This window comes from Bufo bufo, chromosome 6 (genome assembly GCF_905171765.1).
Source record: "Bufo bufo chromosome 6, aBufBuf1.1, whole genome shotgun sequence".
NCBI classification, from domain to species: domain Eukaryota; kingdom Metazoa; phylum Chordata; class Amphibia; order Anura; family Bufonidae; genus Bufo; species Bufo bufo.
In genome coordinates, this window is record NC_053394.1 from 345,757,839 (window position 1) to 345,902,017 (window position 144,179).

General features: G+C 43.8%; 1 protein-coding gene across 1 annotated transcript; it reads left to right on the forward strand.

Moving 5' to 3' along the window:
- The first annotated feature begins 7,441 nt into the window (after nucleotides 1-7,441).
- On the forward strand, nucleotides 7,442-107,038 carry LOC121005725 (lipopolysaccharide-binding protein-like). Its single transcript, XM_040438493.1, has 16 exons — nucleotides 7,442-7,540; nucleotides 7,632-7,740; nucleotides 7,823-7,951; nucleotides 10,205-10,360; nucleotides 10,630-10,693; nucleotides 20,895-20,955; nucleotides 49,884-49,975; nucleotides 56,576-56,752; nucleotides 58,880-58,933; nucleotides 74,356-74,523; nucleotides 83,413-83,483; nucleotides 91,169-91,211; nucleotides 92,023-92,086; nucleotides 92,178-92,333; nucleotides 106,611-106,688; nucleotides 107,034-107,038. Exons 1-16 carry the CDS (start codon nucleotides 7,510-7,512, stop codon nucleotides 107,036-107,038), a joined length of 1,458 nt encoding a protein of 485 aa, XP_040294427.1. The 5' UTR covers nucleotides 7,442-7,509.
- The last annotated feature ends 37,141 nt before the right edge of the window (nucleotides 107,039-144,179 follow it).

Sequence of the window (144,179 nt, forward strand, 5' to 3'; positions counted from 1 at the left end):
TGTCAATGCTCTGTGACTGGTTCAAATGAATAGGCATGCGCTGAAACTGAGTTGGAACTCCGGAGAAAGTGCATTGACAAAGGTGGTGCTTTATTTGATAATTGATTCCTTCATTTTTGTGTGATCTGTTATGGTAGTGCCAGAAGTCAGACACATGCTGCAAACACACTTCTGCTCTTCACCAAGTCAATTATCTATGATTCTTATGTAGTATGAGACTGGCACTCCCTCACATGGAAATAGAGCAATAGTAATAGTGTTGTTACACAATATTTAATTGGCAAAATATATTAAAATACAACATCAGAATACAATATTAAAATAACAATCGCTGCAGCGGAGACAAAACCAGTCCCTAAAAATACCAAAAATCTAAAACTTCAATAAAAACTCAAAAAAAGTCCAAAAAAAGAAGGGGACCATACGTCCTGAATGTGCAAAAAATATTGCAAGCCAAAAGTGTCAGTCTATTCCTTATAATAGTATTGGCATTCCTTTCTTGTATGCAATATAACATGCAAAATCCACGCAAGGCACCTTTTCAAATATTCGGAATTGTCCGATATAAATATTCAATAAAGTATCCAATCGGACACCAAGTTGTTACTCACAGGTGAATGTCGATTATCCTGCAGTCCCAATATTCAATCCTTTTGATTTTACTCACGGTATTTATTCACGTGGTTCTCAGTGTTTAGCGTCCCACCTGGTTCGTTCGTCTCTGGTCTCTGTCGATCGTTATCCACAAATCTCAGATCCGGTTATACGATCAGGGTGTAATATCGCGAGAGGTGAACTTATACTTGTACTGACCAGTTTGAATGGCTGAAAATCCGGGTCTTTATCTTTGGAGCGCTCCGAACTTCCAGTGGGGGTCACTTGTTGGGGATGTCTTTGAAGAGCACCAAACGCGTTTCGGGGATCTCCTTTCCCCTTCCCCAGAATTGTAAGGGGAGTGAGCGGTTTGTCTATACTACTTTATCTATGATTCTTATTGTTGTTATTTCTATTAGTAAGTCTTGAAAATTCATTTTTTGAAGGAAGCTGGTATCAGACACTTTATCTTAGTTGCCCACCTCCTATACATAAGCTCACAGAGCCATGGTCAACTCTGTTTTCTACTGTGCTTAACTTGTAAGACTTTTAAAGGTTCTAGCAAATAAGAAAACCTGTTCTAGAAACCTTTCAGAAAAATATGGGGCTGTTTATTAAAAGGCGAGGTAGGAGAAGTTAATGCCTCCAGGGACACACATAAAAGACTTTTAACACTATTAAGATTACTATATGTGGGGAAACAACAAGAATATATAATGATACATGTTTTATATATTTATGTTTTATATGTTTAGTGGCCCTTTAAGGCTACATTTACCAAGTGGGCAATAATCCATGTGTATCAGGTTTAGGCAAAGCATAGCAGGTTTTTCCCTTTGTACACATTCACATATCTCATTGTTCCTTCCTTGATGATGAAAACACCTTTTAAAATCTCCTTTCAGTTTAATCTCCATGAGAATGTATTTCCGTAAAAAACGAACGAAGTTTCAGTATAAAAGAGAGGGGTGAATCATACACCTGTCATTGTACAGCATTAAGAGGGCTGAGCAGAGGTGAGTTGTAAAGTAGTACTCAATCCACTAGCTTGCAGGGGCGGCAATGCAAGCAAACCATTGTCTATTTTAGGTATATTGTGCTAGGTTAGAATCATGTGTGGCTGACAATTACTATTGTTACAATAGACTGGGTATTTACTTTACGTTATACGTATAATTGTCAAGTTGAATAGCCATACATGAACCTGCTGGGTCCTCTAAAGCGGGAGCTGCACTTTTTTAGCCTGCTACCCTGTTTCTAATAGATTTTATTAATGCAGAATTCCCTAATAAAGCATATCATCTGGGGGAGCATGGGAGCTGAATCACTTACCATGCTGCCGTTGCCTGGCGGCTGGGTCCTGCCTGGTCTTTCTTTGTCCAGAAGCAGGCCTGGCCACTTTATTCCTGTGTTCCCCACTGGAGGCTGCAGCCTGCGCCTGGTTGCTAGGCCTCTTCCCTTGTTCAGTTGGGCGTGCGAAGACCAATCCTCACTAGCCAGTGGCTGGACACCAGAGGGGAAATTAAGCATTACATGATGCCCATTGTATCAATGGGCTGCTAGTGTACCATGTGAACATGATAGGTCCTCCAGAGACTTGCAGTACTTCATGGAATAGTATGTAGAAAGAGAAAGAGAATTCCTGACTAGTGCCATAGTGGTTGCAAAACTAAATTAGATTAATTGAAGGGGGTAGTCCTATATTCGGCAGAATTAATTAATGTATAATATTTAATAAGTCAGTAACTTAATAAGGGGGTAATGTGGTGGGACTGACTGAGGATGTTATAGGAAGTGAAGTGGACCGCAGACTGTTGGCTGTCTGTTAACTCTAATTAGCTTTTTACACAAAAAAAATGGCTATACTATCACATTCTCAATCTTTTTGCAGCATACGTATCAAAATTTCATATAAAAACCCTTAGCAGATATAACAAAAACCTACATTGCTCATATAGTTGCTAACCTGATGTACATCTTCCCCATGTTTTTTTTTTTTTTTCAATTTGGACTCTCTTGACCCTTTTTCGCCATATAAACAAATCACTCTGGTTGGCTTCCATCCTGTATGTAGCACTTCCTGTTCCTAAATCCAATCAAGCCCATGATGCACTTCTCCTTTCTTTGCTTCAGCATCGTCTTTAGCAATGGCAAGCTATTTTATAGCTCCTGTCATCCAGCTAGTTAGACACTTCCCTTTCACTGCCCCTGTATGGACATGACATCATAGGAAATGAGAAAGAGCTGCACAGCCCAGAACAGAAGATAGGAGAGTAGAAAGGTACAACAAATACATTACAAAATTACACCTACCTTTGGATGTTAATGCAAACTGGAAAAACACTTTAAACAGTCAAATAGGGATAATACTGTTGATGATGATGTTGGTGACTACTGACACAAAAGAAACATAATTAAATTAACCATCTTGTTTCTGTGGAAAACTACAGTACGATGTTCAAACACATCCAAGTGCCAACACCCTTTTGGACATAGGAAACAATATATGCCACTGACAATTAAAAAGTATTGTGCCAGCTAGAGAATATTATAGTGTATATTTCCTTATGATTCCAAGTAGGAAACATAAAAAGGGGGGGCTATGTTGTGCTACTAGAAGGGAAAGAATCTAATAAAAGTAAATAAAAAGCATAAAAAGGCACCGTGTTTCTTCATAATAGGTAAGACTACTTTCACATCTGCACTTTGTATTTACGTTCTTCTGCCCCGTTATAGGAGCAGAACGAAAATAATGGAAGTGACAAATTCGGCACATAGCTGAAGCAAACCGAGCCTACACATCCCATTGACTATAATGGAATCCGTTAGGTTTCCGCTTGCATGCAGGACTTTTCTCTCCACTACAAAAACCTTCTCCTGAACGGAACCCTAACGGAGAAGAACGGAAATACAAAGCGCATATGTGAAAGCAGCCTAAGATGAAGAGGGATCCCCTTCGAAACATGATCTCTTTTTATGATTTTAATTAAATTATTTTCCTGCTAGTGGCGCAGCGTAATCTCCTTTTTATTTTTCTTACTTGGTAGATTCAGCGGAAGGGAGTGGCCAGTGAAACAGGAGCTCTTATTGACTTGGTGAAATACCTTTCCAGTGATATACCCTCTATCAAGTGCGGAGCTGATAAGCCTAAGGGTCCATTCACATGACAGTATTTTCAGATCCGCATTTGCTGATAGACTAGGTAGTCAAGATTGAAAGGTCTCAATTATGGTTCTGGGCTCACAAGCATAAGGATTATTTAGTCAGTACTGAACCCTGTTTTGCTTCAATACTGTGGAATGATTCCTCCCTATCCTTTCCCTACACTTCTAATGCTCTTTCCCTAAACTTCTATTGAGCAAAATAAAAGTTTTAAAGTATTTTCTACCACTGTCCCTAGTGCCTGCTGACGTCTCTTCCTGCACTAATTGCACTGCAAAATAGCTGAATCCAAGATGGCTGAGGCTATTTATAGGGCTGTGACATCACAGGGCTGGCTGGCTGCTGATTGGCTGCATGCATGGCATTGTGGGTGCTCCCTCGTTCCCAGAGTTCATTGCTCTATGTCCTTACATGTGCAGCAGCCATTTTAGGAAAAAATGCAATTCGTTACCATGAAGCGTGAGGAAATTTGTATTCGGTGCGAAACCAATTTTTCCTGAAATTTGGATCGAAATCCACTTCGTCAACTTCTATTCGCTCATCTCTAGTTACAAGGTTACAGCTGATCAGCTGGATGTCAGTCATTGATTTGATAGTGATGACCTATCCAAACAGGAGGAAGGCAGCACATGAAGTTATTGATGCCAAAAATAAAAATAAAAAATTCGTTTCTCTGCTACAGTCACATCAAGCTGGCATCTCAGGATCGTGTGTCCTTTCTGCTGCAGCTCTCTTCCTATAACAGCTCAGGAGGCAGTTGAAGGATGGAACGTAGCCTGTGTATCCACCTCAGCGAGGTGGACAGAGAAATAAGGAAAAGATTGAACAACAGGTGGCGCTATACATATATATATATTATTGAATAACTCTGTGGCTATACAAAATTTTTAATTACATGCAGCTGCAAAAGTATTCAGATCAAGGTGCTGGTTTGAACACTGCAGAATATTTTTTTGCAGAACAACCCTTTTAACTCCTTCTAAATGTCAATTCCGCACACATATCAAGGGCTCCACTACCTTTATCCTCCCCTAATTAAGTACACAGTTCCTCCATTCCTGTTCTCTGGTTGCTCTCTAGTGCACCCAGAGCTATAACATATTACTGCTCTGACTGGACCCATTAACAGCCGCCCCTAAGGATAAAATCTACAGCAGAAAAATCAGTGGCAGAATCATCAGCTGAAAATAGGTACGGTATTTTTTGGTGGTGAAAACACTACCAGATACACCTCCTTCCCATCAATGTGTTCTACCCCTTTCTCACTAACAGCTATGTGAAGTCATCATTAAATGTCACTTCTCAGACATTTTTCAAATCAGCTACTGAGAAAACTACCAGTCAATAGAAAGCTCTTGGTCAATTACTCAGCAGAAAATGCCCTTTTTCAGCTGCTGAATCAGCTCCATATTTTGCCGATGTGAACATAGACTGAGCTCATCCTTGCAGCCCTCCAGGCTGACATAATCCCCACAGTCACAGCAAATTCTCATGTGAGAGCTAACTCAACCCTGCCTGGTGACCTACACCGCTTCAGCGGCAGTCTGCACAGTACACTTAAAAACCTCCCTCATCCACAGTTAGCATTCCTACTGTAGCCTCAGTTTTGAGTTAGTTCACCTGTGATGACTTGTTCTTGCTTCATAGTCCGGCATTGCTGCTCCCCTTCAGAGGTTCACCATGTAACCCTCAGTGCAGCTTTCAGCTGACCACAGTCACATCTTCCTGCCTCTTTCCACCTCCACAGAAGTTTAGGTCTTTTCCGCTGCAATTTGGTGGAATAGGCTCCAGGCTTGTCACACAGGCCAACAGCAGCTCCAAAAAATACCGTATGATGACCATACGTGTTCTCCCATATTGGCACCAAACCTCACCTTTTATCTACACCTCACTAATTCTCCCAGCATGATGGCGTAGTGCATCATTGGAAAATGATCTACATTAGAACCAGGTTCTTCTTGGGCCTACACTCCATTCGTACCTTTCTTTAAAGTGGCTGACAGCCAAGACCATCATTCCCACAGCCTGCCATTGCAGCCTGTTGTGACAGGGACAGGCTGTCTGAACAATCTGAAAGGATAGGTTAGCTAAGATAAGATTAGATAGACAGATAGATGTCCTCCTTTTCCACTGCGGCTGCGCGGTAAAATTCGTAGCGCAGTGGAAAAGGAGAGAGGAGGAGAGTAAACGGGCGGGCAGAGGCACACGGAGGGCGGGGTTATGAGCCGTTGAGGAGGTGCTGCCTGGGGCTCGGACGATTGAGATGCCGCTCTGGGCACTTGAGAGGGCGCATTTACAGAATCTTAAAAGTTCATTTTTGGCTGAAAAAAAACTCCATTAGATACAACAAAGGTACCATTTTTAAGTTCTGGGTGGCACATATAACGCTATTTGATCAGTCTAATATGCTCAAATGTGGTGACAGACACCCTTTAAGCCTTCTAACGTCCTAAAAAAATTAAATGACATTTACAAAATGACAGACATATGGGGAGTGTTAATTGATAACCATTTTATGAGGTATTACTATCTGTCTTAAAAGTAGCGAAATTAAAATTTTGAAAATTGTGAATTTTTCCAAATTTTTGGTAAATTTGGAATTATTTTATAAAAAAAGGTGAAATTAATTTACCACTGTTATGAAGTACAATGTGTCACGATAAAACAGTCTCAGAATGGCTTGGATAAGTAAAAGCGTTCCAAAGTTATTACCATTTAAAATTGCACGTCAGATTTGCAAAAATCAGCCTGGGATTTAATGTGAAAAGTGGACCGGTACTCAAAGGGTTAAAATGCAAATGATTACAATAACAAATACTATTGGTAATAGTAACAATAATAAATATTGTTAACAATAATAAATACAAGGTGCAGTCTTTGTCACCAGATGATGAGGTGTGGTGGCTGGTTAGATGGCACTCACAGATAGTCTCTTTCTCCTTCTTTAATATGGCTATTGAGCTGGCACATGTGACTGTAGTTGTCCACTATGTAATGCAAGCTTTCAGATTTGTCTATCCTGACCACCTCGCAAAGACTTGAAATATGGTGGCAGGGGTCTTAATTCGTTATCCCCTACCTTGCAGCAGTGTCTGTAAAGCTTATTGTAGCTGGTCACGCTTTTGTCTGGAACACCGTAGCTTGATGGGTTTTAGCAGCCCTTGGGCATTTCTGTTCCTCTGGAGCAGTGTTCCTCACAGTGGAGATGGATTTCTGGTCTCAAGGCCCTAAAGAGAGGGAGCTGATGGACATGAGCTCTCTCTCCTCATGAATCTAGCTAGATCTCACCACTTCGGTCAAAGGCAGTGGTGGTGGGAGAAAGGGGGTCGAGTGGTTAGCTCCATCCCCAGTGTCAGTCATATGATATCTGCTGGTGTAACAGTACATGACATGAGTAAAATATTACCATAGCATTATAAACCAATTTGCTAATACTCGATAGATAGATAGATAGATAATTACATTTTTAAATATACAAAAGGGACATACAAGTAAATTATTAAGCAGCCTGTCAGCTACCTAGAATGTCCACGTAAAGAATCAGTTAACCAACAGCAAGGGGTAGAACTGCAGTTCATATGCTGCTAAAGTGCCATAAGCTCCATCATATGGATGCATGAAACAAAAAGCGGTTAGGAAGAATTCCTCAACATATTTACATATAACTTTATTTTCAGAATGAGAATGAAACTAGTGTGGCTGGTCTGGTGGAGTGGTCTCTTTTTGTGTGGAAACTGTAGTCCTGGTGTTGTTATGCGGGTCACTCAGAAATGGTTGGACTACAGTAAGTAACCTCACACATACAGTAAAACAGTTGTCCTGTTTGTAGAAGTGATCCGTGACCATAGCTTAATATTGAAATACTGTGTACCTAGTTTTATCAGAAGGAAAAGAAGTTTTTCGACACATGCTTCAACATGACCATCTTCCAGATATTATTGGGTCTACACATGTGTTTGGCTACGTTGACTATGCAATTACAGGGTAAGGAATAACAAGATAAAGGACAGCTACTCACAATCTGAATTTTATTACAGTATCAAAATGTTATCCTTTTATCCCATAGAATAACTGTTGAAGAATTTGACACTTCCCATATTGAGGTTCTCCCAACACCGCCAACAGACGTTCATTTAAATGTTGAAGGTGCAATGGCCAAGGTGTTTGGCCAGTGGAGGGTGAAACACTGGTTAATGTAAGCATGGAAAACTATTTTTAAGGACTGTAGGTGCAGGGCTAATATTAATTAATCTTAAATCAAATGAAATCATTTTAAAATGAGTACTGTATATCTATCTTAGTGAGAACTTGCATTTCTCATGAAATCACCATAATGGAGCATCTTAGGCTGCTTTCACTTCTGCACAAGCTATTTCCATTCGTCTGCTCCGTTATAGGAGCAGAAGAATGAAAATAACGAAAGTGCCAGATAGAGCACATAACTGACATTGACTACAATGGGATCCTTTTGGTTTCCATTCGGGTAAACGTTTTTATAGCAGAGCAAATTTTTATTTACACTAACAAATCTGTGACGGAAGCCTCAAACAGAGCACCCTTATCTGTAGTATTTACTGTATGCTGTTCCTCCTGGAAATGTATGAATGGACAACTGGTTTTTACTATTGACCGTGTTATGAATATGATGAGTCCCAACACTACATTATATCTTCTATTGAACTGATCAGAGTGTCTACTAATCATACACCCAAAGTATGTGGCATACTATGCAAAATGTGCACCTCCTCTCTCTTAGTCAATAAGCAGAGATGATATGTCACCTCACATACATAAAACACCAAATATATGAAACCACACAAGTTCAAATTCATCTTTTATTTGATCATAATTAAAATCTCACAATAAAAAATATAAAAAAAACTTACAAAATGGGCAGTATGGGCTCACAATTCAGCCACAAACACCTTTTGGGAAAAGAGGTCAGTATAAAATCCACAAAGGCAAATGTAAATGCTACTGTGGATATGAGAGTATCACCACCATCACCCCAGTTTATTCTAGCCCCAAGTAGTCAATACAGCACTGATTGTTAAAAAAACATAACATATCAGAATTTAAGTATCTGCTGTTTCAGACTATCACCAGGCTAGCAGAACACATGTGCATTGTTAAAGGCCCCTTTCACACGGGCGAGTATTCCGCGCGGGTGCGATGTGAGAGGTGAACGCATTGCACCCGCACTGAATACCAACCCATTCATTTCTATGGGGCTGTTCACATGAGCGGTGATTTTCACGCATCACTTATGCGTTGCGTGAAAATCGCAGCATGCTCTATATTCTGCGTTTTTCACGCAACGCAGGCACCATAGAAGTGAATGGGGTTGCGTGAAAATCGCAAGCATCCACAAGCAAGTGCGGATGCGGTGCGATTTTCACGCATGGTTGCTAGGTGACAGTCTATTCACTGTATTATTTTCCCTTATAACATGGTTATAAGGGAAAATAATAGCATTCTGAATACAGAATGCAAAGTAAAACAGCGCTGGAGGGGTTAAAAAAAATAAAATAAAAAATTAACTCACCTTAATCCACTTGATCGCGATGTCGGCATCTCCTTCTGTCCCCTTTACTGACTAGGACCTGTGGTGAGCATTAATTATAGTTCAAGGACCTTTGATGACGTCACTCCGGTCATCACATGGTACGTCACATGATCTTTTACCACCCTTTTTGAGGAATCACCATGGTAAAAGATCATGTGATGTACCATGTGATGACCGGAATGACGTCACCACAGGTCCTGTTGCTGCACAGAGATCAGATGAAGACAGAAGGAGATGCCGGGCCGCGAACAAGTGGACTAAGGTGAGTTACATTTATTTTTATTTTTTTTAACCCCTCCAGCGATGTTTTACTATGCATTCTGTATTCAGAATGCTATTATTTTCCCTTATAACCATGTTATAAGGGAAAATAATACTATTTACAGAACACCGATCCCAAGCCCGAACTTCTGTGAAGAAGTTCGGGTTTGGGTACCAAACACGCACAATTTTTCTCACGCGAGTGCAAAACGCATTACATTGTTTTGCACTCGCGCTGAAAAATCGCGGGTGTTCCCGCAACGCACCCGCACATTTTACCGCAACGCCCGTGTGAAAGGGGCCAAAGGGTAAATGCTTGGGGGTAGGAAAGAATACAAATAAACATTATTGCAGTAAAGGTATGGAGGATACAGACCAGGTAACCCAGGAGATAACCAATATTGCGGACCCTTGGAGTTGGTGCTGGAATTAAATTCTGGGCCTTTGACTAGCAATTTGTACAATGTATGTGTGCCCACAAATTTAGCTTTAATATTACATCATACAGATTGATGGCAGGTTCTCTTTAAAATTTTGTGCATACACATTGTACAATAAGTCATTTTTCTTACGATCCTCACGTCTGAAAGTTTGTATTCTGTTTGTGTACTCTTATAACAGAAATGACAATGGCAATTTTTCTCTCCGGGTCTCTGGAGTAACATTAAAAGCTCAGTTTACTACTTTGAAAGACTCAGCAGCCCGTCCATCTGTGTCTCTTTCTTCCTGCAATTCTGAAGTGAAAAACGCAAAAGTGCACCTGTCTGGAGGAGCCAGGTAGAAAACCGATTATGTAGTATTTGAATTTGTCTTCTTAATCTCTCCTGTTCCAAGAAAATGTAAAACTCATATTTCCCATAAGCGGATTTACAAAGATGTATCTAGAAGTGCTCCTAAAAACACAATATGTCACCGGATTAAAATGCGTTAATAGAAAACCTGTTGAACAAGGATGAGCTGTCTGCATCCAAAATCTTTCTTAGTCAGTTTTATATAAATATCTGATTTAATGTTGATGTTATTTAACCTGCTCTTACGTCTTACAGTTGGTTGTACAATCTCTTTACTGGTTTTCTGGAAAGGCCCATCAGAGATAACCTGAATAACAAGGTAATATGCACACAATACCTTACAATTAATGGCTTATAGAGACTTTGCAAGATAAGAATAATGAATAAGAACTATTCTGTAAGCTTAGTATAAAAAAATAGAAGCATCTAGGGATATCATTAGACAACTTTGTGTCTTAACTTGGCATCAGGGAGCTATGCCCTGCTGGAACTTTACAGATACTTTTTGTTGTAAACAGAAAAACTTATTGTATTTATTTTCATTGTATTCTCATGCAGAGGTACAACACTCATGCTAGTTACTGCCACACTAGCATCATGGTTACAGTCACTTGTTGAGGTACTGTGCCTTGCAAAAGTATTCACCCCCCCTTGACTTTTTTCGTATTTTGTTACATTACAGTTACAGCCTTAAATTCAATGTTTTGTTAATCTGAATTTTATGTGATGGATCAGAACACAATAATCTAAGGCTACTTTCACACTTGCGCTTGATCGGATCCGTTCTGAACGGATCCGATCATATTAATGCAGACGGAGGCTCCGTTCAGTACGGATCCGTCTGCATTAATAACTTAGAAAAATTTCTAAGTGCGAAAGTAGCCTGAGCGGATCCGTTCAGACTTTCAATGTAAAGTCAATGGGGGACGGATCCGCTTGAAGATTGAGCCATATGGTGTCATCTTCAAGCAGATCCGTTCCCATTGACTTACATTGTAAGTCTGGACGGATCCGCACGCCTCCGCACGGCCAGGCGGACACCCGAACGCTGCAAGCAGCGTTCAGCTGTCCGCCTGGCCGTGCGGAGGCGAGCGGAGCGGAGGCTGAACGCCGCCAGACTGATGCAGTCTGAGCGGATCCGCATCCATTCAGACTGCATCAGGGCTGGACGGAAGCGTTCTGCTCCGCTCGTGAGCCCGTTCAAACGGAGCTCACGAGCGGACAGCAGAACGCTAGTGTGAAAGTAGCCTCAGTTGGTGAAGTGAAATGAGAAAAATATATAAATAAAACTATTGTTTAGAAATAGAAAACAGAAAATTGCCATGTGCGTATATATTCACCCCCTTTGTTAGGAAGCCCATAAAAAGCTCTGGTGCAACCAATTACCTTCAGAAGTCACAAAATTTGTGAAATGATGTCCGCCTGTGTGCAATCTAAGTGTCACATGATCTGTCATTACATATACACACCTTTTTTGAAAGGCCCTAAAGGCTGCAACACCTAAGCAAGAGGCATCACTAACTAAACACTGCCATTAAGACCAAGAAACCCTCCAAACAAGTAAGGGACAATGTTGTTGAGAAGTACAGGGTTAGGTTATAAAAAAATATCCAAATCTTTGATGATCCCCAGGAGCACCATCAAATCTATCATAACCAAATGGAAAGAACATGGCACAACAGCAAACCTGCCAAGAGACGGCCGCCCACCAAAACTCACGGACCGGGCAAGGAGGGCATTAATTAGAGAGGCAGCACAGAGACCTAAGGTAACCCTGGAGGAGCTGCAGAGTTCCACAGCAGACTGGAGTATCTGTACATAGGACGACAATAAGCCGTACACTCCATAGAGTTAGGCCTTAGGGCAGAGTGGCCAGAAGAAAGCCATTACTTTCAGCTAAAAACAAAAAGGCACGTTGTGAGTTTGCGAAAAGGCATGTGGGAGACTCCCAAAATGTATGGAGGAAGGTGCTCTGGTCTGATGAGACTAAAATTGAACTTTTCGGCCATCAAAGATAAAAAAGCTATGTCTGGCGCAAACCCAACACATCACATCACCCAAAGAACACCATCCCCACAGTAAAACATGGTGGTGGCAGCATCATGCTGTGGGGATGTTTTTCAGCAGCCGAGACTGGGAAACTGGTCAGAGTTGAGGCAAAGGATGGTGCTAAATACAGGGATATTCTTGAGCAAAACCTGTACCACTCTGTGAGTGATTTGAGGCTAGGACGGAAGTTCACCTTCCAGCAGGACAATGACCACAAACACACTGCTAAAGCAACACTTGAGTGGTTTAAGGGGAAACATGTAAATGTGTTGGAATGGCCTAGTCAGTGGTAAGATGTGGCAAGCTCATAGAGACTTATCCAAAGCGACTTGGTGCTGTGATTGCCGCAAAAGGTGGCTCTACAAAGTATTGACTTTAGTGGGGTGGATAGTTATGCACATTTAGTTTTTCTGTTATTTTGTCCTATTTGTTGTTTGCTTCACAATAAAAAAACAAAACAAACATCATTAAAGTTGTGGGCATGTTCTGTAAATTAAATGATGCAAATCCTCAAACAATCCATGTTAATTCCAGGTTGTGAGGCACTAAAATACAAAACATGACAAGGGGGTGAATACTTTTGCAAGGCACTATACAATAAGCTTGGTGGTTTCTGTCATATTTGGGGGCAATACTCTTAAATAGGAGATTAGTAGAATGTTTGCAGTAATTTAAACAGTTTCTTGCTTGGCCTTGGAGGACTATCTACCACATCACAAATCTCTCAAGGCTGAGGTTCTGCAGGGTCCAATTGAATACTGCCATTCATTTAAGGGAGCCCATACCCTTCAGCAGCATTCCTCACTCAGGTGTTATTTGCAAGGCGCCAGCCTCTTGTTTGTCAGTGCCCCAACTCTTACAAGGGTCTCTGTAGCCACTAGACTGCTACCTATCACACCAGACCAACTGACAGTTGCATTCACATGGTGTACCACTTGATTTAATTTGGAATAGCTAAACACAAATCAGCTTGAGAGTAACTTCCCTATTTATAGCCCTTTTGCTCTGGGTTTTAGGTGCTGCCATTCTCCAGTTGCAGGAAGAGGGTCATTACAGACACTGGTTGTATTACAGTGAGTCACTCATGTGGCTTCCTTACAACAGTCTGTCAAAATGACCAGTCTTCAAAGCTCTCTCAATCTCAAGTGACCATTCTGAGGGCTTCCAGCTCCACATGGTGTTATCTCTTACTCCAACCTTTCTAATGCTTTACTAACACTGTTGTCTCTCAGTCATCTCAGGGACCTTATCATACTATACATAAAAGCCCCCGGCGTCAATAACTGCTTGTCCTCAGCCCACTAGCCGGGCATTGTCAATTGGAATTCAGGTCTGCTCGCCACACAATATTAGAGTAGGTCTCTCTGATGCCATGTGCAGCGACCGGGCCACACGTGAGTGTAAGTGGCCCGATGGGTGCATTAGTCATACTCACGGTTTTCGGGAACTCCCTGGGCCAGCATAAAGTGACGGGAAGGGTGCACCGGTTCTTCCCTTAGGGGCTCATTACGGTTCTAGGGTTCTCCTGCATGATGGTTTTTGAGGTACCCTTGATGACGTTTTACAGTGCAGGGCAGGGTCCCTGTTGTCGTGATGCCAGTTTCACGGCTGGTGTCATGGTCTGCTGTAGTGGGCCATGACACTTTTGCCATGCATGCTTGTTGCCGGTGACAACATGTTTTGACACTTCATCTTTAAGTTTGGTTCTCTTCCCATTTCTGGTGTGTATGGGGTTAAGGTGTGAGCAAAGTGGAGCTGGGTGTGGCCTCATGGCTTTTATGTTCTGAGCTGTGAGCCTGTCTGTTTTCAGTTTGCGTTCAGTGTCTTGAGGAGCTGGTGCTATTCCATCTGCCCAGTCCTTGAGGGCCACCTTATGGGACATCTATGTCTCCAGAGATGTCTTCCTTATGTCTCCTCCATTTTCTCTACCTTACCTGTTGTTATGTTTGGTGTGGGTATATGTTTTGGGGTTGTTGTACGTCTAGTTGTTGTTCCGTGTCTGGTCAGTGTTTGGTGTATTCTGTCCGGCATGGATGCTAGATGTTCCCCTGCTTGTCTGTACCTCCGGAAGGGGGTCCCTGGGGTTCCCCGGAGGGGGAACCAAATGTCAGTGCGCAGCTCTGCCGGGGGCCACCATGCATCCTGGGGGTCCAGGCAGTTACTGGTGTGCTTGATTCTTGTATGAGTTGTTTGTGCTGTGTCTTGTTAGGTGTTAGGGTTCCAGTACTGTTTCATGGGGTCCAGCCATCGTTGTTGCTGCGGCAGGTAAGTGCTTTTTGTACTTGGCTCTTACCTGCCGATCCAGTAGCTGTGCACTGTCTACCATTCCCAGTTGCTAGGTCTGTGTGAGACTCCGATTCATCCGTGTCATGGATGAACCGGTCGTCTCCTTGCCCAGACCTTACTACCAGAGATCATCAAGGCTAGTGAGACCTCCTACCATCTGGGTTCGCTCATGCGGTTAGGAGGTCAGGGATAGGATGAGGGTGGCGATAGGAGGTAACCTGCTCCCTTATCCTGGCTTCCATGCCTAGTGGCTTTCTTAATATCTGACATTGTATGGTGGGGGGGGGGGGGTTCCCCCACTGCCCACCGTGGCAGCCAGCACCTTGAGGTGCAAATGTAGGATAGAAAAAATGAGTCCAAGCTAACAGCAAATGATTCTTTACCAGAGCTTCAGGTGCAGACAAATTAGGACAGGTCTTAGGCTACTTTCACACTAGCGTTTTAGTTTTCCAGTATTGAGATTCGTCATAGGGTCTCAATACCAGAAAAAAAGCTTCAGTTTTGTCCCCATTCATTGTCAATGGGGAGAAAACTGAACTGAACAGAACGGAATGCTGCAAGATGCATTCTGTTCCGTTTAGTTGCGTTCCCATACCGGAGAGCAAACCGCAACATGTAGTTTGCTTTCCGTCCTGGGATGCGGAGTAAGATGGATCCGGCATGACCCCCAATGCAAGTCAATGGGGACAGATCCAATTTCTCTGCCACAATCTGCCACAATAGAAAATGGATCTGTCCTCCATTGACTTTCAATGGAGTTCATGACGGATCCGTCTTGGCAATGTTAAAAATAATACAACCGGATCCATTCATAACGGATGCAGATGGTTGCATTATCAGTAATGGAAGATTTTTTCTGAACCCTGCCGGATCCAGCAAAAACGCTAGTGTAAAAGTAGCCTTACTTGTTATGGACCAGCTGATGTTACACAGAAATGTAGTCTCATCAGATGGTACAGTTCTCATAGCTGCACAGATAACCATAGGCCAAACCGGTGTCTCTTTAGCTGTTTTAAGCTATCTTCCTTATCCTGCACTTTACTAACTGATTTGTACACACAAGCAGGGGTGCACCACCAATTAGGAGAGGTGAGGTAATTATCTGAGGCAGCGCCAGGTAGGGGCAAGTGGGGGACAGCAGAAGGGCCATGGGCAATGAGCGCTTCCATTGTGGAAGAGCTCATCTCTGCATATTCTACTGAATCGCTGTTCTCAGGATAGCGATACAGTTGAATGCGGTGGTGGGGCACAGGAGTGATGTCTCCCTACCCCACTGTTCCCTCTAATCGGCTTTAGTCCTAGTTCCTGTAGCCTATCAGAGGCCGGGGTCACCACATTGCTGACAGCAGAATGGAGGTTAGTATTTGAGTTTATTATTTTTATTTGGCAGCATGCAGTTGGGCCACAGAGGGGGGAATTCATTATTTTGTAACTAGGATAAACACTATGGGGACATTGGGGTCTCTAAAAAGGAGCATTTTTGTACTGGCACACATTCTAAGGGGGGCACTATGGGGACATTCATTCGACTGGGGGCACTAAAAGGGGGTATTTTTAACTATATTTTTGTACTGGCACACATTGTAAGGGATAATTTTTTTACTGACAAACATTATAAGGGGTAATTTTTTTTGTACTGGTACACATTATAGGGGTGATAATTACTACTGGGTGCTCAATGGGGGCATTATTACTTCTGGGGCAAAATAAAGGACATTATTACTAGACATGAGTGAATTTCCACTTATGAAATTCATTCACACTTTGTTTGGTGGTAAAAGGTGAATTGCATTATGGAATCCGTTACCATGGACCATAACGCAATTCTATGACGGAATGCATAACGGAATGCCTTTAGAGGCATTCCGTTATTCATTCCGTCATAATAGAAGTCTATGGGCTGCAAAATGGATCTGTCCCATTTCCGTTATGCAGGAGAGAACTCCCCTGCATAAAGGAGACGGGACGGATCTGTTATGCAGCACATAGACTTCTATTATGACGGAATGAATAACGGAATGCCTCTAAAGGCATTCCGTTATGCATTCCATCATAGAATTGCGTTATGGTCCATGGTAACGGAATCCATAATGCAATTCACCTTTTACCACCAAACAAAGTGTGAACGAATTTCAAAATATGAAATTCTCTCATCTCTAATTATTATTATTGGTGGGACTTTTGGGAGGACTTTTACAGTGGGGGGCATCCTGGCACAGTATCAACTTTGTACAATTATTTTAGGAGGACACTATGTTTGTGACACTACAGTATAAGTGTCAGGGACACTATTTACTGGACACAGTAGTATAGTTTTCTGTTTCTGTAGTATAGTTTTGGGGAGCAGGATGGGGTGTTCAGAAGCCTAGGAGGAGGATGGAAGAGTAGGAAACTAACATGTCTGTCAAACTCTGCAGAGACAAGAGACCGATGAAAGAAATCATCATGGCGGCCTGGTCTGAATGGAGAAGATAAGGAAAGAGTATGTCTATGTCAGAGGAGAAGTCATTAGATGTAAGATGTATGTGGCGCTGTATTACCCTGTATGTTTTGTAGCTTGCGTTCTTTTCTTCCGGCATAGAGTTCCGTCGTCGGGGCTCTATGCCGGAATAATCCTGATCAGGATTATCCTAATGCATTCTGAATGGAGAGAAATCCGTTCAGGATGCATCAGGATGTCTTCAGTTCCGGAACGGAACGTTTTTTGGCCGGAGAAAATACCGCAGCATGCTGCGCTTTTTGCTCCGGCCAAAAATCCGGAACACTTGCCGCAAGGCCGGATCCGGAATTAATGCCCATTGAAAGGCATTGATCCGGATCCGGCCTTAAGCTAAACGTCGTTTCGGCGCATTGCCGGAGCCGACATTTAGCTTTTTCAGAGTGGTTACCATGGCTGCCGGGACGCTAAAGTCCTGGCAGCCATGGTAAAGTGTAGCGGGGAGCGGGGGAGCAGTATACTTACCGTCCGTGCGGCTCCCCAGGCGCTCCAGAGTGACGTCAGGGCGCCCCAAGCGCATGGATCATGTGATCACATGGATCACGTCATCCATGCGCATGGGGCGCTCTGACGTCATTCTGGAGCGCCCCGGGAGCCGCACAGACTGTAAGTATACCGCTCCCCCGCTCCCCACTACTACGGCAGCCAGGACTTTAATAGCGTCCTGGCTGCCATAGTAACACTGAACGCATTTGGAAGACGGTTCCGTCTTCAAATGCTTTCAGTACACTTGCGTTTTTCCGGATCCGGAGTGTAATTCCGGCAAGTGGAGTACACGCCGGATCCGGACAACGCAAGTGTGAAAGAGGCCTAAGGCTGGAGGGAAAGGGTTAGGTTAAGAATTTAGCATGGGGTGGGGGAGGGGGCGCAGTTTCAGTTTTTGCCTCCTGCAGCAGAAAGACTAGGTGCACCCCTGCACAAAAGCATCCAGGCACAGGGTGTATACTTTACTTCTGGCAACCAACAGGGAAACTCCTCTGCTCCATTCTTTGAATAGGTTGCTGTACTTACAGTACACTTTTAGAGGATCCATTTTGGGATGTGGAGATTCTCACAGTGGGCCAAACTGTAATTTGGTATGCTCAGGCACCAGAGGCAACTCCTGAACATGGATGCCATAGAGTCCATAAGTCCTTTTAAACAAGTTACCTCAACCAGACTCGCACTATACCTCCCTGTTACATCTGGCCTGCTTCTGGCAGTTGTTCCTTTCTCCTTCAGACCTCCCTCTGGCTGGGTCCAGGGTTTGCTAGGGTGTTAGCTTCACATCTTTGAGCTTGCTCTAACACTGCACATTCTCCCTCCGACTGGATTGGCTTAGACTCAGACTGCTTCAAACTACACTAAACTTACTGAACTGCTCACTGACTCTGCACTATGCTGACTCACTCCTCTCCTTATATAGAGGGTGACACCAGCCCCATCTAGTGGTGGCTGTGGGTTATGGCCTATAATTATCAGGAGCTTACAGAAATACACAGTGAATGGTGACACATGACAAGGTGACAATATTATTTTGCACTTTGCAGTATACGTGACTTCTAGGAGCAGGAAGCTGCATGTTTGTCTAATTGCGCAATTACTGGCACCAAGTTATACCGGAGTCTGCTGACTGGGGACTATTAGCTTTGATTTTCACAGATGTCTCTTCTTGTCACTCAACACACACTTAGTATGGGTATGGGTTCTCCAAAAGTATAATAAGTACTTACACGCCCCAGAACTAAAGTCCTGTACATTGCACATAATAAAGTTCACAAAACAGTCTTGTTCTTAACAGCTCACTAGTCTAATGGCTGCTGTGCTCTTGCAACATGCCTTCCACCTCTTCAGTTGCATGTCACAGGTGCTACACAGAAGTTTACTTCTTGGGCTCCACCAATATCTAATTTTTTAGCAGTCTCCACTGGGGCTTTCCTTTTGTCAGGTCATTTCTTTGGGAAACTCTCCACACCTCCAGCTTAGTTGCTGTGTCCTTTCCAGGCACTGCTTGCCAACACACACACTAACTTCCTACTTAAAGGGGTTATGCAGGTGACCAGGAGCGATGCCGGTGCTGGGGAGCGGGCTAAGTATAACCTATATGAGGGGTCCAGGCATTAGGGGGGTTATTTATAGGGGTTGGGTAACCGCTTTAAAGAGTTTTATATGGACTCTGGTGCTACAGCGCCATCTGGTGGCAACCACTTCAAGCAAAATGGCAATACCAAGGATTGTTTACAAACATAATCAACAGAGAACACAAATTTAATTTGCTATCAGAACTGGGCCATATTTCGTAAAAATTAAAATCTAAATTTTTTCAACTTAAGACAATTATCAATTTTACTAGGGTCAATGTGTATATTTCCAGGATGCCTTGTTGTTATCCTATTATTATGAACAGTCATAGGTTTTAATTGTGATATTTAAAGGGAACCTGTCACCGGGATTTGGGGTATAGAGCTGAGGACATGGGTTGCAATACCCAGTCCCCATAGCTCTGTGTGTTTTTATTGTGTAAAAAAAAAGATTTGATACATATGCAAATTACCTGAGATGAGTCCTGTATGTGAGATGAGTCAGGGACAGGACTCATCTCAGGTTAATTTGCATGTGTATCTAATAGTTTTTTTTACACAATAAAAGCACACAGAGCTATGGGGACTGGGTATTGCGGATGTGCTAGCGGCCATCTAGTAACCCATGTCCTCAGCTCTATACACAAAATCCCGGTGACAGGTTCCCTTTAAAGGGAGTCTGTCACCTCCATATGGCCATATACAGTGCTTACATGGCTCTGTAGCACACCTATACAGGATTGTAACGGTACCTTTGTCTTTGTCTTTAGATTTGCACCAGCAGAAAAAACAAAGTTTAATTCATATGCAAATGAGCACTCGCAAGTGGCCAGGGGCGACGTTCAGTGTGTAGGTGCCCAGGCTGCTCTGCCTTCTTTTCACTTTACTCCTCCCCAGTCTCTGCCTTTGCCCGCCCTCCAAGTCCAGACCTATCGATGAGGCAAGAGAATTGGAGGGCGGGCAAAGGCAGAGGCTGGGGAGGAGTAAAGTGAAAAGAAGGCAGGGCAGCCTCTGCCTTTGCCCGCCCTCCTATTATTGTCGGCATTACGGACAAGGATAGTACTGTTCTATTAGGGGCCAGCTGTTCCGTTCCGCAAAATACGGAATCCACACGAATGTCATCCGTATTTTTTGCGGATCTGTTTTTTGCGGACCGCAAATTACATACGGTCGTGTGCAAGAGGCCTTATATTGGTGGCCTATTCTGAGGATAGGCCATGAATATTCGGAACCTTAAAAATCCCTTGAATATTACAATTAAAACCTATGAATTTTCGCAATGAAATAACAAGCCTAGACATATGTATCGCACAGTAGGGCTTGCCTGCTTTGTTATTCCATTGTCATAGGTTTAATTGTGATATTAAAGGTTATGTTTCAGTGGGAATCCCTCCCTGACTCTTGGTGATATATTGTGGTAAAACGAAATATTCATTGTAAGGCCTGTTCCACACTGCCCTTATGAGTTCAGGCAGGCTGTTCCGGCAGTTCAGTGGGGGCTGTGGGTATTCTGGTAACAGCTCCCACAGCCTGTTCTCTGCCAGAACAGCGTGCCGGAACTAATAATGGCAGTGTGAAACGGGTGGTCTGTGCTTAATACTAACTATGCTTGTTGGTACGTTTCTCAGCTCTGTCCAAGAGTGAATGAAGCAATTAGAATTCTTCAGAAGGAGTTGGCCACATTTCAAGGTTAGTTTTAAAGACCCTTTTTCTCTTATAGATGCTATTAACCCTATGACTTGTTAATTTAATCAGCTACATTTTTATATGTGATACCACTAAAATATGCCTATATTAGGTGTATTTCTGGTGCAGACTGCGGCGCAAAGGTTATTTGCACTAAAATCTGAGACTTTCCCCTGCTCACTACAAGTCTAAAAAAGTGGACGTGTCATGGGCAGGGAAGGGGATGGGCCGGCATTCATCATTTTCTACGCCTGTTTTAGGTGTAGAAAATGGTCTAAATGTAAGACAGCGTGGAAGCTGGCTTACATCTAGGCCCCTTTCACACGGGCGAGATTTCCGCGCGGGTGCAATGCGTGAGGTGAACGCATTGCACCCGCACTGAATCCGGACCCATTTATTTCTATGGGGCTGTGCAGATGAGCGGTGATTTTCACGCATCACTTGTGCGTTGCGTGAAAATCGCAGCATGCTCTATATTGTGCGTTTTCCACGCAACGCAGGCCCTATAGAAGTGAATGGGGCTGTGTGAAAATCGCAAGCATCCGCAAGCAAGTGCGGATGCGGTGCGATTTTCACACACGGTTGCTAGGAGACGATCGGGATGGAGACCCGATCATTATTATTTTCCCTTATAACATGGTTATAAGGGAAAATAATAGCATTCTTAATTCAGAATGCGTAGTACAATAGGACTGGAGCGATTAAAAAATAATTTAACTCACCTTAATCCACTTTTTCGTGCAGCCCGGCTTCTCTTCTGTCTTCATCTTTGCTGTGCACAGGAAAAGGACCTGTGGTGACGTCACTACGCTCATCACATGGTCAGTCACATGATCCATCACCATGGTAAAAGATCATGTGATGGACCATGTGATGAGTGCAGTGACATCATCAAAGGTCCTATTCCTCAAAGAAGAAGACAGAAGAGAAGCCGGGCTGCGCGAACAAGTGGATTAAGGTGAGTTAAATTATAATATTTTTTTTTTTAACCCCTCCAGCCCTATTGTACTATGCATTCTGTATTAAGAATGCTATTATTTTCTCTTATAACCATGTTATAAGGGAAAATAATACAATCTACACAACACCTAACCCAAACCCGGACTTCTGTGAACACTGCCCCCATACAGTAATTTCCCCCACACTGCCCCCATATAGTAATTTCCCCCACACTGCCCTCATAAAGTAATTTGCCCCACACTGTCCCCATATAGTAGTTTCCCTCACATTGCCCCATACAGTAGTTTCCCTCACACTGCCCCCACACAGTAATTGCCCCCACACAGTAATTGCCCCCACACTGTAATTTCCCCCACACAGTAATTTCCCCCCCACTTCCCCCACACAGTAATTTCCCCCACACAGTAATTTTCCCCACACTGCCCCCACACAGTAATAGACCCCACAGTGCCCCCATACAGTAGTGTCCCTCACACTGCCCCCAGACAGTAATTGCCCTCACACAGTAATTTCCCCCACACTGCCACCCACTACCCCGTATATTAATTTGCCCCACATAGTAGTTTACCCCAAATTGCCCTATATAGTAATTTGCCCTAACATAGTAATCCCTCCCATAATTATTGCCCCCACATAGTAATCCCTCCCATAATAATTGGCCCCCACACAGTATCCCACCATAATATTTTTCCCCCACATGTCCTCCTGTGTCCCCCAAAGTTGGCACATAAAATAAATAAATAAATAAAAGTTAAATACTCACCTATGTCCAGGCACTTGCTCGCAGAGGAAGGCGCGCACAGGCCTCAGGCCTACTAGGCGTGAATCCTATTGTGGTGATCGGCGGTGGGGAAGGCAGGGAACTATGCGCTCCCGTGCCCCACCGCAGTATGTGGGCGTCAGCGCTCCAGCAATGACCACTTCCATCTGTATTGATGGCAGCGCTCATTGCTTCTGGACCTGTCACCCCCGTGAGAGCCAGCACCCGGGGCAGACAGTTCACCCCCCCCCCCCCCCCCCCGGCACGCAGCTGATGTCATCCACGGCTTTTCAGGGCAATTAGAGCACTTTTGATTCTTGTCAGATTTTTTACCAGTTTGTCCAAAATGAATCCAAACTGAATTTCAAGAAATTTGCTCATCACTACCCACTAATAATTGTATTGTATTCAGTATTCACAAGGCTCTTTACTGTCTCTCTTTGGCCCAATAGTGTATTCTCACAGTGGCTTGTTGAACAGGCCACTCAGCAGGCTTCTGGACAGCCTGTCTCTCACTATCAACTCAGGTCTGACATACAGCCCACACCAACTCAGTAAAATCTGTCTTTCCCCAGCTCACTGGCAGTACCTCATGGAGCCTACACTTGGGTTTTGATACCCAGCACCGCTGGCTTCTCAGGCCTCTTAGTCACTGGTTTCAGCACACCAGCTTGTCTCATGGAGGCAATGCTTAGGCCTTGTTAGACAACACTGCTTAAGCTCTCTGTCTTTTGCCTGTGTCTCCAAAACATCAGCTACTCTGACAGCAGCTGTGTACAGCCTGTCTGCTCATCTCACTTGCAGCAGATCCTTTCAGCACCAAATGTTTTCACTCCACAATCTCTTCTTTTAGAACCAATTTTTCCTTATTATCAATTCTCCTACTCACTCTTCTCAGTGTACTGAACCATTGCTTGGCACCACAATACTTGCCAGCATATTAGGGTCAGGTTCAGCACAGCTTCCAATTCCCCAATTACCATGTACAACAACTGCCCTTAGATCAACGCTCTTATTATGCAATTCATCCTGGAAAGTACATGTAATGAGCTCCTGGTGAGCTGTTGCTCCCTGGGGATTGGAAATATAGTTTGAAGAATCAGGCCTGAAGTAAATGTATAACAGTAGTATTGGGACTTGGTGGTGGTTGTCTGAGCCATTGACCCTCACTCTGCAGCAGTGTCTGTAAAGCTGTATTTTGCTGATCCCTCTGCTGTCTGATCACTCTGCTGTCTTGTCTCTCAAGTGTTTTTCTTGAGGCTGGGTTACGTTGTCTTCACAGGATAAGAATACCTGGTTCCTGAGTTTCCCTCACAGGGGAATAAGATATGGTACTGGGGAGTGGGAACTCTGACATGTGCTTCTTCACTCCCCCCACTATCCGAACTCGTCTCTTCTCCTTTCTGTGTCTCATTAGACTGAAATTCCCCCTGGCAGGTAGTAGGACCAACCCACTCGCCAAACATTGCCAATCATTACCTCTCCTGCTGGAATAAATGGCATAGCATCACATTACATAACATTAAACAGTTACAGATACCCCTAAGTCCAGGGTACTGCATACAGACCATATGATTTCTTTTGTGAATGTTTTCCACTACAGTAGGATTTCTTGACCATTATGTGCTAGACATTGCATTTTATCCCCAGGTTACCTTTCCCACACATCTTAATTTAGACATTCAATTTTGAGGTGGGTCACAGTTTTTGTCGAGGGTGGGGTAGCATGTCACAATGTGTAACCATTCCATAGCCTTCTAATTTCTTAAACAAGCAGGAACATGTTATCTGGCGTAACTGAAATCACGCCGAGAACATCATGGGGAGAAAACCTTTAGTACAGATCCTATTCTGGAATGCATTGTATTTGATGACTCACTGTGCAGAAGACAATACTCATGAGTTTAAGTGTTACTTTTGACTGACTATATGGAGATAGAAATTATTTCCCACCCATAGAACAGGTGAGTTTTGTTTATCTTGAAATATCAATACAGCAATGCTTCTGCTGTATTAGATAAATGTGGGAACCTTTAGCTACAGACCTAACTCATACGCATGTCTGAAGTGTCACCAGATGCTCCATCACTTGAGTACAAGGGGTTTTCCAAGGGTTTGACTCCTCCCAGGACCCCTTCCCTTTAGCCCTTTGAACAGGATGTGGTGCTCCAGTGAGTGCTGCAGCCTCTTCCTCGACCTATGACATCATATCCATCTGTCAAATGGCCTTTGATTAAATGACTTATACAAAGTATAACGCTGTACTGTGTATAGTATGAAAAGGCTGCAGCACTTATGGGAGCACAGCAGCCCCTTCAACAGCATATTAGCAGGGGTGTTGGAAGTTGGACCTCCACCAATTAAATATTATCTAACGAACAAGTCGTTAGTATTGAATTCTCTGAAAAAACACTTTAATATTACAGAACTGCTTCCACTGCCACATTTTACAGAGGCATTAAGAAAGAACAAGAAAGTCACATCAGTCTAATGCCTATTCTTGGAGAACCAATTTTTCTTAGAGAGCAGCTTCTGGACTTCCCACAATCCAGTCTTGTCCTCCTGCACCACTTCCTATAGTCCATGCTTAAGTTGGATGGTCTCCTACACTCCAAGGCACTAGAACTCCCATAAAAATATTGCCTCCTTCAACCCCTTGTTATAAGATTACTACAGGCAACCACAGTATCATGTTAGTTCACATCTCTCCTCCTTAATCTTAGTAACAAATAAATCTGGCCAGAATAGGTCCAATAGCCTAACCCACTGTATGACTGTATGCCATATACTGTAAGGCTACTTTCACACTAGCGTTTTGGCTTTCCGTTTGTGAGATCTGTTCAGGGCTCTCACAAGTGGTCCAAAACGGATCAGTTTTGCCCTAATGCATTCTGAATGGAAAAGGATCCGCTCAGAATGGATCAGTTTGCTTCCTTTCAGTCACCATTCCGCTCTGGAGGCGGACACCAAAACTCTGACTGCAGCGTTTTGCTATCTGCCTGACGAAGCGGAGCCAAATGGATCCGTCCTGGTACACAATGTAAGTCAATGGGGACGGATCAATTTTCTCTGACACGATCTGGCACAATAGAAAACCGATCTATCCCCCATTGACTTTCAGTGGTGTTCAAGATGGATCCGTCATGGCTATAGAAGACATAATACAACCGGATCCGTTCATGATGGATGTATGCAGTTGTATTATTGGAATGGAAGCGTTTTTTGCAGATCCATGACGAATCCGCAAGAAACGCTAGTGTGAAAGTTGCCTAACTCACTGAGGTTCATTATTCAACACTTCAGTTTGCATCCGCTTCTACTAGAGGTTGAGATCACAGTCACATGATATACAGCGCTCTTGATAGTACAACAGCCTGTCAATTTCTTTCAACTTTCATGTCTCCTGCAGCATAACTCAGGGCGGGCCAATAACAACAGTTGCCGTCATTGCCAAATGCCGCCATTGCCATAAGTCCCTGTAAGCAACAGGACCTCACACTTTGTCTATATAAACAAGTTGGTGCCCATAGCAGTGCATATAACCACATACCCTACCAGAATATATCAATCAACATCACACGGCACCAATCCTCATCTAAAAGGTGTCTGAATGTTGCACTGGCACTGCATCATGCTTCTAGTTACAAGGCTGGCGTTACTCCCATAGAAATGAATGGAGCATGCTGGGAATTGTAGTTTTACAACAGCTGGAGTGCCGAAGGTTGCTGACCCCTGCCCTTGATGTTATTCAACGTCCCTTCCTGGTTTTCTGTGTAACCAGATGCGGCAAAGCCACAAAGTCAAAGCAGCATTCTATCACCAGGGCAGCCAGTTCCAAATCAATACTAAAATTAAATCAATCAAGAATGCTAACATGCCAGCAACACTACAATTAACAGGTTGCCAAATCGGCAGTTACACCGTCACCCAAGTAACAATGCCAGTACACATACGTAGTATACTTACAGTCTCACACTTACTGATATCTTTATATCTATAGAGGAAAAATTTGATCCGCCTTGTAGCTGAATCTCCTTGCGCTTTGTGATAACGAATCAATGTTTCCTAAAATGGCGAAAAAAAAAATCATACTCACCTCATCCATTTTCGCACAAAGCGTTCGCGGAAGATACGGGAGGGAACATCACACTGACAACAGGAGGGAAGGGAAAAGCCACTAGACCTCAATGCTAGGGAAAAGGGGAAGGGTCACCTCCTAAATAACCCTACTCCTTGCCCTATCTCCTATCCGTATGGACACACTCCGAAGGTAGGAATGCCATACACCGTAACCTGAGACCCTGGAGACCCTAAGGAACCCTATAGGGGCTGAGCTTGAGGCGACCTGCTTCTTCCCAGTTGCAGGAACCAGCGTCTCCCTGAGGCCTAGTAGCAACAGACACGGGGAGGGACAACAAGACACAAAGGAGCAAGACACTTAACTTCTGAAGAGATGGACGAGCACGGACTCCAGGGAGGATAACACACCAGCTCTTCCAAAATCCAAATGAAGATATCAACCGCATAGCCAGAAGGGTGAGGTCTGACTATATAGGGGAGGTGTGATGACCACTAAGCTACACCTGAAACAAGAGGTGTGGCCATGAGCAATAATAACTGAAGCAAGTAACCAAAGAGGCTGTTAGATTCCTTCACGTGTAGCCAGTCTCTTTGATCTCCTGACATCTGTCACAGGAGGGACTGTGACAGTACCCCCCCTTCTGCGGGTGACCTCCAGGCACCCAGGACCAACCTTATCAGGATGAGCTCTGTGAAAGGCTTTCAATAGACTATTAGCATTCACATCGGCCGCTGGAACCCACATCCTCTCCTCCGGTCCATAACCTCTCCAGTGAATGAGAGACTGGAGGGATCTACGGAGAACTTGGGAGTCCACAATCCTGCTGATCTGAAATTCTATATTACAGTCCACCATGACAGGAGCGGGAGGTAAGGAGGACGGCTCAACAGGTTCGGCACATTTCTTCAACAATGACTTATGAAATACATTATGAAATACATTATGAATTTTCAAAGCCTGAGGAAGTTCAAGACGGAATGCTACAGGGTTAATAATGGCAGTGATTTTATATGGACCAATAAATCTTGGGCCCAACGTCCAAGAAGGTACTTTAAGCTTAATGTTTCTTGTGGACAGCCACACAGAATCACCCACTCTCAGGTCCGGACCATTTGAGATGAATTTACGGTAGTAGTTAGTGAACCCCAAAAACCGCATAAGCGCTTTCATATTTTCGGGTCGATCCCAGTCCAACACAGCACGGACCTTCTCGGGATCCATACGAAAACCTGAAGATGAGAGTAAGTAACCTAGGAATTTCACCTCCTGAACAGCAAATACACACTTCTCCATCTTAGCATACAACTTATTCTCTCTTAGGATCTGTAACACCTGTTTCACGTGATCCTGATGAGTCTCCATGTCAGGAGAATAAATTAGTATGTCGTCCGAATATACAACAACAAACCTCCCCACCAGATGATGAAAGATGTCATTAACAAAGTGTGGAAAAACTGCAGGAGCATTGGTTAACCCAAAAGGCATGACCAGATTCTCAAAATGACCCTCAGGGGTATTAAAAGCCGTCCATTCGTCCCCCTCCTTGATCCTTACCAAATTATATGCCCCCCATAGATCCAATTTAGAGAACACTTTGGCACCGATAATCTGATTAAACAAATCCGGAATCAAAGGAAGGGGATAGGGATCATGGACAGTAATACGGTTGAGCTCACAGAAGTCCAGACATGGTCTAAGAGTACCATCCTTTTTTTGCAAAGAAAAACCCAGCAGCCACTAGGGATTTGAATGGTCTCATATATCCCTTCTCCAAACTCTCGGTGAGCATTCTTGCATGGCCTTTCTTTCGGGTTCCGAAAGATTATACAACCGAGATTTGGGCAGTTTAGCTCCGGGAATAAGATTGATGGGACAATCATACTCCCGATGCGGAGGTAACTCCTGGCTACCACTCTTAGAAAATACATCAGAAAATTCAGAAATGAGTGAGGGTACTGTTTTAGTGGTAACCACAGAGAATGATGTATTAAGACAGCTGTCTATGCAAAATTCACTCCAATCGAGAATCTGTCTCGTTTGCCAGTCGATGATCGGGTTATATTTGCTTAACCATGGTAAGCCCAAAACCACTGGAGCAGGCAGATCCTCTAAGACAAAATATGAAATGGCTTCCTGATGAAAATCACCCACTCTTGGGCTACTTTCACACTAGCGTTCAGGGCTCCGCTTGTGAGTTCCGTTTGAAGGCTCTCACAAGCGGCCCAGAATTGATCCGTCCAGCCCTAATGCATTCTGAGTGGATGCGGATCCGCTCAGAATGCATCAGTCTGGCACCGTTTGTCCTCCGCTCCGCTCAGCAGGCGGACACCCGAACGCAGCTTGCAGCGTTCGGGTGTCCGCCTGGCTGTGCGGAGCCAAACGGATCCGTCCAGACTTACAATGTAAGTCAATGGGGACGGATCCGTTTGAAGTTGACACAATATGGCTCAATTTTCAAACGGATCCGGCCCCCATTGACTTTCAATGTAAAGTCAAAACGGATCCGTTTGCATTATCATGAAAAAAAAAAAATTAAAAAAATTATTATTTATTTTTTGTTCATGGTAATGCAAACGGATCCGTTCTGAACGGATCTAAGCATTTGCATATAGGTGCGGATCCGTCTGTGCAGATACCAGACGGATCCCACCTAAACGCAGGTGTGAAAGTAGTCTTAAATGGATGTCATTCACCACCTGTGACAGGCATTTCTGGGTAAGAGGTGCTGAATGAATTGCAAAGACAGAAATACTTTTCTCTAATGCACTAGTAGTCAACCCATGAATACGAACGAACTGTTCATCAATCAGGTTAACCCCTGCCCCACTGTCGATTAAATACCTCAATTTCCACAGTTTTGAACTCTAGCTCCACCTCGGCAGACAAGAGAAATCAGGTACTACCAGTAAATTACAAAAGTAAGTTTTCTTGCTCCCCACCCACACCACCAATAGTAATTTGTGGATTAAACTTCTTTTTTTGTTTTCACCTTGACGCTGAATGTACAGACAAATATTCACAAAATGTCCCTTCTTTCCACAACTAAAACAGACTCACTCCATATGACCAATGCTCTTGCCAGCAGTTCTAGGCGTAGCTCCCCCTAGCTGCATAGGCTCTTCGTAAGGTGTAACCACAGGTGACTCCCTATAATAAGTGTCAAAGGAAGCCGCCACATTATTAGACAGTACATCCCGAGGGTAGAGATAGCCTTGCGGTTCGCCCGGCAGTCGTTTCGCGGCGAACTTTGCACGTTCGCGGTTCGCCGAACAGGTGGACATATGCCGATGTCCACTGGCGCCATATTCTTTTACATTGTGAAGAACTTTGACCCATGACACATCCATCAAGCGGTATAGGACAGCCAATTGAGATGTTTCAGCACATGGACACACCCCCTACCCTATAAATAAACCTGATCTGGCCGCCGTTTTACATTCAGTCTTTTGCCAGTGTAGGGAGAGGTTGCTGTGTGGAGCAGGGACAGACTGTTAGGGACACCAAACGCTAGCTAATAGGGCTACAAAAGTCCTTTTAAGGACTGGTATAGGTGTGCTATCGATAGGTGTGACTTACTGAGGGGTGTAATATACTTATAATATACTTTCTAACATAGAAAGTATATTATAGTGCATTTGTGTTGTGCTCGGTTCTGCTGCGATACTGCAGCTACACAGAGTGCCAAACGCTATTGGAACAAATAATTTCTACTGGTGTGATATACCAGTTGCCCCCCCCCCCCAAAAAACTGATTGAAGCAATCTTCAATTGGTGTTATATACCAATAATATTCTTTCTATATAGTGCATTTGGGCAATGCAACATTTGTTTGCGGTTAGGCTGCGTTACCTCAGCTACACATAGTGACAAACGCCATTGGAACAAATAATTTCTACTGGTGTGAAATACCAGTTGCCCCTACAAAAAAGTGAAAAAAAAGTGGGCTACAGTAAAATTGTTATTCAGTGAACGCATAATGTACAGTACCTGGAGCCACATGATCACAATTTCTGAATGCCTAATTTTTCTAGGCATATTTCAGAGAACAGGGCACATTTCAGAGAATTTGCCTTTAAGACGCATAAAAATATCCCCTGATTAAGATACATATTTTTTGTTGGAATTTTTGTCATTGACCCCCCTCTAGTATGTCACTGTCCATGTTGTGGGACTATTTGTAAACTTCTAAGTATTTGGTGGCTGCAAATATGAGCTGAAGGTTTTTCAGGTTCGCTTGCCATTAAAGTAAATGGGGCCTGCGGCAAACTTGCGGTTCGCGAACATTTGATTGCGTTTGTGCGATCGCGTTCGCGAACCGTCCTGGCCGATGTTCGTCTATCACTACCTGAGGGTGAGTAACCCTAGATCTCTCCCTCAGGCGTCTATCAAGACGTATGGCAAGAGACATAGCTGCTTCCAATGACTCAGGACTCTCATGAAAGGCCAACGCGTCCTTCAGCCTCTCAGATAGACCCTGACAGAATTGGGTATGGAGAGCAGGATCATTCCACTCCGTATCCGTAGACCATCTCCTAAATTCAGAGCAATAGGTCTCCACGGAGCGCTCTCCCTGCCATAAACCATGTAACCTGGTCTCGGCCTGAGAGATCCGATCTGGGTCATCGTAAATAAGACCCAAGGCTCTAAAAAGATTCCTCTACCGACTGGAGGGATGGTGATCGGATCGGCAGAGAAAAAGCCCAAGACTGGGCATTACCTTTAAGCAATGAAATGATCATACCTACACGTTGGCTCTCATCCCCAGAAGAGTACGGGCGCAGCTTAAAGTATAATTTACATGACTCCCTGAACCGAACAAAATTGTCGCTACCCCCGGAAAATCTGTCCGGGAGACCCACCTTAGGTTCAGAACAGGCCTGGTACCCACCACCAGAACCAGCCGCCTGTGGTCTCTGGATCTGCAAGAAGGTCAGCTACTGTACCTCCAAAGACAGACCCTGCACCACCTTGATTGAAGATACCGCCCGAAATCTAGCGTGCGGTGATGTATGACGTTTCGTGTGGTGTCTTCAATCAAGGTGGCTGCGGCAGCCTCTACGCGATCAAAGGAATAAGGTGAGTATTTTTTATTTTTTACCAGATTAACCCCTGAAAGCCCTCAATGTTAATCTCAGATGCCGCAATCAGAGATGAACGCGACATCTAATGGTCCAATGACCGGGGCAGCGCGATCGATCTTCACCGTCATTGTGCTCACTACATACAAAGAAATGCTCTTCGTGACAAAGTAATTCATCACAAAGCAAATTTCTTTGTGAAATTCGGCGAAGTAGTCGGATCGAATTTTTGATAACTTCGTTCAACACTAATTGATATTATTAATATATTCTGCATTAGAAAAGTAGTGGCACTTCCAACTGAGTTATTGTTATTCATCACCCAATATCTACAGTAGTTATAACAAACAATCTACCATCAACCATACCAGGAGGTGAACCATCTTTCCATACTTACAAGTTCCAGTGCCAAGGTTCAACAACGCAAAAAAAACTAAACAAAAATCACTGAAATAAAAGGTAATACATTATAATCCAAATATAATCCCTTAGGAGCTAGTGTGTCCAATTTCCTAATCCATGACAGTTCCTTCTTCTTCAACAATGTCTGTCAATCCCCCCTTTATGGGGGTACGCAATCTACCTTTGGACATTTCTATTGCGGCGTACTGTGTCCTGCTTCTACAAAAAGGTACTGGTTTATTGATTTCTTTCTCATCCGAATCGCCAATTTATGTTGCCTTTCCCACAGTCAGTCTTCTTATTAACAATGATGTGTTATGTACGAATGTGCATACTGTATGTATCTGTGTGACCTTTTATACATACAAGTCAAAATAATACTGTACTATACTGTATAATGCTAAAGTTTACATAGCACCAACATACTCTACAGCGCTTTACTATTGGGGTAGACACAAGCAAAATGACAAATGATCGAAACAAACAAACAATGAGATGAAGGTAGAGTTCCCTGCTCATGATAGCATGCAATCAAGATACAACAGGGGTAGTGACCTAATGGGTACATGGAGCTAATTTTGTTCAGAGGAGTAAAGCTACCTGAACCCGTCACCCAGCCACACAATACACAATAGGGCGTGTTTACTCGTTTTCTGCATTCTGTTGTGATAGTATCACAATCTTATTTGCATTTATTAGGTACTTTCAGCTCTGATGTTACAATAGTGTGTTTGCATTTATAGACAGCACTTTTATGATGTCACAATAGTGTTAAAGGCTTTGTTTTATTGTGATAATGTCACATTAGTATGTGTTCATTTTACTGTTGCTATCTATTGTGATGATATGATAATGTGTACATTTATAGGGTGTGTTCTACTACAATGCACTCACAATAATGTGTGTTTATTAGAGATGAGCAAACTTCATGAAATTTGTTTCATGTCCCATTCGTCAAAAAAATTAATAAAATGAATTCAATTTGTGCATGAATCGATTCTACATGAATCAAATATGTTCCAGTTGGCCTGAAAATTGGTGTATGACACTCTGAGGTCTCCTAGGACTCAGATTTTTTAAAAATCTTTTCATTATGTTATTTTTTTTTTTCTTCACAATTTTTTACTCTCCTCCTCCCCCCTTTTAAGGTCTTAACCGTAATGACAGCAATAGCAAATAATGTCAGAATGACACTGACATACATAGCCATGGGTAAACACATTGTTGACAGTGTTAACAAATGGGAGAGTCACTTATTAAGACAGGCATTTTAGACGCCGGTCTTAATAAGCCCTTTAGCTGGCGGTGGATCCACCAAAGTTATGTAGAGGCGTCGGTGTATCCACCGCCACTCTAAATGGAAGACAGCTTCCTTACTGGCTTAAATCTAGACCATTTTCTATGCCTAAAACAGGTGTAGAAAATGATGAATGAAACAGGCCTGGTAGCAGGGTGGATAAAAAATGAATGTTTTTTTTTTTTAAATCCCAAAAATCAGATTTTTTTTATTTAAATCAGATTTTTTTTTTTATATAAAATGCTTTTTGAGGAAAATATATTACCATCCAAAGGTTATTCCATCATGAAATAAAGATTCGTTTTCTAATTATGTAGAATAAGGCTGTATGTGGACTCCCATATTGTTGAATGGATTAGGCAGTGGCTGAGGGACAGACAACAGAGGGTTGTAGTCAATGGAGTATATTCAGACCATGGTCTTGTTACCAGTGGGGTACCTCAGGGATCTGTTCTGGGACCCATATTGTTTAATATCTTTATCAGCGAAATTGCAGAAGGCCTCGATGGTAAGGTGTGTCTTTTTGCTGATGACACAAAGATTTGTAACAGGGTTGATGTTCTTGTAGGGATACACCAAATGGAAAAGGATTTAGGAAAACTAGAGGAATGATCAAAAATCTGGCAACTAAAATTTAATGTTGATAAGTGCAAGATAATGCACCTGGGGCGTAAAAACCCAAGAGCAGAATGTAAAATCGGTGATACAGTCCTAACCTCAGTATCTGAGGAAAGGGATTTAGGGGTCATTATTCAGAAGACTTATAGGTAGGCAGACAATGTCATAGAGCAGCAGGAAATGCTAGCAGAATGCTTGGGTGTATAGGGAGAGGCATTACCAGTAGAAAGAGAGAGGTGCTCATGCCGCTCTACAGAGCACTAGTGAGACCTCATTTGGAGTATTGTGCTCAGTACTGGAGACCATACCTCCAGAAGGATATTGATAGTTTGGTGAGCGTACAGAGAAGAGCTACTAAACTGGTACATGGATTGCAGGATAAAACTTACCAGGAAAGATTAAAGGACCTTAACATGTATAGCTTGGAAGAAAGACGAGACAGAGGGGATATGATAGAAACTTTTAAATACATAAGGGGAATCAACAAGGTAAAAGAGGAGAGAATATTTAAAAGAAGAAAAACTGCTACAAGAGGACATAGTTTTAAATTAGAGGGGCAAAGGTTTAACCCCTTACGGACACATGACGTACCGGTACGGCATGTTTCCCGAGTCCTTAAGGACACATGACGTACCGGTACGGCATGGCTTTAAAATGCGATTGCGGCGCCGCGGGGGTTAATCGGAACAGGATGCCTCCTGTCACAACGCCGGGGGGGTCATGTGACCCCCCCGTATCGGCGATCGAAGAAAACTGCAGGTCAATTCAGACCTGCGGTTTGCTGCGTTTCCGGTCCATTCGGGTCTCCGGTGACCCGATAAACCGGAAAAAGACTGATCGGTGGTATGATTACACACCACCAATCACAGTACGAACATTTGGGAGAGGCGATGCTGGCCGTGGTGCTGAATGTCGCTGTCCAGGGTGCTGACTGGTGCAGGGAGAGAGGCCTGAGATTCAAACTTCCAGTGCTCCTCTCTCCCCTCCTCTTCCTGTTCAGCACCTGCACCGTGCAGCACCGTCCTCACCAGGCTCCTGCGATCCCCCCCATCGGCACCCATCACCCTCCTGCACCCATCACCCTCCAGGTAGGTTAGGGTCAGTGAGGGAGAAGCACCGTTAGGCAGGGATAGAAGGGAAAAGTTAGTTAGGAAAAAAACAAACAAAAAAAAACTTTATCTAAACTTATTGTTTTTTAGCTTTGAGACCCTAGACCCCCCCCTGCCACTTGCCCCCCCCAGCCCCCCCCACCAGCTCCCCCCATATATGGTCGTAAATGGCTATATAGCCACATGGCAGGGCATAGAACGAAGGGAACGCCATATGGTTTCTGGAAGGCAGATTTTGATGGACTGATTATTTTGACACCATGTCCCATTTGAAGCCCCCCTGATGTAGCCTAGACTAGAAACTCCAAAAAAGTGACTACACCGCTCAAGGTATTCAAAAGTTACTTTACAAACTTTGTTAACCCTTTAGGTGTTCCACAAAACTAAATAGCGAATGTAGAAACAATTCTAGAATTAAACATTTTTGTTACCTTGCCTCAAAAAAGTGTAATATAGAGCAACCAAAAATCATATTTACCCTAAAGTAGTCCCAAAACAACAACCACCTTATCCCGTAGTTTCCTAGATGGGGTCACTTTTATGGAGTTTCTACTGTAGGGGTGCAGCAGGGGGCTTGAAAGGGTACATGGTGTAAATAAACCAGTCCAGCAAAATCTGCCTTCCAAAAACCATATGGCGTTCCCCTTCTTCTATGTTCTGCCGTTTAGCTAAATAGTAGTTTACGACCACATATGGGGTGTTTCTGCAAACTACAGAATCAGGGCAACCCATATTAAGTTTTGTTTGGCTGTTAACCCATTTTTTCCAGTAATAAAGTAAGGGTTAAAATGGAAAATTTTCCAAAAAATTTAAATTCCTAAATTGTTTCTCCATCTGCCATTAACTCTTGTGGAACACCTAAAGGGTTAACAAAGTTTCTAAACCCAGTTTTGAATACCTTGAGGGGTGTACTTTCTTAGATGGAGTCACTTTTTTTTTATTTCTATTCTAGGGGTGCAACAGGGGGCTTGAAATGGGACATGGTATAAACAAAACCAGTCCTGCAAAATCTGCCTTGCAAAAACCATATGGCGTTCCCCTTCTTCTATGTCCTCCCGTTTGGCCAAACAGTAGTTTACGACCACATATGGGGTGTTTCTGCAAACTACAGAATCAGCAACCCATATTGAGTTTTGTTTGGCAGTTAACCCTTGCTTTCTTCCTGGAAAAAAATTTATTATATTGGAAAATTTTTTAAAAAAAACAACGAAATTCTAAAATGTTATGTCCATTTGCCATGAAGTCTTGTGGAACACCTAAAGGGTTAACAAAGTTTGTAAAATCAGTTTTGAATACCTTGAGAGGTGTAGTTTCTAAAATGGGGTCATTTTTGAATGGTTTCTATTAGGTAAGCCTCACAAAGTGACTTCAGACCTGAACTGGTCCATAAAAAGTGGGATTTGGAAAATTTCAAAAAAAATTCTAAATTTGCTTCTAAACTTCTAAGCTATGTAACATCCCCCAAAAATAAAATATCATTCCCAAAATGATACAAACATGAAGTATACATATGGGGAATGTAAAGTCATCACAATTTTTGGGGGTATTACTATGTATTACAGAAGTAGAGAAACTGAAACTTTGAAATTTGCACATTTTTCCTAAATTTTGGTAAATTTGGTATTTTTTTTATGCAAAATAAATTAACTTTTTTGACCCAATTTTAGCAATGTCATGAAGTACAATATGTGATGAAAAAACAATCTCAGAACGGCCTGGGTAAGTCAAAGTGTTTTAAAGTTATGAGCACTTAAAGTGACACTGGTCAGATTTGCAAAAAATGGCCTGGTCCTTAAGGTGAAATAGAGCTGTGTCCTTAAGGGGTTAAAAGTAATATCAGGAAGTATTACTTTACTGAGAGAGTAGTGGATGCATGGAATAGCCTTCCTGCAGAAGTGGTAGCTGCAAATACAGTGAAGAAGTTTAAACATGCATGGGATAGGCATAAGGCCATCCTTCATATAAAATAGGGCCAGCAGCTATTCATAGTATTCAGTGTATTGGGCAGACTAGATGGGCCAAATGGTTCTTATCTGCCGACACATTCTATGTTTCTATATGTGTAATTTTTTTGGTAAATAAATTCTATTAATCCATTCACAATGTCATGCTCTTCCAGAGGTTTTTGTAAGATTATTGGGCAGTTTCTCTGCCTACAAGATATTATCACAGATGCTTGGTTTACTTTTGCAGTTCTCAAAACTGAATTTGACTCAGCAGAGATTTACATGCCTCTTCTTCACAGCAAAAATGTTATAACATGAACAGAGTTGAGAAAAATACCTTAATCCTAACTTCTACAAACCTATGCATGCAGAATCAACCTAATCAAACTAACCTTACTGACTAGTGATTTAAATCGTGATTTAAATCATTTTGATTTAAATCAAATCCACCGTGCCTGATAGTAAATGAGCCCCAGTGTGTTTAAAGACACAATGTGCCATTGCATGTGCTATGCTTTTTATTATATTCACAAGCATTCAAAATGGTCCCTTATAGGGGGAAGATGGTGTTTAAACACACACAGTGTTATGGGGAAAAACAAACAAACAGTGGCTTGCTGGGATCAAGCATCCAAAAATGTATGCAGTTTATACACACACATGTTAATATCATAAGAAAACAGTGATTTTTTTCTGCACAAGCTTTCAACAATTATGTTTTAATGGAGGCAAAATGTCTGCCCATATTTCTACATGCACAAGTGTTGGAATAATTCTCCCTTTTAATTGGAATCAGCAGCACTACACTGTACATGTGGAAATGGTCGGGTAATAGTGGAGTAGAGAAAGCAGTAGCAATAGTAGAGAAAGCAGTAGCAGCACAGCATGAAACATACAAGGCAGTAGATATGTGTACAGATATTTAGGGGTAGTAGCAGTAGTGACCACTATGTAGCGATAATGATAGTGGCAGTAGGGGTAATGGAAGTGGCAGTAGGGGGGTTAACAGCAGGGAGTAGCTGCAGTGACTGTAACAGCAGCCATATGGTAGTCACTGGACAAGACAGTACAAAGAGAGCATACTGGGCAAGTTCTGGCCAATGTTCCAATCTGGCTGCCTAGAAGTCCATGGGTCAGGGAACATGGCATGCACTGGAGAAAGGCCATAGTCCAAGTAGTACTGAACCTGGGTGTTCAGGTGGTATGTTTCTGTTGCTCATTTATCTCAGCCTGGTGAAGCAAATAGAAAAAGCGCCATGATGTTGATGATACTGAACTGGCTGCTGAACTTTTTGTTGCTTGTGATAGCACAGACAGCAGGAGATGGGTGACTATGCGGGGGGGAGGCCCAGTCAGACACATGGACCACAGTCGACTTCTCACCCAAAGCTGCTTCAATCTTCATTAACAATGTATCCTGGTAATAAATCAATTTGGCCTCCCTTTCAGCAACAGCAAAGCATTCCCCTATTTTGCTTTGATAGTAAGGTTCTAAAAGCATGGGTATCCAGTAATCATCAGATTGCTTGATGGTAAGGATACACCTGTCATAACATACACAAGCAAGCATACAGCTTGCCATTCTTGACAGCATGCCCGAAGACCTAGTTCTTTCTGGCTCTACCGCCCCCTCAGCCTGAACCTCCTCCTTGTGGCAGTCCAAAGGCTGACTATTCTCACATAAGTCATCAATAGGGAGACTATTTTGTGTTTCTTGTTTTTATAGCACATGTGGATTTTTGCTTCTTCTTAGGAAAAAAGTAGGTACCCCACTAGGAGGGGCCAGTGAAGACAGAGATGACATCCACATATCCTGCGGTAAATGAGAGTAGGAGTGAGCCATCCAGTCTTAATCTCATCTTTTTTGTCCTCAATAATAATGTGGTGCCTATCAGAAGTCAGGGAAAACTTTGACCAACTACTACTGGCTGCTGCCGCTACTGCTGCTAGTATCGACATTCTGACTTTTGCATGACGAGGCATGGGTCTTTTGTTTTGAACTCTTCCATTCTCCAGACATTTCAATATGAGGGCTATAAATGAAAAGTCACAGGTGTGGTACACAGATAATTAAATCCAGGAATAGCAAAAAAAACGTCCAGCTCCTTTTCGTTAAAAACCAATGCTTTATTCTTTCACATATTCAATTAAAATCCATGTGTACAAACGGAAAAACTGTAGCACAATGTGACGTGTTTCGGGCCACTTGCGTATGGGCCCTTCATCCAGAGTGCTGCAGTAAATGAATTGTTTTTTTTGCACAGATTATTAAATGGTACTAGCAAAATGTAAATATTTTTTTCTGTAATGAAAATACAGAGGTGCAAATAAATGTCCCTACCCTTCCACAAACAAACTGCACACTTGTATTATCAATTTACTTTGGCAATAATGTAATTTATGCAGTAAAATGTTTTAGAAGTATGGGGGAGATTTATCAAACTGGTGTAAAGTAGAATTGGCTTAGTTGCTCATAGCTACCAATCAGATTCCACCTTTCATTTTCCAAAGGAGCTGACAAAAATTAAAGGTGGAATCTGATTGGTTACTATGGACAGCTAACCAGTTCTACTTTACACCAGTTTGATAAATGACCCCCTATTTGTTCAATAACACGGGTATAATTATGCAATTTTTGCATAAAATGGTCTAATACAGTACTGCATTTTTTAACACATATAACAATGCAATGTCTGCGACAAAATGTCTTTGAGCTGTGTTCACTAATATGCTTTTTTATTATAACAATGGTGGTGAAATGTTTTTGAACTACATAGTGTGATGCAGACCACACTCGCACACCAGAGAATTTCCTCCATTAAAAATTCATCTACAGACCAATAACTCTGCCCTTCACCTCACTAAACAGACTTACTTCACCACCCTAATCTCCTCACTGTCCAACAACCCCAAAAAACTCTTTGACACTTTCCACTCCCTCCTCAGTCCTAAAGTTCAGGCACCCATCACAGACCTTTCTGCTGAAGACCTAGCCACCTACTTCACAGAGAAAATAGAACATATCCGGCATGAAATTAGCTCCCAGCCACTAAATGCTATTGATCCCCCCCGCATCTACTCTGGCTCACTGTCCACGTTTGACCCAGTCACAGAAGAAGTCTTCAGGGTCCTCTCTTCTTCTTGTCCTACCACATGTGCCTCTGACCCCATTCCCTCACACCTACTCCAGTCTCTCTCTCCGGTTGTCACCACTCACCTAACAAAAATCTTTAACCTCTCTCTCTCTTCTGGTATCTTCCCCTCCTCTTTCAAACACTCAAACATTACTCTATTAATAAAAATAACTTCTCTCCACCCATCCTGCACAACTAACTACAGACCAGCCTCCAATATTCCCTTCATCTCTAAACTCCTGGAGCATCTGGTCTACTCTCGCCTCATCCTCCATCTCTCTGAGCACTCTCTCCTTGATCCACTACAATCTGGTTTCCGCACCCTACAGTACATTCGACAGAAACTGCCCTCACCAAAGTGACAAATGACCTCCTGACAGCAAAGTACAATGGTGATTGCTATCTGCTCATTCTACCTGGCCTCTCTGCAGATTTTGACACTGTAGACCACCATCTCCAATTCATCGGCCTAAAGGGCACTGCCCTCTCCTGGTTTTCTTCCTATCTCTTAAGTCGCTCTTTCAGTATATCATTCGCTGGCTCCACTTCTTCACCTCTCCCTCTCGGAGTTCCTCAGGGTTCTGTCCTAGGCCCTCTCCTCTTCTCTCTGTACACAGCCCCAATTGGACAAACCATCAGCAGATTTGGTTTCTAGTACCATCTTTAGGCTGATGACACACAACTATATACTTCATCCCCTGACATCACCCTTGTTGTATTACAGAAAACCAGTGACTGTCTCTCTGCTATCTCTAACATTACGTCCTCTCTCTGAAACTAAATCTTTCAAAAACTGAACTTCTTGTGTTCTCTCCATCTACTAACATACCAAAACCTGATATCTCCCTCTCAGTGTGTGACACCATCATTACTCCTAGGCAGTACGCCTGCTGTCTCGGGGTTACGTTTTACACTGATCTTTTTTTCAACCCCTATATTCAATCTCTCTCCCGCTCATGTAGCCTGCACCTCAAAAACATCTATAGAAGCCGCCACTTTCTCACTATGGAAATAACAAAAACTCTCATTGTTGCCCTGATCCCTTCCTGCCTCGATTACTGCAACTCACTATTAATTGGCCTCCCCTTCACCAGACTATCCCCTCTCCAATCTATTCTTAATGCAGCAGCCAGGGTCACCTATCTGTCCAACCGCTACTCTGATGCCTCCGCCCTGTGCCACTCATTGCACTGGCTACCCGTACACTATAGAATCCAATTTAAACAGCTTGTCCTCACCCACAAAGCTCTCCACAGTGCTGCACCCCCTACATCTCTTTCCTCATCTCTGTCTACCACCCTACCCGTGCTCTCCGTTTAGCCAATGACTTATGACTGGTTTCCGCAATAATCCGAACCTCTCATTACCGGCTCCAAGATTTCTCCCAAGCTGCACCGGTTCTCTGGAATGCCCTACCTCGAGAAATCAGGCTAAATCACAACATACACAGTTTTAGGCGCTCCCTAAAAACACATCTTTTTAGGGTGGTCTATCACATCCCCTGATCTAACCTCTCCACATAGCCCATTTATCATTCCCTGAACCTGATCCTACACCAAACTCCTCCACCACACCCAGAAGCACTTCATATGTTGGCTGGTGACCGGTTCATTCAGCTTTTTATCTGCTCCCCTATTATCCCAAGATGGCTGGACCATCGTACAAAACAAGCACTTCTACCTTTTGTGTCACCCCATCTCCTCAAAGATTGTAAGCTCTTGCGAGCAGGGTCCTCATTCGAGCAGGGTCCTCATTCCTCTTGTTGTAATTATTGACTTGTCTGTTGCTATGTTATTTATAACTCTTTGTACATGAACCCCTGAACTGTAAAGCGCTGCGGAATATGCTGGCGCTATCGAAATAAAGATTATTATTATTATTATTATTATACAGTAATCCATTCGCTAACACAGATATAACAATGCAATGTTTGAGGTAAAATGTTTTTGAGCTATCTTTTCAATAACCGGTATAACTAGGCAATTTATGTGGTAAACGGTCTGATGCAGTAATGCACTTGCTAACACCGATATAACAATAGAAGGTTTGCAGTAAAATATCTTTGAACTATGCATTCAATAACTTGAGTATAAAAATGCCGCTATTACGTAAAATGCTTTAATGCTCTATAGCTGAAAGTTATTTTGCAGTAATATGCAACTCATTTAATAATATGCTTATATTAATGACCATATTGGTGTAAAATATTTTTGCTATAATTCAACGTATTTAATAACATGGGTATAAGGCACTAAAAAGTTTTTTTAGAAGAAAAAAATGTGCAACTGTGCAATTTGCAGCAGAATGCTAATGGGTTGCTGGCAATAAGCCTGTAACTGTAGAAACATTTTTTTGTTTTTTTTTGCTCTATCCATTAATATACAGGAAAATGAGTTTCTTTTTCTTGCAGTTTTATAATGCAGAACTAGCTGCCAGCAGCAGTGGCATTAAACACACAACTGGGTGACCACACCTTCATTCCCTTTAAGCTTTCCTTGATCACATTCGCTAAAATCTACTCAATTATATCCCCCTACTTATTCTGCCCCCTATAGTGTCGCTATAACATTACATTAGTGGCTTGTGACTGTAATAGCTTTTTGTCAGACTCTGCCAAATAACATGTTTCCAGGTCACAAATTGAAGACAGACTGGTGATTCTTCTGTTTTAAAGTGTAACTGTCCTTTTTTTTTTTATTTGCTAGTTTATTAGAGCTAGGCATGTATACCTGAGTTAGAGTCCATTCACACGTCTGTGGTGTATTGCGGATCCGTAATACACCCGGCCGGCACCCCCCATAGAACTGCCTATTCTTGTCTGCAATTGCGCTCCGGAAATGCGGATGCGGAGAGCACATAGTGTGCTCTCCACATCCATTCCTGCCCCATGGAGAATGAATGGGTCCGCACCCGTTCCCGATATTGCGGAACAGATGCGGACCTATTTGCGGACGTGTGAATGGACCCTAAGTCTGTCAATGATTGTCAAAAGATCTGTAATTACCTTATAATAACAGCTTTCATTAATGTCCCCGTCCCTTTCCACTGCTCCCTTAAAAGACAGTTGCTATGGCTACTTTCACACTAGCGTTTTTTGCGGATGTCATGACTCTGCAAAAACGCTTCCGTTACAATAATACAACCGCATGCATCCGTCTTGAACAACATTGAAAGTCAATGGGGGACAGATCTATTTTCTATTGTGCCAGATTGTGTCAGGCAGCGTTTTGGTGTCCACCTCCAGAGTGGAATGGTGACTGAATGGAGGCAAACTGATGCATTCTGAGCGGATTCTTTTCCATTCAGAATGCATTAGGGCAAAACTGATCCATTTTGGACCGCTTGTGAGAGCCCTGAACGGATCTCACAAACGGAAAGCCAAAACGCTAGTGTGAAAGTAGCCTAAGAAGATAAGAAGACAGAGAGGCGGTCCTTCACACTGCATGCCTGCATTAGGCTTCAGAGTGAGGAGGCGTGTCTCTCAGTAATCCAATCTGATTGGCTGGCAGGGAGCTGCTGGCTAGAGCAAGTATGTGAAGTGAGGGAAAGCAGTTTTGGCCTCAGAGAACTGTCAGAGGAGCCATCTTGAGAAGGTCCTCATATTGTAAATGTTTAAACAGCCGTAACTAAGGTAAAAACCCAAGGAAAGCAGTGGTATGTGAAGAAACTAAAGATTGCTTTATGCATAATGCTGCTGCTGCAGCAACATATGCTAAACAATTATTTATTTATTTTTTTAAACATGACAGTTACCCTTTAAAGGGAACCTCTCACCAGGATTTTGTGCATAGAGCTGGGGACATGGGCTGCTAGATGGCCACTAGCACATCTGCAATACCCAGTCCCCACAGCTCTCTGCACTTTTATTGTGTTAAAAAACAGTTTTGATCCATATGCAAATGACCTGATATGAGTCCTGTATCCGGAGATGAGTCAAGCGGAAAGGAGCCCTACACCGCCCCGCGTCCTCCAAATCTCCTCCTTGCTGGCTGACGTCACAGAGCTGGAGCGACGAAAGCTCGCGATACGCGAGCAAGCGCATGCGCAGTGTCGGCATCATGTTCATTCCCTGTACTGGCATCAGCACAGGGAACGAACTACGCATGCGCTAGCTCGCGCATCGCGAGATTTCGGCGCTCCAGCTCTGTGACGTCAGCCAGCAAGGAGGAGATTCGGAGGACGCGGGGCGGTGCTGGGCTCCTTTCCGCTTGACTCATCTCCGGATACAGGACTCATATCAGGTCATTTGCATATTGATCAAAACTGTTTTTTAACACAATAAAAGCGCAGATAGCTATGGGGACTGGGTATTGCAGATGTGTTAGTGGCCATCTAGCAGCCCATGTCCCCAGCTCTATGCACAAAATCCTGGTGACAGGTTTCCTTTAACAAAAAGAGCTGGCTGCCTATTTCACCCCGATTGGCTGATTCAGGTTGTCTATGAGCCAATCAGGGCAAGCCCTCCACCACTTGTCATATTTTTATTTTATTTGCTAGTTTATTAGAGCTAGGCAATAGGCATGTATACCTGAGTTAGTCTGTCAAGGATTGTCAAAAGATCTGTAATTACCTTATAATAACAGCTTTCATTAACCCAGTGTCATGTGATCCTCCATCTTCTTTTTTGTTTGTAGTTTTCCCCACCAATATTCACATTAGAATGGTGCTTTGCGAAATTTTTATGCGATTCGTCTGAAATGAATCGCAAAAGCTTTGGACTCATTTGGTAGACGAATTTGGCAGAGAACTGACTCTCTAATATCTGATATATATATATATATATATATATATATATATATATATATATATATACTGTATATATACAGTACAGACCAAAAGTTTGGACACACCTTCTCATTCAAAGAGTTTTCTTTATTTTCATGACTATGAAGGCATCAAAACTATGAATTAACACATGTGGAATTATATACATAACAAACAATTGTGAAACAACTGAAAATATGTCATATTCTAGGTTCTTCAAAGTAGCCACCTTTTGCTTTGATTACTGCTTTGCACACTCTTGGCATTCTCTTGATGAGCTTCAAGAGGTAGTCCCCTGAAATGGTCTTCCAACAGTCTTGAAGGAGTTCCCAGAGATGCTTAGCACTTGTTGGCCCTTTTGCCTTCACTCTGCGGTCCAGCTCACCCCAAACCATCTCGATTGGGTTCAGGTCCGGTGACTGTGGAGGCCAGGTCATCTGGCGCAGCACCCCATCACTCTCCTTCATGGTCAAATAGCCCTTACTTTCAAAGTTTTCCCAATTTTTCGGCTGACTGACTGACCTTAATTTCTTAAAGTAATGATGGCCACTCGTTTTTCTTTACTTATCTCCTTTTTTCTTGCCATAATACAAATTCTAACATTCTATTCAGTAGGACTATCAGCTGTGTATCCACCTGACTTCTCCTCAACGCAACTGATGGTCCCAACCCCATTTATAAGGCAAGAAATCCCACTTATTAAACCTGACAGGGCACACCTGTGAAGTGAAAACCATTTCAGGGGACTACCTCTTGAAGCTCATCAAGAGAATGCCAAGAGTGTGCAAAGCAGTAATCAAAGCAAAAGGTGGCTACTTTGAAGAACCTAGAATATGACATATTTCAGTTGTTTCACACTTGTTTGTTATGTATATAATTCCACATGTGTTAATTCATAGTTTTGATGCCTTCAGTGTAAATCTACAATTTTCATAGTCATGGAAATAAAGAAAACTCTTTGAATGAGAAGGTGTGTCCAAACTTTTGGTCTGTACTGTATATATACACTGCTCAAAAAAATAAAGGGAACACAAAAATAACACATCCTAGATCTGAGTTAATTAAATATTCTTCTGAAATACTTTGTTCTTTACATAGTTGAATGTGCTGACAACAAAATCACACAAAAATTAAAAAATCGAAATCAAATTTTTCAACCCATGGAGGTCTGGATTTGGAGTCACACTCAAAATTAAAGTGGAAAAACACACTACAGGCTGATCCAACTTTGATGTAATGTCCTTAAAACAAGTCAAAATGAGGCTCAGTAGTGTGTGTGGCCTCCACGTGCCTGTATGACCTCCCTACAATGCCTGTGCATGCTCCTGATGAGGTGGCAGACGGTCTCCTGAGGGATCTCCTCCCAGACCTGGACTAAAGCATCTGCCAACTCCTGAACAGTCTGTGGTGCAACGTGACGTTGGTGGATAGAGCGAGACATGATGTCCCAGATGTGCTCAATTGGATTCAGGTCTGGGGAACGGGCGGGCCAGTCCATAGCATCAATGCCTTCGTCTTGCAGGAACTGCTGACACACTCCAGCCACATGAGGTCTAGCATTGTCTTGCATTAGGAGGAACCCAGGGCCAACCGCATCAGCATATGGTCTCACAAGGGGTCTGAGGATCTCATCTCGGTACCTAATGGCAGTCAGGCTACCTCTGGCGAGCACATGGAGGGCTGTGCGGCCCTCCAAAGAAATGCCACCCCACACCATTACTGACCCAATGCCAAACCGGTCATGCTGGAGGATGTTGCAGGCAGCAGAACGATCTCCACGGCGTCTCCAGACTCTGTCACGTCTGTCACATGTGCTGAGTGGGAACCTGCTTTCATCTGTGAAGAGCACAGGGCGCCAGTGGTGAATTTGCCAATCTTGGTGTTCTCTGGCAAATGCCAAACGTCCTGCACGGTGTTGGGCTGTAAGCACAACCCCCACCTGTGGATGTCGGGCCCTCATATCACCCTCATGGAGTCTGTTTCTGACCGTTTGAGCAGACACATGCACATTTGTGGCCTACTGGAGGTCATTTTGCAGGGCTCTGGCAGTGCTCCTCCTGTTCCTCCTTGCACAAAGGCGGAGGTAGCGGTCCTGCTGCTCGGTTGTTGCCCTCCTACGGCCTCCTCCACGTCTCCTGATGTACTGGCCTGTCTCTTGGTAGCGCCTCCATGCTCTGGACACTACGCTGACAGACACAGCAAAACTTCTTGCCACAGCTCGCATTGATGTGCCATCCTGGATAAGCTGCAGTACCTGAGCCACTTGTGTGGGTTGTAGACTCCGTCTCATGCTACCACTAGAGTGAAAGCACCGCCAGCATTCAAAAGTGACCAAAACATCAGCCAGGAAGCATGGGAACTGAGAAGTGGTCTGGGGTCCCCACCTGCAGAACCACTCCTTTATTGGGGGTGTCTTGCTAATTGCCTATAATTTCCACCTGTTGTCTATCCCATTTGCACAACAGCATGTGAAATTGATTGTCACTCAGTGTTGCTTCCTAAGTGGACAGTTTAATTTCACAGAAGTGTGATTGACTTGGAGTTACATTGTGTTGTTTAAGTGTTCCCTTTATTTTTTTGAGCAGTGTATATTAATAGTATGATAATCCCAGTGGTGATTCAATAATGAGGTTGTGCGTGTCAGTGATGACATCACCATGGGAGCTCACGGTGACGTCATAGTGCTCAGTGCAGATCCTTCGCCAGGTCTTTTTCAATCAAGAGAGGAGCGGACTGCTTCTGCAAAAATAATTCATTACCACAAAGCAAATTTTCTAAAATTCCAATTCAGATGCTTCACTTCGCTCAACTCTACTGATGACCTATCCTTAGGATAGGTCATCAGTATCTGATCGGTGGGGGCCGGACATCCGGGACCCTCGCCAATCAGCTGAGAAGGCACCAGCACTCCTGTAAGTACCACGACCTTCTCGCAGTTTACCAAGCACAGCACCGTACATTGTATAGTGGCTGTGCTTGGTATCGCACTCAGCCCCATTAAATGAAGGCGGTCGAACTCACAGAAGCGCCGGCGGGCGCCCAGGGTGTTGGACCCCCACCAATCAGATACTGATTACCTATTCTCAGAATAGGTCATCAGTTTTAAAATCTTGGAAAAACTCTTTAGGTGAACATATTCCCTTAACCCCTTAGTGACCACCCATACGTGTTTTTTACGGCGGTCACTAAGGGGCCTTAGGCTGGGCTGCCGCGTTTTTATGGCGGCCCAGTTTAAGCGCTGCACGGCTCCCCCGTGCAGCGGGGAGCGCGGACCTGGCTCTCACATGAGAGCCGGGTCCCTGCTCTAACAGCCCGGACCGGCAGGAGTGCCGATCCGGGCTGTTTAACCCTTTACATGCCGGGCGCAATGGCGCCCGCTGCATGTAAAGTGGTGACAGAGGGAGCGGACTCCCTCTGTCTCCCATCAGCACCCCGAAAATGCGATCGTGGGGTGCTGATGTGCTGGGAAGCTTACCTTGCTTCCGATCAGGGCCCCGAGCCTGTCTTCCGTTACCTCCAGCAGGCTGTGCCTCTCTGGCGCAGCCTGCTGGTCAATGTTTGAATAGCATTGCTATTGAAATGCAATGCATTATAGAGATAATGCATTACATTTTAAAAGAAATCAAAATACTGTATATTATAGTCCCCTTGTGGGACTATTAAGTAGTAAAAAAAATAGAAAAAAAATACACAAAATTCCATAAAATAAAAAAATATGCTTTTTTTTCCATTGAAAATACGCTTTTCAATGAAAAAAATTGCAAAAAGAAAATATCCCCCATATGTTTGGTATTTCCGCGTCCGTAACGACCGGGACTACATAAATATTACATAAATTATCCCCTATGGTGAACGCCGTAAAAAATAAAAAATTAAAAAAGACAGAATTTTGAATTTATTCTTAGTTTCCACTGAAAAAAAACGTAATAACAAGCGATCAAAAAGCGGCATTTACTCCAAAATTATACCAATGAAAAATACAAGTCGTCTTTCAAAAATCAAACTCTCACACAATTCCATATAAAAAAAAAAAAAAGTTATGGGTCTTGTGAAGTGGCAATGCAAAATCATTTTTTTGGTTAATAAAAGGTGTTTTATTGCAAAAAAAGTAGTAAAACGTAAACAAAATTATAAGTATTTAGTATCACTGTAATCGTACTGACCCAGAGAATAAAGATATTATGTTATTTGTACCGAAAAATGAACGCCAAAAATGTATAATGTAAAAACGCAGTGGCAGTATTGCTATTTTTCCCCATCTCCCTCCCAGAAAGAGTTAATAAAAGTTAATCAGAATGTTATGTGTACCCCCAAAATGGCGCCATTAAAAACTTGTCCCGTAAAAAACAAGCCCTCATAAAGCTATATAGATGAAAAAATAAAAAAGTTATAGCTCTTGGAACGAGACCATAAAAAAAGGAAGAAAAACGCTTGGTCATAAAGGCCCAAACAGGCTTGGTCACTAAGGGGTTAATAAAGTGTAATACAAAAACACACTCACTCACAAAAAATATAAAATGACAGCAACACATTCATCTGTTAGACATAATTTAATTACAGGTATTCATCCAAAGGCCTCATTTTTACTGTAATATTGCAGCATTTAAAGGATCACACTAGTGGCCTGATGAAACATGGAGATCAAAATCAGTTGCCATCACTATAATCATTGGAGAAGTTTAAAGCTGTGTGGCTGTCCTGTCTCATAAGATTTGATGCAAAATTCTGGTGCACAGTAAGCCATCTAATAGGTGATTTATAAACAAATTCTTTGTTTTGCAGTTACTGCAGATCTTGATGTTAATCATGAAATTGACTATTCTCTCATAAATCCTCCACGAGTGCAAAAAACATATATTGAGCTGGATCTAAAGGTAAGGAGTCACATTTTAAAGACAGTAACATTATATGTACAGGTCCTTCTCAAAAAATTAGCATATTGTGATAAAGTTCATTATTTTCTGTAATGTACTGATAAACATTAGACTTTCATATATTTTAGATTCATTACACACAACTGAAGTAGTTCAAGCCTTTTCTTGTTTTAATATTGATGATTTTGGCATACAGCTCATGAAAACCCAAAATTCCTATCTCAAAAAATTTGCATATTTCATCCGACCAATAAAAGAAAAGTGTTTTTAATACAAAAAAAGTCAACCTTCAAATAATTAAGTTCAGTTATGCACTCAATACTTGGTCGGGAATCCTTTTGCAGAAATGACTGCTTCAATGCAGTGTGGCATGGAGGCAATCAGCCTGTGGCACTGCTGAGGTGTTATGGAGGCCCAGGATGCTTCGATAGCGGCCTTAAGCTCATCCAGAGTGTTGGGTCTTGCGTCTCTCAACTTTCTCTTCCCAATATCCCACAGATTCTCTATGGGGTTCAGGTCAGGAGAGTTGGCAGGCCAATTGAGCACAGTAATACCATGGTCAGTAAACCATTTACCAGTGGTTTTGGCACTGTGAGCAGGTGCCAGGTCGTGCTGAAAAATGAAATCTTCATCTCCATAAAGCTTTTCAGCAGATGGAAGCATGAAGTGCTCCAAAATCTCCTGATAGCTAGCTGCATTGACCCTGCCCTTGATAAAACACAGTGGACCATCACTGACTGTGGGTACTTGACACTGGACTTCAGGCATTTTGGCATTTCCCTCTCCCCAGTCTTCCTCCAGACTCTGGCACCTTGATTTCCGAATGACATGCAAAATTTGCTTTCATCCGAAAAAAGTACTTTGGACCACTGAGCAACAGTCCAGTGCTGCTTCTCTGTAGCCCAGGTCAGGCGCTTCTGCCGCTGTTTCTGGTTCAAAAGTGGCTTGACCTGGGGAATGCGGCACCTGTAGCCCATTTCCTGCACACGCCTGTACACGGTGGCTCTGGATGTTTCTACTCCAGACTCAGTCCACTGCTTCCGCAGGTCCCCCAAGGTCTGGAATCGGTCCTTCTCCACAATCTTCCTCAGGGTCCGGTCACCTCTTCTCGTTGTGCAGCGTTTTCTGCCACACTTTTTCCTTCCCACAGACTTCCCACTGAGGTGCCTTGATACAGCACTCTGGGAACAGCCTATTCGTTCAAAAATTTCTTTCTGTGTCTTACCCTCTTGCTTGAGGGTATCAATGATGGCCTTCTGGACAGCAGTCAGGTCGGCAGTCTTACCCATGATTGCGGTTTTGAGTAATGAACCAGGCTGGGAGTTTTTAAAAGCCTCAGGAATCTTTTGCAGGTGTTTAGAGTTAATTAGTTAATTCAGATGATTAGGTTAATAGCTCGTTTAGAGAACCTTTTCATGATATGCTAATTTTTTGAGATAGGAATTTTGGGTTTTCATGAGCTGTATGCCAAAATCATCAATATTAAAACAAGAAAAGGCTTGAACTACTTCAGTTGTGTGTAATGAATCTAAAATATATGAAAGTCTAATGTTTATCAGTACATTACAGAAAATAATGAACTTTATCACAATATGCTAATTTTTTTAGAAGGACCTGTATATGGTGAGTTTTCAAACCAAGTAATATTACTAGAAATGGCTTCCAAAGGTACCGACTTGGCTGTAATCCTAAATTATGTCTTAAAGGCTGAACATTGACTTTGTGTCAAACAATTTCAGACAGCACTCCAATTTTTATAATGCTTAATTGGTTTTTATTGGCCGGACATGGTGGTACACAAAGCAACGTTTCGGGCACATAGGATGCCCTTCGTCAGGCTAATGTACAAAAAGTAGGTACATGTAAATATATGATAATTGAAGAAACATGATTAACAGCAGTTTACATGATTGGTAGAAAACATATCGATGTGAAAGATCAAATCATGGATCCACGGAATACATCGATGGATTAATGGATTTTACTGGTAGGTATTTATCTGTATTTCATCGGTACGTATTTATCAATAAATTTCATCAATAATTTATATTTTTATCAATGATTCCATCAATAATTCCATCAATGATTTTATCCATAATGTCATCAATAATTTCATCTATGATTTCATCAATAATTTCATCAATAGTTTCATCAATAATTCTCATCAGTTAATCTCATCAATACCTCTATCACATAATACATCTAGCTGACAGAGTAAAGAGAGACCACCAGGGGGCACTGTGGTGCTGAAACATAATTTACAAAACAATAGCGGAGGGACAGAGCTTTGTACCTCAACTATCGTTTTGTAAATTATGTTTCAGCACCACAGTGCCCCCTGGTGGTCGCTCTTTACTCTGTCAGCTAGATGTATTATGTGATAGAGGTAATCATTGATAAAAATAAAAATTATGGATGAAATTTATTGATAAATACGTACCGATAGAATCCATTAATCCATCGATGTATTCCGTGGATCCATGATTTGATCCGTCACATCGATATGTTTTCTACCAATCATGTAAACTGTTGTTAATCATGTTTCTTCAATTATCATATATTTACATGTACCTACTTTTTCGTTTTTGTACATCAGCCTGACGAAGGGCATCCTATGTGCCCGAAACGTTGCTGTGTGTACCACGGCCAATAAAAACCAATTAAGCATTATAAAAATTGGAGTGCTGTCTGAAATAGTTTGACTCAAATTGAGTTCCAGGAGGTGGAGCCAGAAACAAACCCCTGACGAGCACCCACCCCTGCTGTGATCACCTAGGATTTTCGTATGAACATTGACTTCCGGTGCTGCCACACATTCAGGCATTTTGATGCAGTTTTTGAAGCTAAAATCAGGTGTGGATCATAACAGGGAAGAAAGTATCAACCCTTAGAGGACCCGGCGATTTTCCAATTTAGCGTTTTTGTTTTTTCTTCCTGCCTTCTCAGTAGCTATAACTTTTTTTTTTTTTTTTTTCCATTCACATAGCCATAGAAGGGATCGTTTTCTGCAGGACAACTTGTACTTTCTAACACTGCCATTTAATATTCCATATGATGTAGTGGGAAGCTGCAAAGAAAATTCCAAATGGGGTGATAGTGGTAAAAAACTAAAAAACAATTCCACCACTGTTAGGGTTTTGTATTTACAGCACTCTCTTTGCAGTAAAACTGAACTGTTACCTTAAATCTTCAAGTCATTATGATTACAGCAATATCACATTTGTATACAGTAGTTTTTATTCTGTTATAATGCTGAAAAAAACCTAGAAACTTTGTAAAAATTATAATTTTTTGTATTGCCACATTATAACCTCTAGACCCTTTTTATATTTAAAGTGTTGTCCAGCCATTTATATTGATGACCTACCATCAGGATAGGTCATCAATATCTGATCGTCGGGGGTCCGTCACCCCTGTCGATAAGCTGTTTGAAAAGGAGAGGGCACTCCATGCGAGCGCTGCTTCCTGTTTGTTCATCTCGGAAGTGGAGTGTAAGATAAGTACTTGCTCCATTCAAGTGAATAGAGCGAGTGCTTGTAATTACACTACAGCGGCGCGCAGCAAGAGACGGTACATTGTGTAATTACAAGCAAACAGCTGTCGACAGACACCCGGCACCCCCTCCGATCAGATATTGATGACCTATACCGACGATAAGTTATCAATATAAATGGCCGGACAACCCATCTAAATCTATGGAGCTGTGTGGAGGTTCATTTGTATTTTTTGTACTTTTCATTGATACCATTTTGGGGTGTGTAAGATCATTTTTTATAAAATTTTTGGGGGGAGGTCAAGTGACGAAAAAAATGACAAATTGGCTATTTTGATTTTTTTTCCCCTTATGCCCTTCTCTGTTTAAAGGGTTTCTACCACCACATTTTGACCTAATTAGCTGTCAGACACTAGCGATCTGCTAGTGTCTGCTCTACCTAACCATGCTATTGTAATCCCTTTCTCTGCAGCGGTTACCCTAAAAAACTTAGTTTTATTGGTATGCAAATGAGCCTCTAGGTGCTATGGGGGTGTCTTTTCCGCACCTAGAGGCTCCGTCCACTCACCATTTCTGCCGACCAGCGCGCTCCAGCCCGCCCCTTTCCTCTAGATTGACAGCCTACTCGCGCTTGCGCCGTGTGCTTCTGTATTCGGCACAGGCGCAGTGACTGTTGGACTGCTCCCTGCGCCGTAATCGGCGCAGGCGCAGTGAAGATGCCGGCGCAGGGAGACAGTCACTGCGCCTGTGCTGAATACAGAAGCACACGGCGCAGGCGCGAGTAGGCTGTCAATCTAGAGGAGAGCGGCGGGCTGGAGCGCGCTGGGCGGCAGAAATGGTGAGTGGACGGAGCCTCTAGGTGCTGAAAAGACGCCCCCATAGCACCTAGAGGCTCATTTGCATACCAATAAAACTAAGTTTTTTAGGGTAACCGCTGCAGAGAAAGGGATTACAATAGCATGGTTAGGTAGAGCAGACACTAGCAGATCGCTAGTGTCTGACAGCTAATTAGGTCAAAATGTGGTGGTAGAAACCCTTTAATTATAGAGCAGTTTTCAGATGCAGCAATGTCTATGATTTTTTTTTAAACTGTTTATGTGGGTTTTTTTTTAGGGAAAGGGGGGTAATTTGAACTTTTATATTTTTTATATTGTTAAAAACTTAATTTTTTTTAAATTTAGCCTAGGTGACTAGATTGCAAATTGCATTCTGTGATGGATATTTATCCATCACAGAACACAGCATTCAGTCACCTGCCACCTGCAGGCCTGTATTGGAATATACCAGTGATAGGCATCGGAGCCTCAAGCAGGCTCCAGACTATCACAGTCTAACATAACAACTTCCTCTATCTCAGCCTGGGGTCCTCCCTTGTTACAGGCAAGGGAGCATGGGGTCCTGCATTTTCACTGCTCAGATGTTGTGATCACACTGAGGGGTTAAATGATTGTGATTGGCATTCTGGCTGATCACAGACATTAGCCCAGGGCCTCTGTTTCAAGCAGCAGAAATGTGGCGGACATGGCGCCCGCTGCTCTTGCGCATGGGCACCATCCTTAACACCTTGATGACCTCTACTGTACATTTACAGCAGAAGTCATCACTTTAAAGGACATATGTCAGCAGATTTGTACCTATGAAAATGTCTGCCTGTGCGCTTGGCAGCTGAAGGCATCTGTGTTGGTGCCATGTTCATATGTGCCCGCATTGCTGAGGAAAATTAAGTTATAATACATAAAAATGAGCCTCTAGGAGCAACAGATCATTCCATTTCCTGCTATCACTCTGCCCTCTATGGGCAAGAAAGCAAATTACAGTATGTGTTAATCACTAGTACTTCATGCCAGAGTAATGCCCATGGCATTGCTTGGATGAGGAAAAGTAGTGCTGATGGTGGTAGCTCACACCAAAAAGCTGATGTCATTGCATTAATACAAATTTCTAGGTCCTAAATTTTTTTCCGAAAATATATTTTGTAAAAATAGAATGAAAAAAAAAAACCCTGCACCAATATGCTCTCTTTTAAGGGAATCTGTCACCAGTTTTCTGAGGGTAGCATTAACTGCTGACAGAGACCTTGATTGATACACATGGTCATTTACTTTTTATGTAGTCCAGTAGTTTCTTAAAAACTCTACTGAGCAGCTCCAGTGCCACATAAAAGCTGGAGTCCTGGTATTCATAAGCTGCGACCCCACCAGCCGATAATTGACAGCTTTATTCCTATACAATCAATATCTGATCAGTGGCGATCTGACATCCGGCATTCCCACTGATCAGATATTTGAAGTGACCGCGGTGCTCCATTGGACAATGCAGCCTGCTCACAGGAGGCCAATGACAGCGCAGTACATTGTACAATGGCTGTGCTTGGTATTGAGCTCAGGCCCGTTCCCTTGAATAGAACTGAGCTGTGGCCAAGCCATGTGACCGAAGAACATGACGTCACTGGTCTAGGAGGAGGTTTCAGCACCCACCGGCCTCTTCAAATAGCTGATCGGTGGGGTTGCCAGGAGTTGGACCCCCAACCGATCAGACACTGATCAATAAGAAATTCTCGGAAAATCCCTTTAAGGCTGTGTCAATGTGTTGGAGCTGCAGTGTGCCTCCAATATGTTTTTTGCCGTGGTTTTCTGAATTGCAATAAAAAATAATTAAAATCACACCCTGCCTGTGATCCAGCCATGACATAAGAACTGAGCCTAAAGGAATTGTACAGTATTTGAAAAGCATACCTTTTCCCCAAAAAACATTGCAGCTCCCAAAAACATTGCCGCTCCTCTCCACAGGTTGTTTGTGGTATTGCAGCCCAGCTCTATTCAAATTAATGGGGCTGATCTACGATACCAGGAAAAACCTACATCCATGAATAAAAAAATATGGCTGTGGTTACAATTTGGTCTTCCTGCCTATATTTTCACATGATGTAATCAGATGTGCATTTTCACATACCCTGTGCAGAATGCTTCAGATGCCAGCAAAATCATCTTAGCCTGGGTTCCCATATATATACTGTATGACCGTCCTTGATAGATGAACCGATCCCATCATTTCTTATACAATCCTATTTGCTGCCATTGAAGTTAATCATTTTATTTTATCCACAGGGAACTATACACCATTCTGGAACACAGGAGCAGCAAGAAGCTTATGTTCCCCCCATTATCCTACCTGACACCAGGCAGTCAATGATTTTGTTGGGATTGCCTGAACATTTTTTCAACACTTTAGGAAAAACATATTTCATGTCAGATATTCTAATGCTGACACTTACCGAGGAGCAGGTAAGAACAGAATATATATATAATATATATATATATAGTACCTAGTGAATGTCTCCTAATTTAATAAAGTGGTTGTTCGGGCTATAGATATCAACGACCTATCCACAGGATAAGTCATCAGTATGAGATCAGTCGGTGTCCAATATCCAACACCCCTACCAATCAGCTGTCTGGCAGTCACGGCGCCCAGGAGCGGACTGGGAACTTAAAGAAGCCCTGGAAAACAACCTAAAGTGGCCCCATGTTGTAGGTGGGCTCAAATTGACTGAAGGCGGGGCAACATAAGTAGGCAAGGACAGCAGAAGTAGGCGGGGCCAGCAATACTGTAGTGCAGCACAAAATACCGCCCCAGCAGAAAATACCACAGAGCAGCACAAAATACTGCCTCCCCAATGCAATATTCAACTGTATTGCCTTCCTTGCGGTCCAAGCCAGGTATATAAGTACCTGATCATCCTGGCATTAATTATTGATGAGAGTATCAGATCGTTAAGTACCTGGCTGGCGGCCATGAACAGGGCTCTCTGGACATCAGTACACCGGGAAATTTCTCTGTAGGGGCTATGGCCAGTCAGCCCATGGCTGCGTCAGACATTATACAGAAACAAAAAATATAAATAAATTGAGGATGCTCACCGTCTTATTGGAGCCTAGCCCACTGGCCACCCCCAGTTCCCAAAAGTGACCAAATGTCTACAAAATGGCTGGCTCACAATATTCTGCAAGTATTTTTACTAACACATATAAATAAAAAAACATTTAATCACACAATATACACATAAATCATAAATCCCCAATTGAAATAAATTAATAAGTTAACAGAACTGGTCCCTTTATAATGCGGAGCTCACGCATCAAAGTTCGAAAATAAAAAATAAATCAAAAAGTGCGGTTATTCACTTGTGTTTGAGCGTGTGGTTCAAGGTTTGGTGATTTACTTTCAAATAGTTCAGTCATCTAATGTAGACAGACAAGGTAACATCCATATCTGTTATTGCGGTCTATTCACATCAATGCGTTTTATCGCTGTTAGTGCACGCTCATGTGTTAAGATTATGCTATTAGTCACAATCGGCTTTTCAATGGTTAGAATAATCCAAATTTACAGATTATAATATATGGCCGTTAGTGTTCACATTTGTATTCAACAATGTTGCGTGTTACTCACAGCCTCCTGCAGCTTATCAGCTGACTTTCGCTCCAGTCTCTTAGCGCAAATGTCCGCTGTATCACTCACAACCTCCCGCGGATTACACACTGATTTCATTCTAATCTCGCAGCGCGGGTCTCCGCTGTATCTCTCTCGGCTGTGTCTTTCCCAGCGCATGCGTTCTGGGGTTCCCGGAACGCCGACTTCGATTGGTAATGATGTTCGTGTTCACCTTGTCTACTATATGTTCTCATACACACTGCCCCTTCACAGCCACCACCAGACGCGTTTCGGTACACATGTGTACCTTCCTCAGTGGTATAAAATTCCAAATAAAAATAAAATGCAAAACGGGGATCATTTTAAACCAATTCAAGGCTTAATTGAGGCAATTTAGTAATGCTTCTCTCCGGAGAACTCTAGAACAGGAGTAGGAGCATTACAGGAACGCCCCCTCCTGGCAGGATGCAGGACCAGCCCACTCTTCCCAAGAGGGGAGGAACAGGGTGATTAACCCTGTTCCTACCAACCTTTGTCACGTCTTCCTAGCTGGTAGTGATAACTAGGAAACAAACTGTGAATTACAATGCATAACAATAAACAATTTGCAGTACCCCTGCTCTGGGGTACTGCAAAAGCAGCCCAGGAGGGACTGGCCACAGAAAGGGGCATAGCTTTGGTGCAACAAGAGCAATAGTAATTCCCTGATTGCACCAAAGGGCTAATTTGCATATTGAGAAAAAGTTTAATAACTCAAGGACAAAACCTCAGATCAACAAAAGAAATGCAGATAACAAATTTTAGCCAGTGACTTTTGTTATCATTAGATGGAGGGGGCTCAAAAATGATAAGACATTTTGGAATAGCTGAAATAATTATTCCATTGTGATTCCTATTGCTGCTGTCACTACCAGAATTTATTTAAGGGACCTTCTATTAAGCTACTGTAAGAGATCTAATTGATTTTATTTCTGCAGTATCCGCATGCATTGTTGCTGAGAACAGGTGACTATGGCGCCATCATTCCCAAGGTAAGTAATTTCCTAGCTGTATCTCATTTCTCACCAACAAAAATCTGTCTTTACATTCGATGGTCTGTGAACTTAAAGGGGTTGTCCTACAAACAACAGTTATGAATTATCCAAAATATAGGTGATAAATGTCATCTTGGTGGGGGTCCTACCATGGGGACCCCCACTGAACGTGAGGTGACATTATTATTATCAAGGAGGCACTTAGGGGGAATTAATGCATATTAAGACCGCATTGTTACTTATTAAGGGGTACAAAAGGGCATTATTACTTTTTATGGTGCACTCAGTGGGCATTATTACCTTTAAAGGGGCACACTGGGGCATTATTTATGTGTCAGATGACAGGGGGTCTAAGGGTGGATGCAAGGAAGTGAAACCTGAAAATGTTACAAACTTAGACCTCTTGCACACGACCGTGGGGATTTTGTGGTCCACGGATGGCATTACGTATTTAGCGGAATGGAACAGCTGGCCGCTAATAGAACAGTACTATCCTTGGCCGTAATGCGGACAATAATAGGACATGTTCTATTTTTTTGCAGAACGGAAACGGACATACGGAAATGGAATGCACACAGAGTACACTGAGTAACTTCCGTTTTCTTTTGCGGATCCATTGAAGTGAATGGTTCCGCATACGGTCCGCAAAGAAAACGGAAGGAACACGGAAAGAAAATACGTTCATGTGCAAGAGGCCTCAGAAGAAGAAAGTCATGTCAGGAAGAAGTAGTCATCGTGGTCTGGGCCTGATGGAAAAGACAGGAAATATAAGTGTGTGTATACACACAATAAAGTCAATGGATACATGAATGTGTGAGAAAGAGGCCTAAAGTTAAATATAAAGGTCTTCAGATCTTGTAGTAATAGAATAATGAGCGAGCACTCATACACTTGGCAACCAGATTGACATGTGCAGAAAATATTTATTAAATCCCCATAAAATACAAGTAATAAAATTTATAAGAACAATGTAGCAATAATATACAACATTACAGTCACATATATTGTGGCAGATATGATCGACACAATATTCATATGACTCAATAGTGTCGATAAATTCAATAATATATATCACACCAAAAAAACTTCAAGTATATGCTGTTATTTGGGAAGAGGGGGTATTATCTTCTAGCGCTCTATCCCAATTTGAGAAACTGAATGTCACTGAAAATATTGTAGGTGTATTCACTGGGAGCGCAATATGTTCATAAAGTGTCCACAGGAATCCTGATAATGTGAAAAGTCTCTTATAGCATATCCTTTTAAGCTCGATATGAGCTTTGGATTGAAGAAAACTTTAAATCGATGTTTGGCTTACCGTCTAGAGTCTGCTGTCTCCCTATTGCTTCAATGGAGCTTTAAATATTTGCCGGCTTATTCAGTCGCTCCATACAGCAAGCTGGTTTAAATTTTGCCGGAGTTCCAAAGATCGCAGGAGTTGCCACTCTGTTCCGCAATTTCCTTTGGTGCAGCTTTCAACGATAAGAATAGTTAATCCTTTACTGTAGAGATTTTCTTCTGTATGGCCATACAGTATTATCGGAAGCTTTTCTATGCAGGTACATCACTTGTTTCACCATACGCGTTACGGGTAGATTCACTCTCCCTTCCTCAGTGGTCACTCTCCCTTCCTCAGTGTGATATATATTATTGAATTTATCGACACTATTGAGTCATATGAATATAGTGTCGATCATATCTACCACAATATATGTGACTGTAATGTTGTATAGTATTGCTACATTGTTCTTATAAATTTTATTACTTGTATTTTATGGGGATTTAATAAATATTTTCTGCACATGTCAATCTGGTTGCCAAGTGTAGGAGTGCTCGCTCATTATTCTATTACTACATTTGCCTTTTAAGAGAGGGTGGGGTGATTCCCTCTATATTAGCTTGCAGCACCATACCTTAACTACTTGCTAGTGAGCCACCACAACCTACCACTATTTCTTGAGATCTTGTATCTGAAACTCTAATATGATCCACTGGTATGGCCAGCAAAACTATAAGTTAAAAACCTCAATTCCTTCAGCACTTGTCAAACCAACAGAAACCATGACGTTCCTTTAGTGTCCCCCCTTTATAAGTCAGGGGGTTGGTCAGGCATGGGATTCAGCCAGTTCCCTCAGGTTCTCCAGATCCGGTTGTTAAAATTACAGTGACAGCTGGAGATGAGCGCTTCCATTCCATAGTTTAGCTCCTTAGGCTTTTTAAAAAGTTGGGTGGTATGTGTGTAGTGTATATATGGTGTATTTATGCAGGGCCGTCTTTAATATTGATTGGACCCTGGGCAAAAATTGACTTGGGCCCCCTGGATCCTGCCTTCCCACACCCTAGCATGCAATCACGCCCTCCACCACAACCCACACACAAAAAAAATCCACACATCTGGTAGAGTACAGTGAATGACTGTAAATACTTCCAGTTCTGAAGACTCCAGCGGCTCAGGATTAGTGCTCTGGGCAGCTGGGCTCAGGCTGGAAGCGGGCACCGCTCTGCAGGAAGGAGACCGGGGCTCGGCTCACCCTAGTGTTACAGTGCACCCCAGCACCCCACAGTATGCAGTATAGCACCCTATAGTATACAGCAACCCACAGTATGCAGTATAGCACCCTATAGTATACAGCACCCCACAGTATACAGTAGAGCAGTATAGCCCTCCACAATATACAGCTCCCCACAGTATACAGTAAAGCAGTATAGCACCCCACAGTATACAGCACCCCAACAGTATACAGCACCCCACAGTATACAGTAGAGCAGTATAGCACTCCACAATATACAGCTCCCTACAGTATACAGCACCTCACAGTATACAGTATACAGCACCCCAAACTATACAGAAACAGCACCTCACAGTATACAGCACCCCACAGTATACAGCACCCCAGGTATACAGTAAAGCAGTATAGCACCCCACAGTATACAGCACCTCACAGTATACAGTAGAGCAGTATAGCACACCACAGTATACAGCACCCCATAGTATACAGTAGAGCAGTATAACACCCAGTATACAGCACACCGCAGTATACAGCACCCCATAGTATACAGTAGAGCAGTATAGCACTCCACAATATACAGCCCCCACAGTATACAGCACCCCATAGTATACAGTAGAGCAGTATAACACCCAGTATACAGCACCCCACAGTATAGAGCACCCCATAGTATACAGTAGAGCAGTATAGCACCCCACAATATACAGCCCCCCACAGTATACAGCCCCCCATAGTATACAGTAGAGCAGTATAACACCCAGTATACAGCACCCCACAGTATAGAGCACCCAATAGTATACAGTAGAGCAGTATAACACCCCACAGTATACAGCACCCCACAGTATACAGCCCCCCACAGTATACAGCACCCCACAGTATACAGTAGCTTACAGTATATTAGTATAACAGCCCCTGTCACCTTTTCCTGATGTAATCTTCACAAAAAAAGCTCCACAAGTCTGGCAAACTTCTCCTGCAGCAACACTCCTGGTAGACAGGATCTTTTATGACATCATAGCCATGTGACCAGTAATATTGCTAGGTTACTGGTCACATGGTGATGATGTCATCTAAGGTCCTTAAGAGAATCACAGGTCTCATAGTTCGCTGCCTGGAGTGTCGGCAGGCAGGCATGGCATGGCAGCACCCCCCTGTGTAGCTGACAGCCTGACACCCGGGGCAGTGGCCAGCAGGGCTCAAGAGGGAGCTACCTTGGGCCTCCCCAGGAGCAACTAGGCCCGTGGCAAGTGCCCCTTTTGCCCCTTGTTAAAGACGGCCCTGTATTTATGTGTATGTGTGTTGCAAGGGCGTTGCAAGGGTCTGAAGACATCCGGGGCATGAGCCCACGTGAAGCCACGCCCCCACCCCATGAAGCCACGCCCTCATCGCCACCGGGGGGGGGGGGGTGGAGGGCCTTCACTGTAGTTATTAATCCCTTTTAGCAGTCCCCCCTTCAGTGAATGGAATTGTAACAGAAAACTGCAGCACTCTCCAGCCTTGGTCTTTACAAACTTTATTCACCAATTCAATGCGACGTTTCGATCTGTGTGATCTTTCTCAAGCAATTTAACAATGTGAAATAAAACCGGATACATATACCCTACTAAGCCGGTCACATGACCCAATCAATTATGTTAATAAACAATTTACAAAAAATGTGAGTACCGCCCCTTTCCGTGTTCACCCTATTATAGGATTAGCTTGACATGTTATTCTCAATCATCCTATATTGTGCATAAATAAAAAAATATATATATGACTCTATCCACTTACTGCGATGCATAATGTAGACCTGGGGAAAGCACCACTCAGGTGGACCAAACTCCATTAAAATGTACGGCCCATTGCCTCGCTTCTCTCGGCGTTCCTCTATGTCTAATGCGCCTGCGTGTTTCCTCCATTACATCAGCCATATGCGTCTGCATAGTACGCTCCACCGGTGCCATGGAAACCGGACGCCTCCCATCCACATCACCACTAGCGCAAAGCGCGCATGCGCGCCCAACATACGTAGTGATAGGATCCGGCGTCGGGCCTCCCGTCATCATGCAGCGTCCTTACAGCTGGTGTCATGGTAACCATATGTACAGTCCTCTTCTAAACGAAACCTATGGTAAAGGCTTCTATATATTTATATATATTCCACCCATTGTCAGGAGCAAATCAGTCTGTGATCATTGGTACAAAGGGTTGTTTGAACTTAGATGTTCAAGAATAAAACTTTGAAAAAGAAGACCGTAAATTGCTAAATGTACTAGGTGTCCACTACTCGTCCACATTTTAGGATTAGAGTACCTAGTCAGATTAAATTGAGTTTAGCCTCATGATAAATACACTCATATTCACAGGGCGGCACTTTCCAGCCCAGATCATAAGGGGTAAATACCACCTCTGTTCTAGAGTGGACCAGTGCCCTCCCCCATCAAGCAATTGTGATGATCACAATGGTGACATGTCTCCCTCTATTATGGGGTCGACGTGTACATCCTTGGACCACCCCATTCAATTCTAGGAGGGTGTACCCTCCAACCAAGAGGGACGTCCTTCCTTGGTATAAAACACCTCTTGCCTGTCCTGTCAGGTGGTAAGTATCACCATCTCCGGGTATACCTCTATAAACCCAACATTCCCAGGTCATCTCATTCAATTCAACCCCTTCCACTATGAACATTTAGACCATATGGCTGCTCAATAAAGGCTATGTATCTCAAATGCCCATAAGTGGAGCAAGCAATGGAAACCATATATTACAATCCAATGTTTCATGAACAGACCCAAGATCCCCCCCCCCCCCCCCCGTGGGGTGAACATGCAAATAAACCCAAAACATTATTATACAAAATTGGCTACCATTCAATTGTTTATGTTCAGTCTCCTTCAGTGAATGGGGGACTGCTGAAAGGGGTTAATAACTACAGTGAAGGGCCTAGCCATCTGGGCAACCCCACAGATCATCCTAACCTATGGTGAGCTTAATTTACAATTAAAATAGCAAAAATGATGAGGGGCACTCCAAATTCGGGAAAAGACAAACAGCGCTATACAAATATCTCAAATATTTAATATGGTGGACCAGTTAATACAGTGTCAACAATAAAATCATATATGCAATAAAACGGTGTCTCAGATAAATCTGGACATTGGATGAATGTAGTCCCAATGTAACCTCTAATAATAATTAATGATAATTGCAAGGGATGACGGTAATATATGGATGTCAGTCCTTGTCTGTAGCCCAGCGGTGGGCTCCAATAGAGCCAGATGGAAAGACAAACTGTTTCAACCTCTTGCCGGCAATGCTGTATCAGTACTCTATAATGTCCCAACCAGCTAGGATATGTCCCGCTTCCCCAGCAGGATAATCAGGTAGTAGTAGTAGTAGTGGAGGATATACCTTACCCCACTCCGTCACACGCTGGATACTCAGCTCGATTCTCCTGCCGTTCTTAGCCAACGCGGCGTCCCACGTGGTATGGAGTCTCCAACGTGACGTCTCACGTGACTCCCCGGCTTCACAGCGGTATGATGTTAAACACTCCCTGCGATCCTGGATTTTGTATTCCTGCGCCCCCACTTAGAGGATCAAGCACAGTCCAAGGTGACTTAGATAGTCCATAAAGGAGCAATAATCGCAGACATAGACGAATCCCGTGGATAGATCCTAGCAAGTGGGAAAAGGCTCACTGTCCCAACAGAACCAGACGCGTTTCAGGGTATACACCCCTTCCTCAGTGGTGGTAACAGTGAGCACTTAGTAATCTTTTATACCTCTCCAGGGGCAAAGTGTGGGTGGGACTGGGCTAATTGAAACCATGGAAAGCTCGATCCGGAATACTGTTCTCATTATGATCCACATTCTAACCTAATAGGAATAGACTTAGGAAAAAACTTCAATTGCGCTTTACATATTGCTATAGGCACTTCAATACTTGGGTCAAATATTCATCAAACTAAAATCAATATCAATATATGACTGTCAATCACAATCTTCATATACGAATGTATGTAAAACATATAAAAAATATCTAAATATATATAAAAAACATAAAAACATAAAAAACGCATAAAAAACGCATATGCAGTGTGAATGCGTTTTAACTGCGTTTTTGATGCGTTTTCCATTACAATTATCCAGATAGCACCTGGGAGGTATGAATATCGAGTTTAGAGTTGGCACACACCAAATGTCATCCGCAATACCAGAATTAGACTCAGAATGATAGGGGAGGAGAGCCAGGCAGGGAGGAAGGAACAGAGTGCTGATAAACAGCCAGACTCTGATCCTGCGTCACCACCTGGCTCGCCCCCCCCCCCCCCCCCATACTTCAGAGAAATCCAAATAACTCTAATTCGGCATTGAGGCCCCTTGGAATAAGGGATTCAAACTCAAAGATACGACGAGACTCCTGTCTAGACATGGAGGCTACATGATTCCCACCTCTCCAAGGTCTCTTAACCCTTTCCAATGCAATAAATATGAGGGAGGAAGGATCACAGTTGTGCACTTAGAGAGAGAGTGTAACATGTATCCCTTCCTAATATTAGCCACATGTTCTGCCACCCTCTTTCTTCTCTTAGTCCTTCCCTATGTATTGCTTTCGACAGTCACACTGCAACAAATAAATCACATCCGTCGAGTCACAGGTCAGGCACTCTTTGATGTCTAACCTAAAAACGTTCTGGGTAGAGGTGACACTCGTTGTTTTCCTTGCGAAATTCGTAGATCTACAGTTGCCACACCGACTACATCTGTGAAAACCCCCAGTTGTTAACCAATTCCGACCGCCATGTAGGCCCTTCCTATCACCTTTCAGTGTGGGTGCCACCTTAGCTGACAAATTGACCACTCTAGTATAAGTGATCTTAGTGAAAGAGGATACTATAGTCTTATCATCAAGAAGAAGATGCCAATATTTTCTGATGATTCTCTCTACCTGTCGATGTTGCGAGTGGTAGGGTAGAATCATCCTTATGACTTCTTCCTGTTGAGAAGCACATTTTGGGATAAAAAAATCTTCCCTATTCATATCTCTTACTTTTTCCAGGGCTCTCTCTATGGTCTGTACTGGATATTCTCTATCTACAAACTGTTGGCTGTTGAGTCCTTGCTTCTTCCTCAAATTGTGGTTGATCAGTACAATTACGTTTAAGCCGCCTGAATTGGCTAACCGGTATGTTCAATAACCATCTCGGCAGATGGACACTTGAAAGATGTATGAAGCTATTTTCAGCTACCTCCTTAACATAAGTGCTACACTTGATCCTGCATCCCTCTATCTCAATATTGATATCCAGGAACTCCACTCCCCTATCATTGACATTAGGGGTGAACACCAGATTTCTCTGGTTGTTATTAATTTCTACCAGGAAGTCATCTAGGGTCTCCTTTGTGTCTTTCCATACGAACAGGATGCCGTCTATATACCGCCACCACAAAACCAGATGCGCCCCCAGCCTTGGCCGTATGGTCTTGGATTCCCACTGTGCCAGAAATAAATTGGCATAACTGGGGGCGAATCTGGTGCCCATGGCAGTGCCGGTAAGCTGCACATAAAAATCCTGCTCATATGCAAAATAATTATGTTAAAGGATGTAATCCACTGCCTCCAAAAGGCAGTTGGTCATTTCTCAATGTATTGTTGGTCTGAAATTTTTTCTTTAGGGCATCTAAACCCAATTGGTGCTCAATCACTGTATAGAGGGAACTAACATCAAGTGTGCCCAACAACCAACCCTCTTTCCACTCCAGAGATTCCAGAAGTTTAATAATGTCAGTAGTATCCTTGATATAGGAAGCAGTATTCTTGACCAAGGGCTGTAACCACCGGTCAATATACTGGGATAGATTCAATGAAATCGAATCAATCCCTGACACTATCGGTCTCCCTGGAGGGGAATTAAAATCTTTGTGGACCTTTGGGAGGCAGTAAAACACAGGGATTATTTTCTGAGTCTCAGTAATAAATCTAGCTTCATGGCTCAGTAAGAATCCTGCCTTCACCCCCTTCTCACACAACAACACCAATTTCCTATGGTATTCTTCTGTAGGATCACCCCTAAGTTTTTGGTAAGTTGTCTCATCTTTGAGCTGTCTTAGACATTCTACCCTATAGGTTTCTGTGTCCAAAATCACTACTGCTCCTCCATTATCTGCTGGCCTTATCGTAATTTCCTTCATCTCTTGCAATTCCCGAATCGCCTCCATTTCCTTCTTAGTTAAATTTGAGGTCCTAGTGTGACCTTTCAGCAATCTCAACTCTTTCTCTACATTCATCTTAAATGTCACCATTTCACTACTCATTTCTTGTCTGAGATATTTCTTAGACCGCAACTTTAAATCAGTATGGGCATACCTTTCCGAAATCGAGTTCTCCCACCCCACGGTCGTGACAGGGTTTTTAAGGAAATATTTCTTTAGACAAAGCCTCCTCACAAATTTTTCAATACCAACATAAGTGGAGAACTTTTCCAAAGTTCTAGTAGGAGAGAATTTCAAGCCCTTATTGAGTAGAAGTATTTGTGCATCCATGAGTGTTATCTTGCTAATATTAGTTATGTTTGACGTTTCCTTTGTGGATTGTAGTATTCCCTTCTTTTTGGCATGTCTGCCTCTCCGTATCTTTCTTCGTGAAAGTTTGTCTGCTGTCCCCTGAAGTGTGTGCCCTCCTGTGGGTTGCGTTGCTGTGGATAACGTGTCTGAATGTGCTCGTGCCTCAATCCTGGTGTCCTCATTTGGTTGTCCAGATGATCTGGATACCGATGTCTTAGATTGTAGTCGTGTTTGTGATTGGAATCCCTCTGTGTCATACCGTGCCTCCTTGGTGGGGAAGGTGTCCGTGTGTGTTTAGTTTTTGTTCGGTAATGGGGAGGAGTTACATCTAAAAAAGGAGGCTTTGTCTAAAGAAATATTTCCTTAAAAACCCTGTCACGACCGTGGGGTTGGAGAACTCGATTTCGGAGAGGTATGCCCATGCTGATTTAAAGTTGCGGTCTAAGAAATATCCCAGACAAGAAATGAGTAGTGAAATGGTGACATTTAAGATGAATGTAAAGAAAGAGTTGAGATCGCTGAAAGGTCACACTAAGACCTCAAATTTAACTAAGAAGGAAATGGAGGCGATTCAGGAATTGCAAGAGATGAAGGAAATTACGATAAGGCCAGCAGATAAGGGAGGAGCAGTAGTGATTTTGGACACAGAAGCCTATAGGGTAGAATGTCTAAGACAGCTCAAAGATGAGACAACTTACCAGAAACTTAGGGGTGATCCTACAGAAGAATACCATAGGAAATTGGTGTTGTTGTGTGAGAAGGGGGTGAAGGCGGGATTCTTACTGAGCCCTGAAGCTAGATTTATTACTGAGACTCAGAAAAGAATCCCTGTGTTCTACTGCCTCCCAAAGGTCCACAAAGATTTTAATTCCCCTCCAGGGAGACCAATAGTCTCAGGGATTGATTCCATTTCATCAAATCTATCCCAGTATATTGACCGGTGGTTACAGCCCTTGGGCAAGAATACTGCTTCCTATATCAAGGATACTACTGACATTATTAAACTTCTGGAATCTCTGGAGTGGAAAGAGGGTTGGTTGTTGGGCACACTTGATGTGAGTTCCCTTTATACGGTGATTGAACACCAATTGGGTTTAGATGCCCCAAAGAAACCATTTCAGACCAACAATACATTGAGAAATGAACAACTGCCGTTCCTTTTGGAGGGAGTGGATTACATCCTTTCACATAATTATTTTGCATATGAGCAGGATTTTTATGCGCAGCTTACCGGCACTGCCATGGGCACCAGATTCGCCCCCAGTTATGCCAATTTATCTCTGGCACAGTGGGAATCCGGCGCCGGTATATAAACGACATCCTGTTCGTATGGAAAGACAGAAGTGAGACCCTATATGACTTCCTGGTAGAAATTAATAACAACCAGAGAAATCTGGTGTTCACCCCTAATGTCAGTGATAGGGGAGTGGAGTTCCTGGATATCAATATTGAGATAGAGGGATGCAGGATCAAGTGTAGCACTTATGTTAAGGAGGTAGCTGAAAATAGCTTCATACGTTTTTCAAGTTGCCATCTGCCGAAATGGTTATTGAACATACCGGTTAGCCAATTCAGGCGGCTTAGGGTACTTTCACACTTGCGTTTTTCTTTTCCGGCATAGAGTTTAGTCACAGGGGCTCTATACCGGAAAAGAACTGATCAGGTATGTCCCCATGCATTCTGAATGGAGAGTAATCCGTTCAGTTTGCATCTTCAGTTCAGTCGTTTTGACTGATCAGGCAAAAGAGAAAACCGTAGCATGCTATGGTTTTATCTCCGGCTAAAAAAACTGAAGACTTGCCTGAATGCCGGATCCGGCATTTTTTCCCATAGGAATGTATTAGTGCCGGATCTGGCATTCAGAATACCGGAATGCCGGATCCGTCCTTCCGGTATGCGCATGCGCAGACTGAAAAAAAGGTGAAAACATAAATGCCGGATCCGTTTTTGCCGGATGACACCGGAAAGACGGATCCGGCATTTCAATGCATTTTTTCGACTGATCAGGCATTTTTAAGACTGATCAGGATCCTGATCAGTCTTACTAATGCCATCAGTTAGCATACATTTTGACTGATCCGGCAGGCAGTTCCGGCGACGGAACTGCTTGCCGGATCTCTCTGCCGCAAGTGTGAAAGTAGCCTTAAACGTAATTGTACTGATCAACCACAATTTGAGGAAGAAGCTAGGACTCAACAGTCAACAGTTTGTAGATAGAGAATATCCAGTACAGACCATAGAGAGAGCCCTGGAAAAAGTAAGAGATATGAATAGGGAAGATTTTTTTATCCCAAAATGTGCTTCTCAACAGGAAGAAGTCATAAGGATGATTCTACCCTATCACTCGCAACATCGACAGGTAGAGAGAATCATCAGAAAATATTGGCATCTTCTTCTTGATGATAAGACTATAGTATCCTCTCTCACAAAAGACACTAAGATCATATATACTAGAGCGATCAATTTGTCAGCTAAGGTGGCACCCACACTGAAAGGTGATAGGAAGGCCCTACATGGCGGTCGGAATTGGTTAACAACTGGGGGTTTTCACAGATGTAGTCGGTGTGGCAACTGTAGATCTACGAATTTCGCAAGGAAAACAACGAGTGTCACCTCTACCCAGAACGCTTTTAGGTTAGACATCAAAGAGTGCCTGACCTGTGACTCAACGGATGTGATTTATTTGTTGCAGTGTGACTGTCGAAAGCAATACATAGGGAGGACTAAGAGAACGCTGAAAAAGAGGGTGGCAGAACATGTGGCTAATATTAGGAAGGGATACATGTTACACTCTCTCTCTAAGTGCACAACTGTGATCCTTCCTCCCTCATATTTATTGCATTGGAAAGGGTTAAGAGACCTTGGAGAGGTGGGAATCATGTAGCCTCCATGTCTAGACAGGAGTCTCGTCGTATCTTTGAGTTTGAATCCCTCATTCCAAGGGGCCTCAATGCCGAATTAGAGTTATTTGAATTTCTCTGAAGTATGAGGGGGAGGGGGGGGGGGGGGGGGGCGAGCCAGGTGGTGATGCAGGATCAGAGTCTGGCTGTTTATCAGCACTCTGTTCCTTCCTCCCTGCCTGGCTCTCCTCCCCTATCATTCTGAGTCTAATTCTGGTATGGCGGATGGCGTTTGGTGTGTGCCAACTCTAAACTCGATATTCATACCTCCCAGGTGCTATCTGGATAATTGTAATGGAAAACGCATCGAAAACGCAGTTAAAACGTATTCACACTGCATATGCGTTTTTTATGTGTTTTTTTATGTTTTTTATGTTTTTTTATATATATTTATATATTTTTTATATGTTTTACATACATTCGTATATGAAGATTGTGATTGACAGTCATATATTGATATTGATTTTAGTTTGATGAATATTTGACCCAAGTATTGAAGTACCTATAGCAATATGTAAAGCGCAATTGAAGTTTTTTTCCTAAGTCTATTCCTATTAGGTTAGAATGTGGATCATAATGAGAACAGTATTCCGGATCGAGCTTTCCATGGTTTCAATTAGCCCAGTCCCACCCACACTTTGCCTCTGGAGAGGTATAAAAGGTTACTAAGTGCTCACTGTTACCACCACTGAGGAAGGGGTGTATACCCTGAAACGCGTCTGGTTCTGTTGGGACAGTGAGCCTTTTCCCACTTGCTAGGATCTATCCACGGGATTCGTCTATGTCTGCGATTATTGCTCCTGACTATCTAAGTCACCTTGGACTGTGTTTGATCCTCTAAGTGGGGGCGCTGGAATACAAAATCCAGGATCGCAGGGAGTGTTTGACATCATACTGCTGTGAAGCCGGGGAGGCACGTGAGACGTCACGTTGGAGACTCCATACCACGTGGGACGCCGCGTTGGCTAAGAACGGCAGGAGAATCGAGCTGAGTATCCAGCGTGTGACGGAGTGGGGTAAGGTATATCCTCCACTACTACTACTACTACCTGATTATTCTGCTGGGGAAGCGGGACATATCCTAGCTGGTTGGGACATTATAGAGTGCTGATACAGCATTGCCGGCAAGAGGTTGAAACAGTTTGTCTTTCTATCTGGCTCTATTGGAGCCCACCGCTGGGCTACAGACAAGGACTGACATCCATATATTACCGTCATCCCTTGCAATTATCTGTTATTAGAGGTTACATTGGGACTACATTCATCCAATGTCCAGATTTATCTGAGACACCGTTTTATTGCATATATGATTTTATTGTTGACACTGTATTAACTGGTCCACCATATTAAATATTTGATATATTTGTATAGCGCTGTTTGTCATTTCCCGAATTTGGAGTGCCCCTCATCATTTTTGCTATTTCCATTTCTTTCTCATACGGTCTGGGTGGACCGGGAGGTGAGCACCCTGATCCATTCGTTCTGTAGGAGCAGCCGCTTTTCCTCCATTTTTTTTATTTAAAATTAAGCAAACCCCGCAACTATAAACTAATCACAGATTGTGCTGCTGGGATGCCAGAATCAGTTGTAATCTGTGAAGGAACCCATCAACAAGTGTAGGAAGTTGGAACCCATCAACCCCCCTTGTACTTGTTCCACTACTTTCAGGCTGCGCGGGCATGAGTTCAGAACTTCAGTCACTTCGGTCCGCAATTCTGTTCTGCGGTGCGTGATCCCTTGAGACCCATGACCTACCGCACCGGGTCTGGCGGGATCACGCGCCGCAGAACAGAATTGCGGACAGAAGTGACTGAAGTTCTGAACTCATGCCCGCGCAGCCTGCAATAAGCGGAACAAGTACAAGGGGTGTTGGGGGATGATCTGTGGGATTGCCCAGACGGCTAGGAATAGCCTAATAAAAAAAATAATAATAAATCCCACCAGCATAAACATTCAGGGCACTGGACAAAACATCCGGGGCTCCAGCCCCAAATGTTTTGACCTAACGACGCCCCTGGTGTGTTGCACATACAGGTAGATGTTGTATGTATATGTAAACATGTGTCGTGACGCCACGTGTCCGCCGTTTAGTAGGAAACCTTTTAAAAATTTTAATCCCACTCCTGAGGTTAGTAAGCCACATTGTTTGTATGATGGATCCAGGACTGCATCATAGCTTCTGTGAAATAAGATGTGTTTTTACCTCCCTTTGTGCTGGAAATGTACTGCTACAAATTGGAATACCTTGCTTATTGTGGCCACCAGAGGGTGCCATATGATCAGCAAAACTTGCATCAATAATTATGGCAAGTAGAGCAGGATCAGTCTTGGCCTTTGACAACTAAAACACAATAGGGTGAATTTATCATGAGGGGAATATTTGAAGTCAGTTTTGCTTGAGTCTGTGTTGGAGTACTTTGTGCCACATTTATGAAATGTCACAAGTTGTTTGATAAATTTGGCTTGTCCTTCAACCTAACACTTCTGTCTAGAAAAGCTACCCCAGTTTTCCTACTCCACCTTCCTCCTGGAGTGGAATTGCGACTATTTTGCGACTTTTTAAAAGAGTCGCAGTGATAAATCTGGAGTGAAATTCATAAACATAGCTAACCACTCCCACTTTTCCACCCATATTACAAAACTGGAGCGAGTGGTGTAAAAATGCAAAAAGTTGCAAAATTTTGCATGTAAAAAGTCACACGTTTTTGCCCAAGCGAGTGCAAAAAAGTTGCAAAAGCCCTATTCTGCGACTTTTTGACTCCAGAATTCTGGAGTGAAGATATGATAAATCAGGGCCAATCTATGTGGAAAAATGTATACTGTATAGATAAGATTGGAAAAAGGAAGCAAAAAAGAGAAAAAAAATCACAATATAAACAGATTCAGCTAAACATACAGAAGCCGCATAAGGTATGACGATGAAGTGAAAATTTACAACTGCTCCAAAACAATAGCAAAAAGGATTAGAATTTATACAAGGTGATACGTAGCATATGATATGTACAGAACATATAAAGAATATCAACACTGGATTTGAGGAAACGACCTTTACATATTATCACTAGTGCTGAGCGAATCAAAGTTAACGAAGTAGACTTTGATCTGAATTTCAGAAAAAAACTTGATTAGTCACTAAGCAGAGTTTCCTCATGCTTCGTGGTAACAAATCACCTAGGTTTTAGAGGAGGACAATAGGAAAAAAAAAATTTTTCATTAGAACTCAGGTCAGACCAGCAATCAGACCTCCAATGTTAATAAGACCCCAACAAGACCTCAGATCAGACCCCCAATAAGAGCCCCATGCCTCTAATCAGCCCCCTTTGCCTTATATCAACCCCCAGCAGCCCCCATTGCCTCTCATATTAGCCCCCAGCAGTCCCCATTGCCTCATATCAGCCCTACTGTATACTCAGAAAGTTTTTTCATTAATGGAGCAGAATGTTTATCATTTCTCTGTTACAGATGAAGAAATATTACCCCAGGTCCGAGGCTGTAATTCTTACCATGAAGGCCACCAAGCCTCCTGTGATCCTCCTGACATCTCAGCTCACAATGCAGTTAGATGGGATTCTGGAAGCGCTAGTTGTCCTGCCGTATATGCTCAAAGAGCAAATCTTTGCGGTCAGTGTGGTAAGTAATGAGAGACACCGCCAGATTCTAGTACTACATTGACATAAATGAAATGAAAAACTACTAAATGTGTTCCCCACTATATCTTTGTGTGCACAAACCATCAGTAAGTTTATACAGGACCTGTAACACCTCCTGACTGTAGATATTTGTATCCTCGATGAAATAACAATTCTGGTGCATCTTTTTCCCCCCCATAAATCTGTGGTGTGCCACTCCTCTTTTGTTCCTCCTAGAAATGTATGAATACATTGACACCTGTGCGTTGCCATTCCCCTTGTCACTATGGTGTGGACTGGACAGTGTCATTGTGTAGGGTCACGACCCATTGACTAGTGGGAAGTTGTCAGTTTATTTATACATTTCCAAGAAGAATAACAGAGGAACAGCACACTGCACACTGTTCACTTTTACTAAAACAGACACGTCTGGAGAGCTGACAGGTCATCTTTAAACATATTGTCCAACTTTGGACAACTCTCCAGACTTGGGGAGATGATTAAATTCCAGGAACGTAAAAAAAAATTAAAAAGCAGGTGGAAGGACTTTGAATAATAGGAAGGATTTTTGGGTGGGATTATGTTTTAGTTTCCTAACGCTTTACGATGAAGCAGAGCTCAGTTTATTTGACTCCAGTCATTATGAGTTGTATATGGTGCAGCCAGACCTTCTACACAAGGGGTATCATGAGGTATACTTTGCCTAAAAAGATGAGGCTGCCTCGTATACAGTAGTACGGTGCCTACCTCTTAAAGGGGCAGTGTCACTGTCTCATGGGGGTTACTGTGACATGTACATTCGGAACTGTCCTCTCACCTCTCCTCCTGCTCCCCATTTGACTGGCTACAATCTGGCTTCCGACCCCACCACTCGACTGGGACTGCCCTTACCAAAGTCACCAATGACCTACTAACAGTCAAAACCAAAAAAACATTACTCTGTCTCCTTGACCTGTCCACTGCCTTTGACACTGTCGACCACTCCCTGGGATAAAAGGCCATGCCTACTTATAATAATATAAAAATATAAATAAAAGCACTGAAACCAATCACTTTTGTATGGAATAAAGTTTTTTCATAATATGGCCACGGCCTTTATTAATTTAATAAGTAACATTCATAACTCAATATAAACATATTTAATTAAACTTTTATAAAAACAATAAACGAGCTCAGCCATAAGCTGAAGCTCAAAATTAAGATTTATAAACAACTCATACCCCACCAGCCTGCAGCCTATAAAAGCACTACAGGCCCAACCCCACCAAAACTTAGCTCAACCATGGCTTGCAAGTCCAAATTAAATATATCCAAGCCAATGTCAGATAAATGTATAGCATCAGAAAAATAAAGGCCGGGCACACCACCTTCCAAATCGATATGCCTAAAAGTAAAACCCCATAACATAGGAAGGAATTTTGACATTAATCTATTAATCCTACGACAAATTCTCTCCAAGTGCTTCATGGCAGGCGATCTAAGCCAAATTAGACGGGGAATAATCTCAGAAAAAGCACTCCTAGCAATTTGAAAAAGACGCCGTATTGACATTAAACCAGATTTCATCTAAAAAACTAACTCCATCGTAACTAACTTGCCAATATCAATACCCCCAAGATGTACAATAATTAAATCCGGATCCGGATAAATAGCTGACATTATAAGAATTTCATTCCAAAGGTCACACCATCTCATGCCTCTTATGCCATTCCAATAAATTTGCACTGCTGCTGAAGACATGGATAAAGTAAGTCCGTATGATCGAACACTGGCTCTCAGCTTCGCCCAGTTGATAAAAGAGTGACCAATGATCCATACCACTTTCCCTAGAATAAATGAAATCATAAATCAATTAAATCCGGACAGATATAAGAAGTATAACAGCTAGACGACCTAAGACCGATCCCTTGAATTGAGGACTCGTCAAGACCAAGACGAAACGCCTCAGTTGCAGCCCCAATACGAAAAGAATGAGAAGAAAAATTGCGATCACTTAAACCCAAAAAACTAAATACTGTGTGAAAAAACAGCACAAAACTGAAACTGAGTCAATGGGGAACCATCCATATGAACCAAAAAATTAACAGAACCATGGGGTTGGATAGACAAATAACGTAAACAAAAACGAACTGGACACACTGCACTTGAAGGGATGCAACCAATACAAATCCAACAGCCTCTACCTTCCTGATCAGTCTTAGAACGGCTAATGAACAATTTAACACAATCTAAAAAACAAAGCACTGACGAACTAAATAAACCTGTCAATTGCAACTGAGACTGTGGAAGGAGCTCGCTAATATGCAAAGCACCAAAGAACATAAGAACATAAGCCGCGGAAAACAAACATACTTCTTAATCCGAGGAACAAACTGAAATATTTGCTACCACCAAAGACAACAATATATCAGGAGTAAAAGGACAACGCTCGTCCACAACACAGTTACCCTTCTTATACCCTTTCAACAGATGCTTAATAATGAAGATCTCACAAAAAGACTTATTGCCCAACAATTTCATGAACAACAAAACCCCCGCAGGAGTCTGACATACAGTAAAATAAGCTAAATGCTTCTGAAATAGCGATAAACAGAATGCCACAGCAGACTTGTCTGAGAATATTAAAGGAGACAATGATAAATTGGACACAAAACTACACCATTTAGACCAAGCGCTTACATAACTTGACCATGTTGATGGGGCAAATGACTGCCGTAATAGTTGCATAATCATGACCATATTACATTGCAAAGATGAACTGGGCACTGCTCCCCCCTCCTGCTCCGCATAAGGAACCAACTGACGAAATCTGCAAAACTGAAAGCGAGATAACACATCAGCAACCTCGTTCGTTCTCCCTGGAATATGAACTGCTCTAAGCAAGATATTCCAACTTAAGCATAGTAAAACTAAATGTCGTAACAAATTAATCACCATACTACACTTAGATGACAGAAAATTTACAGCAAAAACGACACTCTTATTATCTGTGTGAAGAATTAATTTCCTATTTCTAAACCGAGATCCCCAGAGTGTAATAGACACAAAAACTGGGAACAATTCCAACAACACCAAATTTTTTTAACTATACCCCTGACAAACCACAACTGTGGCCAACGCTCAGCACACCATTTACCCTGAAAAAATGCACCAAAGCCGACTGAACCCAAAGCATCCGTAAAAAGCTGAAGATCCTCAGCACAAACGAAATCAGTCTGCCAAATCAGACGACCATTAAAGCTCTGAAAAAATCCTAACCAAACCAATAAATCATCCTGAACCTCCCTTGAAACCCGGACATGAAGAGCAGGATTCCGAAATCCAACAATATGTAAAGATAAATGACGAGAAAAAATATGGGCTAATGGCATAACCTTAGAAAAGAACACTAATAACCCCAACAGAGACTGAATTTCCTTGACTGTCGCTCTTGACTCACGAAACAAAACTGAGATTGCAGAAATAGCTTTAGAAGGTAGTCTGAATTCACCAGCACCCGTATCAATCACTAATTCTAAGTACTCCAAGCATGTACAAGGAAATACCGTTTTGTAGTAGACGAGCACAAGCTGGAGATGCACTGGGGCCAATAAATAAAACAAAAACATCTAGATAATGCGTTAATGAACCCATAGGCATACGAACCGCAACTACCCACTCCAAAAAACATGAAAATGCCTCAAAATAAAAACAGGACAATGAGCAGCCCATGTGTAAACACTGATCAAAAAAGAAAAAAGCAAAAAAAGATAAAAATCTAGAGAATTAAAACCCATTGGATGAACCGGCAACAAACGAAAAGTAGACTTTATATACGCCTTAGCCAATAAAAAACCCAACCCAAAATCCTTAATCAAGCTAATTGCATAATCAAAAGAAGCATAGGATACTGACGCTAAACTCTTATCAATCTCGTCATTCAAAGACAAACCAAAAGGAAAGGACAGGGGGGAAACAAAAGGGCCAGCTACTCTACCTAAAGACAACTCATTAACAACTTTATCTACAGCAACATCAGGAAACTGATACACAGACAACAAATTCTTAGGCAGCATCAAATTTAACCAAAGGCCAACATCCTTAACTCCCCAGCGCACAGACGGATACACCACAAGTTTTTGACGGAAACCCTCATCATAATAAAACCATCCTAAACCGGACATTTTTTAAGCTTCCAAGACAATTTCCAGATGCTGAAATAAGCCTGAACAAAATTCAGGCTTACGTTCACCTAAAATGCTAGCAAAAATGCAAAAAGCATGTAGCCAGTTATTATGGGTTTGGAATGGTCATCCAAACCCGACTTTTCATCTCCTTTTTCCAGTCGCAAAACTAAATCCTTTGAAGCCGGCAAAAGGGACAAAATGTCAATGAATTCATTAATATACATTTTATTTCTTTTACTGATGCAGCTGAATGAAAACCTAGCAGAGACAAAGTACATGTCACTGCTTCCTTGTACCAAGATTCTGAGACACCCTTAGCCCTTCAGTCCCCGAACCGACCAATCCCTGTTCACCCGGACCCGCCGGACGCCATGCCGCAGATACATCAATCGGCCGCGGAAACATAGCAGAACCAGCAGAACCGGTGACAGGGAGAGAGGCAGATGCCGACAGCGAAACCACATATCTGCCTTGTAAAGCATTTAAAACCTGTGACAGCAAAACAGCTGCCGACTGACTTGAGGATGGAATTCTTGAGCAGACATCCGAAAACACATGAGCAGCATCCACAGCATAGATTGGCGCAGGGGCTAGGGACAAAGGAACAACATGCATAGCATCATTATTTACCCTTACCCCCCGCAGAAGATCTCTCACCGGACCTGACGACTGCACCAAAGACCGAGGCTTCTCCTGAGTAAACATGCTAGTGTCACGGAAGGTAGGTAAGCGGGGAAATAACCAAAGACAGGGAAAACAAGCAGAACAATAGACTAGGCCCAAAAGCTTGGGAGAAAAGGGACAACTCCTAGCGATCCCTAAGGCTTTCCCTATACTGCTGTGCACATGTGCATACCCTTAAGGTGGATATACACATGCCCTCGTGCCTAAGTCTATATGCCCTGGGAAAACCCTGAGCAGTAGGGAAAGGGGAAGAGGCAACCTGTTTCTTCAAACAGGAGGAAGCAAGCGTCTCCCTAGAGGCCTAGATAAAAGACACCAAGGGAAGAAACAGAGAGGACTTATCTTGAGCTGAGCTGGGGCAGACGATTCACAGCAGATCTCCGCACATTCACAGGGCAAGGCGTGACAGCTAGCAGCTAAAGGGTTAAAATTAAAACCAGATGCTGCACCTCGATCATCGAGCATTAAAACCTCCTCCGGCTGCTGTTGCACCTCCAGACCACCAGAGGGCGCTGAAGAGACAGCTAGAGACAACAATGCCAGCACAGGAACTACTGCAGCTTCCAGATCCTGGGTTATGTGAAGAGGACCAGGGACCAACACCAACAGTCTCTACTGGTAAGTCAGATGACACAACCGGTCCACGCACCAGTTCTTGGCAAGCCGCTTCCAGACGTCCTCTTACATCCAGGGGCCTGGAGGAAGAAGTCCCACTCCGCTCCAATGATCGCACCTGCCTAGGGGGCAGAAGGAGAAAAAACCCGGCGCCGTCTCTTCTGACGAGATGAGCGCCGCTCACCTAACGTAGGTGCCGTAGACCTTATTTCCCCGGTCTCCGTTACAGGCAGCGCTGGACCCGATGCAGACAGCTCCCACGGACTCCAGCCATACATCTTCCGTGCACACGCTCTTCTTCTCAGCTCCGCAATGAGGACATCCATCAGGACGACGGCAGCAATGATCTTCTTTTCTTCAAGATGAGGTTACAACCCAGCTTCTGTCAAAACCCACATATTTATACCCTCTGGCTCAAATGCCCTAACCAATGACAGCCCTGTCACCAGGAAGAAAGAAACAAATAACAAAACAACACTGTCATTGGTCAAACCATGACCAATAAAATTAAGGTTGCCACACCAGGGTAGAAATGCCCAAGCGGTGGCAACCCCAATCAAATTCCTTTTGCCATCCCAGGCAATCTGCCCGGAGATGGCAACACAGTTTTGGCAGGAATATTTCCCGCCAAAAACTAACAAGGAGACAACATAGGGATGACCTTAATCCCATGGGGGTCCCACCTTAGTGTCTGGGACCCCACTATTCTGTTACAAACGCTCTCATCTCTTGGCATCACTGACCTGGCCCTATCCTGGATCACATCATACCTCACAGACTGGACGTTTAGCGTCTCCCACTCTCACACCACCTCCTCATCTCATTCCCTCTCTGTTGGTGTCCCGCAAGGCTCTGTCCTAGGACCCCTGCTCTTCTCTATTTACACTTTTGTCCAGGGATATCTCATAGAGTCCCATGGCTTTCAGTATCACTCTTATGCTGATGACACACAAATCTACCTCTCTGGTCCAGACATCACCACCTTACTATCCAGAATCCCACAGTGCCTATCTTCCATATCATCCTTCTTCTCTTCTCGCTTTCTAAAACTTAACATGGATAAAACAGAATTCATCATCTTTCCCCCATCTTGCTCAACCCCCCCAACAGACCTATCTATCACGATCAAAGGCTGCACACTCTCCCCGGTCAACCAAGTCCGCTGCCTTGGAGTGACCTTGGATTCTGACCTCTCTTTCCGACCAAACATCCAAGCCCTTTCCACCACCTGTCGCCTCCAACTCAAAAACATCTTCCGCATCCGCGCTTTCCTCAACTTTGAATCTGTGAAAATGCTTGTACATGCCCTCATCATCTCCCGCCTAGACTACTGCAACATTCTCCTCTGTGGCCTTCCATCTAGCACTCTCGCACCCCCCCAATCTATCCTCAACTCTGCTGCCCGACTAATATACCTCTCACCCTGTTACTCCTCTGCCTCTCCCCTCTGCCAATCCCTTCACTGACTCCCCATTGCCCAGCAAATTCAGTTCAAAATACTAACAAATACATACAAGGCCATCCACAACCCGTCCCCTCCCTACATCTCTGAGCTACTTTCCCGATACATCCCCACACGTAATCTCCGATCCTCATAAGACCTCCTTCTCGCCTCTCCTCTTATCAACTTTTCCCACAATCGCCTCCAAGATTTCTCCCGTGCATCCCCCACACTCTGGAACTCGCTACCCCAACATATCAGACTCTCACCGTGTAGATTGTAAGCTCTCACGGGCAGGGCCCTCTCTCCTTCTGTACCAGTTTGTAACTCGTCTTGTTTATGCTTAGTGCAATTGTCTGTATTATGTATGTGCACCGCTCATCATATGTACAGCGCTATGGAATGAATGGCGCTTTAATAATAAATAATAATAATTCATGTACTGTATAAGAGATCTTTGGCTCGGATCCGAACCCATTAATTTAAATGGAGTTGCATAAAATGCGGACGGCACACCGTGTAATATCTGCATCCACATGTCTGCACCGCTGTTCCACAAAAAATACAATATGCCCTTTTTTTGTTCATTTTGCGGATAGGGATAGGACATTTCAGTATAAGAGAAACACAAAATGGGGGCATGCACGCGATTGGTATCCGTGCTTTATGGATTCCTGGTTTGCGGACCGCAAAACGGATATGGTCCTGTGCATGAGACCTTATACGAGGCATTGCCACTTCAACAAATGGGTATATGGTGGCCGACTCTCACAGGGAATGGAGGTTGATGATCATGTGGTTGCCTCTCATTGAGGAACGGTGACTGAATCAGTTATGGGGGCACTGTGTCTGTCCCTTCTCAAATTGCCAAAAAGCTGGCTCCATTTATCGCCATTTTTAGATGAAATCCTACTGTCTGTGTGAAAGTGTATGCCAGCCCTCACCCTGCACTTTGCAGAATGTGATGCATAGCAGTCCTCTGACATTCGAGTATTCTAGGCCTCTATAGTAAGGTCAAAAACATGAAGAGTCATGAGGAGGAATTAAAATGATTGCTGATGGTTTCCACTAGATAATGAAACTTATCTGCACAGACTGCCAATGGTATACTGCATGCTACACACAAAGCACTATGGGGCCCATACACTGGCGGTAGATCTGCCGCAGTTATGTATAGGTGCCGGCTTCTACATACTGTAAAGTCGGCCGATCCTTCGCCACTTCTAAATGTAAGGTAGCTTCCTAGCTGTCTTACATTTAGACAATTTTAGGCCTCATGCACACGACCGTTCCGCAAAATGGGGTTCCGTTGTTCCGTGATCCGTTTCCGTTTTTGTTTCCGTGTGTCTTCCTTTATTTTTGGAGGATCACCAGACATAAAGGAAAGTAAAAAAAAATCTAAGACAGGTTTGCCATGCAAATGATAGGAAAAAAACGGACATGGACGCGGATGACAATCTTGTGTGCCTCCGTGTTTTTTAGCGGTCCTATTGACTTGAATGGGTCCGCGAACCGTTTTCCGCGAAAATAATAGGACAGGTTATATTTTTTTGACGGACTGGAACCACGGATCACGGACGTGGATGACAAACGGTGCATTAGCCGAGTTTTCAACGGACCCATTGAAAGTCAATGGGTCCGCAGAAAATCACGAAAAACGGAACAACGGACACGGAATAAAACAACGGTCGTGTGCATGAGGCCTAAGACAGGCGTAGAAATTGGTAAATGAGACGGGCCACTCATGCCACGTACACTTTTTTAGACCTGGTGTGAGCGGGAAAAGTCTCAGATTGTGGTGCCAAGGACCTTTGCGCTGCAATCTGCTCCACAAAAACACCTAATATAGATGTATTTCTGTTTAAAAAAATGACCCCCTATATCTATTGCCTGTAGATTAAAAAAAACACAAAAATATTAGATGTACAGTCTGCAGATCTGATGTTTTGTTCACATTACAACCTGGTAACGTTTTTTCTTACAGCAAGCTACTTTCATCGCTGACATGGTGCGTCTGTCGAACATCAAATTGAAGGTTTCATTTTTTATGCAAAGGTAAGTCATATGTTCTTAAAGGGGTTTTCCGGGACCTGCGCCGATCAGCTGATTGAAAAGGCAGCGGCTCTCCTGTGAGTGCCACGGCCTTCTCCGTGCTCACCAAGCACAGCGGCTGTGGTTGGTATTGTGAATGGGTCTGAGCTGTGATACAAATTACAGCCGCTATACAATGTATGGCGCTGGGGGATCCCGGATGTCCGGAGGATAGGTCATCAGTATCAAAATCCAGGAAAACCCCTTTAAAGTAAACTAAAAGAGACTGAAAGCTAATGTGCCTTTTAGAGATGAGCGAATCGAAGCTGACGAAGTCGAATTCGTTCCGAATTTCAGGAAAAATTCGATTCTGAATGAATGCGAATTTCCTTGCGCTTTGTGGTAACGAATGGCAATTTTTCCTAACATGGCGGCTACAATGGCAGCTACACGTGTGAGGACATGGGGCAAGGAACTCTGGGAAGGCGGGATGACCCATAATGCCATGCATGCAGCCAATCAGCAGCCAGCCATCCCTGTGATGTCACAGCATTATAAATACGTCCGCCATCTTAGATTCTGCCATTCAACATCGTACTTTGTTCAGGTACAGACGTTTATACAGACGCTAGGGAGAGTGAAAGAAAACCTCATTGTGAAAAAAAAAAAGCCTTTTTTATAAGTGCACGATACGGATAGGGAGGAATCATTTCACAGCACCTTAGTGCAGGGACAGACGTTGCAGGGAGAGTCATACAGAAAACATCATTGGGAAAAAAAATATGATTTACAAGTGCAGGGAAAGATTATTTGGGGATCCAAATAGCCATTATACAGCTCTGTCATTCCAGCAATTTGTTGTAGGGGTGCACTTGTTATGTTGAAAAGCCTTTAGTGGCTTATATCTGTGGAAAAAGAGAAATATATACTCTGTTCACTTCTGCAGCTATATATGGTGAAAGCGTTTAGTGCCCTATTATAGCACAATACAAGAAAAATAGACGCTGTTCATATTTGGTGTTATTTGTGGTAAAAACATTTATTGTCAGTTCAGTACAATATGAGAAAAATAGACGCTGTTCACATTTAGTGTTATTTGCACTAAAAACGTTTCTTGTCATACTTCTAGAGAAAAAGAGAAAAATACACACCGTTCACATTTGGTGTTAATTGCGCTAAAAGAGTTTCTTGTAATTTTTCTAGAGAAAAATACACGCCGTTCACATTTAGTGTTATTTGCGGTAAACATTTATTGTCAGTTCAGTACAATACGAGAAAAATAGACGCTGTTCACATTTGGTGTTATTTGCGGTAAAAACATTTATTGCCAGTTCAGTACAATACGAGATGTGGGGGCTGAACTGGAAGAGGAGGGGGAGGAGGACATTGGAGCACAGGCAATGTGTAGCCAAATGGGTGTTTTTTCTACTCAGCTGACAGGACAGACGGAGCAGGAGCAGCCAGAGGAGCTACAGGGTGATGAGGAAGACGAGACAGAGGACCCGGACACCCTGGCAGTATGCAGTGGAGATGGAGGCAGGGAGTCCCTCCGAGTCACTTGCACAAATGGCACGATGCATGCTAACCTTCTTGCGTAGTGACAGCCAAATTCTCACCATTTGGCAGAGGGATGACTTCTGGCTCTTCACCTTGTTGGACTCTTGCTACCAGTCCAGAATGGGGGCCTTTTTTTACACCCACTGAGAGGGAGGACAAACTGAACTACTATAGAGACATCCTATGTAGTCAGTTGGCCGCTGCCTATCTGCACCATTGTCCATCCTCTTGCAGTCCTGACCGGTGGTTCCCTCTGTGCTCACATTCCACTGCCATGGCTGCTGGGGGAGGGGGGTGGCAGGAGCAGTACCAGCTCCATCAGCAGCAGCCTGATTCTACAGTCGCTGATGAGTAGCTTTCTTCACCCGCGTAGTGAAGAAACTACTCACCAGCAGCAGCAGCTAGACGTAGAGCAGAACCTGAACCAGCAGATGGTGACATACTTGGACAGCACCCTGCTACCCCACATTGAAGATCCGCTGGACTACTGGGTAGCCAAACTGGATTTGTGGCCGCAACTGGCAGAGTTCGCCCTGGAAAAGCTGTCCTGTCTGGCCAGTAGTGTGGCATCAGAGCGGGTGTTTAGTGCGGCGGGGCCTGTCCACCCAAAATGTGGAGAGACTGACCATTGTCAAGATGAATCAGGCGTGGATCAGCCAGGATTTCCAACCACCAATTCCTGATGCATCAGACTAGATAATCCATGGTGCCACACCAACATTTTGATACAAAAGACCATTTTCTTCTGACTACCTGCCTCAGCTACTACTTTGATGCTGCAACCCGCCTGATGCCACACATCTGATGCCAAGTGCTCCTTATTTCACCAACCTTCATCAGCTGGTATTGGTATTGCCACCCACTGCCCTGTGACAGGCGCAGCACTATGAAGTGCCTTTTGCTCTGTGGCATTAGAAGAATTTTGATATCTCTAACCTTTTAGTCCAACCAGATTGTTTGTTACTCTGTAATTCTTCTAGCGCTGTTCTATGGAAACAGTAGGTTTAAAGAGCACAACAAATGCTTGAAATACCTTCTTTATTAACTTCTACTTTTCTTCATATATAACACTGCAGCAGATAGTCCATGTACAAAACACATGTTGAATAAAGTATCACAAAATGGCGGTATGCATAATATGGTGGTTCATCTGTTCAATCTTGTCATTCAACATAAAATGGTGGATATATTTCTCTCTTCCGTATCTCTACTCTCACTTTAAGTTATTTAAGCACTTTATGACCTTTCTGAGAGGTATATCTGAGGTTTAACCAATAGTTTGACTTTGAGAAGTTTGTTCTATATAATTGCTTTGAGCAGTTTGCAGACTGCAGTTTGCAGATTGGTGGAACTGTAAGTAAACACATAACTGGTTCAGTATACAGTTCTAATTACTACATTAACAACAGGGACATTATATAACTGTTCTAAATACCTATTTTGGCATCTTGCTTCCATAAAACCGAACTCTGACTGGAACTGTGTGTCTGTTCATCTCCTCACTCTGGTAAATAATTATTCCAGCTAGGGGATTTCACACACAGGTTTAGTGTGAGGCTGGCTATGATTGGTCAAGACTCCTGCTCAGTAACAACAGTTTAACTCTATGCTTTCTGTTGTGTCTGCTGTGTCATTGAGCTTACCTCACATATATATAATGAATCTTAAAGGCATATTATCTATTCTGCTTCTGTGAACACAATATATAACTGTTACATGACATGCAAAAACATAAAGTCACAGTAAATAACTCTGCTTTTGTATTTAACATATAAACATATGAACTGTATTAAGGTTATTAGCAGGTCTAGCTGTATAAACATATAAGCCGTATTAGCAACCTATGACAGGTCTTAGCTGGCCAGCTACACACCCCACTCTGTTAACCAGGTCACTTTGTGGTCTCCTAATGCAGCTGCTGCTGCAATCTCCACACTATGTCACCTTGCCAATCTGTGGTATCCTCCTGATGCTGCTACTGTCATCTCCACACTATGTCACCTTGCCACTTTGTGGTCTCCGGATGATGCTGCCCTATCCACACTATGTCACCTTGCCACTCTGTGGTCTCTGGATGCTGCCACCATATCCACACTGTCACCTTGCCACTCTGTCTACTCATGCTGCTGCCACCTCCAGACTCGGCCATTGTGCCACTCTGTGGCCTACTCATGCTGCTGCCACCTCCAGACTCAGTCATTGTGCCACTCTGTGGCCTACTTATGCTGCTGCCACCTCCAGACTTGGTAGTTGTGCCACTCTGTGGCTTACTCATGCTGCTGCCACCTCCAGACCCGGTCAGTGTGCCACTCTGTGGCCTACTCATGCTGCTGCCACCTCCAGACTCTGCCTTTGTGCCACTCGGTGGCCTCCTCATACTGCTGCTGACTCCAGACTCTGTCATTGTGCCACTTGGTGGCCTCCTCATTCTGCTGCCAACTCCAGACCCCGTCATTGCGCCACTCTGTGGTCTCCTTATGCTGCTTCCACCTCACCACTATGTCATAGGGCTTCTCATGTTGTCCCCCCCCCTGCCCACTTCATGACTAGGCCACTATTTTGCCTTTGGGTCTGGCTGACATCATGATTTATAGGATTTATTTGACCTTTCTTCTGATCTGTCAAAAGGAAGGAAAAATGAGACACACAACGGATCCTGTCTGTGTAGCAGCTGTAAGGCCTGTATGGTCCCATCAGAATTGGCTTATGATTTGGTAGCCAAAAGCAGGAGTGGGTACAAAACACAGAAGACATGCAAATATTCCATTCACGTGTCATCTCTGTTTTAGATCTACTCCTGTTTTTTTTTTCTTTTTTGGCATTAGCAATACTGATGGATTATTGAGCAAATGCTGACCAAGTGAAGGCGTATGCTCCACAGACAGAATCCGTTTTTTGTGGGTTATTGTTCTGACAGATCAGAGGAAGGGCAAATTAATCAGTGACGTCAACACAAACTTACTGCTGACACTCTCTCCACTCTGTCAGGGGGCTCTACTTTGTATAAGTGTTTAAAGGGGTTGTCTGGGTTCAGAGCTGAACCCGGACATACCCTTATTTTCACCCAGGCAGCCCCCTGAGGCTAGCATCGGAGCATCTCAGCATCTCAGGCCTCCAGTATCTACAGACAATGAGAAGACAAAGCTTCAAGGTAGCTTGGAGCCCAGAAGAGTCGCGAAGTTAGTCAAGATTCAAACCAACCAGCCAGGCCCTGATCTCTTCGTCCAGTGAAAATATCACGGGTTCCCAGTGATCATGGAAATGAAAAGGAGGGCATCCTGTGGTGCACGGAGATGGAGAGGGTCTTCGGATTCCCCCTGCACTATACAGATGTCTCAGAAATTAACCACTACTCCCGACAGCAGCTGCCTGGAAAGTCATGGAGCGTCCCGTTCATCCAGCATCTATTCGCCCTGCTGAAGGATTATTTTGAAAGTGTGTAGAAGCCACACTGTCCCTCACGCTGCAGATTTATCATAGAGCCACCGGATTTTACAATATTACATTATTATTTTGTGCTTTAGCAATACTGATGGATTATTGAGCAAATGCTGACTGAGTGAAGGCGGATGCTCCACACAGGATTCGTTTTTTGTGGGTTATTGTTCTATCGGATCAGAGGAAGGGCAAAATAATCAGTGACGTCAACACAAAGTTACTGCTGACACCCTCTCCTATGTCATGGGGGCTCTACTTGTATAAGCATTTAATAGAACAGGTTCTGTAGACATCTATGTGGAATCAGCTGACGAGGGTGTAAAAGGAGTGCGCTTCTTCTTTACACTAACATTGACCTGTAAGGCTGAGTTAATACTTGAGTTATTTGGTTGGTTTTTGCCCCGTGACTGCCCAAATAAGTGAAGTGTGCAGTGACGCCTGTCATCTGCATGTCATACTGACTGACAGTATTTTTTCAATACCACAGCACACTCCCTATGCGTGTTACTGCAAGGCACAGTGTTCTACACCCATATAAAGGCTCTATGCAGCCCGGAAATAGCCGTTTATAATGCGATTCGTAGCAAATTAATTTGGATCAAAGCAAATTTTTCGGAAAATTCGGCGAACTGGCCGAATCAAATTTTTGAGAAATTCGCTCATCTCTAGTGCTTTTAGAAAACTGCATGAATGACAATTCCCTGATCCAAGTGTAATGGAAACAGCAAGCAGCGCTGCTGGGGATGCCATATATATTTTATTGCGTTCCATATTACATACATACAATTTTGGGGGTATTTGGGATGCTCTTACAGATAGATAGAAATGTAATATTTATTTTAGAGCTCCTCATCTCTCATGAGAGTAAAGCCTGGGTTACAAATTTTTTTTTGGTGCTAGTGGTTGATCTTGTGTGATCTACAGGATTAGACTGCGGCTAGAGACCTCTGCAGTGGAGAGGTAGCAGTCGCTACCGGGCCCAGGAGCCTGACGGGGCCCAAAGACCCTTGTGCCACATAAGCAGACACCGGTATTATATAACGTGCATGCAGGGAGGGCTCTGTTATAGATTTTTCACTAGGGCCCAGAATGTTCAAGTTCGTCTTCTGGTTGGAGGGAAGGGGTTAGGTCAAGAATTTGGCATGGGGGTGGGGGGCCATGTTTCAATTTCTTTGCCTCAGGCAGCAGGAAGGCTATGTGCTCCCCTGCCCCTTACCATAAAGCACTGAGGAAAGGGGGCCCCAAGCTGTCCACACACGATCAATACGTTGTAGATTGGCCACCATAGATTTGTGTGTGTTGCAGAACGTTGCAGATATATGACGACAATAACAGTAAGGCAGGTAATACAGTTCTTTACTGAAGATAACGGTATAATTCAACAACAACAAAAAAATAAAACGAGGCAGATGCAACCAGCACAAAACTAAAATGTTTTTAAAGTGCAACTGCCTTTTATTATTATTTTTCTTCTAATGTGTAGGGACAGTTATAGGAAACCTTTTTCTAATATACTTCATTTAGAGATTTGGAGAACTTGTACATTTAGATGAGAAAAATTGCCCTGAAATGTCTCTTAGCAGCGTTCTGTAAATGAGCGTTGATAAGGCATGTCCATCTACACAGTACAGAGCAGCGCTCACTGTGAAGATGGCTTGGGTTAATTCTTTTTCCCTCTCTGCCGGCTCCTATATATTTCTAGAAATTAACATATGTACTATGCATATATATTTGCTTTGCCCTCCTGCTGTATTGACACTTTTCGCTCCGTACATTATTAGGCTACATTCACACGACCGTATATGTTTTGCAGTCCGCAAATTGTGGATCGGCAAAAAAAAAAAAACTGATGACGTTCCGTATTGCATCTTTTTTTTTTTTGGAGGATCAATTGTAACAATGCCTATCCTTGTCCACAAAACGGACAAGAATAGAACATATTCTATTTTTTTTGCGGGGCTACGGAGTGGACATACAGATGCGGATAGCCACAGGGAGCCATGTCTGTGGGCTCTAGTGACTTACTGGGGGTGAGAGAAGCCGTTGCTGCAGCTCACGCTCAGACAGCACAATGCTGCTGTATGAGCGTGAACTACTGAAAGGGTGGACATCCCTGTGTCCGTCCAGGCCCTGCGCCGGACAGAGGACAGGGATCCTGAAAACCGGACTGTGCGGCCTAAAGCCAGACGTCTGGCCACCCTATTTGTACTGTGTCTTTAACTTGCTGCCCTCTGCACAGCTTCAGCTCTCTGAATTCAGCAGATTCTAGACACTTTCTAGATCTGTAGATACCTCCATTTCTGCTGTTTCTCAGTCCAGGAAGCCTTACAGATTTTCCCTCTACTTCAGTTAAGTCCGTGTGGTGTGCACTCCTAGCACTTCCCCAGCTGTCTCCTGAACTTTGGTTCCACTTTGCTCTTGCAGCACATAGGCACTCTGGCAAGCTTTGCTTGTAGGGCAAGTGCAGCTTCTCTAAGTGTTACACAAGAAAAAAAATCTGAAGCATCGATAGTGCTAAAACAACTGCAACATAAACTGAACTTCTGTATGGATTTTAAATCTGCAAAATGTCAATTTATTATGTGGATTTCTGACACTAATTCCATAGTTTCCAATGCATAGGATGAATTCCATGTCAAATCCCCTGCAAAATCTGCACCCAGGCGTTATACTTCACTGTCTTATGCTTCATACCTTTTTTATTTTTCATTCAGTTTTCATTTCCGAGACTTCAGAAGTTCTGTCGGCCATGTTGATGTAAGTATACAGGACAACTATGAATGAGGATACTACTGTAACACTTATCTCACTCCCCTTTTCTAAAATTCGCATCTATCCATTGGTTGATCTTGATGGACTTATATGTTTTTCACCCGCCTTAACTATGTAACTATGTAATTTAAACCCTCTGAAGTTAAACAATGAGGGGCATATTTATTAACACCGGCATTTTAGATGCTGGTCTTAATAAAGCCTCAGCACTGGCGGTGAATCCACCAAAGTTATGAAGAGGCGCAAGCCCCTGCATAACTTCGGCGCATACAGCGCCAGTTCTAAATGTAAGACAGCTTCCAAGCTGTCTTACATTTAGACTATTTTCTACACCTGAACCCGGCGTAAAAAATGGTAAATCAGACTGGCCTCCTAGCCCGTCCTCTTCCCCACCCACAATTTTAGACCTGGCATGAGCGGGGAAAAGCTGCAGGTAGTTGAAGAACGGTTCATCTATCTGTGCCTGAAATATGCCTAATTTAGGTGTATTTTAGATTTGTAAATGACCCCCTGAATGTTTCCATTCACTGACAGCAAGCAATTAATAACGCCTTTAAACTTATTTACCTTTTACAAGCCACCATAGCTCCAGCAGGTGCAATGCATGGATTCCTCTTTTCACATTTTTGAATAATTCATAAAATCGGTAGTATTGATATATGGTTATATTTTATTAGTCTCATTTTACAATTATATACTGTACATAAGTGTCATCCAGTTGTGGCAATCAAAGGACTCTATATTAACAGTGTGTTACTTACATTACACTCTTACTACATTATTACTCTATGCGCAGCTTTCAGAATTAGAGCATTCACTAGGACCCATGCTACAAGACGCTGTAGTTCGTGCAATCAACAGTAAGTCATCCCTACCTGCCGCTATCTCTGTATACTCTTGTGTGCCTTCAGTAAGGTGGTAGTAACCTCATATACTGCTTTTGCTGTCCAGGAGGATTGAGCAGTGGTATCTCCATGCCTTCACTTGGTAATATAACGCTACAGGAATCAGCAACATCAATCATTCCGGTAAGATCCCATGTGCTATGGTCTGGATATAGTGTACGGATACAGAAGAATCTCTACTTTTTTAATTTAAACAGGTGGGGTAACACTTGGAGGAACTGTCAGCTGTGCATTTTCCATGAAATAACTACTGGAGCCCTTTTTTTTTTAGAAAAACCGCAAGTGTTGTGCAGTTCCTCTGTTATTCCTCTTAGAAATGTAGGAATACATTGTCAAATTGTCAACCCCTGTCAATTTATTTATAAATTTCTAAGAAGAATAATAGAGGAATGTAACAATTAGCGTTCCAGATTGTCATGTAATGGGATGTAGCATTGGATAAACAGACACACACTGAAGGTCAAAAGAACATCTTCTGTAACTGTTTACCAGTGTGCTATCAGGAGAGCTGACAGGTTCTCTTTAAATTACAGGTTTATCTAAAAAAAAAACGGCAAAAACAAGGGCGTAGACATTCATGGCATATCTACAAATTCTATAAATGCCTGATAGGTGGAGTCCAGTCCTATTTGCTCAGTTGTTTCAGTAGATAGAGTTGAATGAAGAGAGAAGTTGATATGAACGGACACCTTTACAGTCGGAATCTGGCATCATTAACCCCTTTACTACCCTAAACCACCCAATAAACCATTTCGCATTCTAGACCACCACTGATAATAAAATAAACTTCTTGATAACCCAAAACTAGCAGGAATATAAGGTGCTGACCCTAAACCCCCTTAGATTCCCAGGGACATTACCATCAAAGGGGTTGTCCGTCCATATTTATTGATGACCTGTCCTCGGGATATGTCATCAATATCTGATCTACGAGGGGCCACCGGGCACCAGCTCTTTGTAAAGCGTCCTCTCCTGTAAAGCGGCAGTGTAGTGTAATTACAAGTACTCACAATTACAAGACCACAACCCTAAAATCGCAAAGATTCTGGCAATGTTGGATTTTTTGTGATTATGGGGTCGCAGTCCTGGCCACCTACAAGTCGCACTGTGACACCTTTCATTTCTATGGCTGCACTGCTACACTATGATCCTTGGTTGCGCAATAGCTGTCACACCCAAAATTGACTTGTAGCCCAAGCTTAAGGGCTCATGCACACGGCCGTTGCCTGGCCATGTCCGTATTGCGGCCCGCAAATAGCGGGTCCTCAACATGCGGGCACCGGCTGTGTGCACTCCGCATCACGGATGAGGACCCATTCACATAAATGGGTCCGCAATCCAGAAGGTCCTGTGCAGAACGTAGACACAGAACCCCACAGAAGCCCTACGGAGTGCTTCCACGGTGTTTCTCCCTGTGGCTCCGCACTGCAAAAAATAGAACATGCTCAAGTTGACTGGGTCTGGATCCATCTGTGGAATCTGCACGGATGTTGCCCATGCATTGGGGACCGCAAATTGCGACTAACGGCCGCGTGCTGCGGATTTTCAGCTGAAATGGACTGGTGTCCATGGTGACATTTCTGCTGGGATCGCAGAAGGTCCACCACTACTTTAAACTTTTGTGCTGCAAAGGTTGAAATCCAAAGGTAACATCCGCAGCAAGACCTGACATGCAGAGCTGTGGGTTTTCTCCACAGCACGTTGATGATATTTCTAAAATCTCATCCACTTTGCTTGTATTGTAAATACTGTGAATTTTCCATACAAAATTCACTGTGGAGGATCCGCAATATTTACCCCACCTGTAAACTCACCCAACAATGACAGGGCTTCTTCAGCACCTGCAATCTGAAACATTGAATAAGGACTTCTGTAATACTGTATGACACAAACACATCAAAATTAAATATCTATTCTTCACACCTATAAGATCCCTCCACCCAAAATCAGGTAAGTGGCGTTTTATATTGTTTATGAAATTATTACTCACAGGTGTCACCCTGGATCCTGCAGCAGTAAAACTGAGAAGGCACTGGATCTCACACATCATCGTAACACCGTGTTCTGTCTCCATACACGTTTACACAGTGTGCGGTCTGACATTCAGCATAAACCTTCCCTGTTTTCCAAATAAGAGGACTGTTCTTTGTAGTCTATAGTGTTGGTCGAGCACCAAAGTGCTCGTGTGCGCTGGTGCTTCAGTAGAACACTTCACAGCTCTGGCCATGCAGCTCTATAGTGTAGTGGTTAAGGTTCTTGGCTGTAATGTAGAAGATTGTGAGTTCAAATCCCACCAGAAACATTTCAGAAATAGAGGCTAAATTAGATTTAAATACACTGACTCGAGCACACGCGATATTCGGCTAAGCATAGCGACGCTCGAGCCAAAATGGTGTTCGGCCGAGCATGCTCGCCCAACACTAGTAGTCTAACTTTTTTATTTGTCAACAGGTTGTACTCTCTGCGCAATGCGCGGGAGTGAGAGATTGTACAAGTGTGTGGTAAAACTACAAGAATGCAAATAACATGTATAAGTATTAAGTATAAAATAGCATGTACTATAACATTTGCATAAACAGGCACATGGTAAAATGGCTGCCTATCTATAAGATTGCATGGCTAGCTAACATTAATAACAACTCCCTGAGACCCTGAGTAACAATTACAACTAGCTGAACAGCTCTGCATAACATGATGTCCCTGAAACAAAGGTAGATCTCTCAGCAGATGTATTTTACAAGGATGGTGGAGTTTGAGAAGGAGATATGCAAAAGGACAGCTCTGAACTGTGTCCTGGAGACTAGAGACGTCTCTTTCCCAGAATGCTTTGCACTCCCACAATGCAGTGCTCCACCCACAATGCAGTAGTATTGTAACAGGAAAAACAAAGTGTAATAACAACTTAACACCAGTAGATGCTAGTGCTATAACCACACTAAACACTTCAGAAATACCAAGGCTGAGGCAGACATGATCTGTAATGACTCTTTTACCCTGCTAGGCAGAACACACCTCATAGCTGTGAAACAATACAGTTTTCAACTTCTCTTCACTACTAAGAAGACGACTAAACAGGGGCATAGCTGTGGGGGTGCAGAAGTAGACACCAGTGTTCACCAGTGAGGTAGGTGGGGACATTGATAAAGGGGTTTTCTGAGATAACAGTATTGATGGCCTATGCTTAGAATGGGCCATCAATATTGGAATACTGGAGGTCGACACATGGCATTGCCACCAAATAGCTGTTTGAAGATGCCATGTGGGCAACAGCTGCAACTTCTTGCGGAGGAGTTATTTGGGACAGGCCATCAATATAAAAATCTTGGAAAATCTCTTGAAATTGATCCCTACCCAGTGACCCTGTTCACTCAGGGTGGGTTCACACTAGCGTTAGGGATTCCATTATGGCTTCCATTATAACATGGTTATAACGGAAAATAACAGAATCCATAAGATGGAAGGATGGATCCGTTCTTCTGCCCATAGACTTGTATTATGACGGAATGCAAAACGGAAGCCTTTAAAAGGCATTCCGTTTACTTTCCGTCCTAATAGAAGTCTATGGGAATCAAAACGGAACCGTCTGGGTCCCGTTATGCAAGATGGACAAGTCGACAGGACTTTGTTTTCCGACTTGCATAACGGGACCCAGACGGATCCGTTATGCTTTCCCATAGACTTCTATTAGGACGGAAAGCAAATGGAATGCCTTTTAAAGGCTTCCGTTTTGCATTCAGTTTGGGCATTTCGTTATTTTCCGTTACAACCATGCTATAACGAAACGCCATAACGGAATCGATAACGCTAGTGAGAACCCTTCCTTAGTAATGGCTGTTCTGGGTAATGCAGCTTGGTCCCATTCCCACCCTAGAGCACCACAGATTCAGTCCTGATCAAAAGTTTAAGACCACTTGAAAAATGGCAAAAAATCTTATTTTACATTGTTGGATCTTAACAAAGGTTCCAAGTAGAGCTTCAACATGCAACAAGGAGAAATGAGAGTGAGACAAAACGTTTTTTGAGCATTCAATTAATGGAAAATAACAATTAAACTGAAACAGGCTGTTTTTCAGCTGATCCAAATTTTAGGACCACATGCCTTTAAAAGGCCCAGGGAAATAAGATCTTAATCTTTAAACCAAGAGGCATATGAAGTATTACCCTCTAAATCACTCTGCACTGCCAGGGAGATAAGGTATTAACCTCTAAAGTACTCTAGACCAGTAGGAATATTACCAGGAATACTATTACTAACCTTGAAACCATCCTATCTGACATTGCCCCAAAACCCCATTTAAATACATATATTTCTACCGTGTTAGTCAGTAAAAAAAAATTAAAAAAGATTGAGATTCCTTAGTGGTTCATACCTTTTAATGGCTAATGAAAAGATGATGACAACATTGCAAGCTTTCGAGGATACTTGGGCATCTTCATCAGGCGTCTCTTAATACAGTCTGAAGAGTCACATATTTATACACCAAAGTACATATGAAGAGGGAAAATTTCCAAAGTCTAAGGCCCCTTGCAGATGAGCATGTCCGGATGCGTTCACGGAAAACTGCGCGATTTTGCAAACAAAGCCATTTAGTTTTGTTTGCGATCACATTCAGTTGTTCAGTTTTTATCGCGCGTGTGCAATGCGATTTACTGCGTTTTGCACACACATAATAAAAAACTGAATGTTTACAAACAACATCTCTTAGCAACCATCCGTGAAAATCGCAGCCCCATTCACTTCTATGGGGCCAGCGTTGAGTGAAAATAGCAGAATATAGAACATTCTGCGATTTTCACGCAACGCAAAAGTGATGCGTGAAAACCACCGCTCAAGTACACAGACTCGTTTACATAATTGGTTCCGGATTCCGGGTTCGCATCACGCATTGCACACACGCAGAATTCTTGCTCGTGTGAAAGGGGCCTAAAAGTTTCACCACAGATTCGGTCCCAATTCCTTTATCTTTCATTTAAAGCTCACAGACGTTTAATCCATCCTGGTATGGAATATTGTAATATAAAGATTCTACATCCATGGATACAGTAGTTCCCTCTGGTAGGGGTCCTATTGCAGACAGTTCATTCAGTAGGTCAGTTTTGTCAAGCAGGTAGCTGGCTGTATCTCTCACCAGGGGCTTAAGGACACCTTCCACCGCATAAAATTATCAGTCTCCTTGGACTTCCAGGTTTGTGAATCTTGGGAAGCATGTACAGTAAAATGTCCTTTTACATCTCTTAAGGATTGTGGACCTCTTGAGTTCATCGCATTCATGAATACTGATGAACGGCAGAGGCTATATTCGAATTTGCGATATTGCACAAATTTTTGGTAGAATAATCGTCATATATTTGAGATTATTTTATTGAATGCGAAAAATTGCCAATGTGAAAATCGCGTAATGCGAATTTGTAACGCAAAATACAGGCGTGGAAAACTTTGGCTACATTTTTCAAGCTGTTAGAAGTTTCATGAGTTTCTCCTGAGACTGGAGAAAATGGTTGGCACAGCAGAACATTAGAATAGCTTTATATGCAGATAGAGTGCTCCAATATATTCGCAATTGCGCTAGTCAGCAGTGATTAGAAATTTTTTTCGTGCAACCTCAAATTTTAGCAGGTCTGACTACAGATTACTGATTGGTGCACTAAGTATTGTTGTGAACTTGACATTGCTTCCTTCTCATTGGCCCACAAGCAAGAAGCAGAGAGTAATCATGTGTTCCGATGGAAAAAAATGGCGAATATTTGATATAACGAATATATAGCACTATATTCAAAAAATTAGCGAATTCTCGAAATGGCAATATTCGCGATAAAAATTCGCTATTTGAATATTCGCGCTCAACACTATTTATTAACTGGACATTAATTAGAGGACAATACAAATTTCACACTTCTTATCTATAATCCTCATGTATAATTGCTCCAACAGTTTACTGTTACAACTGTTTATTTACTCCTCCACTCACACTGATCTGCTTTACATCACTTGTCTCATCTACCTCATTATTCCTATCTAGTGATGACCTTGCAGTTCGCTTGGCGGTCGTCTCGCAGCAAACTTTGCTCGTTCTCGGTTTGCCGAATAGACGAACATATGGCGATGTCCGCCGGCGCCATATTCTTTTGCATTGTGCAGAACTTTGACCCATGAAACATCCATCAGACAGTGCAGCCAATTGAGACGTTTCAGCACATGGACACCCCCCCTACCCTATAAATTAACTTCATCTGGCAGCCATTTTACATTCTGTGTTTTGCCAGTGTAGGGAGTGGTTGCTGTGTGGAGAAGGGACAGACTGTTAGGGACACCAAACGCTAGCTAATAGGGCTACAAAAGTCCTTTTAAGGACTGGTATAGGTGTGCTATCGATAGGTGTGACATACTGAGGGGTGTGATATACTTATAATATACTTTCTAACATAGAAAGTATATTATAGTGCATTTGTATTGTGCAGCAGTTGTGTGAGGTTCTGCTGCGATACTGCAGCTAGATAGAGGGACAAACGCTATTGGAATAACTAATTGCAACTGGTGTGATATACCTGTTGCCCCCAAAAAAACAGATTGAGGGGTGTGATATACCTATAATATACCTTCTAACATAGAAAATATATTATAGTGCATTTGTATTGTGCAGCAGTTGTGTGCGATTCTGCTGAGATACCACAGCTATATAGAGGGACAAACGCTATTGGAATAACTAATTGCAACTGGTGTGATATACCTGTTGCCCCCCAAAAAAACTGATTGAGGGGTGTGATATGCCTATAATATACCTTCTAACATAGAAAGTATATTATAGTGCATGTGTATTGTGCAGCAGTTGTGTGCGGTTCTGCTGAGATACCACAGCTATATAAAGGGAGAAACGCTATTGGAATAGCTAATTGCAACTGGTGTGATATACCTGTTGCCCCCCAAAAAACTGATTACGGGGTGCGATATACCTGCTTCCACAAAATACTGATAGAGGGGTGTGATACACCTGCTTCTACTAAATATTAAATGAGGCCTGAGATGCACCGGCTTCCACCAAATATTGATTAAGGGGTTTGATATACCAGCTTCCACCAAATATTGATTGAGGCCTGCGATACACCTACTTCCACAAATACTGCTCTTCTATAGGGACTTTGTCAAAGGGTCATTTTGAAAATGACAGGCAGAGGAAGGGGCAGGCCATTCCGCAGTGGTGGTAGGGGTCGGGCAGGTGCACCAGGCCGCAGCCTAAGTGGGAAGTTGGAGAAGGTGCGTGCGATTACGTCAAAGGATGCACCAGAACTTTCCGTGCACAGGAGGCAAAAAGCAGACTGTAAATTTATCTGGAGCAAGCCATCCACCATGTATGGTCACATTTGGCGCTCCCAGGACGCCGGCACATGGCTCTGCAGTGTGGGCTTTTTTTAACGTGTCAGCTGCTGACAATAGTGTTAACATCTCCAGCCTGTGCTGTCAACGCATAAGTCGCGGTAAGTCCAACACTCACCTAGGGATGAGTGCCTTAAGAAGGCACCTGGCCTCCCATCACCGAGCCCAGTGGGAGCAACACCATCAGAACCCACAAAGTCACACTCCCAGTGCTCCACATCCTGCCTCTTCTCCTTCTCCTCTCTCCTCCCATTTGTCCTCCACTCCACCTTCCACCGTGCCATCGTCGCATTCATCTGGCAAAAGGCAGGCTTCCGTGGCCCAAATGTTCAAACGTAAAAAGTTGATGACGCCGGATAACCCTCTTGCTCAATGGCTGACCGCTGGCTTGTCGGAACTGCTAGCCCGCCAACAACTGGTGGACTCGAAATCATTTAGAAAATTTGTGGCCATTGGCACACCGCAATGGAAGGTTCCCGGAAAGAAAATATTTCTCCCAGAAGGGCATCCCAGAGCTATATGGCCATGTTCAGCGGCAAGTTAATGTATCTCCGGCACACAGTGTCGGTGCCAAGATACATCTGACCACAGACACGTGGTCTAGCAAACACGGGCAGGGAAGGTACATAACTTTTACTGCCCACTGGGTGAACCTTCTGACGGCTGTCAAGCATGTAACCCATGGCACCCGTGTGGATTTGGCGTTATCGCCAAGGATTGCTATCAGGCCTGCCTCTTCTTTTCCTACTCCATCCTCTGTCACCTCCTCGGCTGACTCCTCCTGTTCTACTGCTACCGCCTCTTCCACTGCACCCCCCAAAGCTCCACAGAACCTATTCGACGTGCCAGGTAAGATGTTGCCATGCTGTGCTGTGGCTGTTGTGCCTGGAAGCCAAGAGCCACACCGATCCTACACTGGTTTCAGCTCTGTGGTCACAGACCGATCAGTGGCTAACCCTGCTCAATTTGACAGTTGGTAAAGTGGTGTGCGACAACGGTGCCAATCTGCTGAGTGCGCTGAAACAGGGCAAAATGACACATGTGACGTGCATGGCACACATCCTGAACTTAGTCGTGCAGCGATTCATTGCTAAAAACCCCAGTGTCCAGGACATTTTAGATCTTACACGGCTCGCCTTGCTGATGTTCAGCGGTGACACCACCTGCCCGTCAGACGTCTGATTTGTGACAGTCCGACACGCTGGAACTCCACCTTGTATATGCTTAATAGAAACATAGAAACATAGAATGTGTCGGCAGATAAGATCCATTTGGCCCATCTAGTCTGCCCAATAGGCTGCCTGTACGAACTCTGCAGCAGGACAGGTTCTGGGGAGCTTGGTTTCTTTTCACCGCGCCAGTGGCTGCTCATGCACGACACATGCAGACTTCTGCAGTCATTTCATGAGATCACCAAACTGGTCAGTCGCAGCCAGGGCGCCATCCTCGACATCGTACCTTACGCCTTCTTTCTGGAGCGTGCATTGCGTTGTGTCATTGATCAAGCCGTCGAGGAGCAGGAGCTGGAAGATGAGGAAGTTGCAATGCTGAATGAATTCCCAGGGGAGCTACTCCATCTGAGACAAGTCAGCAGGAGTCTGAAGAGGAGTCAGAGGAGGATGGTGCCTTCGGGGAGGAGGAGGAGCAAGAAGAGCAGGCTTTAAACTTTTCTGGGATCCCTGGTGTTGTCTGTGGCTGGGGGGAGGAGACCGAGGACGACATTCTCCTGGGCAATGAGCAGGAGCCTGGGCGCTTCCAATTTAGTGCAAATGTGGGGCCTTCATACTTCAGTGTTTTGAAGAGGGACCCCTGTATAAAAAGTATAAAGGGCAAGGACCAGTACTGGGTGGCTACGTACTTAGACCCCTGGTACAAACACAAAATGGCGGACATGTTACCAGCATCACAGAGGGCTGTCAGAATGCAGCACTTCCAGGCCTTGCTGTGAGATGCTGCATTCTGCTGTTGTGGGTGCTGGCAGAGGAATTTCCACCCATAGAGAAACAGGTGCGGGTACCAATCCTACCACGCATGCAAGAAGAGGGCGGTGTGAAGATGTGTTGGTCACTACAAATATGAGATCATTGTTGCAGCCAACCCATCGACAGCTGGCCTCCAGATCCAGCCTCAGGGAACCCCTAGACCAACAGGTGTCCGACTACATCGGGTTAACGGCTGATGTGGACACTCTGAGAAGCGACGAACCCCTGGACTACTGAGTTTGCAGGCTTGACCTGTGGCCAGAGCTGGCACAATTTGCCATGGAACTTCTGGCTTGCCCCTCGTCGATTGTCCTGTCCGAAAGGACGTTCAGCACAACAGGGGTGATCGTGACCGATAAGCGCACTCGCCTAGCTCACGACAGTATGAACTACCTCACATTTCAAAAAATTAATGAGGCATGGATCTCAGAGGAATTCAACACCTGTGATGACTACATTTAATAGAATTTCCTCATGCCAGCCCACACATATCAGCCACCACCCAGAACAAACAATGGTCCCTGTCTTATGTAAATACAGCGGCATAAAAGGTCTTTAGGCCTTTTCTGTCCGGTGAATGCCTAATGTTTTGGGCTTGTACTCCACTGGCCTGCAGAAAAATTGTTATCCAATGACCGTCTAATATACCTCCAGCCACATAATCACTTGATCTTTTCTGTACGGTGAATGCATAATATTTAGAGCCTGTAATCTAACTCGCCAACAGTAAAATTGTTATACGGTGACCGCCTAATGTACCTCCAGCCACATAATCACTTGTTCTTTTCTGTACTGTGAATGCCTAATGTTTGGGGCCTGTACTACACTGGCCTGCAGTAAAATTGTTATCCAATTACCATCTAATATATCTCCAGCCACATAATCACTTGATCTTTTCTGTACGGTGAATGCATAATGTTTGGAGCCTGTACTCCACTGGCCTGCAGTAAAATTGATATCCAATGACAGTCTAATATACCTCCAGCCACATAATCACTTGATCTTTTCTGTCTGGTGAATGCATAATGTTTGGTGCCTATACTAACTCCACTGGTCTGCAGTAAAATTGATATCCAATGACCGTCTAATATACCTCCAGCCACGTAATCACTTGATCTTTTCTGTCCGGTGAATGCATAATGTTTGGTGCCTGTATTCCACTGGCCTGCATTAAAATTGATATCCAATGACCGTCTAATATACCTCCAGCCACATAATCACTTGATCTTTTCTGTACGATGAATGCATAATTTTTGGGGCCTGTAATCTAACTGGCCAACAGTAAAATTGTTATATGGTGACCGCATAATGTACCTCCAGCCACATAATCACTTGATCTTTTCTGTCCCATGAATGCATAATGTTTTGTGCCTATACTCCACTGGCCTGCAGTAAAATTGATATCCAATAACCATCTAATATACCTCCAGCCACATAATTACTTGATCTTTTCTGTTCAGTCAATGCATAATGTTTGGTGCCTCTACTCCACTGGCCTGCAGTAAAATTGATATCCAATGACCGTCTAATATACCTCCAGCCACATAATCACTTGATCTTTTCTGTACGGTGAATGCATCATTTTTGGGGCCTGTAATCTAACTGGCCAACAGTAAAATTGTTATACGGTGACCGCATAATGTACTTCCAGCCACATAATCACTGGATCTTTTCTGTACGGTGAATGCATAATTTTTGGGGCCTGTACTCCACTGGCCTGCAGTAAAATTGATATCCAATGGCCGTCTAATATACCTCCAGCCACATAATCACTTGATCTTTTCTATCAGATGAATGCATAATGTTTGGTGACTGTATTCCACTGGCCAGTATTAAAATTGATATCCAATGACCGTCTAATATACCTCCAGCCACATAATCACTTGATCTTTTCTGTACGGTGAATGCATAATTTTTGGGGCCTGTAATCTAACTGGCCAACAGTAAAATTGTTATACGGTGACCGCCTAATGTACCTCCAGCCACATAATCACTTGATCTATTCTGTCTGGTGAATGCATAATGTTTGGTGCCTGTATTCCACTGGCCTGCAGTAAAATTGTTATCCAATTACCGTCTAATATACCTCCAGCCACATAATCACAATTTCTTTTATGTCAGGTGAATGCCTAATTTTTAGGGCCCGTACTCCCATGGCCTAAAATAAAAACTTTCTAGGCGCCGGTAGGGCTCATTTTTTAGAATTTCCCTTTAAGAAGCATAAAAATGGCCCCTGATTAAAATACATATTTTTGGGGGTAATTTTGGTATTTGATCCCCCTCTAGTATGTCACTGTTCATGTTTTGGGACTATTTGTGCACTTCTAGTAAGTATTTAGTGGCTGCAAATATGACCTGAAGGTTTTTCAGGTTCACATGCCATTAAAGTGAATAGGGCCCGCCGCGAACTTGCGGTTCGCGAACATTTGATTGCGTTCGCGAATCGTCTCGGCCGATGTTCATCCATCACTATTCCTGTGTACTTTGATGTATAAATATGTGACTCTTCAGATACCTTCTTAAGAGACACCTGATGAAGAGGCCCAAGTATCCTCGAAAGCTTGCAATTTTGTCATAATCTTTTCTGTTAGCTGTTAAAAGGTATAAACCACTCAGGAATCTCAATCTTTTTTCATCGCTTAATGTTGTTCATTTTTGTAAGGAAAACCAGCTTATTTTCTGTCGGGCTGTGCTATATGGCCTATAGCAGTGATGGTGAACCTTTTAGAGACTCAGTGCCCAAACTGCAACCCAAAACCCACTTATTTATTGCAAAGTGCTAACACAGCAATTTAACCTGAATACTACAGTCCAATATAGTATCTTCCATGTATTTTATCATTTAGCTATAATAGCCTGCCTGCATTCAATGTGCTCCCTGTGCTGTTCATAGTGCGCCCTGCTCTGATGAATGGCAGGAAAAGGCATATTGGTACACTATAGACTTTTTCCAGGGTGCAAGTGCCCACAGATAAGGCCACCCGTGCCATAGGTTCGCCACCTGGGAACTTAAAGTGGCCTTGGAAAAAATAATAAAAGTGGCCCCATGTTGTAGGGGTTCCAACTTGACAGAAGGCGGGCCAACACAAGTAGGCGGGGTCAGCAATAACATAATGCAAAGTGCCGTCCCATCAGAATCATATAGCACAATATATTGCCCCAAAAGCTGTCCCTCTGTGTTGGCCATCAATAGAGGCCATTTTCTGTCCTTCTCCTCCTTCAGTAGCAGATGGAGGTGAGATGTGGGCCACACAGTTGAATTAAGGAGGGCATAGCCAGGCCCCTGGGCATCGGCCCACCGGGAAATTTCCCTGTAAGCACTGTGGCCAATTCGCCCTTGCTATTATCTATCAATTAGGAGGTATTAATTACAACAAGGGTACTAATCACTATTGTTTCATTTCAGGGATGCCTATTGATGTCGATGGATATGTATTACATACCCTGGAAAGAATTAATGGTCATTCTGCCTGAACATGGGTCATGAGTCATGACGTGTTCCATACTTCCACTTTCTATATGTTTCACTGAGTGTTTCATTTTAATAAACACTTGTCAATGAATGTGAATGGAATTTTTTTTCATAGAACAACCTGTGACAAAGCCAATTTATTACAGAACATCTTTACATCTTTTAAATGCGCCTTAGGACATCATTGAAAAGAAAGCCACCAGCCGTCAACTCTGGCAATAATCTTAGAAGTGTAAAAATTTACCTGCTAAAGATTCACCAGATGATGGCGAAACCTTCTCTCCCTGGCTGTGACGCTCTCAGATGTGATTGGATCACAGCACAGCCAGGGAGAAGGAGACCCCATTGAGAAACCCTGGCGTCTCCTCCTCCCTGTAACATACTGAGCGGGAAAAATACAGGGGGGCAAAGGCGTAGGAGCGATATATAAAAAAAAAAAAAAACATCCAGGGTAGCAGCATCAGAGGGGGGTACCCAGCAAGTAAAGGTATTTATCTACAGTAGAATAAAAAAAAAAAAAGTGAAAGTCCCTCTTTAAGCCCAATTCTTTTTTGGTGATCTTGTGGAGGGAACTGAGAGTAAAGTATCACTGTTTGCTGATACAACACTGCAGGGTACTTACAACTCAGCTTGATTTTATTGTTACAGAAAGACCTAGATAAGCTGACAGCATGGGAAAATACATGGAAGATGAATTTTTAAGGGGTTGTCCAACAAAAAATATTCTACAGTTTTCAAACCAGAACCTGGATCTAAATACTTTTGTAATTGCATGCAATTAAAAACTTAGCATAGCCACTGAGTTATTCAATAACATGTATCTGTATAGCGCCACCTACTTTTAGTTTTTTTAAATTATTTCTTTGGGATAGCCCACATGTTTAGCTTTATCCTTTAAATGCCTCCTGAGCTGTGATAGGGAGAGAGCTTCAGCAGAATGGACACACGCCCTGAGATGCAGCAGAAAGGACACTGCCCTTGAGTTGTCAGTTTGATATAAATCTAGCAGAGCAATGAATGTGGAGATCTCTGGATTCATGTGATGTACAGGGCTGGTTCTAGCTCAGCTAGAAAGAGATTCTCATGTACTATATGATGTTTTCAATTTTTTATATTAACTATGGTATAACCCCTTTAATGTTGATAAATGCAAAGTAATGCACCTGGACAACAGTAATCGTATGGCTGCATTCACATTGAAAAGAATAAAACTGGGGACGGCAAAACACAAAAACAAATCTGGTATTTTGGTTACAAGTACAGTACAAAAAGACAGATAAAAAACTGTGATACCAATGTAATATTACCCCTTTATAAATCCCTCGTAAGGCCACATCTTGACTATGGGATTGTGTTTTGGGCTCCAGATTCTAAAAAGTCATTAAAGAAGATGGAGAGGTTTTAAAGGTGTGCAACTAAATAATTAAATGGGATGAGTAGCTTACAGGGTTTTTTGCTTTATGAATGTAAATTAGATCACTCCTAAGGCATCCTTTGCCAAACTGAATAAGCCCAAATGTTTTTAAAGGGTTTTCGAAGACTTTGACATTGATGGCCTATCCTCAGCAGAGATGCTCTTTTCACTTAGGCTGAGACCTGCTTCCTGCCCAAAGCTTGCCCATCTTTTATATCTCATCCCTGCATTCATCTCAGTGCAAGAAGAAAACAGAAAGCTAAATAATCACTGTTCAGATTTCTGCTACAGCCTGGACAACATTGAGACCTGGAGAGGTGAGTAACCCACTGGACCCCAGGTACAAAATATTAACCCCTCAATTGCCCTCGACCAGGGATCCTAAAATTATCCCCTTTACTAACCTAGACCATAGATTCTAACATTAACCTCTTTACAGCCACATAACATGAGGAATACTGACATTAATTCCTTCACTGCCTAGACCACCAGGGATTATGACGTGAATCCCTTGACTGAGCTGCACCTCAAGGGATCCTGACATCAAATTCTTCACTGCCATAGAAAATCACCTATAGTGACATTAAACCATTAAACCTAGACAAGCTAATTTTTAGGGACTTGTGTATTAATGTTTATTTGACGTTCTTCTGTATCACCAGCTTAGGCTAGGTTCACATGATGGGTCAGAAGCTTTCATTAAAAGTATATGTCAGGCTCAGGAATTTCTCCTGATATACTGTATACCTCTGATACAACACTCCAATGTATGTCACTGCATACAGTGCCATGAAAGTATTTGACCCTTCCCAATGTCTTCTATTTTTGCATATTCATGTTTTAAGGACATCAAACTTGTTAAAATACTATACAAATAAACCAAGTAAACAACAAATTCAGTTTTTTTAAATGAGGATTTAATGTATTGAAGGAAAACTGCTGCTCAGACCTAGCTGGCCATATGTGAAAAAATAACTGCCCGCTTAGCTATTAAATAAACAAGTTTCCAAACTTTTTCCAAACCAAATTCAGTTGGGTTTAATTTCACCAGCCACTCTCAGAGACGATTACTGCCAGACATGTTGAATGTAAGCATTACTTATATAAAACCTGTCTGCCAATGTGACACAGGCTTAAAGGTCTCAAGATGCCACATTCTAAAAGATTTAATTACAGATGTGAAACAAAGTCACTGAAATCTTCCAGTCTATAAAGTGTTACAGAGTCATTGCCAAAGCTCTGGGACTCCAGAGAACCACAATGAGAATTATTATCCATAATTGGAGAAAATTTCACCTAGAGTACAAGAGTGCATTGATGACTCATCCAGGAGGTTACAAAGACCCAGAAAACATCTAAAGAGCCACAGGCTTTCAAGTCAATGAACATAATTTCACAATAAGAAAGACACTGGGCAAAAATGGGTTTGAAGGCACAAACCACAGCTCACCAAATAGAGCACAAAGAATTAGCTTGTATGTGCCAAAACATATAGATAACCCTAAGATATTGGGGACAATATTCTATGGACTGAGGAGTCAACGGTAGATCTTTTTGGAAGGCATGGGTCCCATTACATCTGGCGTAAAGTTTACACTGATTCCACCATATGATCATCATACCAATAGTCAAACGTGGTGGTTGTAGTGTGATGGTCTGCTTTGCTTCTGCAGGACCTGGATGACTTTTAGTAATTGATGGAACCATAAATTTTGCTATCAGAAATCCTGAAGGAATCTGTCCATCAGTTTGTGACCTAAAGTTCAAATGCAGTTGGGTTATGCAACAGGACAATAATCCAAAGCACACAAGCAAGTCCACGTGAGAATGATTCAGAAGAAACAAAATTAGAGCTTTGGAGTGACTTGAATCCCATAGGAATGCTATGACCAAATCATGTTCTGCAAAGAAGAGTAGGCTAAAATTCCTCCACAGCAATGTAAAAGATATTGCATACATTTGATTGCAGTTGTCAATGTCAAAGGTGGCACAACCAGATATGAGGTTTTGGGGGGAAGGGCAATTACTTTGAATAAATCTTTATTTTTAGTAGATAACAATTCATTTAAATAAAAATGTTGGGGGTCATTTATGCTCAGTAATACGCCTTTATTAAGCGTATTTCTGTCACAGATCGTGGAGCAAAGGTTATTTGCGCCACAACCTGCAACTTTTCCCCTCTCACGCTAGGTATAAAAAGTGGGCGTAGCATGGGTGGGAAAGGGGACAGGCCGGCATGCCCGTCTCATTCAGCATTTTCTATGCCTGTTTTAGGTGTAGAAAAGTCTCTAAATGTAAGACAGCGAGGAAGCCGTCTTACATTTAGACCTGCGTTGGATACGCCAAAGTTATGTAGAGGCCTGTGCCAGCGCAGGGGTTTATTATGACCTGTGTCTAAAACGCTGGATTATCTAATATTAAACAGTAGTTTGACGGTCTAAAACATTGAAATGGGACGGACTAACAAAATATAGAAGAAATTGGAAAGAGGGAAATACTTTTTCATTGCACTTTATGGATACAGCCCATGAGCAAAAAAAACACCACAAGTGCGCAGACTCTTTGACATGAGGATACCGCACCAAAATGGAAACATCATTATAATTAAAAAAGCAGCACATTCTTTATAGCAGTGAACCTTAACCACTATTCTTCCACTCTAGTCCCCTGATAAAACCACATGCCACGAGGTGGTAGAAACACATCGGAACCTCCTTTTTGCCTAAATTTATATGCAGAAAACACCCTTATCCCCTTGGATGGGAAACACACGATTCCATCAGGTACTAATATGGTCAATTATTGGGACCTCTTTTTTGCGTTAATTTATATCTAGAAAACACGCTTACCCCTTTGGATGGCAAACACACAAATACATCAGGGATTACTAGGGTCAATAATTCCAGGGTAATTATTGCAGTGGGATCACCCTTGTTAGGGTGTGTTTTGGACCCACGTGGAGAATCAGCGTAGGGCTACAGGGACATATTAGGGATACCCTCCCATCCACTCTCCTGTATATAAAAACCCTGCAGAACTCATCTACAATACCAGTAAGACTGTTCTTATTATGAGCACTGGTGTATGACAGCACTTTCTCATATGACATGGTACGTGTATAGTGTTGCCCATTTGATTGTTTGATGCACTTTATCATTGTGGTGCCATTTTTTTTGGTAGCTTGTATTAAAAGTTAAGTTCTAGAAAAGTTCCTTTGCCATCTTGCGTTGCTATATATTGATTGCTTACGGAACTGTTGCATATTTACGTGTCCATAAATAAATCACTGCAAAGATGCCCTGCAAAATATGCAATTGAAAACATAAGGCTGAACCCTTACGCTAGACGTGAAAATGAGATTTTAGCCAATATATTCCGGTCAAGAAACATATCGGAGCCCGAGCACCCTGTCAAGGTATCTCAGTTGGCACGGGACCTACCGCTAAACCTACCTATAGTGTGTGAACACTGTCTGATAGGTGCTGAGGTCCGACTCACAGCCAAGCTACCACAAACCTCCAAGATAAGATCCCAAATACAATGGGAGGAGGGAGGAGGCTGTAAGCCCCACCTATAACAGGCTAGTGTGACACAGGCTACCAGGTGCACCAGAGTGTTACCAAAGATAAAAAATTGCCCATTCCATATAAAGACAAATCATTGAATAAAGTGGCCACCACAGTGGTCAGTTACAGAGTGGTGAGGGTGGCAACTGCATAAGGATTCAACACAATAGACCAGTCATAGAGTGGTAAGGTGGCAATCCATTGCGGAGTCAACACAGTGGCTCAGTTACATAATTGGGCGGGTGGAAACCGAATGAGGAGTCAACACAGTGGCCCAGTCACAGAATGGTGAGGTGGCATCCGCATGAGAAGTCAGAGTGGGCCTGTTACATTATGAGGAGGGTGGCAACCACATGAGGAGTCAACACAGTGGCCCAATTAAAGAGTGGTGAGGTGGCAACCGCATGAGGAGTCAACATAGTGGTCAGTCACAGAGTGGTGAGGTGGCAACAGCATGAGGAGTCAACACAGTGACCCAGAGTGGTGAGAGTGATGGTGGGTGGCAGTAGGAGAACACGGTAGCAGAAGATGGAGCTGGTGCTGCTCCTGCCCCCCCAAACCCCCCCAAGATGTTTGTTAGGATGGGCGATGGCCCACATAGGAAGCAGCCAACTGACTACATAGGATGTCTCGATAGTAGTTGAGTTTATCTTATCCTGCCTCTCAGTGGGTGGAAAAAAGGCCCCTATTTTGGAGCAGTATCGAGGGTCTAACATGGTGGAGAGCCAGTAGTCATCCCTCTCCCGAATTATGATAATACGGTTGTCACTACAGAAGCAACTCAGCATGCATATGGCTATTTGTGCAACAAACTCAGAGGGACTCCCTGCTGGAGAAGTGGTACGGGGCACTGGGTGATGCAGTGGTTGCTGCTTCAGGCTATTCCACTACATTAGCACCACCTTTTCCTAGGCCACTTAATGGTGACGCTGCATGTGTTGATGCAGAGTCGTAGTGTCAACATTGTTACCCTGGCCACGTTTCACTTTTTGTCCACAGATTCTACAAATGGCCACGCTAACATTCTCCGATGGCTTGATGAAAAATTCCCACACCGCCGAGTATGGCATTTTCCCCTGCCTGCTACCACTGCCTCTGTGAGCCCATGCACTGCTAGTTCTTACTGGAAAAGTAGGCTCCTGCATAACAGATGGTCTACCCCGGGCATGTTTAGCTCCAGACCTCACACTGCTGCCACCCTGCTGACTCACAACCACTCTACCACCCTGCTGGTTCAGCCGCTGCGCTCACGCACAAACTGCCACATACGATTGGCTACATCATCTGCACGTTACTGATGTCACCCACACTAGTTTCAGGGCCATGTGTCTGACCTCTCGTAAAACACCAGCTACCACGAGACTCTAATCATCGCTACTTGCCCGCCTTCCGGAGGAAGCAGCGGATCTCTGTTCCACATCTTGGCTGGGCAGTAGCTGCGGACTGTCCTCAAGAAGCTCATCCTCACTGAAAAGCTGAGCGGAGCCTACGGCATAGTTCCCGAGCAGAAGGAACAGAAAAAAAAAAAGACGGGTTCAGGATAGGTGGGGGCATAGAGCTTTGGTGGGGGCATAGACTGCTGGCTAATCGCTGCGACTGCTGCTACCACCTCCCCTTCTTCTGTTGCTACTTCTGCCATCTCCAGAATCATTTTGGCTACTGCCAGTTCCCTTAGAAGGGCCTGTCACCTGTCTGTCGGGCAAACTGTACTGTAAAAGTTACTGGAAGGGTAAAAGAGCAGTAGTGTCAGGCTGTAATTCACCCAGAAACATGGATCAATGGACTTATATATAAGAATGTGAGCACCCCAAAACTTGTAGTATCAGGCTGCAATTTCACACCAATTCCACAATTAGGGATAAACAGATACATTTACATATAATAGAACTTGAGTACCCTAAAATGTATAGTATCAGGCCAAAAATTCACCCCAACTATACAAATAGGGATTAATTGATATACTTATGTATAATAAAAGGTGAGTACCCTAATATCTGTAGTATCAAGCTGCAATTTCACCACAATTAGAGAATCAATAATTAACAGACTGAATTATATATAAAAGAACGCAAAGACCGTAAAATCTGTAGTATCCAGTCGCAATTTCACTCCAATTAAACAATCAAGGTTTTGATTGAAATATATATAAAAGAACGTGAACCCTCCAAATTCTGTAGTATCAAACCACAGTTTCACCCAATAACAGAATTAATGATTACTGGAATTACTGATGTATCAAAGAATGCAAACAGCCTAAAATCTGTCGTATTAGATCACTTTGTATGCCCAATTAATGCAACAAGATGTAATATTAATAATAATAATAATAACATTTATTTATATAGTGCCACCATATTCCGCAGCGCTTTACAAATTCATGGGGTTCTTGTAAAAAAACAAAAATAACTGGCTAATATACAACTGTTACACTAGGAGTCAGGGCCCTGCTCGCAAGAGCTTACAATCTATGAGGAATTGGGGGTGACACATAAGGTAGTTGATTGTGATAAGTAGGATTTGAGCCATTATTGAACTGACAGGAGTGGTGCCGGCCGATCTGCTTTGGGTTTGGGACTACTAGAGGATCGAGTTTAGGCCAGAGGAGTTGGTGGGGAAAAGGTTTAGTCTGGGAAAAGTCATCTTAGGTAGCTTGATAAGCCTGCCTGAAAAGATGTGTTTTTAAGGCACGTTTGAAGGTGGAGAAGTTGTGAGTTGACTTTGTATTCCGGGGCAGAGTATTCCAGAGAGTAGGTGCTGGTGCAGCTGTCATGTGTATTAGATGGAGCAGAGCTGGGTGTGCTGGGGCAGCTATCATATATTGAGATATAGCAGAGCTGAGTGTGCTGGGACAGCTGTCATATAGAGATATAGCAGCTGTCATGTGTGTTGGGGCAGCTGTCATGTGTATAGATGTACACTTAGCCAGCTATAACAGTAGAAGTCTCATATTTTTTCAGTCAGTGGCAATGCAGCTCTTATGGCTGTGTGGGTAAGTGCTTTGCCTCTGATACAGAAGGTTGCGGGTTCGAATCCCAGACACATCTTCTCCTGAGGATGGCAATACAGATGACTATGCCTGGGATTCGTAAATGAGAAGTGTGCAAGTTGTGACACAGGCAGCCGACCGGCCCTGCTGGTGTCACCCCATCACTGGTGTCACCCGGTGCGGCCCGCACCCCCCTTGCAATGCCACTGGATGGGCATCCAGTGAAGTGACTGGCACAGACTAGTAGCATCAGTGTAGCGGTTGGATGGATAGATGAGGGGGGAGAGTTCAGTGAGAGGGAGACCGAGTAGTAAAGACGAGAATGAATCAAGGCAACAACAAGAGTTTTTGCCATTTCCACTGTAAGAAAGGGGCGGATTCTGGCGATATTCTTGAGGTGCAGACAACAAGAGCGTGTAAGTGATTGAATATGGGGAACAAAGGAAAGATCAGAGTCAAATGTGGCCCCAAGACAGCGGGCATGTTGCACAGGGGTTATGATAGTGCTGCAGACCGAAATTGAAATATCAAGTTTAGGTGAGTTAGTAGATAGGGGAAAAACAAGAAGTTCAGTTTTTGAGAGGTTCAGTTTTAGATACAGAGAGGACATGATGTTAGAGACAGCTGCCAGACAATTACTGGTGCTTTGGAGTAAAGCAGGGGTGATGTCAGGGGATGAAGTGTATAGTTGGTCGTCAGCATAGAGATGGCATCGAAAGCCAAATCTACTAATAGTCTATCCAATGGGGGCTGTATAGAGGGAGACGAGTAGAGGACCTAGTACTGAGTCCTGAGGAATTCCAACATCAAGAGGAAGAGAAGAAGAAGAGCCTGCGAATGATACACTAAAGGAGCGGCCAGAGAGATAGGAAGAGAACCAAGAGAGGGCAGTGTCCTTAAGGCCAATTGAGTAGAGCATGGTGAGGAGGAGTTTATGGTCTATGATATCGAACGCTGCAGAGAGATCCAGCAGAATCAGTAGAGAATAGTCACTATTTCTTTTTGCTGTTAGGAGATCATTAGACACTTTAGTAAGGGAAGTTTCTGTAGAGGGAAGAGGGCGAAAGGCAGATTGTAAGGGGTCAAGAAAAGAGTTTGCAGAGATATAGCTTATTAAGTTAGAGTAGACAAGACGTTCAAGGAGTTTAGAGATGAAGGGGAGGTTTGAAACAGGTCGGTAGTTAGCAGCACAGGTCGGGTCAAGAGATGGTTTCTTTAGTAGTGGGGTGATAATAGAGTGTTTGAAAGAGGAGGGAAAGATACCAGAAGAGAGAGAGAGGTTAAAAATTTTAGTTAGGTGAGTGATGACAGCCGGGGAGAGGGACTGGAGGAGGTGTGATGGAATAGGATCACTGCTACAGGTTGTGGGTCGAGAAGAAGAGAGAAGCCTGGAGACTTCTTCCTCTGTTGTAGGGTCAAAAGAGGAGAGAGAGCTTGTGGAGGAATTGGAGGGAGGAGGATTGAAATTATTTGGGGACTGGGAGATTATTTCCTGCCGGATACTGCCAATCTTGTCTTTGAAGTAAGTGGCCATGCCATCAGAGCAGAGGTCAGTGACAGGTTCTGGAACTTTAGTGCTTAGAAGGGAATGAAAAGTGTCAAAAAGTCGTTTTGGGTTATTTGAGAGTGAGGAGATGAGAGAGGTGAAATACTTTTGTTTTGCAATGTTGAAAGCCGAATTGAATGTTTTGAGCATAAATTTATAATGGAGGAAGTCTGCTGATATTTGCGATTTTCTCCATAAGCGTTCTGCGCATCTAGAGCAGCGCTGGAGAAAACGTATTCCAGGTGTGTGCCAGGGTAGCCGTGTTCTGTGTCGAGAAGGTTGGATTGATATTGGAGCAACTTCATCTAGGGTGGTTTTGACGGTCTGGTTGTAATGATTGGCAGCCACGTCTGGACAGGGGAGGGAAGTGATTAGGGTAAGAGCTAGTTGTAGGGTGTTAATAAGTTGCTGGCAGTTAATGGTGTGTAGGTTTCTGTAAGTGTTAAAAAAGTAGGATTGCATGAGAAAAGTGAGAGGTCTTTATGGTAAATGAAAGAAGATTCTGGTCAGAAAGTTGGAAGGATAAGTTACTAAAGTTTGAGACTGAGCAGTAGCGGAAGAAGACTAGATCAAGTATATTGCCCTGGCAGAGGAAGTAAGTTGTGATAGGCCAAGAGAGGAGGTTAAAGAAAGAAAGGTAGGATCATCAATGGGGATATTAAAATCACCCATAATAAGAGTTGGTGATTCAGAATATAGGAAGTGAGGAAGCCAAGCTGCAAAGTGATCCAGAAATTGGTGGGGGGAGCCTGGGGGACGATAGACAATTGCAACTTTCAGGGGGAATGGATGGAAGAGTCTAATGGTGTGAACCTCAAAAGAGGGGAATGTGAGAGAGGGTACAGGGGAAATGACCTGAAATGTGCACTGTGTAGAAAGTAGTATGCCTACTCCTCCACCGTGCCTGTCATCAGGTCTGGGGGTATGGGAGAAGTGAAGTCTACCATAGGATAGGGCAGCAGGGGAAGCAGTGTCAGAGGGTTGAAGCCAGGTTTCTGTAAGGGTTAGCAAGTTCAGAGAGTGTGAGAGGAAGAAATCGTGGATTCTGGGTAGTTTGTTACAAACCAACTGTGCGTTCCAGAGTGCGCAGTTAAAAGAGACTGGAGAGGATGTGCAGTTAACATTAATCCGATTTTTGGGGTTTCTGTGTGTGGCAGAGGAGAAGTTAGCAACAGAGGGAGGGCCAGAATTTGGTGAAATATCCCCTGCAGCTAGTAGCAGGAGACCAGAAAGAGACAGCAAGTGGTTGAAAGATTTATATTGGTGATTTTTATGCTACACCGTGGAGGAAGATGGGTCAGGGTAATATATGAGGGTATAAAGTGAATGGGAACTGAACAATGGTGGGGGAAGGAGGGAGGGACTGATGTGGAGAGAAGGGACAGAGGGTGGAAAGTAAGGTTAAATTTGAAAGTAGATACTTAGCAGTTTTAGCAGCATTATACTTACGTGCGCTGTCTGTGGCCGGCCGGGCGCTCCTCCTACTGGTAAGTGACAGGTCTGTGCTATAAGCAATGCGCCACACAGACCTTTCACTTACCAGTAGGAGGAGCGCCGGCCGGCCACAGACAGCGCATGTAAGTATAATGCTGCTAAAAGTGCTAAGTAACCATGGCAGCCAGGACTGCAGTAGCGTCCTGGCTGCCATGGTAACCGATCGGAGCCCCAGCGATTAAACTGGGACTCCGATCGGAACTGCCGCTCTGCTGCCACCAATGATGGAGGAAGGGGGGAATTGTTAACCAATGATTTTAATTAGGGGGAGAGGGGAGGCCGCACTGGACACCAATGATTTTAATAGGGGGTGGGTGGGGGTGGGGGGCCGCACTAGCCACCAATGATTTTAATAGGGGGTGGGGGGGCCGCACTAGCCACCAATGATTTTAATAGGGAGGGGGGGCCGCACTGGCCACCAATGATTTTAATACTGGGGAGGGAGGGGGGTCTGGCCCCTGCTGCCTGGAAGCACCTGAATTCTTACAGGGGGCTGTGATCCGCACAATTAACCCCTCAAGTGCGGCACCTGAAGGGTTAATTGTGCGGATCACAGCCCCCTGTAAGAGATCAGGTGCTGCCAGGCAGTAGTTATGTCCACAGTTCTTAGTGTATTCTAACTTGAAGCGTCCCCATCCCTATGGAAACGCCTCTGTGTTAGAATATACTGTCGGATATGAGTTTTCACGATCTAACTCAAATCCGATAGTATATTCTAACATAGAGGCGTTCCCATGGTGATGGGGACGCTTCAAGTTAAAATATACCATCGGATTGGAGAAAACTCTGATCCGATGGTATATTAATATTACCCGAACACCGAACCCGAACCCAAACTTTTACTGAAATGTTCGGGTTCGTGTGCCGAACACCGTAAAGTTCGCTCAACCCTACTGCCAAGCGCTTAGGCAATATGGCGCTTTGGCAGAGATGGTGATTTTGGCTCGTGCTGACACCTGCGAGTGCTTCCCTTTAGAGTGTGTCTATATTTATAGGAAATGTGATCACAGAACTAGGGGTAATTTAGCTCATTTACCAATTAATCACTGAAGTAAGGCACATGAGAAGAGATGCTATATGTAGGTAAACAAACAAAGCTAAGGATCTAGATGCCCATAAAATCACTACAGATCACAAGCATTACAACAGTCACATAAATCACAGGTCAATTGGAAGAGCATCTCTAGGACTAAATCACAAGGATATCACACTTGCAGAAAATAGTATACATTGATAAATATGCAAATTTCTATACCAGGGTAGATGTAAGCTGCACTATTAGGCTTGTGGAAAGCTGGGTGGAGCAGTACCGTCCAAATATAATGCAGACATACCAGGGAAGATGGAAGCTGCACTATTAGGCTTGTGGAAAGCTGGGTGGAGCAGTATTCTCCAAATGCAATGCAGACATACCTGTGTAAAGAGAGGAGAGAAGCATGTTAAATAACTGCCATGATTAACTGCCAATACAAGAAGAATCATCCCTCGGCGCAAAAACGGACCGGCCAGTTGCAGTTATTAGCAGTCTTCAAATGTTTATTGGTTACAGAAACACTTCACAACGCGTTTCGGGGAAAAAACTCCCCTTCTTCGGGTGAAAATATGGTTACTTAAATTAAACATCATAGGAGCAGGTAAAAAGGGCAATGGGGGGGGGGGGGTGTAGGCGGTCCCTGAGTTCAGGGGTGATCATAGTAAAATCCCTATAGAAGTACATAAAATTGTTCCCAATTAAATGAATGTGATACTTATAATCAGAAGCATCTTTTATATAATATGAAATGTAATTGTTTTTAACAGAATTAGTATTACTAGTAGCGTGGTTTGGCTTTTTTCTTCGGCGGGGGTCACATAACCGCAACTAATGGGTCACGTGCCAAATTTCCATAGGAAACAGACTTCCAGAGTGCTGAGCATCTGCTCCTACGACCCACATGATCGTCGCGCTGATTTGTAGGTCTGTAGCCTTGGTACCAGGACGCCAAGAGAAGTGAATTCTCTGGCGTCTGGGCGGAGCAGGAGTCACGTGGCCGCGAGTGCCGGTCATGTGTCACGGATTTGGCCACATGATGCCCGGAGGCTACCAACTATAATTCAGGGTAAGATCGCTAGAAAACATAGAGGAAGTTCTATAGAAATAAAAATATTATAGAAAACTTAGAAAATGCAATCATCAAAATTATTAAAATATAAAACCATGAAAATAATTTTGATGGGTATAATTGGAAAATTAAAATAAATATGTAAGTAACCCCCCCTATTCCCCCCCTATTCCCCTTTGACCTTTGTTTTAGGCGCTTTTTTGCTTGAGATGTGTATATATGCCTGCTCCTATGATGTTTAATTTAAGTAACCATATTTTCACCTGAAGGGGATTTTTTTTCCCCGAAATGCGTTGTAAAGTGTTTCTGTAACCAATAAACATTTGAAGACTGCTAAAAACTCCAACTGGCCGGTCCGTTTTTGAGCCGATGGATGATTCTTCTTGTATTCGCATAATAATCCTCTGTGAGGTTCCAAGCATTCTTACCTGAGGAGATCCGCATCCGTGGCTGCATACCGACCGCATCTGGGGAACGATAAGTTATTCTCGACACGTCTACAATAGTGTTGTGCCTATGTTTGTGCACAACACTCTAAGGTAGGCCTCAAATTGGAGTATCATCTCGAATCCCTTATATGTACGTGATGATTAACTGCCAAGCGCTTAGGCAATATGGCACTTTGGCAGAGATGGTGCTTTTGGTAGTAGAAGTTCAATTGCTCTCTCCCAACAGTGTGGATAATGCCTCTCTATTATATCCCTACACTACGAATAATCTGTCCCTGTCTTTCCTAAACACTGTCCCTAGTGCCTGCAAAGTCTATCCCTGCACTATGTTCACTGTAAGACAGGAGGACACTTTTTATAGGGCTGTGACATCACAGGGACTGCTATCTGCTGATTGGTTGTCTGCACGGTGTTATGGGTGCTCCCTCGTTCCCAGGCTTCTTACTTCGATAATATTTGTTACCATGAAGTGCAAGGAAATTCGACTTTCAGGATGAATAATATTTTTCCTGAAATTCAGATCAAATTCCACTTTGTCAACTTTGATTCGCTAAACTCTACAAGCGAGTCTATAGGTCGCTATTCTGGCCAGAGTGGCCAAGGAGCCCGTTTTTTCCACCTCTGCCCCTCACTGAGACGATTGGTTGTCATGACCGGTGCCACCGTCAACATCATCCTCCTCCTCTTTTTCCTCCAACTCCTCTTCCTCCTTCTCAAGTGGCAGCACCTCCTCCTCCTCCATGGGAATTTCTCATTGTGGGTCCAGCTACAGGGCCACCTGTTGCATGAGCATTAGCCTCTCTTCAAAAATACATATGAGGCAGTCTAATGCATGACCAAATCGTTCATGGCTTTCCACTGCTCGCACAGAAGCTCGAGCATGTGCAATGTTGAATTCCAGTGAGTTGGAACATTGTGAATTAGGCGGTGTAGGTGAAGACCATTCTGATGCTGCAAGTCCAGGAGTGCGTTTCTCACCATGTGAGAATGACCATCTTGCCCTGTTGAAGTCTGCAAGGTGACAGCCAATGGGATGTTTGCTGCTTGATGTACCGTAGTTGCAACTGCTGGCCGGTGAGGATTCTCTCTCCCAGGCCGATCTGCTCCAACACAGTGTGGTGACGCCTGACCTGACACATGTGATAGGAAGGAGGGGTAGTGTGAGTAATGCTGTGCTCTGCTGCTGTTGGGGATGGGACCGTGTCCATGGAAGAGGAGGTGGAGGAGGCAGATAAGTGCCTGCTGTGGGAGCCAACCCCCATGATTTGGTAAAAGTGGGTCAAAAGGAACTTGCCATGTTGCTGGGATGCCTCTCCACTGCCAGAAAAAACATTTACCCAGTGAGCCATGAAAGACATGTACTGTCCCTGCTCGTAACAGCTTCTCCAGGAGTCCACCGTGGAGTGCAGCTTGATGCACAGCAAGAATCACAAGGAGTGGTCTGCATTCTCTGCTATGTGAAAGTGCAAGGCTCTACTACAATGGTACTACAGCGACTGCACCGCCAGCAACATGGCCAGGGGGTGGTTCAGCTTGTAGACAAGCAAATTGCTGCTGGAGAAAAGTTTTTTCATGGCCAAATGTTCTGTTATAGATGTCTCACAATGGAGCAGAGAACAAGAAGGAGTATTAGTTGGAGAAGAAGGTGATGATGATGTTGGTGACAAAGATACTGTACTGCTTGGGGATGCGGATTGGCTCCCACACAGAATACCAGGAGAAAGACAGAGTTGTTCTGATTGGGAAATCTGGCCAGTAGTATTTTACCAAAGGATCTGGTGATGCCGCCTCATGTGCTGCAATAGACCTCTGGTGCCTATAATTTTGTTTGAATGGCCATAGCTTATTTTAATCCTGCAGATCTTGCACAATGCAGTGGTTTTGTGTGTCCGTCTTGTGGCGAAAAAGCGCCACACGGGAGTTGTTCGCACAGAGCTACAGGCAGCCAAGCTGGGCTTAGCTCTGGTACGTTTTGGGCCCAACCCATCCACTGAGACAGAGGTATCACCAGATCCCAAAAGAAGACATTACTTTGGCTGTTCTTTTGGGAGCTCTTTATTGCTGCAACCACCGCCATTCTCCTCTGATGTTGCATCCTTCTCAGAACCCCAATCCAGCTTGCAGGTTCTGTCTAGCACACAGTGGTCATCGGAGTCTTTACCTTCCCTGCTGCTTTTATCAGACTATGAGATATCATGGTGGGCTCCTGGGCTCCCCCTCCCCTGCTCTTTATTTTCCCTGACTGCCACTGTTGCTGCCCCACCACCAATTCTGTGGCTATAAGTGCCACTTTTAACTCCACCATTAACACAGGTATGCATGGGGCCACCAGGCTCCTCCCCCAACATCCTCCTCTGTGCAGCCCAAACAGTGAGTGTTCTTACATAAGTCGTCAGCAGGGAGACACTATTGACTATCTGCCATAGGGCATGGTTGGGTTTTCTTGCCACTTCTTAGGAAAAAGGAAAGTATCCCGCTAGGAAGGGGCAATGAAGTCTGAGAGGACTCCACTTAAATCCTTCTTTGGGGCTACAAGGAGGAGGAGAAGGAGGAACGCTGTGACCGCTGGCTCCACGGCACGGTATCAGACTCTGAAGTAATCTCCATGTCATCCTTCTGCAACTGAGAGGAGGAGTGAGCCATCAAATCCACAATCTCATTCTTTTCTCCTCTTTCCGAAGCCACCAGTGACAACTGCAGCCTAGTCCTACTGCTAGATAGTTAGTGCTGCTACTACCCAAATTCTGTCTCTGGATCTTTTGTTTGGAACTCTTCTGTAACCTGGACATTTTTGGACCTACAAAAAAATAAAAATAAATATTAAAAATGTGTGAATATAGTGGAACTGATTTAGGCCTAATTTTTGTATCCCTCACAGATACTTTTGTGTGCTGGACTATGTATTGATGTGTTGATCGCCTATATGCTGGTTTAATTAAATGAAAGTCCCAAAAAAAAATTAATTCCATCCGCGTGGAAACTGAATATATGTAAACGGATGACTAAGGCTTAATGCTTAATCTCTCATTAATACACACAGGTGTCTTGTAGTAATCACATATATATTCTGGTTCAATTACATTTAACAATCCCGATTTTTTTTTAAATTCCAACATGTGGAAACTGAAAATATGGAAATTATCACGGTCGGCGTGGCTATCACATACGTGACACAGAGGGAGGGAACGAGGAAGGCCCTGCCCAAGTGAGAGGTAGGATGGTGACCCCTGACTCACCTGGCGGCTGGCACCTGGCTGCTCTGACGTCCCTAGACGGGTTCCTCACCCGTACGCCGATCACGTGCCTAAAGCCCTGGCTTTCCCTGAGCTGAGCCCTAGGTAGTGAACAGGGCGATGGGAACACTAGTCCGCACTACTAACTCTAAGGGAAAACACCAAGGGGAGGACAGACAACACAGACTCAACATATATTCCCAGGTGGGCGACAACAGGAGACAACAATAAGCCCAACAGGGATCCGGAGGGTAGCACTCAGGAACGACAACCAGGATTAACCACTCCAGTGGGTCAGTATAGATGTCCAGGCAGGAAGCTCTATAACTGGCAACTAGAGAAGTGTGAGGGGAGAATATAAGGAGGTAGGGAGTGGCAGACAAGAAACAGCTGAGGAGGAGAAGCTACGGATCCCTGAGAGAGACAAAAAGGATAGCAAGGCAAACACAGAAAACAATCACTAAGAAACAACGTGATCTTTAGATATAGAGCGCGCAGCCACCCGCTGCGACTTCCTGACCCCGGGCATAACGGAGTCAGACGTGGCTCTTGATACCCTCGTGACAGAAATGGACGACTGAGGCATAACGCTCAATTTCAACTTAACAAACACAGGTAGATTGCTGCCAAACTGTGGGTATTGCTGCCACGGCCGGCTCCAGGTTCATGTGGGCCCTTGGGCGATAAAGTCTCAGTGGGCCCCCTTGTGCCCCCTCACAGTTGATTTGACCAGATATGTGCCCCCTTCACAGTAGATATGCCAAGATATGTACCCTCTTACGGTGGAGATGTCAAGATATGTGCCCCCTTCACAGTGGTTATACCCAGATGTGCCCCCTTCACAGGAAGTGAAAAAAAACAAACAATAAATACTCCTCGCCTCAATCACCTGGCTCCTCCCATGATCTACACTCCCCATCAGAAGTAGCAGCAGGATACTGTGACACATCGCGCTGCTGTGTAGGAGGAGCAGAGGCTGATTCACAGCCTGCCCCGCTCCTGCTCATCCTACACAGATCAGCAGGACGATGTGTGATGACATTGTACTGCTGATGCTTTGGAGCGCTGGCGGCTCAATGGTGGAGCGGGGAGCAAATAGTTCCCTGCTTCAGTGGCGTGCCTATGGTGTTTGGCACCCGCGGCAGGTCCTTTCTCTGACACCCCCCCCCCCCAATACTTAAAAAAAAAATTGTACCTCCCCATTGAACAACCTTCACAGTAGTTTTATACAGAGGTGTGCCCCCTCACAGTAGTTATGCCCTCTGTGCCCCTTTCACAGTTGTAATACCCCAGAGAGGCCTGGCATCTCTGGGGGGCTCAACGCCGACCCAAAAGCCCACAAACTACGGCTGGGCACAGGAGCACAAAGTTCCCTGCCCTGCCGCCAGTGGCAGATTATAATTGGGGCATTTGGATCTGTAGTCCGGAACCCAGCATCTCTGGGGGGCCCGACGCCGACCCAAACGCCGACCCAAACTACGGCAGGGCACGGGAGCACATAGTTCCCTGCCGCCCTCTGCCGATCACCGCCTGAAGCCTAAACGGTAGTAAAATCCCGGTGCAGGCGGATGTGTTGACGTCGCCGCACCGGCGCCCGGACACCGCACACTGACGTGTGTTTGCAGCGTGCCTGCACCATCTACGAGTGAGCGCCAACTGGGACACAGGTAAGTATTAGCTTTTATTTTTTGCGTGCCAACTGCCAACTTTGGGGGACATTACTGAAGGGACAGTGGGGGGCAAATGACTTGTTTGGGGAAAATGAATACTGTGGGGGACAATTAATACGGTGGGGGAAAATTACTACCATGGAGGGAATTAATACTGTGGGGGCAGTGTGGGGGGCAAATTACTGAATGGATGGCGGGGCAAATTATCTAATGGGGGGCAGTGTGGGGGGCAAATTACTTAATAAAGGGAAGTGTGGGGGAAAATTACTTAATGGGTGCAGTGTGTGGGGTTATTACTTGATGGGGCAAATTACTTTGTGGGGGAAATTACTATATGGGGGTAGTGTGGAAGAAATTACTATATGGGGCAGTTTGGGGGAAATTACTATATGGGGCAATGTGGGGGAAATTACTATATAGAGCAGTGTGGGGGAAATTACTGTATGGAGCAGTGTGGGGGAAATTACTATATAGGGCAGTGTGGGGGAATTTACTGTATGGGGGCAGTGTAGGGGGAATTACTATATGGGGGCAGTGTGGGGGAAACTACTGTGTGGGGGAAATTACTGTATGGGGCAGTGTGGGAAATTACTATATGGGACAGTGTGGGGGAAATTACTATATGGGGGCAGTGTGGGGGAAATTACTACATGGGGCAGTGTGGGGGAAATTACTATATGGGGGCAGTGTGGGGGAAATTACTATATGGGGCAGTGTGGGGGAAATTACTATATGGGGCAGTGTGGGGGAAATTACTATATGGGGCAGTGTGGGGGAAATTACTGTATGGGGGCAGTGTGGGGGAAATTACTGTATGGGGGCAGTGTGGGGGAAATTACTATATGGGGCAGTGTGGGGGAAATTACTATATGGGGCAGTGTGGGGGAAATTACTATATGGGGCAGTGTGGGGGAAATTACTATATGGGGCAGTGTGGGGGAAATTACTATATGGGGCAGTGTGGGGGAAATTACTGTATGGGGGCAGTGTGGGGGCATTTCTATTAGGGGACATTATTTTTGGGGACACTATACAGGCATTATTACCTGGAGAACAATATAGGGTGTTATTATTACTGGGGGCACTTTAGGGGACATTATAATTGCTGTATACAGTCACTATAGGGACCTTTGGGGTAATTTATCAAACTGGTGTAAAGTAGAACTGGGTTAGTTACCCATAGCAACAGATTTCACCTTTCATTTTTCACAGCTCCTTTGGAAAATGAAGGGTGGAATCTGGTTTGTTGCTATGGGCACCTAAGCCAGTTGTAATTTACACCAGTTTGATAAATGACCCAAATTATGAGAAATCTAACGTGTCTGTAACAAACTCTGTAGAGACGAGATGAGGCTGAAAGAATTAGTCATGGCGGTCTGGGTCAAACGGAGAAGAGGAAAGAGAAGGTCTACATGACAGGAGATGTCACTAGAAGTATAAGGTATGTGGTGCTCTATTCCCCTATATGTAGAGCTGGCTCACCACTGTGACCTGCGTCTCATCTTCTCCTTTTTTTATCATAGTCGTATTTTAAAATTGGGTAGACAGCCCCGGGCCTATCATGCACTTAATCCGCCCCTGCTCTGTGCCCCCTCCATAGTAATAAAGTCCTCTGTGCCCCTTCCACAGGTATAAAGATCTCTGTGCCCTCTCCATAGTAATAAAGACCTCTGTGTCCCCTCCATAGTAATAAAGACCCCTGTGCCCCCTCCATAATAATAAAGACCTCTGTGCCCCCTCCATAGTAATAAAGTCCTCTGTGCCTCCTCCATAGTAAGTGCTCTGTGACTCCTCTGTATTAAAAACAAAAAAACACAGTAACTACTCACCTTGTCCCGTTCCTGAAGCTCACAGTCCTGTCTTCTCTGCAGGCACAGATCGCTCTGCAGCACGGTGTGGGCAGAGCTTATGCAGATTATGGGCTGAAGGCTCCGCCCACACAGGCCAACAGCGCGATCTGTGCCTGCAGGAATGGTGGAGCAGGGAAAAGTCTTCCTGCTTCACCATTCAGAGCACGGCTGACCTGAAGGAGGGGAGGAGCGCAGGGAGCTGAGTGGTGAGTGACATGACCCAGCTCCCTGCGTTCCAGCAATGAGCGTTTCCATCTGTATTGATGAAAGCGCTCATTGCTTCTGGCTTCTGGCAGCTGTGCTGTGGGCCCCGACACTTGTCCAGGTATGCCGGATGCTGACGCCGGCCTTGATTGCAGCAGTTGTCACATATATATACTGCTTAATTAAATTTGACTCCCACCTAGTGGGAGCACTCGAGCACAATGGAAGTCAATGGGCGCATTCACCCCCTGCTCTGAAGAGGGGAGGGTGTCTGGTTCATAGTTAGTCATAAATTGATGGAAACACCACTGAAATGTTTCGGGAACAGCATGGGAGGATGTATGGATGAATCTTGGACTTCCAGGTCGCTGCTGGGAACGATGTTGTGAGAGTAGAACGCCACTATTACAGACTGACAATAATAAGCACCAAATCGAAGATAAAATCGATTTTAGAGGAAAAATGGTTAGGAAACATTCTTTCCTGTATATTTACTTGTATATAAAGTGCAAGTGCTGCCAAAAATTACAAGGAAGAGGCACTCTGATACAACCTGTATATCACATAAAGGACGGCCTCATTCACATTGTAGAACAATTATTCAGGTAATGGGACTCCTACACTCATAAAGCCTATGCAATAAGGGAAAGGACTGCCAAAAATTGCAAGGAACCGGCAGTCCAATACACCCTTTATTACACATAAAGGAGGGGATCATACACACCCTTGAAAAATTATGATTGATGGCCTGCTGGTGACCCTCTAAAACATTAGGGGCGAGGGCCTGCTGCTGATCTGACCATCTAAAAATATTTGTGGGTGAGGGCCTGCTGCCGAGCTGACCATCTAAAATATTTTGTGGGTGAGGGCCTGCTGCCGAGCTGACCATCTAAAAAAATTTGTGGGCGAGGGCCTGCTGCCGAGCTGACCATCTAAAAAATTTTGTGGGCGAGGGTCTGCTGCCGAGCCCACCATCTAAAATGTTTTGTGGGCGAGGGCCTGCTGCCGAGGTGACCATCAAAAAATTTAGGGGTGAGGGTCTGCTGCTGAGCTGACCCTCTAAAACATTATGGTTGAGGGCCTGCTAACGACCCTCAAAAACATTATGGGTGAGGCCAGCCTAATAAGCATGTAGATATGATGGAGGAGGAGGAGGACAAGAAAAGGGAGATTGAACCATATACCCTATTTAGTGGTGGAAGGGGTGCATGGGAATACAGTGTATTCAATACATCAAAAAAGCCACATTTAGGGTGCCTTTATGTTCAGCCGATTTCCTCTGGTGGAGTAGAGAAGTAAGGGGCAAACCGGTCAGCATTTACAGTAGACAGGTGGATGCGCTTATCAGTTATCATGCCCCCAGCAGCACTAAACAGACACTCTGACAAAACGCTGGCGGCGGGGAAGGCCAGCACCTCCAAGGCGTAGAGAGCCAGTTCGTGCCACGTGTCCAGCTTGGACACCAAATAGTTGTAAGGGATCACTGAGGATGCTGACGCGGTTTGCTACGTACTACTTCACCATCTTCCAAAAATGTTACCTCCCTGTCATAAAACTGTCCTAGACCTTGTAGATTGTTGCCCTGCCTCTGTTGGAACTGCTGTGTGTTCCCCTCATCTCCCCTCCTCGGTTGGCCAATGAACTACGTACTATGCAGCCAGCGTTGTCAGGTGGAAATTTTTGGAGCAATTTTTCCACAAGGACCTTCTGGTATTGCACCATTTTGCTTGTCCTCTCAACCACAGGAATGAGAGATGAGAAGTTATCTTTGTAGCGGGGGTCGAGAAGGGTGAACAACCAGTAATCAGTGTTGGCCAAAATGCGTACAACGCGAGGGTCACAGGAAAGGCAACCTAACATAAAGTCAGGCATGTGTGCCAGAGTCCCAACATATAAGACTTCACTGTCCTCACCAGGACTCTCAATCTCCTCATCCTTTTCCTCCTCTTCTACCCACCCACGCTGAACAGATGGAATAAAACTTCCATGGGTACTACCCTCTGTAGCGGAAGCAACCGTCTCCTGCTCCTCCTCCTCATCATCATCCAATTCGTGCTGAGAAAACGAACTGAGGGTGGTCTGGCTATCACCCTGTGTACTTTCTTCCCCCATTTCCACCTCTTCTACATGAAAAGCGTCAGCCTTAATTGTGAGTAGCGAGCATTTGAGTAGACACAGAAGTGGTATGGTTACGCTAATAATAGCGTTATCGCTGCTCACCATCTGTGTTGATTCCTCAAAGTTTTGTAAAACCTCACAGACATCAATGCCCACTCGTCGCTTGTGAAGAGCGGAAGCTGACTGGAAAGGCGACGACCATGTTGCAGCTGGTATTCCACTACTGGCCTCTGCTGCTCACAAAGCCTGGCCAACATGTAGAACGTGGAGTTCCAGCACGTACTCACGTCGAACAACAGTCGGTAAGCTGGCAATTGTAAGCTTTGCTGCAGTGTTGACAGACCGGCGGAAGCTGTCGATGACTTACACCTTCACCAGTAGCTTAGGCAAATTGGGGTAGGTTTTGAGAAACCACTAAGTTGAAGACGTGGGCTAGGCATGGGATGTGTGTGAGCTTGCCGAGCTCCAAAGCCGCCACCAAGTTACGGCCATTATCAGACACAACCATGCCTGGTTCTAGGTTGAGTGGCGAGAGCCACAGCTCTGTGGCGGTGTACTGTTTCTCACCTAAGCAGATCAGCTTAAGCACGGCCTGTTAATGCTTCCCCACTGAAGTGCTACACTGCTTCCAGCTACCGACTGATGTCTGACTGGTGCTGTAAGAGGATAATTCTGAGGTGGAGGAGGAGGAGAAGGGGGTTGGAGCCACTAACGTAGGTGGTGGCGGAAACCCTGATGGACTTAGGGTCAGCAATCCGTGGCGTCGGTAGCACCTGTGCCATCCCAGGGTACGACTCGCTCCTGGCCTCCACAATGTTTACCCAGTGTGCAGTCAGGGAAATGTAGCATCCCTGGCCGAAAGCACTTGTCAATGTGTCAGTGGTTAAGTGGACCTTCCCAGTAACTGCGTTGGTCAGGGCACGGTTGATGTTACGAGACACATGCTGGAGTAAGGCGGGCACGGCACAACATGAAAAATAGTGGCGGCTGGGGACTGCGTAAAGAGGGATGGCCGCCGACATCAGGCTACGGAAGGCCTCAGTGTCTACAAGCCTAAATGGCAACATTTCTAGTGCCAGTAATTTGGAAAGTTGCGCATTTAGTGCTATAGCCTGTGGGTGGCTGGGTATTTGTGCTTGCGTGCAAATGCCTGGGGTTTGGACATTTGTACGCTGTGCTGGGACACTTTGCCACTCTGCGCCCTCCTGATGCTGTTGCCACCTCCACACTATGGCACCTTGCTACTCTGTGGCCTCCTGATGCTTCCGCCACCTCTAAACTATGTCACCTTGCCACTCTGTGGTCTCCTTATGCTGCTGCCACCTCGACACTATATCGCCTTGCCACTCTGTGGCCTTATGATGCTGCCGTCACCTCCACACTATGGCACCTTGCCACTCTGTGGCCTCCTAATGCTGCCATCACCTCCAAACTATGTCACCTTCCCACTCTGTGGTCTACTCATGCTGCTGCCCACCTCCACACTATGTTACCTTTCCACTCTGTGGCCTCCTGATGCTGCTGCCACCTCCACACTATGTCACCTTGCCACTCTGTGTCCTCCTGATCCTGCCGCCACCTCACCACTATGTCATAGGGCCACTCTGTGGACTTCTTATGCTGTTCCAATCCTCCCCACTTCATGATTGGGCCTCTATTTAGCCTTTTTGGCTTGGCTGACATCATTATTTATTTGACCCTTCCTCTGATCTGTCAGAAGGAAGGAAAAATGAGACGCACAACAGATCCTGTCTGTGTAGCAGCTGTAAGGCCTGTATGGTCCCATCAGAATTGGCTTGTGATTTGGTAGCCAAAAGCAGGAGTGGGTACAAAACACAGAAGACATGCAAATATCCCGTTCACGTGTCATCTTTGTTTTTGATCCACTCCTATTTTTTTGGCATTACTTTTTTGGGCTCTACTTGTATAAGCATTTAATAGAACAGGTTCTGTACGCATCTATGTGGAATCAGCTGACGATGGTGTAAAAGGAGTGAGCTTCTTCTTGGCACTAACATCGACCTGTAAGGCCACTTTCACACGGACGAGAATTCCGCGTGGGTGCAATGCATGAGGTGAACGCATTGCACCCGCACTGAATCCGGACCCATTCACTTCAATGGGGCTTTTCAGATGAGCGGTGATTTTCATGCATCACTTGTGCGTTGCGTGAAAATCGCTGCATGTTCTATATTCTCAGTTTTTCACGCAACGCAGGCCCCATAGAAATGAATGGGGATGCATGAAATTCGCAAGCATCCGCAAGCAAGTACGGATGCAATGCGATTTTCACGCATGGTTGCTAAGGAGACGAGTGATGAGTTACCCGGGACCCCATTTACTTTATTATTTTCCATTATAACATGGTTATAATGGAAAATAATAGCATTCTTTAATTCAGAATGCTAAGTAAAAGGTCCATTGTGGGGTTAAAAATAAATAAATAAGTAACTCACCTCATCCACTTGATCGCGCAGCCGGGTTCCTCTTCTTTCTTCTTCTTCTTGCAGGACCTGGCTGAAAAACGACCTTCGGTGACATCATTGTGCTCACCAAGCCTTTTTGGCTTGGCTGACATCATTATTTATTTGACCCTTCCTCTGATCTGTCAGAAGGAAGGAAAAATGAGACGCACAACGGATCCTGTCTGTGTAGCAGCTGTAAGGCCTGTATGGTCCCATCAGAATTGGCTTGTGATTTGGTAGCCAAAAGCAGGAGTGGATACAAAACACAGAAGACATGCAAATATCCCGTTCACGTGTCATCTTTGTTTTTGATCCACTCCTATTTTTTTGGCATTACTTTTTTGGGCTCTACTTGTATAAGCGTTTAATAAAACAGGTTCTGTACGCATCTATGTGGAATCAGCTGACGATGGTGTAAAAGGAGTGAGCTTCTTCTTGGCACTAACATCGACCTGTAAGGCCACTTTCACACGGACGAGAATTCCGCGTGGGTGCAATGCATGAGGTGAACGCATTGCACCCGCACTGAATCCGGACCCATTCACTTCAATGGGGCTTTTCAGATGAGCGGTGATTTTCATGCATCACTTGTGCGTTGCGTGAAAATCGCTGCATGTTCCATATTCTCAGTTTTTCACGCAACGCAGGCCCCATAGAAATGAATGGGGATGCATGAAATTCGCAAGCATCCGCAAGCAAGTACGGATGCAATGCGATTTTCACGCATGGTTGCTAAGGAGACGAGCGATGAGTTACCCGGGACCCCATTTACTTTATTATTTTCCATTATAACATGGTTATTATGGAAAATAATAGCATTCTTTAATTCAGAATGCTAAGTAAAAGGTCCATTGTGGGGTTAAAAATAAATAAATAAGTAACTCACCTCATCCACTTGATCGCGCAGCCGGGTTCCTCTTCTTTCTTCTTCTTCTTGCAGGACCTGGCTGAAAAGCGACCTTCGGTGACATCATTGTGCTCACCACGTGATGTCCCAGCGCGGTGACATCAGCGCAGGTCCTGCTGAATTAAGATAGAAGAACCTTGACGTCACCGAAGGTCCTTTTCCAGCCAGGTTCTGAGCCCAGCTGCGCGATCAAGTGGATGAGGTGAGTTACATTTTTTTGTATTTTTAACCCCACAATGGACCTTTTACTTAAGGAAAATAATAAAATATACAGAACACCGATCCCAAACCCGAACTTCAATGAAGAAGTCCGGGTTCGAGTTTGGGTACCACAGTCAGTTTTTTATCAAGCGTGTGCAAAATGCATTGCACCCGCGCGATAAAAACTAAACATCGGAATGCAATCGCAGTAAAATCTGACTGCAATTGCGTACCAACTCGCACGATTTTCCCTGATCGCAGATGCAACGCATTCCGGACCTAATCCGGACACGCTCGTCTGCAAGGGGCCTAAGGCTGTTTTCATACTTGAGTTATTTGGTCAGTTTTGGCCCCCGTGACTGCCCAAATAAGTGAAGTGTGCAGTGATGTCATATGGACTCACAGTATTATTTCACTACCAAAGCAGATGAAATTCGCCGTGAATATATTCAGATCAAATCAAATTTTTTTCCAAAAATTCGGCTAACCGGCGAATCGAATTTATAAAAAATTCGCTCATCTGTAATCATAATCAATTTTTTATGTTGTTTCTGCTATTTGCGTATGGAACGCAAGATTCTGTATCCGGTGACATGTCTCCAAGTGGTGTATCACCCAGCAGTAACGTACTGTTTGGGGACACCTAGCCGCTCTGGTCAGGCTCACGGTGAATGTGACACTGTTTGTGCAGGAAGTTTACATGTTGGGACCAGAAGTGTAGTCAAAACAGCCTGGGATCCACAGAGCTAGAACTCAGTGGTGGGGAACAGGTGGTATAGTTCCTTTCAAACATCCTGCTGGGTGTGGGAGGAATAAAAAAAAATATATAAATTGTGAACAACCCCTTGAAGATTTTTTAAAGCAGGGTGGCAATGACAACACTTTTTGGAGCTGTAAAGGCAGCCCTATAGGTCTTACAACGGAAGATGATTTAGGGGAAAAGTTCTTTAAAAGATTGACAAAGAAACAATCATTTTCTATAAGGTCTTTCGTACCAAATTCTGCCTGGACTGATCAGACGATACGCTTGTGAATTCATTCTGATTCACCCCCTCACCCCTCCCCAGAAAGACGTTATAAGGCTGAATCCCCTTAACGCCTATGACATTGGCATCGGCTTGTTAAAGGTGTGTCAAGCGTGGTAGTGAAGCACTTAGTCACTCGTTACAGCAAACGTGTAATAATAAATTTAGCACTCCCGTGTCCAGCCTCATCAGTCAGAACCTTTTACATGCAGGGAATTCTGACTATGCTCTTTTTAACAAGCAGTTTGATCACAGCAGGAGCAAAGGAATGTATCAATACATCACACCCAGATCAGACAGTGTGAACAATGGCATTATTAGCGTGTTATGTTCCCAGACAGAAATATTTAGGCTGAGTCAGATGGGTGTTTTTCTCATTGTCTGAGATTCCCAATAACTTTCATTTTTATTACCAAAATGACATATTGATAGTAATTACTGGTATATTAGCAGGTGAATGACATTAATAATTATTTAATAAGTTCTACAAGGAACATGGTTAGTAATGACTAATTGTTATTGGCATCCTCAAAATAACATAAAGTTTTTTCTCCATATAGGCCTCGTATTATTATAGTAGGAGGGACCCCATCCATCTCCTTATGATCATCTTCCATCACTTCTTAATGACATTTGCATTCCAATGAGCTGTGGGCTACAATGGGATGACCAGTAGCCTACACTGTGGCCCGTAGCCTCTTGTGCTGTGAACATACCAACCAGCCAGCGAGCATACCTGCCTCCATGACCAAAGAGGCTTCCCATTGGCTGCATCATCTAAACCCCTGTGAGTTGATGCCCATCGCATTCAAAGGGCAGCAAGGAGTGGAGAAAGCTCACTTAATACAGATGTAGCAGCATTATCTTGACTCTAGAATGCCAGAATAGTTACTTTAGCACAATTTGTTGTATTGCTGTAATGTGATTTTGTTGCGTTAACGGGTTTAGGCTAGGGCTACATGTCGCATGACTTCTTGTCTCAGAAAAGTAATGCGACTTTTTTTGATGATAGTCAATGGTGTTGCACTACGACACGTGACATGCTGCGACTGCGGCATAACAGTCACAAAAAATCCATTCAAGTTGGATTTCTGTGGGACTGACGAGTCACAGTGGCAGCATGTCGCATTTCGACATGACTTATTGTCGCGCAACACATATCTTCAGGTAGGCCTAGCCTAAAGAGGATTTCTGAGACATATGGTTTCTCATGACCTATCTTCAGGACAGGTCATCAATATCTGATCGTTGGGGTCTGACATCTATGACCCCTGCTAATCAGCTGTTTAAGGAGGCTGCAGTACTCACCAGAGCCTCTTTGCAGGTTACCAAGCACAACGTCGTCCATTGGATAAGGGCTTTACTTGGTATTGCACTTGTATGGGACTGAGCTGTGCATAGACACATGACCATTTGACATGATGTCACAGGCCTAGGAAGAAGTGAGCACCGTGGCATCTTCAAAAAGCTAATCATGGGGTGTGATGGGAGTTGGACCCCCACCAGTCTGATATTAATGATCTGTCCTGAGGAATCTTGGGCAAATCGAAGCTCTGCTGCAGCCGAAGACCACGGAAAACAACTGTGGTTGATGACTGAAGAATTCTTTCCCTGGTGAAGAAAACACCCTTTACAACAGTTGGCCAGATCAAGAACACTCCAGGAGGTAAGTGTATGTGTGTCAAAGTCAACAATCAAGAGAAGACTTCACCAGAGTGAATACAGAGGATTCACCACAAGATGTAAACCATTGGTGAGCCTCAAAAACAGGAAGGCCAGATTAGAGTTTGCCAAACGACATCTGAAAAAGCCTTCACAGTTCTGGAACAACATCCTATGGACAGATGAGAACAAGCTCAACTTGTACCAGAGTGATGGGAAGAGAAGAGTATGGAGAAGGAAAGGAACTGCTCATGATCCTAAGCATACCACCTCATCAGTGAAGCATGGTGGTGGTAGTGTCATGGCGTGGGCATGTATGGCTGCCAATGGAACTGGTTCTCTTGTATTTATTGATGATGTGACTTCTGACAAAAGCAGCAGGATGAATTCTGAAGTGTTTCGGGCAATATTATCTGCTCATATTCAGCCAAATGCTTCAGAACTCATTGGACGGCGCTTCACAGTGCAGATGGACAATGACCAAAAGCATACTGCAAAAGCAACCAAAGAGTTTTTTAAGGGAAAGAAGTGGAATCTTATGCAATGGCCAAGTCAATCACCTGACCTAAATCCGGATGAGCATGCATTTCACTTGCTGAAGACAAAACTGAAGGGAAAATGCCCCAAGAACAAGCAGGAACTGAAGACAGTTGCAGTAGAGGCCCGGCAGAGCATCACCAGGGATGAAACCCAGCGTCTGGTAATGTCTATGCGTTCCAGATTTCAGGCTGTAATTGACTGCAAAGTATTTGCAACCAAGTATTAAAAAGTGAAAGTTTGATTTATGATTATTATTCTGTCCCATTACTTTTGGTCCCTTAACAAGTGGGAGGCACATATGCAAACTATTGTAATTCCTACACTGTTCAACTCATTTGGATGTAAATATCCCCTTAAATTAAATCTGACAGTCTGCAGTTAAAGCACATCTTGTTTGTTTCATTTCAATCCATTGTGGTGGTGTATAGAGCCAAAAATGTTAGAATTGTGTCGATGTCCCAATATTTATGGACCTGGCTGTAGCTGTGGTTCATCTGATTAAAACTCAATGGGGCAGATTCATCAAACTGGTGTAAAAAAGAACTGGCTTAGTTGCCCATAGCAACCAATTTGATTCCACCTTTCATTTTTTCACAGCTCCTTTGGAAAATGAAAGGTGAAATCTGATTAGTTGCTATGGGCAACTAAGCCACTTCTACTTTACACCAGTTTGATAAATCCCCCCCCCATGTTTTCTTTCGTTGATCCGAGACTCCATTCCCAATTATGATACTTTTTCTGAACATGCACATTAGGCCTTTGGGGCAATGAGGGTGTCACCATTGCTCTTTTTGCACCCAAGCTCTGCTCCTTTCTTGAGCCATCCCCTTTCTCACTGCTTTGTCACTTTTTGGCCCTGTCAGTCAAAGCAGAGAGGAAGGAGTTGGCCACAGAAAGCTACAAGAGCAATGCTGACCCCTACATTGTACTAAAGGCTTAATTTGCTATGTGTCTATGCAAACAGTTTCATAGGGAGGTTGTTTGAGTGGGTCTGAGCTGCAACTTGGTCATGTGACCAATGCTCATGAATGACTAGAGATGAGCGAAGTTTTCAAAAATTCAATTCGGACACCGCCAAATTTTCAACAAAAATTTGATTCGATACGAATTTATTCATAACAGAGCACATTAAAAATCATCTATTTCCCGGCTACAGAGAGCCTGTATATCGGTGTACAACACTATGCATTGCAGAAACAAGCATAGCTGGTCCGCTGTGGTAGTGAAACAGTTACTGTGAGTCAGTATGACAGGCAGTTGACAGGATTCACTCTTAGAATCATTTCACTATTCACTTATTTGGTCAGTTACAGGTCCAAGACTGACCAAAGTGTGAACTTGCCTTACCAGTCAATGTTAGAGTCAGGTACAAAGAACAGTGCAGTGGCCCAAGATTCTAATATAGAGTGTGCACTCCTTTTACACCATCAGCTGATTTCATATAGATTTCTACAGAATTAAGGAATAAAAAAACTTGAACACCCTAAAATCTGTAGTATCAGGCCACAATTTCACCCCAATTACACAATTAAAGGCGTTGTCCGGGTTCATGAGCATCGGAGCATTTCATGATCTGTTTCTCTCCCTTGCCCTGCGCTGTATTGCGCATGACAAGGGTGTTTTTGTTTACACTAGCACACTGATAGGCAGAGGCTTCTGCCCAGCAGTGTTCCAGGTGACATTACCGGCTCTGATTGGTGGGCTTTAGCGCTGCCCTAGCCATTTTACAGGCTAGGGCAGCGCTAAAGCCCGCCCATTAGTGCTGGTGACATCACCAGGATCACTGCTGGGCAGAAGCCTCTGCCTAGCAGTCCCTATGGAGAGCTCGGTATGTCACTGTATCTCCTAAAAATGCCTTTGCCCTGTGCGATTCAGCGAAGGACAAAGAAGAGCATTGGAGCATGAAATGCTCTGATGCTCATATCAGGGGGGCAGAGGAGTGAAGATAGGGATATGTCCGGGTTCAGCTCTAAACCTCTTTAAGGATTAACAGATTTACTTATGTATAAAATAAAATGAACACCCCAAAATTTGTAGTATCAGACCGCAATTTCACCCCAATTACATAATTAAGGAATCAAGGATTGATTTATGTATAAAAGAATATGAACACCCCAAAAACAGTAGTATCAGACTGCAATTTCACCCAAATTACACAATTAAGGATTAACGGATTTACTTATGTCTAAAAGAACATGAACACCCCAAAACCTGTAGTATCAGACCACAATTTCACCCCAATTACACAATTAAGGAGGATTGAATTATATATAAAACACTGTAAACCCTCCAAAATCTGTAGTATCAGATCGCGGGAACCGTAACAAGCACACTGCAGATTATAAACAGTCACATAAAAAATACATAGACATGGATATATCCATGACTATGTCAATAAACGGATCAAAAAGGACTCCAAGTTGGGTCACCTCAGTGGAGACCACATCACAGCCCTGATAAGGAATAACAATCAGGGAGGCTGAGGAGACCCTGGAGCATAACAGTATGCAGCAGAGTTAGGGAACCGGTGGCCACACAGACAGCATTAAAGGCATATAAAGTACATCTGTCACGGCTGTATGTGGGCAACAATAGTAATACACAGTACAGAGCTACTGACTGGACCCAGAACTAGGGAGGATAACGGGTGACCCCTGTCCGACCCTCAACGCTCTCCCTATTCTGCTAAAGCACATGCCCGGATCCAAATGGCGGAAAGAGGCATGCCCACGTGCCTAAGACTAATGACCACTGTAACCCCTACAATAGTGGAAGGGGCACGGCCACCAGTGCCCTACTCAGTATATGGAGGGAACCGTGGCCACCTCAGATCCAGTCAGAAAATAAACAGGAACACAACAATGTCTGCACACTTAGCTGGAGGTGTTGCAGCCGCAGAGAAGACGGATCCAAGGACAGGCTGGCAATATCCAGAGTGCTAGCTGCAGCAGAACACAGGTCCAGTGAACTGATAGCTACAAGTGAAGAAACTAAAGCCAGAGCTACAACTGAAGTGAGAACTATAATCCACATCCTATCATAGGAGGAGGGGTGATATAAAGAGAGGAAAATCAAACACATGAAGGACAGCTGTGGTGAAAGAAACCAAAAGTAAACAGAGTAGTGAGAACTCCTCCCAGCTCTAGTAGTGACATCATCACAGGGGTGGAGAAACAGAGCTGTGAGAACGTCCCAAAGCTCTGGTAGTGACAACATCATAGTGCAGTAACCAACCTGGCTAGGGGGAGCAACCCGACAACCGTTTCGCTCTCTGGCTTCTTCACAGGGCCTCTCAGGGAGATCATGCCAAACTAATTTCATAGATTTTTTTTAATTGGGTGACTAAAATAATAGATGGCGGAGGTGCAGTAGACATCGCTTATCTAGACTTTAGTAAGGCTTTTGATACTGTCCCACATAGAAGGCTTATCAATAAATTGCAGTCTTTGGGCTTGGACTCCCATATTGTTGAATGGATTAGGCAGTGGCTGAGGGACAGACAACAGAGGGTTGTAGTCAATGGAGTATATTCAGACCATGGTCTTGTTACCAGTGGGGTACCTCAGGGATCTGTTCTGGGACTCATATTGTTTAATATCTTTATCAGCGAAATTGCAGAAGGCCTCGATGGTAAGGTGTGTCTTTTTGCTGAGGACACAAAGATTTGTAACAGGGTTGATGTTCCTGGAGGGATACACCAAATGGAAAAGGATTTAGGAAAACTAGAGGAATGGTCAAAAATCTGTGCAAGATAATGCACCTGGGGCGTAAAAACCCAAGAGCAGAATATACAATCAGTGATACAGTCCTAACCTCAGTATCTGAGGAAAAGGATTTAGGTGTCATTATTTCAGAATACTTATAGGTAGGCAGACAATGTCATAGAGCAGCAGGAAATGCTAGCAGAATGCTTGGGTGTATAGGGAGAGGCATTATCAGTAGAAAGAGGGAGGTGCTCATGCCGCTCTACAGAGCACTAGTGAGACCTCATTTGGAGTATTGTGCTCAGTACTGAAGACCATATCTCCAGTAGAGATGTCCCGAACTATTCGCCGGCGAACAGTTCCCGGCGAACATCGCTTGTTCGCGTTCGCCGCGGCGGGTGAACATATGCGATGTTCGGTCCGCCCCCTATACGTCATCATTGAGCAAACTTTGACCCTATACCTCCCACCTCCTAGCAAAAAGCAAGAACAGCATCCATCTTAGATTCATTCGGAAGCTGCAGTCTTAGTGAGAGGAGGGACAGTGCAGCTGCTGCTGATTTAATAGGGAAATCGATAGTTAGGCCAGTGTATTCAGTGTCCACTCCAGTCCTGAAAGACTCATCTGATCTCTGCTGTAAGGACAGCGTCCTGACAGCACCCCAAAAAGCCCTTTTTAGGGCTAGTACATCAGTCTGCTTTTTTCCCCCTCTGTAATCTAATTGCAGTTGCCTGCCAGCGTGTGTGTTAGGCACACAGCGTATACTGTGCCCACTTGCCCAGTGCCACCACTCATATCTGGTGTCACAGTAGCTTGCATTTAAAAAAAATAAAAAACATTTTGACTGTAATATAATTGCAGTTAGTTGCTTGAAAGCGTGTGTTTCAGAACTGTGCCAACTACTGCCAGTGCACAGTACCACCAGTGCCACCCATATCTGGTGTCACAGTAGATTACATTTAAAAAAACAAACACTTTTTCGACTGTAATATAATTGCAGTTAGTTGCCTGCAAGCGTGTGTGTTAGGCCTACAGTGTGTACTGTGCCAACTACTGCCAGTGCACAGTGCCACCACTCATATCTGGTGTCACAGTAGATTACATTAAAAAAAACAACAACACTTTTTTGACTGTAATATAATTGCAGTTAGTTGCCTGCAAGCGTGTGTGTTAGGTCTACAGTGTGTACTGTGCCAACTACTGCCAGTGCACAGTGCCACCAGTGCCACACATATCTGGTGTCACAGTAGATTACATTAAAAAAAATATAATAATAATTTTTGGACTGTAATATAATTGCAGTTAGTTGCCTGCAAGCGTGTGTGTTAGGTCTACAGTGTGTACTGTGCCAACTACTGCCAGTGCACAGTGCCACCAGTGCCACTCATATCTGGTGTCACAGTAGATTACATTTAAAAAAAAACAACACTTTTTTGACTGTAATATAATTGCAGTTAGTTGCCTGCAAGCGTGTGTGTTAGGCCTACAGTGTGTACTGTGCCAACTACTGCCATTGCACAGTGCCACCAATGCCACTCATATCTGGTGTCACAGTAGATTACATAAAAAAAAAAAACTTTTTTGACTGTAATATAATTGCAGTTAGTTGCCTGCAAGCGTGTGTGTCAGGACTGTGCCAACTACTGCCAGTGCACAGTGCCACCAGTGCCACTCATATCTGGTGTCACAGTAGATTACATTAAAAAAAATATATATATTTTTTGACTGTAATATAATTGCAGTTAGTTGCCTGCAAGTGTGTGTGTTAGGCCTACAGTGTGTACTGTGCCAACTACTGCCAGTGCACAGTGCCACCACTCATATCTGGTGTCACAGTAGCTTGCACGCATAGTACAACTAATCTAAAAAAAATGTCAGGAAGAGGCAGGCCACGCCGTCGTGGTCGTGGTGCTGTGATTCCCTTTGGCCCTAGAATAATGCCCAGTGTTCAGAGGCCACGTACCCTGAACTCGAAAAGTTCTGAGGACATAGTTGACTGGCTAACACAGGACACCCAATCTTCTACAGCTTCCGCTCGGAACCTTGATGCACCATCCTCCTCCAGCTCAGCTTCGGGCACCTCTCAAGTTACCACTCGTCCGCCTGCCGCCACCACCAACACTAGCACCACAGCTGCTTCACTTGATCTGTCAGAGGAGTTATTTACACATCAGTTGGAAGAAATGAGTGATGCGCAACCATTATTGCCAGAGGATGTAGATAACAGGGATATGTCTCAGTCAGGCAGCATTACACACATGGACGTACGGTGTGATGATGATGATGTTGTACCTGCTGCTGCTTCCTTTGCTGAGTTGTCAGATACAAGTGAAGCCGTTGATGATGACGATGTGTCCGTGGATGTCACTTGGGTTCCCGCTCGAAGAGAAGAAGAACAGGGAGAAAGTTCAGATGGAGAGACAGAGAGGAGGAGGAGACGAGTTAGAAGCAGGGGGAGGTTGTCGCAAGGAGCTAGTGGCACAGTCAGACAGCATGTATCGGCACCCGGGGTCAGCCAGACAGCATGCCAATCAACGCATGCTGTTGCCACCACCAGAATGCAGTCATTGCAAAGCTCAGCAGTGTGGCATTTTTTTGTGTGTCTGCCTCTGATAACAGCGATGCCATTTGCAACCTGTGCCAAAAGAAACGGTGTCGTGGGAAGTCCAACACCCACCTAGGTACAACTGTTTTGCGAAGGCACATGATCTCAAATCACAAACGCCACATTGGAATTCAACACTCCTAATGTTCGACCGCCTGCTCCAACAAGAAAAAGCCGTCAATGAGTATTTGTATGACCGGGGTGCTAGGACAGCCTCTGCGGAGCTTGGTATTTTTTTGCCACATTACTGGACGCTCATGCGCAATGCCTGTAGGCTCATGCGTCCTTTTGAGGAGGTGAAAAACCTAGTCAGTCGCCCCGAAGGCACCATCAGCAACATCATCCCATTTCTTTTCTTCCTGGAGCGTGCCCTGCGAAGAGTGCTGGATCAGGCCGTAGATGAGCGTGAAGAGGAAGAGGAAGAGTTGTGGTCACCATCACCACCAGTAACAGCCTTATCAGCATCGCTTGCTGGACCTGCGGCAACGCTGGAAGAGGAGTCTGAGGAAGAGGAGTCAGAAGAGGAATGTGGCTTTGAGGAGGAGGAAGACCAACCACAGCAGGCATCCCAGGGTGCTCGTTGTCACCTATATGGTACCCCTGGTGTTGTACGTGGCTGGGGGGAAGAACAGACCTTCAATGACATCAGTGAGGACGAGGAACGGGACATGAGTAGCTCAGCATCCAACCTTGTGCAAATGGGGTCTTTCATGCTGTTGTGCCTGTTGAGGGACCCTCGTATAAAAAGGCTGAAGGAGAACGACCTGTACTGGGTGGCCACGCTACTAGACCCCCGGTATAAGCAGAAAGTGCCTGAAATTTTACAGAATTACGACGGAAAGGACAGGACGCTTTACAGACGTGTTGTTGATGGAGGACATGCAGAGCTTTTTAAGTCCTACGCATCGCCACAGCCCTTCGGGGTCCACCCTCAGAGAAGGACTCGACCGACAGGTAGCAGACTACCTCGCCTTAACTGCAGATATCGACACTCTGATGAGCGATGAACCCCTTGACTACTGGGTGTGCAGGCTTGACCTGTGGCCTGAGCTATCCCAATTTGCGATAGAACTTCTGGCCTGCCCCGCTTCAAGTGTCCTGTCAGAAAGGACCTTCAGTGCAGCAGGAGGTATTGTCACTGAGAAGAGAAGTCGCCTAGGTCAAAAAAGTCTAGATTTACCTCACCTTCAGTAAGATGAATGAGGCATGGATCCCGAACGGACTGACAGTGGGCGATACATTTGACTAAAAAAGGCCTGTTGATGAGATGAGCTGCCTTGGGCTAAAAATGGTCCACACGCTGCTGTATTTTATCTCTGCATGCCTGATGACTTGCACGACTTCTCCGCCACCAACTAGGGTTCAAGCCAAAATGTTTTAGTGCACTTTCTGCCTGGAAAACATCAATTTTTCCGGCAGCGGCTGCAACAATACCTAATTTTTCAGGCATGTGTACATGCCTAATTTTTCTGGCCTCTGGTGCTGCACTGTGGCTGCAAAAACAAAACAAAAAAAAAGGCACATACATATGTCAATTCCCCTTCGTGATCATTACCTTGTTGTGGTGAAGGTGCTTGCGTATCACCTATGAAGCGATCACCTCTATGAGTGTGTTGGCAATAGCAATGTTGGCACACCCCAGATGAGATAAGGTCGTTGCTTCATCGTGAACAGACCAGAAGCGATCGGCTGGATAATTTTTCATAGAAAAAACATTAATTTTCTTTGTGATCATCTAAGGTGATCATTGAAGCCTACTAGGCCAACAATGGGCCCACACTGCAGAATCATTGTTTTCTGGGTCACTTAACTGTCACTGAACTACCTCAGCACAACCATAGGCTTTGAAAAACCGCCATCGCCTGTAATCTGCCAAACGTGCGCACGAGCACAGTCATCACTACACCAAGATTGACGCATAGAGGAATAAAATTTATGTCATGAGTGTGTCAACTATTGACAACTCTTTGCGGTTGTCTAAACTCTATTCCATACACGTCCCCTGATAGGGGACGTAACAGGGATTAAACTGATAGGAATAGTACGGTACTACTTAACATACTCACTCATATTGGGATTGCATAGTACATTGCACAGCACACGCACAATGCCCCAAATTGGAAGTAAGAGGACCGACCAAGCATCTTTTTCCATCTCCCGGTTCCTAAAATCTATTCTATACACCGGCCCCCGATAGGGTACGTAACAGGGATTAAACTGATAGGAATAGTACTACTTAACATACCACTCATATCTGGTAGCACAGTAAATTGCACGGCGCACACGCAGTGCCCCAAATTGGAAGTAAGAGGACCGACCAAGCATCTTTTTCCATCTTCCAGTTCCTAAAATCTATTCCATACACCGGCCCCTGATAGGGGATGTAACAGGGATTAAACTGATAGGAATAGTACTATTTAACATACCACTCATATTGGGATTCCATAGTACATTGCACGAAGCACGCGCAGTGCCCCAAATTGGAAGTAAGAGGACCGACCAAGCATCTTTTTCCATCTCCCGGTTCCTTAAATCTATTCCATACACCACACCGGCCCCTGATAGGGGACAAAACAGAGATTAAACTGGTAAGAACAGATTTTTTTAATAAAAAGAAAAAAGAGGACAGCCTCTGCGGAGCTGGGTATTTTTTGGCCGCGTTACTGAATGCTCATGCACAATGGCTGTAGGCTCATGTGTCCTTTTGCGGAGGTGACAAACCTGGTCAGTCAAATCCAAGGCAACATCATCGACCTCATCCCATATCCGTTTTTTCTGGAGCGTGCCCTGCGAAGAGTGCTGGATCAGGCCGTAGATGAGCATGAAGAGGAAGAGTTGTGGTCACCATCACCACCAGAAGCAGCCTTGTCATCGTCGATTGCTGGACCTGCGGCAACGCAGAGAGAGGAGTCTGAAGAAGAGGAGTCCGAGGAAGAAAGTGGCTTTTAGGAGGTGGAAGACCAACCACAGCAGGCGTCCCAGGGGGCTTGTTGTCACCTTTCAGGGACCCTTGGTGTTGTACGTGGCTGGGTGGAGGAAGAGACCTTCAATGACGTCAGTGAGGACAAGGAACGGGACATGGCTAGCTTGGTATCCAACCTTGTGCAAATGGGGAGTTTGCGGTTGTGCAAATGGACTGTTTGCGGTTGTTTGAGGTGTGCTAAACGGTGAGTTTGGTCTGTCACTGTGAAGCGGGCGTAACCCTTACACTACCTGATCGATACAACATCATACCTGATGTTTTAAAGCACGTTATTCCAAACTATTTAGGAATGTTAAGTGATTTATGCCCTTTATGGATTAAAACCCGACTCTGCGTCAACTACGTAATTTTCCATGGGAGTTTTGCCATGGATCCCCCTCCGGCATGCAAAAGTCCAGGTGTTAGTCCCCTTGAAACCACTTTTCCATCACTATTGTGGCCAGAAAGAGTCCCTGTGGGTTTTAAAATTCGCCTGCCTATTGAAGTCTATGGCGGTT

Coding starts and splice junctions, on each gene's coding strand:
- LOC121005725 (XM_040438493.1), top strand. CDS start 7,510: ATGCGGGTCACTCAGAAATGGTTGGACTACA. Junction 7,741..7,822: donor GTTGACTATGCAATTACAGG/GTAAGGAATAAC, acceptor TTTATCCCATAG/AATAACTGTTGAAGAATTTG. Junction 83,484..91,168: donor GTTTCATTTTTTATGCAAAG/GTAAGTCATATG, acceptor TTTTTCATTCAG/TTTTCATTTCCGAGACTTCA.